At 41.6% G+C, this 126,755-nt stretch overlaps 1 protein-coding gene across 8 annotated transcripts; it reads left to right on the forward strand.

The window, feature by feature from the left end:
- The first annotated feature begins 23,617 nt into the window (after positions 1-23,617).
- Positions 23,618-120,692, forward strand: CDC42BPB (CDC42 binding protein kinase beta). Of its 8 annotated transcripts, none has more exons than XM_082317653.1 (37): positions 23,618-23,850; positions 53,613-53,704; positions 65,941-66,024; positions 69,609-69,704; positions 74,182-74,330; positions 78,097-78,190; positions 79,525-79,725; positions 81,564-81,812; positions 82,791-82,870; positions 83,875-84,041; positions 84,141-84,260; positions 86,161-86,294; positions 87,757-87,999; positions 89,667-89,777; positions 90,246-90,490; positions 90,671-90,776; positions 91,362-91,486; positions 92,282-92,387; positions 94,050-94,198; positions 94,758-94,852; positions 94,938-95,017; positions 97,616-97,705; positions 98,130-98,219; positions 98,635-98,740; positions 101,165-101,301; positions 101,889-102,028; positions 103,636-103,717; positions 106,955-107,171; positions 107,566-107,628; positions 111,451-112,047; positions 114,691-114,788; positions 114,900-114,984; positions 115,137-115,257; positions 115,349-115,466; positions 116,569-116,677; positions 116,770-116,840; positions 118,930-120,692. In XM_082317653.1, exons 1-37 carry the CDS (start codon positions 23,673-23,675, stop codon positions 119,059-119,061), a joined length of 5,160 nt encoding a protein of 1,719 aa, XP_082173779.1. In that variant the 5' UTR covers positions 23,618-23,672; the 3' UTR covers positions 119,062-120,692. The 8 variants fall into 8 exon arrangements, 7 of the variants coding, with proteins under 7 accessions (XP_082173779.1, XP_082173780.1, XP_082173781.1 ...); XM_082317654.1 differs by having other exon boundaries at positions 115,140-115,257; XM_082317655.1 differs by having other exon boundaries at positions 98,145-98,219.
- Positions 120,693-126,755: the final 6,063 nt, after the last annotated feature.

Raw genomic sequence — 126,755 nt, forward strand, 5'->3', positions numbered from 1 at the left:
CTGACTAATTCCCCAGGGACTCGCGGGCCACTGACTTAGGAGAGCATTTGCAGTTAGTCAGGCTGGAGAAGTCCAGTCACAGGCAGCAATGTGGCATCTTATTGCTCGATTCATTCATCTTATTCGATAACCATTACAGAGGGAGAAACATCCTGCAAAGACGTACATCTGACAGGCGGAAAGCGGCCAGAAGCCTTGCCGACACCGTTCCTGCTCCCGCTGCGGTTACAATGCAGGGCTGCGGTTACAACACCCATCACGGTTAGAGGGCACGGGCACGGTTTCCTGCTGCGGCTAGCGGGGTCTGCAGCAGACAAGCGGAATCAGGCAGCGTAGCATGAATACTGTGCTCTACCTAGGCTTGCACTGAGCAAACCAATGTAAAGGCCACTGGATTTGGATTTAAGAGTGGGGAAAATGGCCCTTTGGAAAGAGGGTTCTGGCTGGAAATGATGGATAAATACTATCCTGTCCCCTCCCTGGCCTGCTGCTGGGTGATTTACGAGCCGTTTTACGGACGCACACATGCAGTAGCGATTGCCTGTTCCTCTCTGCAGTGAAACGCAGGCTGCAGCTGGCAGCAGCTGAAGAGGGGAAAGCGCTGCTGTGCAGTCCCCACGGCTGGGAAGCGACAGGCCCGCCGCTCCTGACCCCGGACAGACCCACGCTGGGGTCCTCCTCCGGGATAACACCCGGCCCAGCAGTCACAGCAGTCACATCCCAGCCTCTCACGGGCAGTCAGGGCTTGAAAAATTGTATTCATAAGGCAGCTGCAATATTCAAGGGGTCAGAGCTGCAAGGATGCTCTTTTATAAATCAAGTCCATCTACTGACTACATCTGCCCAATCAGTTCCTAGGGAAAAAAAGGCTTTTTGTCTGGAATTAATGTTTGAGGGCTTGCTTTATGATTCCAAGTCAATACGTTTAAATGCTTTGCAAAAGAGCAATGGAAAAGAAAAAGCTCTGCAAACTGGTCATGTGTATAAAAAGCCTCATCCTTCAGCAGACTAAAGCCAAGTAATAATCCACTCCGCTCTCGCTTAATTTAGGCTCATTTTTAAAACAAAATATGGAAAACCATCAGAATACTTGGAGTGCATTAGACAACGCAGTATCTCTGACTGAGCAGGTCGCAACCTGCAAACTTTCTGGAGGAACTGTGTGTGGCTGATTTGAATGTCCCCATCCTTCTGCCGCCGCGCGAGGCTGTGTGTTGGGACTGCAGCCCACGTAGGCCAAGGACAGTTTGCAAGATCAGCTCAGCGGTGTTTCATTCTTGTCTTGCTTTGCCATAATAAAGACAATAATTACAATCAGCATTATCACCCTAGCTATTTATTATTGTTATTTGACTTATGATGATAATTTGCATTATCGCATGAGAGCCCCTCTCTATTCCAAGCAATCAGATTGGATTGGGAAGATATATTGGCAGTCAAACTGCCCATTTTAATTGACTCCCTCGTTTTAGCAATGGCAGCGCCGGTCCAGGCTGCACACAGAGTGAAGGCCTGCCAGCTGAGGACGCCAGCAATTTGCTCAGCTGTTCATCTCCTCACTTGACTTATCCCAGTAAATGGATTTCCACCAGGAAGCAAAGAAACAGGTAGGCTCCTACCCGAGCCCGCTGCAGTTGCAATAACGTGAACGGAGAGACACACCAATATCCCGATAAAAACTAGGGAGTTGCCTGGGACAGATACAGTCCCCATGTCGGGGACAGCTGGAAGAACAGAGATTTCTTTGCCCTGGCTCTGTGCAGGGCTGCACGGAGGGAAGGGAGAGATGCCCATGCTCGGGGCAGTGGGGTTTGGCTCAGGGCAGTGGGGTTTGGCTCGGAGCCCTGCTGCTGCAGAGGCAAGGGGAGCAGGCTGAGGGAAGGTACTGCCGGCCGCCTCTCTTGCTTCATTTATTTGAAAGGGCAGCTGATGGCAGAACTGCGAGGAACATTTGTCTGTGACTTTATCACTGGTTTCCATGGAAAATATTGTGTCACAGGGGAGTATGAATTAAAGGCAGGAAAAAGCTGAAGAATCGGAGAAGCTGGGTAACAGGGCTGCTGCCGCTGAGCCAGGGCAGCCGGGGAAAGGCCGGTTATGGATGGCACCGGTATCTTACCGGTGGGCTTTCTCGGTGGTCAGCTTGCACCTACAGGCTGCACGGCTGCTGCAGACAGCCAGGGTTTCCAGCAGGGTACAGTGACAAGGCCACAGGTTATTTTTATAAATCCTCACCCTTGCAAAGGCCTCTCCCCGAAATCACCCCTCGAGGCTTCCCTGGGCTCCCACCGCCACGCCACCGGCAGACCCCCGCACCCCGAGTCCACCGACCCCCCCTGGGGCCCCTGCATGGCTCGGTTCCCATGTCACTAGAGGGCACTCGGGTTATTTTTTCCACCAAGCCTTCATTATTAATATTCATAACATGCGCCGCGCTCTTGGGGCGGGCTGGCAATATTCTCTTACGGGAGCGGAGCATTTTTTTCCAGCTGGTTTGCAGGGAGCGGGAGCGATCGCAAAGGCAGCGCCTGTTTTCGGAGGGGATGCCGCAGGGGCTGACGCCAGCACCAGAAATGGTGCGTGCACGGCGTGCGCTGCGCAGGCTGCTGCGCCCGCCGTACGTGGGACCCCTTCCTGCTGCGCCTCAAAGCAGTGCAGGAGAAAGAGATGGGTCCCAGCCCCGCAGGGCTTTCAATAAAGTGCTAATTGCAGCAAACTCCCAGCCTCCTGGAGCTTCAAATAAAACAAGAGTACTGACACATCTGAAGCTTGATGCCTGGTGAAGTATGAACTAGCAGTGCGGGCTTTTGTTTACTGCCTCTGAAGCAGATTACTAACACAGCAGTGAAGTAATATACTTCTATAGCGACCTGGAAAAGATCCTTTAGAAAGAGGAGATGTGAGTGATGAACTGTCTGGATCAAGGGGTTGCACTGCAGGCCTCACTTGGAGGGCGTTTTTCCTCTATTTTGACTTGACGCTAAGGCTTCTGGTGTCCTGCCCTGGCTCTGGTGTCCCCAACAGAGCAGAGGGTCCAGCCGCTGCCCATGCGCCGTCCCGAGCCGGAGCAGCAGCGCTGCCCTCGGCGCAGGCACCGTGGGCCAGTCTCCCTGGCTCAGCACCGTGCTCTGCGCTTCCCCAGCTGCAGGTTGCCCCACGCCAGGTCCTCCCGCCGTGTCCTGCCCACAGGCGCATGTGCGCACACACACACACACCAGCACACAGGGTACCATTGGCACATGCCCCAGGAGCAGCCAGCAACTGGCACGGGGTACAGCTCCGAGGAGCAAGGCTGTGAGGAGCACTTAGGGTTACAGCTCCTGGGTTCCCCCAGCTGATTGGGGCTGGCCTTGGCCCAGGGGGTGAGGGACCTGTGGCAAATTCACTGATGCCTCCTCCACCGACAGCTGAGCACTGGGCTGGGGGCGAAGGCTTCGCCCTCCCACAGGATGCCAGAGCTTGCACACTGCCGTCGCAGGAGGGTCAGTCTCACCACAACCCTCGAGACTTCGCCAGCACCAAAGCGTGTGTCTCTCTTGTCTGATGAAGCACATTTCCCTCTCACAAACCACGTTCTCATTAGCCGTAACGCTTTCTAAGCTGTAACTGGTATTCAAATCAAAGAGAAGTAGCGTATTTTCCCTTATTTATTGCCACTTTATTTGCACTGGAGTAGCAGCTAGAGGCTCTGATTGGGACCCCCTTGTGCAAGACATAATGAAAAGACGGTCCCTGCCCCAAAGAGCTTCAGGTTTAATTACAGAACAAGCGACAACAGATGGATGCCCCATACAGACAGGGAGGAGCACAAGGTAACAGGGAGACAATTATGATTAGCTTAATAAGCCGCGGTCACACTACAACAGCTGCCTGCCATTGTCACTAATTGTCGCTCCAATTGCTATGAAAGAATTCTTCCAGTTTAATCACGAAATGTTCTCCGTCACCCAGGGGGAGAAAGCCCAGATATTTTCCTACGCCTTGTGCCTCACTGCTCTATGAAACCATCCTGCCAAGCCCAGGGATCCAGGACACGTTGCCTCCGGCAGCAATGCTTCTGCAGGTATCTCCCTCCTGGCTGTGAGACATGACAGCGGTTTCTGCCCCTCCGCTCCCCTCCCTGCATGGTCTCGCCATGAAATGGGTGGAGGAGCTACACCCAACGGCACCGGCAGGGCTGCAGGGACAGAGCACCATGCACCCAGCCCCACACAGGAGCGAGCAGCAGGAGGAGGTCTGGCTGCTGAAGGCCTGGTACTACTCAACCACAGCCTGATGGTTAAATCCATCTTTCTCTTATTGTCTCTCTTTCTCCCTACCACGACTCGGCTACATCATACGTGCTCACTCCCAGCATCTCTCATACTCTGATACTGTGACTGTTGCAGTGTAAGACCAAATTGCTGGCTCTTTCGTGGCTGAAGTAGCCATCGCACTTTTAAGTGGTATTTAATTCAAAACTGCTCCCATCTGTAGCTTTCTTGACTAGCTACTTTTTATGTATTTCTGTTTTTTTTTCTATGGATTTCTATGTCTACTTCCAGATTTTGACCACTCAGATTAATTTTTCAAAGGTTTCCAAGTGTTTGTTGAGACTGGCTTGCCCGTGTTACACACACACGTACACACACATGCTCAGAGGACACGGAATTCCTCCATGCCCACAGAGAAGGACAAACAGAGGGCACATCTGGCCATCCAGATTGGATTTCTGCTCTTACTGAGCCCCAGAGGAGCCTGTCTCTCTCCAGCAAGCAGAGAGTCTCAGGAGACCGAGGGTGCAGCTTGGGGTTCAGCCCAGGCTCCACCAGGCGCAGCTGCCCTGCACTCCTCCATTTCTATAGCCACCGGCTGTTGTCCCTTCCCATGCACAGGCATGAGTCCTCGCGTTGGCTGTGGGCTGACTCGGACCATCCCATCTCCCTTCTCCACAGATGCCCATCTTACCTCAGACTGGAAAAAATTACCCACTGCCTGCTGAGTTAAACCCAGGCTCTCAAGGACCTCCATTGGACCGTGCAGCTCTTGGTAGCATCTCCCCTTTACACTGAGCTTGCTCCTAGGAGGAAGCAGAGCTGTGAGCATTGCCCTTGCTGGCTGCAGCCGTCGCACTGCAGACCTCTGTGTTACAGGGACCTCAGCCCAACCTCCCTCCCTTCCGGGGCCTTGTATTGACTTTGATTTCCTTTGCTGCTCTCCTCAAGCTGAAGTAAAATACACCTGTGTAGAAAGCATGGGGTAGGGAAGGAGGATGCATTAGTCTGCACCAGTGAGGACACGGCCCTAGGCTCTCCAGGGCTCAGGCTGTTCCCAGCAGCACCAAACCCGCTGTGGCAGTGCAGCGAGTGACAGCCAGCAATGAGGAGCAGTGGCTGGGCTGGCATCTCCTGGTCGTGCTCGGAGAGGCTTCCCCGCACGCCGGCACGGATGCCTGCCAGAGGGAAACCGCTGCCAGCCACACCAACAGTGCTAGCCGTCGGCGCTGCGCCATGTGGCACGTTGTGCCAGCGTCCTGGAGAGAAGGGGATTGCTGGTTTACCGGCTAGGATGGAGCCCGGCCAGCTTGGAGTGAACTAAATGGGAGTACTCACACCAAAGCAAAGGATGAGCCTGTCTGCACTGCACGCCTGCGAAGTGCCATGGGCGGCTCTTGGGCAGGCCTGGCTGTGTCCTGCGTATAAAAGCCAGTTCAGGGCACTTCGTTCACTTTGTAGTGTCCTAAAAGCAAGAATTAAGTTGCTTTTGCCTTGCAGCTTGGATCACTCTGCGTCTTTGGATACTTACATCAGGTCAAGTGTGAATTAAATGTACTTGGGGCTTTCCTAGATATATTGCTTTTGTTGGAACAGTAAACTGCCAGGTTTATTAGCAAGTTGAAGAAAATCTCTGGGTTTTGGTTTGGTTTTTTCCTGAACATTAATAACTCCTTATTTATTCCATTATCACACACAAAAAAAAATAAAATATTCAAAGATTTTATGGCAGCTGCTGCTGAATCATTGCAAAGTTGAAAAACTTCTTCAGTAAAAATTAGCTCATCACATGTTTGTTTGCTGGATTATCTGAGGTTGCATTTCTTTCCTTTCCCTACCTGGTAACTATCGACATGACAGGTAGGAGAAAGATACAAGATAAAGGGCAAATGTAATTTTAAAATAAAACCTTCTGTGTTGAAAAGTGGTAACTACATTGCAATCAATCTGCTGCTACTGTTTTCCTTCTGCTCAAGTGGATATAAGTCAGGGAAAAGGAGGATGCCACAGGATATAGCAATGTGCTTGCCGCAGCCTAGGCTGCCGAACGAGTTATCTCGGGGCCTTAAAGACCGTGACAGGTGGAAATGATTTGCCGGCACATATTTTGCACCATATGTCCTAGCAGTTGAAGTACCTATAAAGTGTGCTTAAGCAATGATATGCCGCCAGGACGAAGGCTGGTGTTCCTCAGCCTTTCAGCAACTCTGCTGAGGGGAATGATTACAGAAGCTGGAGAAATCTGTTGGTTTTTCTCTACCTTGGGAATGCATAGCTGGTTGAACTTGCCAGCCAGCCCAGCAAAAAGGTAAAAGACATCAGAGGCAATTAAAGGCGAGTCAGCGTAGAATTTGCAGAGTTCAAAAATACTTGAACCGAACCTGTCAGAGTGAGACAATATTCCCAAAAGAAAAATGCAGTCAGATATAGGGGGGGGGGAACCCCAACACAAGCATGTATTAGGAGGAAAAGACTGTTATTTCTGAAGGATGCAGTAATCTATTTGAGACAGGTCTTGGTAAATCAGTACTTCGGTGCCTTATTTACAATGATGAGACAGACGATATGAAATGATGAGAAGTCTTGCATAACTAATTTGCTGCAATGTTTCAAAGCTGTTAGTGGGATGATAGTAAGGGAAAATAGAGAGGATATTTTGTGCCAAGATTTTTAAAAAGCACTTCATAAAGAGAAAAGTTAAAGATTAATTAACTATTGGCTGTGGTATGATAATGCAGTAAAGCTTCTAGATAGATAGACAACTGGCTTAAAAACAGCTTATGAGGGGAGGCTAGGACATAAGCAAACCAGCAAGCATTTGATTTTAAGACTTTAATTATCTATAATGTCTTGTATTTTTAAATGACTAGGTTGGGATATGAAATATTAGTTACCAAAATTTGCAGGTTAAGACAACAGTCAGATTTAATAAGCAGGAAGGGAGCTGGTCTGTGTGCAATACAGCTCTGCTCTGAAAGGTGACTGTGAAAATTACATACTGGAATTTTTTTTACACAGTTATATTTCATGTACAAGCAAATGACAGTTTCATAACCACCTGCTCTGCAAACTGAACTGGAGATCCTTGAACGTCAGTGGGAATATTTGTAGAGTTGGGTGCTTCTCAAAGTGAATCAGGGCATCAGTCTCTGACCCGAAGCCAATAAAGGAGAGATGGGCTTTAATGTTGATGACTAATGTGAAACAATAAATCAGGGAGAAGCGCCAAGCTGCAAATAGCACTGTCATGCAATACACTGCCAAGTATTCAGGAGTCCTATTCAGAAAACTTTTGAGCTCATCAGCATTGTATGTAGCTGCAGTAAAAGTGGGAGAAATAACGCTGTTGCCGGTGGTATTGAATGCAGAATCTGCACCATATGGCCTGTGGTAGGTGCCTTTTGCTGAGATTACAGCATGAAAAAAAAGCAGTAGTTCCATAAATACTGATTTAGGACTGGGTTAAATCTCATGAGCTATGGTAGTTTTCTATGCTGCTCTTCCATTTAAGGCATCTTTAAGATGCAGTAAACATATGTTTCATATAGGGGAGGCTGCTCAGGAATTCGACTGTTTTGGATAGCGTGGTTTTGTCTGGGTAGTGTTTCAGGCTGAGTGACAAGGGTCGAGAGACAGAGGAGAAACTCACGGGCCATCCAGAAACAGACACAAGAAGATATATTAAAAACACAGCCTCAGCAGTCGGTGGCGGTGGGAAATGCAGGGCTTGAGCATCTCTGTGTCTGCCCAGCCTGGACCCAGAGAGCTGCGCATTCAGATCAGGGCACTGGCTGAAAGGCCTTCAGGGCTGTCAGCAGCAAAACTTGTCTTGAGTCCTGCATTTGGGAAGGCCTGACTATCTCCCTGGCACAAGGGGTCTGCCTCTCCTTAGTGATACAGTCAGATTTCACAGGCCTTGAAGAGCAGTTTCTGACATTCTCACACTCTCGTTTTCCTCCTTTCTCCAAACCAGCCATGCAATTTAGGTCACGGTCAACCCTTCCATTATTGTTTCAAACCTCCAAGCCAACAAAAATAGCTTGTAAAGGCTTTCATCTTATCTCCGCCACCCATTTTTTAGTAATTCAGCAGGAACACTCTGTGCCCTGCTGCCTTGTTGGTCCTGAGCTTCCCAAGCATCTTTTGCATCTTTTTTTTCAAAATTTCTGCTGCAAACAGCTCTGCTGTCTGGAAAACGGCCACTTACTCTTCACCTTTGCCCACCTCTCTGTTAAGGAGCTCATTAAAGTGTTCCTCTGCCTTTCTGCAACTGAATTCTTTAGAACTAAAAGCTCCCATTTTTGTTCTTTATCGCACTCACTTCCACTTGCTATCTTCCTGTCACTGCCACTTTTGGAAAATGCTTACATGCTGTTAGGACTTCTACTCTGCCCGTCATGTCCAGCAAGCCACAAAAGAAATATCTTTAGTTTCATCCTATCAGCTTTTTGTACCCACTTACAGTAGTATCATATCCCCCTGCAAGAGACTGAGTTGGATTTGAATGCAAACAATCCATCATGCTGCATGTCAATCCTCAGCTGCTTTTGTGTCATCTTCCCTGTGTTGTGTATATCTTGTAGATACCAACATCTTTCATAACTCTCGTACAACACTCAGTCAAAACCTCAAACTCTTCTTAGCATTTCTGTGATGTTCCTATCTAGATTTGGGTTCCTTAAAGCCTCCGGGGTATTTCTATGGCTGTTCTTCATCTGCTTCTTCATCATGCAGGTATTTCTGCTATCGGCATTCTTACAAGTCGCAGTCAGAGCTCCTCAGGCGCCCTGTGTTCTGGCCATTCCTGATTTCCTTAGCAACCTGTCTTCTGGTTATGTGTCTGTTGTTCCCCATGTACCAGCAACTACTGAACCTGATTTCTACCAAATTTGGCAAAAGCACAGAAATAGCAAGGACGCTGTCCTCCTGAAAGTTCTGTGCAAATGGGTGATTTAATAGAGGAGATGCTGTATTTGTACCCTCCCAGAGAGAAAGGCAAGACTGGCTCCAGCCCTCACCTACCAGGTCTGGCAACAAACCCAGCCAGGATGCTCTCAGTGCTCACCTGAGAGCCCACAAGGGGTAGGTGGGAAAAAAGAGGGGAACTGGAAATACTGCAATTAGCCAGAAGGGAGAGGTAAACGTTTTGGCATACTGCAGGGCTGGAGGATGAAGGCATGGGAAGCATAGGTGGGAAAGGCGGGTACTGGGCTGGAGTGCTGGATGTGGGGCAGATCTGAGGATACTGCTGTGGAGATGATACAGAGGACAAGGGGAGGAACGAGCATTAGTGCACAGGGCACAGATCCACTGGAAAAAGGTTCCTTAGTTCTGCTGCTTATGAACCCCCTCCATTCTGGATCAATACTGACTAACTGATTGACATGATTAACAGTGACCTGACCTCTGGAGTTCTGTACAGCCATATCTTTAAGTGTGGCACAGTTAGATGATCTCATTCCCTTCTAATTATTCATAGCACGTGGACTCTTTTACCACGTGATTGGTTTCTTCCCCTATTTTAGCACTGTAGTTCTGTCACCCATTTCTTATGACAAACTTGAGAAAACAGCATATATTGGTACAGTTCTTCATGGACTGTTCCTGTTATTTCATCATTTGCTTCTGCAGTGACTAGTGATGAAGCAGATACTGTGCTCTCTTTTTTATCCTGAAACAGCAAATTTTTTCACTGAGGGTTTCCAAACTGGTGGCTGCTAATAACCTAGGCTCATCATAATACATGCTCACACTGCATATCTAGCTGGCTTGCTTCTGCTACAAAACAGTGGGTTTGCTCATTTTTAAAAGGCAGACTTCCAGCTCTCTCAACTTTTGCATGGCTGTGATACTCCTCTGGATGCAGTGCTGTATTTTGGAGGTGGCCTGAACTGGCCACTCTCCTTCAGCATGATGGAGGAAGGAGTCTGCAAGCAAAACTACTGGAGGTTTAGCTCTGTGCCCATGGGAATACAAAAGCCCTTCTGCATGGTTGGACTTGATGATCTTAAAGTCTTTTCCAACCTAAATGATTCTATGATTCCATGGTCATATGCTAACCAGAAAGGGCCATTAAAACACCATTAGAGCTCATACTTTGTGATGAATGAGGCCCACATCCCTGCCTCAAGGTAGTGAAAATGAAGCAAACCTTCACTGGAGCCTTGGGACTTATTCTCATGGGGAAATGCAGTAGGCAGGAGGAGGTGCAGGCAGAGCAGGACAAGCTGTTAATGTGCAAAGCATCTGGGTTTAACCTGAGCGGCAGAGACTGGAGACTGCATGCCAACTGCGTTAAAATGTCACGGCCTGTCCCACACAGACAGGACAGCTACTCACAGCAACACTGATAAAGCTAGAGAGTGGATGGCCAATCTGACCAGGCTGTGTCTCGACAAGTCAGGAGCTGCTACAAGGTGTCTTAGACAGAAGAGTTTGCCTACATGGCGTCAGGGTCAAAATCCTGGGATAGGTGTCCACCTAGGGCTCAGCATGGCTCAGATCTTGGGTTGCTGCCCCATGTCCCTGTGTGTGTCACCAGCCAATGCCATCCTCGTGCTTTGCTAGGTGTCCAGCAGGATCCCACAATGGGAGCTGCACATCATCTTGCTCAGTGGTAGCTGCTCCTCAAGGAGGCTTTCTCAGTCATAACACACCAGATAGTTTTGGGGCAAGATAGATGGGTGGACATGACTAGTGAGGACCTGACAAGGTAGATCCATTGGTTAACTTAGTGCACTCTTTGCTATGTTCAGAGAAGAGACCATCTCTGCCCTGCTGAGCAGTGTCTCAGCAGGTTCTCTAACTGTGAGGCTTGGTTCCAAGGGTGATATCCTCTCCATTCCTGCACAAAGCCTGTTTCCCCCAGAAAAGGTGGCAGTTACGTGCCAGCAATGTGTCCTTGAGACAAAGAAGGCCAAAGGTATCCTGGGCTGCATTAGGAGAAGTGTTGCCAGCAGGTTGAGGGGTGTGATCCTTCCCCGCTACTGAGCACTGGTGAGGCCATACCTGGAGCACTGTGTCCAGTTCTGGGCTCCCCAGTACAAGACAGACATGGACATAGTGGAAAGAGTCCAGTGAAGGGCCACTAAGATGATGAAGGGACTAGGGCATCTCTCTTACGAGGAAAGGCTGAGAGAGCTGGGACTGTTCAGCCTGGAGAAGAGAAGGCTCAGAGAGGATCTTATCAATGTATACGAATACGTGAAGGGAGAGTGCAAAGAGGACGGAGCCAGGCTCTTTTCACTGGTGCCCAGTGACAGGACAAGAGGCAATGGACACACGCTGAAACAAGGGAGTTTCCATCTGAACATCAGGAAACACTTTTTCTCTGTGAGGGTGACCAAGCACTGGCACAGGTTGCCCAGGGAGGTTGTGGAGTCTCCATCCCTGGAGATATTCTCTCATCCCTGGAGATATTGCCCATGGTCCTGGGCAACCGGCTCTAGGTGGCCCTGCTTGAGCAGGGGGGTTGGACCAGATGACCTCCAGAGGTCCCTTCCAACCCCAACCATTCTGTGATCTGTAATTCTGTAAAGCAAGCAGTGAGGATCATGCGTAACACCTGGACTCTCAGCACTTTTAAAAAGGTGACCTCAACTTTCTACTATGACAATGAGTGATTGCATTTGGAAGCTATCCCTGAGATTCTGCTTGAGCTGAAGCCTGCTGTGAGTACTTTGCATTTACTCTTAGAAACTACACCCAGCTGGGTGGTTCAGAGAAAAAATGTATTTAAATTAGGCATGTGGATTTGCATGTTAATCACGTTATCATGATTAAGTAGTACCTCGGTGTTACCTGAGGCAACCATAGGCTACACACCTAAATGAAACCTGAAATAGTCAAACCCTTCTGCTTTACATATATTATGTCAGGGCAGATTTTTACATCTGCAGGGCAAATCATAGATTGGCAAGCGGCATTTTAATGATTGAAAGAGACAGCATTGCCCAGGACAGGCACCAATTAATTGCAGTAACAATGGATGCTTTGAAATAATGTATTCTGTTCCTGGACCATCACAAAATTAAATTTAGGTCTTGTCCTACTCTCGGCATAATCAATAGCAAAACCTTGGAGTCAGCTGGACATCAGTGGATTTCAATGAAGTTATGACCATTTCTACCAGCTGAAGATCAGCCCTGGGGAGCTTAGTTATTGACATCACGAGTCTCTGCAATTTGTGATTGACTCCAATGAAGTCATGACAATTTACTGTAGCTGAGGATCTACCCCCCTCCTGCTTAATGTCAGGAACAGAAGCAGTATCCATTAAATCATTAATCCTCTCAGAAAGAGCAATCACGACTTCATGCTCTTCTGGGTTGTCCAGCCTGAGCGCTCAGCCTGTGGCAATGGCCACTGCAGAGTCTTTATTTTTGCACTCAGAAAAGTCCCCGTTTCCCCATCACAGCTAACGGACTCAGAACAACAAGTGATATTCACAGTACCTGCCTCCTCTTACACTATACATCTGCCCTTATATCTCATGGTGGGCAAGCAGCTCTCTGAACCCAAGGCTGCTTGGGGAATCCCTCCTTTCTGCTCTTCCCATGGCGCTTGCTGGTTGGAGGACCTCCTCGCCTGAAACTACGGGCTCTTGACACCACAGGGTGATCACTGCCTGGCCTTTTGTCACTGAAAACGGGGCTCTGGTAAGACATGTGTGATGCCGTAAAATGTATATTTGATGCTGTCACACACACTAGTGGGCACAGTCTCCCCCATGTTAGGAGGACTGCACCCACACCTGTAACACTGTGTTTGGTCTTGTCTGTGAAGCTGAAATCCCAACTGAGGCAGCTCATTGCAGATTTGATTTTCAGAACAAGTTGCTCTAAAATGTGTGGATGACTTCAACGTTGTATGGAGACAATGTTTTAGCTCTATACAGAGCTAAGAAGAAAACACAATAAAAGTGTGGGGACTGCAGATAGCTTTTTATTGTCAGGAGTGGTCGAGGGCTGGTGACTACAGAGTGAGCTGGAGGCCCATGCAGGACCAGCAGTTGTCCTCTCCTCTTTCACTGAAGCTGGAGAGTAACGCTTGCTGCTATTCCTTCCGAGGGGAGGGTGAATGCACTCCCAGGAGCATTGCCAGTCACCGTTCAACCTCCAACCCCAAATTAGTAGGTGCATGTCCAGCTCTTCAGGGTCCTCCCTGGCTTTTTGTCTCCCTTCCCCCTTGATTCTTGCAGGCAGCGTGACCTCCACGGACCCCTGAAAACTCCAGTTGGGTGCCACCACCCACTCCTGCAGCATCTGCTACTGGAGGATGAGTAGCTCATCGCTAGTCCCGAAGAGAAGGGATGACAGGGAGCCTGAAAACTCCAGTTGGGTGCCACCACCCACTCCTGCAGCATCTGCTACTGGAGGATGAGTAGCTCATCGCTAGTCCCGAAGAGAAGGGATGACAGGGAGCCAGCCCCCAGCAGGGAGGTGGGAAGGGGTGATCAAATATTTCCCATGGGGTGGGGGACTGGCGGTGGCTGGGAGAAGGGGAGTCAGGCAGGAGTAGCATTCATGCTTGCCTGCAGTGCTGTGAAGTTCAGGTCTCTTCTGAATTGCTGTCAATGTTGTTACAAATCTCAGTAATTGCTGGCGTAACGTGTGAGATGGAGGGCTTCCGCGCAGCTTTGCTGAGACAGGGTAAGGTGGAAGCCAAAGATAGTAGCATTTCTGTAAATCCAGACTGAGTGCCTCTGGATGTGTAACGGTGCAGCCAAGATCAGCCTGAAGCTTGGGTGAAATCTTTGTTCAGATCAAATGAATAGGAGCAAAATGTCTTTTTTGCACATTGTCAGAAGAATCACTTTGTTTTTGGAAGAGGTTTTATCGAACAGAAAAGTGAGAATTATCAGGAGCAGCCTTTCAGGATATCTGATGCTGAAGTTGGTATCGTTATTTTTTCACTGTCCCAGGATACTGTGAATAAATTGAAACCATTTTGGTCCCACCTCTGCCTTTCTGAACCGTGCTCAGAAATGTATAATAAAGAACCATCAGCTGAGGATGGTTTGCCAGGTCGTCATTACTGAAGAAGTAAAAGTGTTTTCCACACAATATCTCCTGCTGCTTTTAGGGCAGTGTACAACTGTATTTTTCCTGAATGCTATTTATGGTCTGCCTTTATCTTAGAAATAGATTGGAATATTTTCTGATTTCAACTTCTCATTACCACAAAATGATTATCTATGGATTGTCCGCTGTGGAGAGGGAACCAGGGAAGAGAATACAATAGAACTTGCTTTTTATTTTGATTATACAGTCTCTGAAAATCAAAGAGCACTTTGTCATAGAAGAATGAAGTGTGTATTAAAGTAACATTACTTAAAATGCAAAAATATTTCATTCAAAGCAGCAGTTCTTTTCCTTGTAGGTAGACTTAGTTGTGCTTATCTCCATGGGAACACTTCTATTAAAATCAGTGACAGATTTTTAAAGGTTCAAGAGAGAAGACTGGAGAAGTTTTATTTTTCATCTCCAGTCATTCCTCTCGACATAAAAAAATTAATAAAATGCAGTATTAATTTAAAATGCAATATGAATACCACTGCTGCTCTCAGCAACCCAAGAGAACTAATCCTACAGCTTAGCTAAGAAAAAGGAACACATTTCCTACCTTTTTTTTGCACGTATCACCTAAAACGCATCTTATTCTCTACTACGAACAGTACTACTGTCAGCTTGGCTGAACCAGAGTGCCAGAGTATCTAGCAAATAAAAAAAAGCCCACAAAACATAATCGGATAATCTTAGTCTAGCATCAACTCAGGCGCAAAAAATTGCCTCTAGCAACACGATGCTTTTCACAGTTTGTACAAAGATTGATCTGACTGAGTCTGGCAGATGTGAAGTTGCAGTAACACACTATTAAATGAAAAAATGGCAGCTGTACAGAGAGCAAGACATGGTACTGCTACTTGCAAGATGTCATAATTGTCGATGAGTATTTGGGGTTTTTAATATCATCCCTGTACCACTGCTTCCACCTCCTCTGAAGATCCCTGAAGTAGCATGAGTCTAAGGAGAGTTTTATGTTTTGTTTTGCCACTCTTTCAACATTATCATGTGCCTAAACAGACTGGATCATTGAGCCAATGCTTTCCTTGGGATATTGCGGACTTGAAATCAGAACTGAAATAAAATTGAGCTGTTGTGTTGCCTACATGTGGTGATGACATTCTGTTCCAGATGTCCACAACAATGACCTCATCTAAACCCCCAGTTCCCTATACTTCACTCATTTTCAGACAAATTCTGGAAAAAAAATAAAAGAACAAGTGGCCTCATAATGATTTTGATGGAAGCAGCTGCCCACTTCAGTTAATGCTGCTCTCAAAGCATGAATGGAATGGGAAGCCCATTAATTTGATGTGATCCATTTCAGGCTCCTTGTATTAAACTGCCTGTAATCAGGAAACGTACTGATCAATAAGACTGACGGTTTCCTGAACCAGCAGCAGGGAGGCAAGTTCCCTTCTTTCAGGTGAACTTTGAATAGGCATAAATTATTGAGAAAGAAAACTATGTGAGTAAGATAAAATACCGAGGAAAAAACTAATGTGTTTGGGAAACTGCTGCATCTAGACTCAAAAGGGACTTCAGAGAACCGAGGCGATTACTTGAAGGATCAGGAGCGCAGGTGGTGTTTTCCTCCATCCCGTCAGTAGGCGGGAGGCACACGGAAAGGAACAGGAAGACCCACCTCATTAACACGTGGCTCAGAGGCTGGTGCCAGCCGTGGAATTTTGGGTTTTTCAATCATGGGGCAGTTTACGTGGCACCAGGCCTGCTGGAGACAGATGGGGTTCACCTGTCGTAAAGGGGGAAAAGGATTCTGGCTCAGGAGCTAGCAGGCCTCACTGAGAGAGCTTTAAACTAGATGCGAAGGGGGAAGGGGATAAAACCAGGCTTGCTAGGGATGATGTGTTGGAGAAGAGATCAATAGCCCAACTGAAGTGCATTTACACCAATGCACGCAGCATGGGCAATAAGCAGGAGGAGCTGGAAGCCAGTGCGCAGCAGGAAAACTATGATGTGGTTGCCATCACGGAAACCTGGTGGGATGACTCACACAACTGGAGTGCTGCAATGGATGGCTACAAGCTCTTTAGAAGGGACAGGCAAGGAAGGAGAGGTGGTGGGGTGGCCTTGTACATTAGGGAGTGTTTTGATTGTCTAGAGCTCAATGAAGGTAATGATAAGGTTGAGTGCTTATGGGTAAAGATCAGAGGGAAGGCTAATAAGGCAGCTATCCTGGTGGGAGTCTGTTACAGACCACCCAACCAGGATGAGGAAACACACAAAGTATTCTACAAGCGGTTGGCTGAAGTCTCACAATCTCTAGCCCTTGTTCTCGTGGGAGACTTCAGCTTAGCAGATATCTGCTGGAAATACAACACAGCAGAGAGAAAGCAGTCTCGGAGGTGCCTGGAGGGTGTGGAAGATAACTTCCTGACGCAGCTGGTCAGCGAGCCGACCAGGGGAGGTGCCCCGCTGGACCTGCTGTTTACGAACAGAGAGGGCCTGGTGGGCGATGTGGTGGTCGGAGGGTCTCTTGGGCTCAGCGGCCATGAAATGATAGAGTTTTCAATTCTTGCAGAAGGAAGGAGGGGGGTCAGCAAAACCGCTACCCTGAACTTTAGAAGGGCAGACTTCGGATTGTTTAGGAGTCTGGTTAGCAGAGTCCCTTGGGAGGCAGTCCTGAAGGGCAAAGGGGTCCAGGAAGGCTGGATGTTATTCAAGAAGACTTAAAGTCACAGGAGCAGGGCGTCCCCATGTGCCATAAGTCGAGCAGGCGGGGGAGAAGGCCGGCCTGGCTGAACAGAGAGCTTTGGCTGGAACTCAGGAAAAAAAGGAGAGCCTACCGCCTTTGGAAGAAGGGGCAGGCGACTCAGGAGGACTACAAGGATGTTGTGAGGTTATGCAGGGAGAAGATTAGAGATGAGAAGGCCCAGCTAGAACTTAAACTGGCCACTGCCATTAAAGGTAACAAAAAATGTTTTTGCAAATTTATCAGCGGCAAAAGGAGGGCCAGGGAGAATCTCCCTCCTTTGTTGGATGCGGAGGGAAACTTTGCCACGAAGGATGAGGAGAAGGCTCTTTGCCTCAGTCTTTAATAGTCAGACTGGTCATCCTCGGGGTTTTCAGCCCCCTGAGCTGGGAGATGGAGATAGGATGCAGAACGAAGCCCCGGTTGTCGAAGAGGTGGCAGTCACCAACCTGCTCCTCCACCTGAATGCCCACAAGTCCATGGGCCAGACGGGATCCACCCGAGGATACTGAGGGAGCTGGCAGAGGAGCTTGCCAAGCCACTCTCCATCATTTATCAGCAGTCCTGGTCAACCGGGGAGGTCCCAGATGACTGGAAGTTAGCAAATGTGACGCCCCTCTACAAGACGGGTCGGAAGGAGGATCCGGGGAACTACAGGCCTGTCAGCCTGACCTCGGTGCCAGGAAAGGTCATGGAGCAGATCATCTTGAGTGCCATTGCGCGGCACATGCGGGAAAATCAGCGGATTGGGCTCAGCCAGCATGGGTTTATGAAAGGGAGGTCCTGCTTCACAAACCTGGTCTCCTTCTATGACAAGGTGACCTTCTTAGTGGATGAGGGGAAGGCTGTGGATGTTGTCTACTTGGACTTTAGTAAGGCCTTTGACACTGTCCCCCACAGCATTCTCCTGCAGAAGCTGGCTGCTCACAGCTTGGACAAGTGCACTCTGCGCTGGGTTAAAAACTGGCTGGAGGGCTGAGCCCAGAGAGGGGTGGTGAATGGAGTCAAATCCAGTTGGTGGCCGGTCACGAGTGGTGCTCCCCAGGGCTCAGTGTTGGGGCTGGTCCTGTTCAACATCTTCACTGATGATCTGGATGAGGGGATCGAGGGCACCCTCAGTAAGTCTGCAGATGACACCACGTTGGGTGGAAGTGTCGATCTGCTGGAGGGTAGGAAGGCCCTGCAGAGGGACCTGGACAGGCTGGATCGTTGGGCCGGGGCCAACTGTATGAGATTCAACAAGGCTCAGTGCCGGGTCCTGCACTTGGGTCACAACAACCCCGTGCAACGCTACAGGCTGGGGGAGGAGGGGCTGGAGAGCTGCCTGGCAGAAAAGGACCTGGGGGTGTTGGTTGACAGCTGCCTGAACATGAGCCAGCAGTGTGCCCAGGTGGCCAAGAGGGCCAATGGCATCCTGGCTTGTACCAGGAATAGTGTGGCCAGCAGGACCAGGGAGGTGATAGTGCCCCTGTACTCGGCACTGGTGAGGCCGCACCTCGAGTGCTGTGTTCAGTTTTGGGCCCCTCACTACAAGAAGGACATCGAGGTGCTGGAGCGTGTCCAGAGGAGGGCAATGAAGCTGGTGAAGGGTCTAGAGCACAAGTCTTAGGAGAAGTGGCTGAGGGAGCTGGGGTTGTTTAGCCTGGAGAAGAGGAGGCTGAGGGGAGACCTTATTGCTCTCTACAACTACCTGAAAGGAGGTTGTAGCGAGGTGGGGGTCGGTCTCTTCTCCCTAGTAACAAGCGATAGGACAAGAGGAAACGGCCTCAAGCTGCGCCAGGGGAGGTTTAGGTTGGATATTAGGGAAAACTACTTCACCGAAAGGGTAGTCAGGCCCTGGAACAGGCTGCCCAGGGAAGTGGCTGAGTCTCCATCCCTGGAGGTATTTAAAAGACGGGTAGACGTGGTGCTTGAGGACATGGTTTAGTGGTGGACTTGGCAGTGCTGGGTTAACGGTTGGACTCGATGATCTTAAGGGTCTTTTCCAACCTTAACGATTCGATGATTCTAGACTGGAAGAAGTGAGGGATTAGCATTGTTTCTTTGCCTATGATGGCACTCTGCTCCCTAAATCCTGCAGAGCAAACCAGTCAGAAGTGATAGTATCCCTAAAATCTCTACTAATACACCTAACGATTTTTTGCTTTAGTTTTTTTTCTCTTTAAGAAAGCATGCAGCAAGTGCAAAATCTTTTCATATCCCAGTTTGCCTCACCTTCAGTTCAAAATGTCGGGTTATACCATCGCTAAAATCTAGACACTTACAGGAGCAAAACAGAAGCACTGCCAACAAATGCACTTAGTGGCAGAATGCACTTAACAGAAGGTAGCCTGCCAAATGGCTTTGCTGCTCTTTTTTTTTATTATTGTTATGAGAAAGCATTTAGTGAAAATTGGAAATGACCAGACTCTCGACCCTTCCCAGCACTTCTCCATGAGCAATGGCCCTTTCTTTCCTCCCACTTCACTCATCATCATGTGCAAAGACAAGAGCGATTGTGAAACCCCCTCGCTCAGCTAGTGCATTAGCAGTGAGCTGAAGCAGACAGAGCTCCCTGGAAGCTGAAGCAGAGTTCTAGCATCCGCCACCCTACCAAAATAGCAGAGATTTTGTTTTCTTGGAGAAATTTTCTATGTGCTTCCCACCATGGCTAACATCATACCAATGGTGACTTAGCTGTTGTTGTTTTTAATATTGAATATATTAGCTCAGTGCTCAGGCTTACATGATGCAATGTCATCAAAGACAACCCCCACTGATAGACTATTTTTGGCTCCCAGTATGGATGACAGCTGTAGATTTACACCGCTTTTGGCAAGAAGGAATTTTTTAGAATATTGCCAAATACAAACAGAGCTGGAAAGGTGACAGTTTCCTAAAAAATAATTCCAGGAAGGAAAGTCTATGATAACAAGAAGATATAAAACAGTTGTGTTGCTTTTAGGCATGTTTAACTCTTTCTTATAATCTACCTTTGGAACTCATTACTAGGAGCTTTCTCTGATTTCAATTTAATTATATTTTGCATTCTGAATCCTTAAAAAACTCCCTTCCTCCACATTAGTCAACTTCTCTCTCAGTTAGAAATTTCATCTGATTTCCTTAATAAGTAGAATATATTTAGATCTTCTAGCTAGGTTTTCTAGCTGTTCAGAGGCTCCCCTTTGCCTATTAATGTAAAAACAATTAAAACAAAAAGCAAGATTGCAACTTGATGCTTTTTCCTCTTTTGCTAGAATTATTATTTCTAGAATTTCTAGAATTATCAGTCTGAATGTGACAAAGTAGATATTTGCAACATCGTCTTCACTTTTTTTTTTTTTAGCATGGGGGTCTTCATTGTTAATGAGCTATGTTTGCAATTTCTGTCCATACTCTTTATATTTCTTCATTCTTTTCAATTCCAAAATGATCTGTGGGTGGATTTTCCTGAAGTCATAAAGTGGTGACACAGCTATTTCCTGTTGCCATCAAAATTCTGTAACAGAATTTCTCCCTCTTCTAGTTACTAAGTTACTTGGAGTACAGCCAAAAACAAAAAAAAAAAAAGAGACCTAAGTTGACTGGATCTGAAAAAACTTTTCAATAGCCATATGGACTTCGTGCCTTCAGTTCTGCAAGTCTACAATGATTCCAGAAAATACATAAGTAAGAACCTGTTCGCTTATATTTTTTCTCATAAAAAACCCGATTTTTAAAATCAGATCAGTCCCAGAAAAAGGGGCTGTGTTTTTCCACTGAAATATACCACAGGAAAAAGGAACTGGTAAGATGGATCATTTAATTCATTTTATCCAGATCACATTTATTTTTAGTATATGGAATTGGCACAGATGAGTAACAGAAGCAGAATACCTTCAGCTACATTTTCAAGCTTACGAACATTTTTCAGTACGTATACTGAATGTCACTTTTGAGCTAGGTAGTTTTTTTTGTAACTGCAAACCTTGCTGTGAAAACCCAGCATTGTTTACAATACACAAGGCTTTTACCTCTTCGCAATAGTTTTTGAAATCTTTCAACTAATTCTGGAATACCTATAGTATCGCTCATAAATAATCCTGCACGTGCTGGTCTGATACACTAAACCTTCCATAGTTGTTAAAGCAGGCTACAATATCATCTGTCACCCATCTGTCGTTTTCCCAGCACAGGATCCGATTTTTCCCTGTGACTGGTGTAAGTCAGGAATAGCTCTTGAAATCCCTGAGTTCTACTAATGTAAAACAGACCAAGGAGACTGGAAATATTAGAGCAATTGGTAGGCAGAAAATGGCTATTTCTTCATCCAGCTGCAGTTTCCTTTATAATCTCTTCCTTGCTGAAGGAGGTGGTGATAATCACCATCTGCAGGAACAGATAAGAAGGGGAAAGATAGATACTGTGACTGGATCTTTAAAACTCTTTTCTCCCTAGCCATTACTCTGATCAACTGCCCAAAAATGAGTCTCCAAAGTGCTAATAAGCAGAAAATGTGAAACTCCACTTTTAAACAAAGCAACAGCACCAGAAATACAATTGGAATTGTTAAAAAGCTAAGGATCTTGCACATGAATGTATCTATGATATTAAACAGTTTGAGGTCAGGTGAAACAACTGCAACCAGGGAGAAACATCGAGAGAGAACAATGAAAACTTCTAGATATGCTGTGAAATACTTTTTCAAGTGGATGTTTGCAGAAGGAAGTACAAAGAGATAGAAGTCATTTAGGAAAAACAAAACAGAACTATTTTATTCCACTGTGGTTTTTCTTTGTTTTAAAATTATAGGTTCTCAGTATAAAAGTGTGATTCATGGGATCTTCTATCGAATTGCATTTTTTAGAATTAACAGGTCCCAACACGCCTGTACCTTCTTGATCCAGGTAGTAGGTCCAAATGCACAGCACGGTATTATTATGACCTGAATAGCTCTCAGATATAACAGGTATTTGGTGTCAAAGAGATATCTGTCAGATATGCCTGAGGGGCAAGGGCTCCTAGAAACAAGTATTTCTGTATTCATCTGCTGGACCTCTCTGTCATGCTGGAAGCAATACTTTCAGCTACACAATACTCCATCTAGCTCTGTCTCGTTACGCTCCCAACGCTTTGAAAAGGGCAGCTCCCTGTACGCAGCACAGGTCAGGTTTGGCCTAGCCACTGGCCTTGAAGGTGACGGTTGAGAACATTCAGGTCTTTCAACGATGAGCAGCTACCACGGTGCAAACCCCTGCCTAGCTCCAGCTCCTGGAGGCAGGGGGTTTCCCAGCCCTGACAGAACCAGCACTCAGCTGCCTCTCTTTCTGGTGTGATGATTTTCAGGAAGCACACAGCGCTCCATCTACTTGCCAGGGGAGACAAGCAAGGAAAAGGCATCCTTCCCAGTTCAGCTTTGCATCAGGACCTGACTGGCTGCATTCCTAGAGACGTAAACTCCCATCTCAAGCTACTCAGCATCTTGCCTTAAGGTGCTGCAGCCTCCAGAGAGAACAGTTCTCAGAACAAGTTGTAATGAAAAAAAAAAAAAAAAAAGGCACCACAGAAAGCTTGAGTGCCTTACACCGAGCTCCCTTCTCCTTCAAGGGAGCATGGACAGCAGCTGTTAACACACAAGGCTTAATTTGCCCAGGCTAGCTGCCGCTGCTTTGAAATAAAGCCCTGTCGCCAGGCGGGTTATGAAAGGTGCAGAACGCCACAGCTTCCAGGCGCCATGTCCTGCTGCGGGGCCTTGCCTACCCCGCCAGCCACAGGGGCTCCACCGAGGCAAGTCCGGCCACAGAGCAGGGAATCGCGGTCGAGGCAGGGAAAGGGAAGGCCCCGCTCCAGCCATGGCTGCAGAAGCCTCCCGAGCCCCACACTGGCCCTGGGCGGGCAGCGCCCAACGAAGACCACCCCTGTCCTTCGAGGGAAGCCGTGGCCCGGCACAGCCTGGGCGGCTCGGGGCGGGCTGCCCGGCCTCCAGAGCACCGCGATCCCTGCCTGACCGGCGAGGAGGGGACTTGGCCGCCGAAGCCCCGTGGGGACGGCACAGGCCGGGACGCACGCACACGCCAGCAGGCTGAGCGCTGCCGCCGGGAGACGAAAGTGCGGCTGGGAACGCGCAGCTGGCGCTGCCCCCGCCCCCTGCGTGGCGAATCTGCCGACCGCGGCCAGGCGCGCGCAGCCGCGCCTCCCTCCCGCCCCCCCCGCTACGGCGCGGCGCTCGTCCCAATCTTCCTGTGCGGCTTCGCGCGGCCCTGCCCACGTCGGAGCGCGCGGGCGCTGCGTGGTGGGCGTGGCCGGGTGCCGCCGGGGCCGCTCGGTGGGACGCGCCGGGCCGCGCTCGCCGGGGCCGCCGCTGCCGGGGGAGGAGGAGCGGGAGCGGGAGCAGCCCTTCCCTTCCCTGCCCTTCCCTGCCCCGCCGCCGGGGAGAGGCCGGAGCCGGGGGCGGGGGGGTGGCCGGGTCCGGCCCATGGACCGTCCGGGCCTGAGGCGGAGCCCGTGGAAGGAGCCGCTCGGCCCCGGCGCGGCCGTGAGGGGCGGGAGGCGGCGCGGGGCGCGGGCGGTGCGGCGCGGCTGAACGCGGCGCCCCGGGCCTTTGCGCGCCGCCGACCGCCGGCTTCGCCGCCGCCCGAGCGGCCCGGCCCGGCCCGGCCCTGCGCCCGCCGCCGCGGCGGCACCATGTCGGCCAAGGTGCGGCTGAAGCGGCTGGAGCAGCTGGTGCTGGACGGGCCGCAGCGGCACGACAGCGTGCTGAGCGTGGAGACCCTGCTCGACCTCCTGGTCGGCGTCTACGCCGAGTGCAGCCGCGACTCGCCGCTCCGCCGCGACCGATACGTCTCCGACTTCCTCGAGTGGGGTGAGGACGGGGGCGGGCCGCGGGGATGGGGGGATGGGGCCCGGAGAGCGGGCGGGGGGGTGCGGGGTCCCCGGGCAGGGGGCGGCGAGCTGGCCCCGGAGGGCGGCCCGGCCCCGGCAGCGCGCTCCCCGCCGCCGCCTGCAGCCGGGCCGGGCGGGGTGGGGTGGGGTGGGGAGACGCCGCCCCTGGATGCGGAGCCTCCCCGGGGAACTCCCCCGCCGCCAGCCGGGCCTTGACCCCTGCAGGTCTCCTCCCAGCTCCGCTGGGTCCCAAGCGAAGCGCTTGGCAGCCGGCAGCAGGAACAGCACCGGAGTGTCCTTGGCCTGGAACCCTGCTCGGCTTAGCCCGAAATGTCAGGCTAATCCAGCGCTCCTCCAGGGTTTCCTACCTGGGGGAGGGGAGGAGGGGGAGAACAGCAGGCTCAGGCTTTGAAATACGGCTCTGGTGCCGGGTTTGCTGCTGTTGGAGAGGGCGTGCGTGTCTGTCTTGAAGGAACAACAGTTACCGTTCGTCGTGCGCTCTTTTTAATTCGGGCATGCCCCCGAAGGACAGAGCAATTCTAGGCAGCCTTTATAACAGCTTTGTTTAATGGTTTCCTACTATTAAGCGGCCTGATAATGAGAAACCTCCAACAGTCCAGAGCGTGCGGACAAAAGAAAACGTGGATACTTGTGATAATGCTTAGGATAAAAGTTTTCTATCCAGTGTTGTTTAGTTAAGACTATTGACTACAGCTATGTGGATAGTAGAGAGCCTTCCCTGCTGCATGCCTAAATGAATTTATGGTAAAAAGGCCATGGTGGCTGACTGGTTTATTCAGCTGAGTAAGTTATGAATAATAATGTCTGACGAAGGTGACTTAACTTCTCCATGGAATAAGAATTGGAGGGGAGGGAGGAGAGATCATTGCTCACGAGTATATCGTCCCGTTTATCAGCTGTTCCATGCGTGTACAGTTAATTAGGCTTTTAAAGAGCCTTCTTAAAAAAAAAAAAAAAAAAAAAAAAACACGAAAACAAAACAAAGGATTTCCTAAGGGAGAGGGAGGAACCGATTTACTTCAGTAAATGCAAATGTGTGTCTTTGGCACTACAGACCAGAGCACTAACATGTAGGGACAGCTGGTTCTCCTTAATTTCTGTGGGGACCACCACTCTTTGTCAGACACTAACAAACTAAGAGGATTCACTTCCTGGACTTTTCTATTGACGTCAGTAATGCGATTGCCAACTGAATAATTAACCACTTTATCACATCTGCCCTGCAAGGCTGCAGCCTGGGGAACATTGATTATTTGTTTTGTGGTGGGAGCTTTGTACGTCTTCTGCAGAGTGCGATCTGGTTTAATACTCTTGTTTTCAAGCTGATGGCTTGAACGAGTGAGCACTTACAAACTGTTAAATGTGGTAGATCAGACTATGACAGTACTTTAAGTGCTGAAGTTGAGGAAGGGATTTGGGGCAGGCCAAAGAATGATATGCTTTTTCTATAGCGCTGCTGGTGGTTGTGTCTTACTGATTGATCCCTGCGTTGTCATTTTCTGTGTGATGGAGAGGCCGATTATCCAATTGTTTATAAAATCACTTCTTTTAATTCTATTTATTGTGTTCACTGAATGTGAAAAGGGTACTGACTTGATGAAAACTATAGCTCCCAATAAAAACAGTGTGTAGTTCTTACTGTGGTGTGGGATTACCATAGTATAACAAAGTGCCTATTCAATAAATAATTGAAATGTATGTGAGCTACCATCTGGTGCTGCAGAGTAGGGATAAAAGTTTATAATCCAGGCTCTTGATGGTAAGGGGATGGGCCTAAATCTGGACTGCTGTATATTTGTGTTCCATCAACAAGGAATACCCTTAAAACCAATTACAGTTGATACTGTGTGTTCCTCCCTTTCCTTCAAGCTGTTAAAAACAAATAAATGCCAACAACGAGACACCTTTTATCTGTGTCCTAATGCCCTCACAGTATGTTTCCACTGACAAGGAACTTGTTTCTGCCTGCAGCTAATGAGGAAAATATCATGCCAAACACGCTAATCTTCCTCGTGTCATGATGTGCAGTCTTAATTACAGCCTGATTCTCTGTTACAAGATATTCTGGATTGATGTGCACAAGTTTTGTGTGTTGTTGTGTGTCTGTAGAAGCATGAGAGTGTAGTTAAATATTTGGGATATACTTTGAAGATCAGTGTTTCTTTATCAACTGGAGACAGAAGGAATTTCCTTTTGACAAAATGGAGACTTATCACTGACAATGGAAATAAGCTGCATAGCTGTTAAGGTTAAATTAAGCTGAGCTATATAACAAGCATTTCTTTGCTATTTCGGATTTAAAACTGGGTGTGAAGTATCACACACATGTAAAATTCCCTTAAAATGATTCAGTGTGGCTAATGGACTTGTGTGCACTCTTAATTGCCAAGAGAAAATAGAGTTCAGGCGTGGTAGTTGAGGCAGAGTTTTTTCCTGGCTGTGGGCTGTAGAGGAGATGCTGAGTTGTGTGGTGTAGCTGCTGGATGTGGAGATATCTGCTCTCTGACAGCAGCGTGATGCTGCTTGTATTTTGGAGCTGGTGATTGTGGGAGAAGGGAAGTGGAGAGTCCAGAAAATTAAGTCCCACATTTATCCTGTGAGACTTAACGCCACCTTTTCCCTGTTCAACATCTGTAGAAGCCTCACACCTCACCTGCAGAGGCTGGTGAGCCCCAAATGGTGGATCTCATTGCCTCTGTCCTATAAATCCTGCTGCTGCTTTCTGGCAGTCCTGCCACAGGCTTATTTCTTCAAAATTTTCTTCCTATTTGCTAACCATAGAAGAGCGTAGGGTGTGGCCGTTCGCCTTGGGGCAGCTTGTGCCTTCCATCGCTTTAGAAACGTTGTAAGAATCTGCCATTTTAACCTTGGCAGTTGTAGCTTTCCCATGGTGAATGGAGCTTTCAAACAGACTATATTTTTTCCCTATGCTGAAAGTATAATGCGTATATCTTTATGCCGAATATCTTTGGAGAAGAGCTAGCTGAGCTGCAAGTGAGGAGTTCAAAAGTCCTTTTCTTCTACTTTTATTTGTAACTCCTGTTGAATATTTTTTATTTGTAACTCCTTTTATTTCTAACTCCTGTTGAAAGGCCTTGCCCAATGGGTTGTCACTGTATCGTTTATATAATAGGTATTGAAATAATGTTCAGTGTTCGTAGTGGGAATTGAATCCAAGTCTGTTAGATAGCAGACCCATGTCTACATGTTCAGAAAGAATTTCCCAAATCTGTGCTTAGTGTCTTTTAAACTGTTGCTACATCTGCTGCTCCTAGAGTGAGAAATAGTGAGGAATCCTAACAAGGAGGAGTCCTGTTTATTCCAGTTATACTTGCTCATTCCTCTCTGAAAGTCATCAGTGAAACTGGGCTGCTACAACCCTCGTGCCTGTGAGGCCAAATTGCTTGACCATCTCTGCTCATCCTTGCAGTTGTCAGGAGAGCGACCTAGCTGGTGTCTGGGGAGTTGCTGGAGCTGGGCAGTCTTGGTTCCTAGAAAGCCTGTAAAACAGTCTGCATGGTCCTGGGAGTCTATGGAGGTACTTCCCTTGGTAAAGCTGACCTAGGCCACTAGTGAAGACTACCTAAAGCCGTCAGCAAGCACAGAGGAGGCTGCGTGGCCTTTGCACTTACCTGATGGATTACAATGCACACCAGTGCTTGGGTGCTGTGGGGTGGTATTGTCCATGCACTGCAGAGGGACCTCCTAAGAGACTCTTCCTGCAAAAAAAATGTATGCTGTCCTTGTTTCACCTGACGAGGAGAGAAGTACAGGAGTGCTGGAGCAGCATGGCTGCAGCTTGGGTGTCTGCATCACCTGTCCTTTGGCTTTCAGGTACAGTGTGTTCCTCCCTATGGGAGCGCCTTGTTCTGTCATACTGAGGGATCTGAATCTTTCATAATCCTGTGCTAGAATGGCTGCTTGCAGGGCACCTTGCTGGCTGGCATCACATTCGTGCTCGTATGACATCACCTTGTTTTTCAGGAGTTATCTTGGTTGGCTGTGGCTGGTGCTCACTGCCCCTTACTTCCAGTCAGCAGGGACTGGCGCAACCGGCTGCTCCATTTTTGAACAGCTACTTGGCACAGTTTGAAGCCAGTAGGCAAGCATGTTCAGAGAAGAGTCTAACAGGAACGGGCCTTATTTGTATTCAAAATGCTCTTGGTGCTGCATAGACTCTCTTGCTCCAGCCTTTGTTTCCTCTGACCCTGTTTTGTACTGCTGGCATGCTACAGAGGGCAAGATGGCACATGTCCCAGCGTAGTTCATTCAGTGTTGTCTCACTCCTGGACTACGTACTGGCTAGTCGTCTCTGTGAGAACACCTCAAAACCAATGTCAGACTAGTTTAGACTGATATGAAATGGGTTTTTTTTTTTTTTTCTTGAAGCAGGTGCACGGGATACTTCTGTGGACTGTTACTCCTGACGTGTGACAAGCCATCTGTTTGAATGCTGACTTATCTTATTTATCTTCTGTGTTCTTGGTTTGTGTAAGGTCTGCTACCCAGCTAGACTGGTGTTCTGCTTTTGGACAGCGGTGGTGGGGTTTTTTTGTTTGGGTGTTTGTTTTTATTTTTCCTGAGAGGAACTTATTTTAAGGAGGCTGAAGCTGTGGGGAAAAGAAAGAAGATTGCAGATGATTAGCACAAGTAGGCTGGCTGGGCACCTGCTGCTGAGCCCTTGAAGACAGTCTGGCATAATAGGCAGCGGATGCTGATGTAGTAACACCAATATATTCCCAGTCTGGGCTAGAGGAGGGAAAAATGTGCATGCAGAGTGCTCAAAGCAACGTCTCTAGCCTAGCCTCAAGCTGCCACTTTTGGATATATATCTGTTACATTTGACGCTGGACCATAGATGGAAAAATCATGCACAAAAAGTTCACCAGAAAGGGTTGCTGTTGCGCTGCTGCTGGTGCAGTGATTCACAACTTTGGGTCGCTGTCAGGACCGGTGCTTCAAGTTTGGATCTTGCTGTTGCGGGAGCTCTGTGAACTTTGCAAGTCTACTCCCAGACCTACTTTCTCCTCCTTCCAGTTCTGCTTAAAGAGGCACCTTAACCTTTCAAATAAAAAAATACCTAATGAGGGAAGGGAGAACCTTGCAGGGTGGCCTTTCTGTCAGAAGAGTGTAGAGCTTGTTCTCTCAGCCTGAAAGCAATTGTATTCACAAGTGTAGATGCAGACCTGAGAAAAGGTCTTCCCAGCCTGCATTAGAGCATCTTCAAAACTAGCTGCAGGGTAGACCTAGTCCTCTGACTGCCACAGGCACTGTTGTACTAGAAGAAAATGCTAGGTAGGGGTGGGGGCACAGTGTGTGGCTGAGTGTGCTGCTAGTATAGGAGGCAGAAACTATCCCTAAGAATTTTCGAGATGACCTTAGAGTTTGTCAGACTTTGAGGGTTGCTTATGAGGATCTTTTCTTTGGCCTTTTTGGGTTACACCAGGAAAAACTGTCACTTGATAACATGTCGTATCTCTTGACTTGAGGGCTTAAATTCCTCTCTTCTTTCCCTTTAGCATTCCTCCCCTCTCCCCTGCTTGCAGAAATACACATAGAAAGCCAGGAAGGGACCTCAGGCTCTGCTAGCTTGTACAATGTCCTCTCTGTGCGGGCAAAAGCTGTGCAGTGAGCGATAAGCCTGTTGGGCATATGTACGAAATGAGCGTGGTTGGATAATGAAGACAGCTGATGAACGAGAAAACTGAATTCCAGATTCTGGCCTAAGTTTCTCTACTTCCATCCTCTATCCACCAAAGCCTGTTACAATCCCTTGTACTAGAGCTAGCGGGAGGAGGGTGTGGATGAGGGCCCACTGGGGCAGGGTGAAGCTACAGGTGCCTTGCAGAGGTTCTGGAAAGGCCGGTGGTGGTGTTGGTGGCCACGGTTTCCTTGTGCACAGTGCAGTGTGGATGCAACTGGAACCCTTTCCTGCTCCCTGAAGGCTTTCCTGTGGTTGGAGATGGGGCACCATAGCTTGGATCGCCTTTGCTAATGAAGTCTTTGATGGTCATCTGGCAGAATAGCGCGAGCATGGCTGCCGAATACCAGTTTCCTGCGTTCCCTGCTTTAAGTAAACTGGTTTTGTTCTTTTGAAAAATATATGTTAGGATTAATTCATGTTGAAGTAGCCCAAACTGCCATGATAGCTTTGATAGCATTGTAGTCAGGGCTAGCGATCTGAAGGCAGGAGGTACAAAGCCTGCTGCTGTATGTATGATGGACCCTTTACAGTACATCTGTTCTAATCTGTTATTTTTAGAATGAGCCAATATCTTTTAATGACTTTTTCTGTAAAACTTTATGCTGCGAAACATTGGCACTGAATGCTGCAGTCATGTTTTGACAGTGGGAAAGTAATGTGGTCTGGAGGATGAGAGATAGATTGGCGTGTGCTGTTGAAATGACAGACGTCCTGAGCGAAGCTTGTCTTTTGTCCCATAGAAGGAAGTCGGTATCGCTTTTCTCCTGTAGATAAAGTTGCTAATTAATAGCAACGGTCTTTAGTGAGGGCTTGAGGAATTATGTGGTGTGTCAAAGGCTGTGACCTATATTTTGTATTTTAATTTTGTTTATTATATGAAAACTCAGAAAGGGGTAAATAAATCATTGATAAATTTGTCTTCATATAGAAAAAATGTGTGCAGCTAGTAGTTTCTCACTCATGGTACATGATAAGGTATAGAATGCAGAAGTAAGGTTTCATAAGCATCCGTAAGTCTACCATTTTTTCAGACTTGTTTCAGTTAGAAATCTAAATTATTTTCATATTGATTTTTCATAGATAATATTAAGATATTTTGCAAAAAAAACCACCTTAATTTACATCCTTAAAACAGTTATGTATTATCAGTGGAAATGGCTTGGATGTTGGTTTGATCAGCAGATTCAGGGCAATGAACTTTTTTATCAAGTGAAGTTGAACTAACCTTTTTTTTTTTTTTTCCCCAAATAATTCACATGTGGGAGTGAGTCAGTTTCTTCTACACCTACTAGAAACAAATGATTTTAACTGTGTGAGTCAGAACTGAAGAGACTTGTTTCATTAGATTTTTTTTTTTTAGCAAGTTACTTTATGGTTATATATTAATGTTTTGGGTTTTGGAAATGTTGATCTGTAGCAGAGATTAGTTGGGAATGTTAAACTACTACGGATTCTTCAAATTTATGAAACTTACATTTTATGCTTTGCTTGTAATTTGAGGCAATTCATGCAAGCTGTTTTTAGATGGGTATTACAAAAAGGAAGAATTATAATACTTACCTAAACAATTGCAAATTTATCTGAGCTGTTAACAGAATATAGTGCCTAGGATTAGGAAAAATTTTATGGGTTCATCTTTTTCATTACCCATGTCTGAAAAGATGAATACTGTATTTACTGTGTTTTTGCTTTTGATAATGCTTGAAACAGAGTTGAGATTAATTTTCTAAGTCTTTTATAAGGTACACTTGAGAATCCCAATATATTCTTGATGGAGTTACCAAAGAGCTTGTATCAAGCTCACTAATATATCCCACTGAAGCTCTAGGGGTGGGTTGGGTTTTTTTGTTGTTGTTTGGTGTTTTTTTTTTTAAGAAAAGGGATTTAATTTTAAAAAGCTTTTCCAGGTCTAAGAATTTCTAAGTGCATTTGGTCTGTGGTTCAATGTGATCTGTTCATTTTAGCTGTCTCCTAATACTAAAATATTCCACTCTATTTTTCTCATCAGCGTATGCAGATTGCCAGAATGCAAGCTTTCATTTAAAAAGATCTTTGTTCACTATAATGAATGTAGCTTTCTTCAATAGGAAACTACACACTGTTTTCTTAAGCCCTGATTTTGCATAGACCTCAGTAATCATGTCTGTAGATATACTTAGAGTGCATTCAGATTAAGTGTGTGCATCCATCATTGCCAGCTGAGTCCTTAGGCATCCTGAAGTGCCCGAGATCTTAATTTCTGTCATTCATGTCATCAGGGTCTTAACACTGAAACCTGTTATTACTTAACCATGGCCTACAGCTTGAAATGTGACTAGCACCTCTGACCTGAGATCTCTATAAAGGAGTCTGAGCTTTGGAAAATGGTGGGGATGTCTTCACCAAGTATTGAATCATTGAAAATGTATGGAGTTTATTAATCAGGTGTGCCTTAATGAAGGCTGAGGTATAGTTCTCAATTTGCTTAAGTGCAGTGCCATTGAGGGCTGAATATGTATAGCTGTGTTTCCCAAAAAGACCAAGAAGATAAAAGATCAGAAGCAGCATTAATTCCAGATATATCCCAGATTCTTTTCACCATTTATAATTGTTCTCCAACATAAAAATAAACATGGGTAATTGCTTTGTGAAGTCTTACTTGAAATGTGTTTATGCCAGTTTAGCAAGACATACATGCTCAGGATTTTAGAAAAGTCTATACGAAATTCTGTCTGGACTTTTCATTCAGCTTAAACCTGTGTTATATTGTTCTAACTTTCATCAAAAAAATTCAGTGAAAGATGAATTAATAAGTAAGATGAAACCAGTTTTAAACTCACTGAAGTAGATATGTGGAAGTCAGTCTTAAAGGAGTGTTGCAGCTATTCCGGCAATATTGTACTTTTATTTGGGACTGTGTAGCTCGTGGGATGTGGTTTCACTGTTTTTATAGATGGTGTGACTTTACCCAAAATATAGCAATCAGTATAGAAGTATGGGGAGGGAGTTTATTATATTATGATTTCCCAGCTAGTAATGGTCCCTTAGTCTAAGAACTAAACTGTATGCCTCCCCCGGATAGATGAGACTTAAGGAAAAGCTTTGGGTCACTAAAAATTCTCCAAAGGTACATAAAAATAGATCATGCCCTAAATTGGTTTAAATCCTGTAGTACTGGAAAAAAAACAACAAATACCCTCGCCCAGCAAGGAACCCATTTTTTTAATTGAAGGCATTAAAGACTTAAATCCCTTTTAGAGTTGTGCTAGGTGGGGTGTGGGGTAGGGGAAATCTCTGTCCTCATCTGAGGAAGGACGAGGTTTCTAGTAATTGCATGGCAATACTTATGGGGCATCTGAAACCTTTTTCCCTGCTCTTGAGGAATTCCTCTGTCCCTGGTTCTCCCCCCCTTCCAGAGATCCACATGTACCTTGGGGGTGGATGGGGGTCGTCTCCATTGCCTTGCATGCCTTTGGATTGCTGCTGTCATTACAGCATGACTTCTGTGATCTTCGTTTTGCACATCCTTCCTCAAAAGTTGGCTTCTTCACAGAGCTTTTCTGTGTGCTGCTGGCTTTATTGCTGCCCGTGTGACTTGGATTATCAATACTGAAAGCTGGAGTGTTCCAAGTGTCTTTTTATTTTGCTGTAGTTAAGGCAGAGTAGAAACAGCAGGAGGGTGACTTTAGGCATGAAGATCCTATTATAATTTTGAAATATGTTCCCAAAGGTTTGCTTTTTAAGATGCATGTTTAGTCTTTAAACTTAGCTCTTTTTCTGATAGGATTGGTTAGGTCGTGTCATCGTTCCCTCCACCCCCATTTCTGTGTATGATGGCTACGTGGCTATGGTCTCTTGTTAGCACGGAGAGATGGATGCCTAGTGTGCATGCTTTGCAGGCTTTGTTCTGCAGGCTTCTGACTATCCTTGGACTGTGGATCCGAAGAAGAGTAGCAAATGTATTTTTTCTATGGCTAGGTATACTTGAGTAAGAAGTTTGTATTGAAAATTTTAAATTAAGGAATTGGGTTGTCGTTATCTAGTCTGCGATCGTTTGCACTGCATCTGAGTGAAATGGGAATGTAATATCTGTCCACATTTTCTTTCTTTTTAGTTTGTGTGTCCTTTAAGGCAAGGAAGGGATCTCACTGAGCACTTGCTATCAGTGGTTCCTTTTAGATGGCTTTGCTGCCCTGCGACATCCCAAGTTACTCAACTAAAAAAAGAAAACTACATTTCTGTGATTTGGAACCTCACCCTATATGACTTATTACAGGAGGCTGGGAGAAGAAAATTCTTACATGTACAAATGGCTAAAAGTGATCTAAAGGTCCTAATGGAATAACTGGTAGCTAGTAACTGCTAGATGTTGGGTTATAAATGTAGAGTGAAGGCTGGAGTCTGTGGTATTTAGTCTTTCTGCCTTTTATGGGTAATATGGTATTTTTCTAAACTCGCAACACTTCATCTTTCAGAGCAGACTTTCTGAGAAGTTGCAGATGAGTTAGTCTGTTGTGTCACAGGGAAGAAGCACAAACATTTTCCTTCCAGACCAGCTTTAACTAGTTGTAGCAAAATGCCTTAGTCATGTGGCATGGTATCGCTGCATGGAGGAATTAAGTTTGACTGTGTTAGCTTACTCTGTTATGCAATTGAAGATTTCCATTACCAGTAAGTTCAGCCTTTGGTTTCCTGGACAGTTAATATTTAAGTTGGGAATAATGACAATATCAAACAGCTGTTTTTAAACTGTGGTTCCACTGCCCTGGTACTCCAGATAACATAATACAGGACGGCATACGGTGGGGATACCTAACTGGAGGCTGTATCCGGCCCAGACTGTCTTTATCTTACCCTTAGAAGTATTTACTCGTTATTAAGGCAACTGAACTGTGGTTATCACTCTGTGTATGTTATTGCAGGCCAGCAGGATTTACTGGATTGGGTGTAGTGCTGTACCAACAGAGCTATACTGGTCAGGCTTGACCCAGGCAGGTCTACATCCATGGCTAGAAATAATCAATCCTTGTGCCTCTGACGCTGACTGCATCTGATGTGAATTGTAAAAGACCTGACACTTTGAAAAGGAGGGAAGGGGGGGATTTTTCATTTAAAAAAAAAAATTTCAGTGATGGAGAAGCTTTTACTGTTCTTAGGAAAGGGCTTTGCAGTAATTCTCCTCAATATTAAAGGTATGCATGCATTTGAGTGGCTCAAACCAGGAGCAGAAGTGCCCTGGTTGATTTTGACAGAATTGGATCTACCGGTAGTCTAGTTATAAACTTCCTGTTCTTGTGGGTAGTATTAAATGTTCTAAAGGTTTTGTTTAATGTTTCAGGCACTTTTTTGAGGATGGGGATAGCTGAGATTACATTCTATACTTTACCTTTTGCATACCAGCATTGTATTTCCTTCACACTGTAAAACCTCACAAAGTTCAGCATGACGAGCACAAAGTCTTGCACAGTGGAGCTGTAAATGTTGGGGAATGGCCAACTAGAAAGCAGCCTTGCAGAAAAAGATTTGGGGATCTGGTAAGCAATTAGTTGAAAAAGCCAGTAGTACATCATTGTAGAAATGGAGGCTGCCTGTGTACTGGACTGCATCAGCAAGAGGGTAACCAGCAGGTTGAGGGAAGTGGTTATTCTGCTCTTTATAGCACTTGTGAGGCCATTTCTGGAGTACTGTGTCCAGTCCTGGCTTCCCAGGACAGAAAAAACACTGGGAAACAGAAGCGAGTCCAGCAGAGAGGCACTGATGTGGTTGGAGGCCTGAAGCATGTGATGTGCCAGAAAAGCCTGAGATACCTGGGTTTGGTGAGCCTGGAGAAGGAGAATCTGATCATGATCCTCAACTGCCAGATGTGTGGTTAGGGAGAACAGAGGCAGACTCTTCTCAGGTGGACCGCCAAGAAGGAGAGGCGATGGACACAGGCTGTGGCAAGGAGGATTCTGACTATGTGTAAGGGGGGGGGGGGGGGGTGGGGGGGGGGGGGGGGGAATATTCCTCCTGAGGGTGGTCAGTCACTAGAAGAGGCACCCAGAGAGGTGATGGTCTCTCCATTCTAGGAGATAAACCTCAGCTGGACAAGGCCTTGAGTAACCTGATTGAACTTTGATGTTATCTCAGCTTTGAGTAAGAGGTTGGACTCCGATCTCCAGAGGTCCCTTCCAACCTAAAATTCTGTGGTTCAGTATCATCTCCCCCCCCCCCCCCCCCCCCCCCGCCATGTTAGCAAATTTATTTAATATTATGGCTGCTTTAATAGAAAACAACAATAGAAAACAACCTGTGTAAATTTACTGTTCATTTTTTGGTAATCTTAGGTGTTGTCGTGGTTTAACCCCAACCAGCAACTAAGCACCACACAGCCACTCGCTCACTCCCCCTGCCTCAGTGGTATGGGGGAGAGAATTGGAAGGGTGAAAGTCAGAAAACTCATGGGTTGAGATAAGAACAGTTTAATTGAAGTAAAATGAAATAGAATAGTAGTAGTAGTAATAATAATAATAATATAATAATACAATAATGATATACAAAGCAAGTGATACACCATGCAATTGCTCACCACCCGCCAACCGATGCGCAGCCCATCCCCGAGCAGCGATCGCTGCCCCCCAGCCAACTCCCCCCAGTTTATGTACTGGGCATGACATCATATGGCATGGAACAGCCCTTTGGCCAGTCTGGGTCAGCTGTCCCAGCTGTGCTCCCTCCCAGCTTCTTGTGCACCAGGCAGAGCATGGAAAGCTGGAAAATCCTTGACTAGTGTAAGCATTACTTGGCAACAACTAAAACATCAGTGTGTTATCGACACTATTCTCAGCCTAAATCCAAAACACAGCACTATACCCGCTACTAGGAAGGAAATTAACTCTATCCCAGCCGAAACCAGGACAGGTGTTTACCCTGATTGGTTGGCATTTTACCACATAGTCTCAATATAAGTATTGACAAGCTTTTAACTAAATTTTCAGCTTGTAAATGATGGGAAACTAAATTTTGTTCATATTGTTCTGCCATGTATTTAATAAAAGCACCAGTTTCCTTGTTCCTGGAAGAGAATTGCCAGAACAGGTTTCAAGAACTTTGAACCTATGTTTTATGTCTAGTGCTTTTTCCCAAGTGTGGTTTCCTTATGTCTAGCTGTTAGCCTTGATAGCAGTTGAAGTATTTTAAAGCTTTGTTCCATGGAGCTGTCAGAAAAGCCTGCAATGCCTGCATGACTGTGAGCCTGAATCATCCTTTACAAAAAATACAAGTTTAGCTGTTCTGCTAGATATGTTCTCATATCACAAAGGAATCTCTATCTAGTAGGGTTCCTAATATTCTTATATCTGACATTATAGGGAGTCTGACTAAGCAGTTGCTAACAACAGGGTGAATGAAATATTCCTCATACTTGTAAAGATCTAATGGGAGATATTGGCTGTTTTTTGGTTTCCTTTATGAAATAAGAGCTTGTATGACTTACATGAAGTTGGACTTGCAACATGGTTTTAAGGCTGATATGCTTTCTTTGATGATAGTGCACTTACCAAACCAAAATGCACGACAAATTCAGTGTTTCAAAATCATGTTGATATATGGAAAAGAGCATGGGAAGTGCTATCAATGATGAGGATAACAATGTGCAAATGGGACAAAACCAAGAACTGAATCCTTTATTAGTGATGTGTTGTAATTATTAATAGGGTATCCTAAGTGACGCTTGACTTTCCATACAATGAATTTATATCTGTGTTTTTGAGTACGTTGCTTGCAGCAAACTCCTGGGAAAATAATAATATTTTTTCAAAATTGTCATGATTCCTGAATGCTTGGAAGTCTGGTAGACATCCTTGCCAGAGAACATATACTGTCAGCTATGTCATGAAGGCATTCATTGACAGTACTATATAATGTAATGGTCCATTACCCTTCTGGGGCAAGGACTGTGTATGTGAGCAATTTAGAATGTGTGTTAATTTTTCAGAAGAAACTTTGTTCAAAGTGGTATATAGTTGTTTCAGATGCTGTGGTTGTGAGCCCTCAGCTGTGTTTGTGATTGATGTATGGAAGTTGTTCACATTGTGTTCTAGTTGCAGTGTATTGCTTCCCTCTTGGGAGGTACCTGCAGACTGTGCAGATAGTGAAGTAAAGGCAATACCTTCTTTTTTGAACTGAGTCTTGCTACCTAAAACTACTGAGAAATATTATCCCCCTCATCTCACGTCCTTAATTTCCCCTTCCGTTTCATTGTTCAGACTTCTTACTTCATATTTGTATTTGGAGAAGGCACTTTGCAGTCATTTCTTTAAAACAGCAATGCACATTGCTGCAATGATCTTCTGCATCAGTGGCTGTAATATGTCACTGTGCACATTGGTAATAATAGCTCTTACTTCAAGTATATGCTTGATAACTACAGAATAAATAATACACAGACTTTACTGGAAAATGTGCTCCAGTAATTTACCTTCAGAGCTCTGTGGGGAGCTATGAAATGGGTGACAGCTGGTGAAAGATAATGGATTATCTTTCTGCAAGAGAGAAGCATGGGCAAGACCTACTTAGTTCAATCTCCTTGCCCTCATCTCTCCCTCCCCCGTCATGTCCCATATAACACTTAAGAACCCATCCTCTCCATTTTCTGAGGGACTTAGGTGGAGACTGTTAGTTATCACTTTTGTGTTAAAAAAAAATTAATTGGCAAGGAAATAAATTTGGCTGTGCATAACAATTCGTGGAAGAGGAAATGAACACTGTCTACTTGTAATCTTTTAACACTTGTCCAGAAATAGATTGTTGAGGATTCATAGTATTTGAACTAAAATTTGCAGTACTGGAATAAAAAATAAGCAGGTACATGAATTAAAAAGGACTGGGAAAAGCATCACTTAAAGTCCTAAGTATTGATCAATATACTACAAACAGTGGTCAGGCCAGATGTCTTTACCTGGTACTTCCAGAAGTGATACCGTGTACTTTAAGGAAAACTTCGAGTTGAACTTATGTACTAAAATGTCTGTTAAATAAGATTTTGAAGGAGAGATGGAACTGATGATACTCGAAGAAAAACTTTTCATACGTGATAACCAAAAGATTCTTATTAGACTTTGGGGGGTTTTGATATGTTGAAATATATTCAACATAAGAAAGATAAGACACCAGATTGACTTCTTGGTTCTTTGAAAGTGCATTTCTTATAAAGTGGTTCTTCAGAAAAGGACAACTTCTTAAATTTTTATTTCATATAATACAGTTGTAAATGCTCCTGGCTTCTTTCCTTCCTTTAAAATACAGCTGAACAGTCAGTCGGGGTGAACTTTTGCCAGCAACTGCACAAACGACTCAGCTATTGTAAAATTTCTTAAAATAATTAGGCACATTTTTGTTCATGTGTAAGAGTAACTACTGGTGCAGTCTGACCACCATAACAGAAATTGTGACAAAGTGACACTTGCTGCTGATGCAAATAATACAGTGGAATAGTTCAACACATAGCTGTTCCTGATATTTCTTCTTAAAGATGTTGTGGACCTAGATTTTTTTTTTTAATGGTGCTGCTATGAACTTGGTTTTAAAATTCAAATTACATAGGAAACAAGAGTTAAGCTTCAAGAAATTACGATGAAAGTGAAATTTTGTGGCTGTTAGGGTATAAACATTAGGATGGTTGCCAGAAGAATAATCTTCAAGACTTGAACTCCTTTAAAGAAGATCTGAACTACAAAAATGCGAGCTTTATAAGCACAGCCTTCTTTCCCCTCAATGCTGCATGGTATGTATGTCTTGGAGGCCGTTGTCACAGACTTGTGTTGTACGTGTACCTGCCCATAAGAACCAGATTGAAGCTTGCATGTTACTTTAAAGGCCATGAAACTACCAAGAGATTAAAAACATTTTTGGTAATATTGATGTCCTTGTTGGATTCACAGTTGCAACCCAGAGATGGAATGATGTGTTACTAAACAAATGGTCCTGAGCACTTTTTTCATGTAGGTTAAAAAAAAAGACGACCTAAGTGGCATAAATATTGAGAATCTTAAGAGATGAAAAAGTAAAGGAAAAAATTAAAGATTATATATCTTCCAGACTTTTCCATTAGAAAATTCCAAAGTTGTTTATGGAACAAAAGGATTACATATCCTCAGCTCCACAATACTAGCATCAAAAATGAAGCTAGCGTGTCTGAACTACAGTATCAAGGATGAAAAGTTTGACAGTCTTTAAAAGATTGTGGTTTGGGACTGAATGGTTTTTTAAAGTGAGTCAATGAAGTGGAAAATATTACTTTAGAGCTAAAACAATCACTGAATGGGCAAAGTAGCCAAGGTTTACTTAGATGACACTGGAGATAAATTAGTAAAGGAAAATATTAAATTCTATGTGGAAAAAGAGAAGGGAATGGGGTATAGCTAAAACGATGTGTAAGGAAGTAGAAAGGCAACGATTTGGCTTTTCTCTGTGTAAATAGTTGACTCAGTGTCTATACTAGTTTGCAATTACCTTGCAGGAGCTTAAAGCATTTTGAAGATTGGCAGAAATTCCTTGTTCTTCTGCTTGTGTTCTCATCTTCTGCTTGTGGTCTCCTCAGAGGCCATGTACTATGTCAGAAGATTTCTGGAAGGAAGTTAATGCATCTTCACTGGTTCCTACTCTGGAAATGGAAATGTGTCTACACTGGTAGGGTTTTCCAGCTGCATCTGTACTGGCATGCGGGTGCTCACCCTGGTATTGCATTGGAGCATCCAAAGGTTTGGTTGTTATTTTCAAGTACGAGTAAAGGAAAATGTTGGAAGCCGACAGAATGGAGCCTGAGGTGTAGGTGAGGTTTGAGATTGCCAGCCTACTACAAGCTTGTTCTGAATGTCCTGGTACCTCATTTTCTGTGTTCAAATCGACACATCTGTCTAGATGGGCTGTAAATGAGGAAGAAAAAGGAATTCTCTACATAAATGCGTGGAAATAAATCTTAGGGCAGAAGGATTATGGATGTAGTGCTTATTAAACAAAGATGGCATGTGGATAATCTCACTCTTAAATTCAAGTAAAGAGGAGTGTACAAAACTGAAAAGTTGTGTTTAAAATGATAAGCTTAAAAGCAGAATTTTCTATTGGATACTGCATCTGATATAAAAACTTGTTGGGATGATCCTCACTTGATACGCCTACCTTGGAAAGCTGAGCAGCGAGATGTAAAGGTGCGACATATGTGGTATTTACAACTGTGAGTGTAGTGATTGAAATACTTTTCATATTTTAATGACAGTAATTTTGGTATCAGCTAAGGACTATGAACAGATTTTTGTTTCCTACTGGCTTTAAGCATATGCAAGAAGGAGGGAGAAGCTAAAACCCAGGGAGCTTGGGCTGCTGCTGATCACGCTGGGGAGTGCAGTAACGGGAGGTATGTTCTGGTTTGGAATGGTAGTGTGGAGGATAGAAGCTTTCAGGAGCCTACAAGAGGTTTGGGAATGCCTAGAAGCATGTCCATTAAACAGTGTGTCGTGGGCTGGCAGTCTGTTGAGAGCTGCTTGTCTAAATCGTGATCCAGAAACTGGATTTAAGAATTTCTGAAAGATGTTAGGAAAAGATGGGCTAAAAATATTAAACAAAACCAAAAATGTGTTCTTTGATACACAAAATATTGAGATAAGGAGTAAGAGCTTATCCAGTGTACTGTACATAAATTAACAAAAAGTTGGATAAGAAAGGGTGACAGAAATGCAGAATGAGGGGAAGAGAAGAAGAAAGAACTCCATTCCGACTGTACTAAAGAAAGCTGAATTTATAGTGCTTGGAGACTTGGAAATGTCTCTAGGCAAAGGCATGGTGTTCCGTTTTTAGATTCTTGTTCCGTATGCTTTGCATATACATGTGATGTTAAAGCTCTTTAGTCGTTCTCTAAATCAGTTGGATTTCAAAAATTCAATCCTAACTGTTCCAGGATTTGAATTCCCTAAAGATGACTATTTGGTTTAAAGGACAGTTTAAAAAATTTGAACATGTATAAACTGTCATGTGTGTAATATTCCAAACTATCATTTATCCAAAATGTTTTCTTTCAGGGCTATTCAGTGTGTATTAAAAAAAAACCAAAAAAAACCAAAAAAACCAACCAACAACAACAACAAAAAACAACAAAACAAAAAAACCCCAAAACACTACTTCTAAGCAAGCTTTAGATAGATTTGTATTCTTATTTAATAGCAGATGTTATGCTTTTGATCAGTTTGAAACTTTAGAATAATTAGTTGATGCTGTTTAGCAAGCCAGAAACTTAAATGGACAATATTGTAAAACAGAATTCTGCAGGCTTGGTTTATTTCTTAGTAATGACAATTTTGGGCTTTTTTTTGAGCCATGAGCGTGATTAAAAAATCTGTACTGCTAATGATCCATGTACCACACAGTTTGACTCAATTTCTAGAAATCTACCTCTAAGGCCATGTTCAGGATCTTCTTATAGATTTCCAGTAGATTTTTTTCCCCCTCCCTGCAAAATCTAGACTTTCCTTTTTCAATTTAAATTTTAACTGTAGTATATGGAAAGCCTGGGGTTAGGTATAGACAGATTTTGAAATGTACTGAGTCAGCATCAGACATTAAGGAAAAGTTGCATGGTGAAATTAGAAGCATGTTGCTTTATCTGGATAGTTTTCATCACACCTTGGAAGGCTGAGAGATGTATTTCTCTTCCCTTTCTACTCTCTTTATATCCTTTCTGAGCAAGTAAGTGTCAGGAAGCATCCTGCCCTCTGGAGATGCACTGGCCTTCTGAATACCCAGGGATTTTTCTGTTACAGATGGCTGACCATGCTCCTAATGCCTTGCTTGCCCTGCGTTATGTTGGTAGTGACTTTTAGCACTGTGAGTCAGTGAAAATAGTGCTGCTGTAGATGGTCTTCCTCTTCGTTGCTCCCAGACAGGGGCATTGGAAGGAGCAGAGCAAGGCAGAATGGCTTTGGCTCTAGAGTTCCTGGTCTAGAGAGGGAGTTGAAGAAGTGGAAGTATTTATAATAATAAAAAAGCCACTCTGAGCCTTCCACTATAATGTGTAGCAAATCTTAGCACAGGACTTGCTAGTATTCTCTGCAGATTTAAAGACAATCCCCCTCTTCCCTGCTTCTGAGTAACTTGAGCTACTCCAAATATTCTCGTGCCTGGTTACAGTAATTGGTTGTCGCATGTCTTCTTGGCCTTTTCCTACGGCAAAAATCTGACTTTCATTGACCTTTTAATTAGATCTGGAGCTCTGGCGAAGTTCTGAAACAGGGTGAGTAATGCCTGAGAAAATGTCCTCCTGCCTGCTGCCATTTAAAAGGAAGTGAGGAGAAAGATGTACCACACCTGTACTTAAAGTAGCTGTTGCTATCTGAACTCTTGAAAGTGAAAAACAGCTCAGGGTATTTGTATGCATGGCATTGCAGCCTTGAGCCATCAAAAAAAAAAAAAATCGAGTGCAGTTCTGTAGCACCGTAAGCTGATTTAATGCCCCATCCCCTTAGTCTTATGTTTCCCAGTTTATGGTCTTGACCTGGCTGAGAACTGAAGCATCAGGAAAAGGGTAATTGTCATCTGACTCTGCTCCCTCGCCCAACTTTCCGTGCAGCTGCCTGGGTATTAGCACCAAGGCAGGCCACCTCCGCAGCAACTAGACTGCACGAAGGCCGTTGCATGGGCATCCATCTCACCTTGCTCTCTGCTACTTAAGAGGACGGTCTCTGAAAAAGAGCTGTGCTCCTTTACCCTTCTGGCTTTCGCTGGTGTAGCAGCTTCTCCTGACCCTTCAGTGATGATGATTCAATTTGTTAAAACTACAGGATGATAGTTACATTATGTGTCTTGGTAGGTTGGGTTTCTGCTGGTTTAGTGAGCAGAATCTGGTCAGTGAGGTGAGACCAGCTGAATTTGTTAGAGCTGATACAAGGAGGAGAGCAGATCTGTGAAACTGCCCCTCTGGTCACAGTGAACCACTTCAGTTGTGTCGTTGAACTACATCTTTACTTCACTCTAAATTTATAAGTAAAGGGGTACCTCGTAAGGTGGATTTCTCTCCTGTCACTGTAAGTACATTTGTGTAGGGTGCTTTGTCAAGAAAAGCTTATTAATAGAAACCTCTAACCTTTAAAATAAAGGAGGTGGCATGTGGTAAATGTAGCACTGATGTAAAGTATGAATTGTTGTGTTACATAATGCATGTATTAAGTTTTTAGTAACTCTAGAGAACATCTTGTATATATCTCGGGAAAGCAAAAGGTGTGCATTTACTGTAAGTAATCGATAAAAGTTATGCTGCTTGTCTTGTTAAGTTTTAAGATGAAATAAAGCATGCACTCAGAAAACTAGAACTTTGCTCATACGTTGATGATGTAAGTGGTGGCTTCTTAATTAATGTAAGTGTATGTAAGCTTATATCAGTGCAGTGTGGTCATCAGAATGGAATTGTTTTATTTCTTAGCAGGGTGTGCAAGAGGTGCTGGGTCTGATGTAATTTAGATTCATTCATATGTTGTTAATCTCTAGTTTGAAACTATCTGAAAAATAAGTGACAATATCAAAGGGTTTTTCTAAGCAGTCATAATTCTTAAACTATTCTACAAAAAAATATTAACTCTGCTTTTTAGGTTATTCATCATGCAGTAAAATAAGTGGATTTTAGCAATATTTACAACTTTGTTATGGAATGAAAGAAATTGAATCATTGAAATTTTACTGTTTGGAATTAGTGATTCATGTAGAAGCCTGAAACAATTTTTTCCATTACTGATGTGCTTCAACATGTGATTGCCATTTGCTGTGGCTTAAATGGCCTCTCCAACACCTGCAAAATCTGGCCCTGGACTAAGAGTACAGCAAAAATCAGGTACAAATAAAGCTATATTAAACAGAGATTGTATTCTGTGGTGTTCATTGCCAGCCATTTCTTACAGTGTTTTGACATGCATCTTGGAAGACCCTGTCCTAATGTGCTGCGGGTTGGCTAGAAATAGACTCTTGCGTAGCACTTCCATGCTCACTGCAGTCCGAGGCAGATCCACATCAATTCCAAAAAAGGCCATTTTGCCCTTTTCCAGCCTCATCCTGCTGCCTGCCTTGGGCAGCTGTATGTGAGTCACATTGGGTGAATGGTTTGGTGGGAGGAGATGGGATAGACAAGTTAGCTTTCGCCTGGAAATGTTTCCTGGTTTGATGTACCACGTGAACACTAATGATGATCCAGACAATAGAGTGGAACGTGGTGGGAAGAAACAAGCAGGAACTCTTTCGGCAGCAGAATGGGTTTCCTGGATTAAAGTGGTCGTGTAGCTCCCCATTTGGTTGTCTCAAATGTCCAGGATGTCAGACAGTCCCAGGGAAAATCTGTAATCCAAAGAGCCTGTGTATGGCTTCATCTGTATGTGTCTTCTGGGCTGGGTATGATCGTCGTGAGGAAAGTAAAAGGACTGAAGGTGAACCTTAAGAAGGCATTGGATATCAACAGTTATTCAAGAGCAGAAAAGATTCTTTATTGTGGAATAGTAATCTTTTCTTTGCATTTTTTTAGCAAGGCTTAAGAGGAAGGAAAATACCACCTTTGAAAACCTTATGAAATTCACGTAAAAGCAAGATGTGGTATTTCAGTCTCTTCAGAAAGTGACAACTTGCAGACATTATTTGGCTTCTGCAGAATAGATTAGTCAGTGAAGTCTCTAAGGCTGAAGAGGCTGATAGACCACCAGGGAATCCGTGGTTGGTGCACAGTCTGCTGAAAGAGCTGGGGACCTTAGGGACAGGTTAGAGAGGCATGGCAGCTTTCCCTCCCCCAAACAAATGTGACAAGTTGGAAAGAGGTATGAAAAACTGGGCTACAAACTGCAGTCAGGAACACAGTTTCTTTAGGAGCTTTCTTAATTCTCCTGTGAGAATTGGGCTAGAACTTAATCTCAAGCTGCTGAGTGTTTTTGAGATGCCCTGGTTAGTACTTATAAAGGTGCAGGTTTTCTTGTTCAGAATGTGTCATCCTGCTTTAAAAAGTCTGTCTGCGTCCTGACAGCTGTATGCTAAAATGTTACGTATTGTGAAGCTGCACCACACTTGTGTGGATGGTGAGTCACTTCTGGGTTTCCCAAACTAAATGCTATTCACAGTCACATTTTTCTTCAGTCTTAGTACTAACAGTTCCATCTTCCAAGGTTAGCTTAAGTATTGGGGGGGGGGGGGGAAGACAAACCCTGCCTGAATTGGTTCTAGAGACCAAGTTGTACTTTCTAAATTATGGATCATTCCATGACAGTAACACAACATAAAGATGAGAAATTGGGCAGTGAGCTTCCTCCTCTGTTAGATCTCGGGTATAAGCTGCTTCTCCCTTGTACTTGCATCCATCGTAGCATTAGCATATGCCATTACCTTTAGGTCTGAATGGCGTGTGGTTTTTATTTTATCTGACTGTTGTTATTTTTCTGTAGGTAAGCTACTCTCTTTTGTATATACGAGTACAGCAAATAGTCATTTGGTGTTTGTTCTTGGATATGTAAGCCCACGCTTACCTCCTCTCGCCTGCTAGAACTCTGCTGCTGTCTAATTCTCAAAGAGAAGCACGGTGGCTTTGATGAGAGTTAAATTGGCAACCCATTTTGTTGCTTGGACTGCTGAGAACCATCTGTATGTTCCTCTCTACTTGTCTGTACAAATCTTCAGTATTATCTTTGGTGTCCTTTCATTGTAAGCATGAAAAGCAGTGAATGGGCTAGTCAGGCAGATAGCCAGCTATTAAGTGTTTGTGGTAACATTCATCAACGAGCTGGCAAATGGTAGCATATTGCTGCAGATTGAGCCCTTCTATGTGGTACTTGCTTTTGGGGCTTGCCATACAAGAAGACTAACAGTGAACACATGATGTTTTAAGGTAAATGCCTTGCTCTTCTGGCAAATTTAGCGATGCTAATAGGATCAGCACCAGAACTACTGTTCAATATTTTTCTTCAAAACATTTCCTGATGCCATTACCCTTCAGCACGGTGATAAATTTTTCATGCAGTTATCTCAAACTAGTGTACAAATTCTAAATGCCAGGATCAGTTCTTCTGTAACTGATAAAGCCACTTGTGGAGCAAAATGCAGAAGCTGTGAGCACTCAGTCTTGGTTTATGCCTGAAAGTAATGATGGTTTTATACTTTTAAACCTTTGAGGATTTTGCCTGTAATTATCTAATCCAAATCTTGTCCAAAGTCATAGTTCTGTTAAGTGCCAGCAAGGTATCTGATTGAAAGTGGTCAGAGACTTTATTTTACATATGTCAGAAGGCTTTCATAAAACGAAGCAAAATCTGTAATCATGGCTGTAAATGGATATATTTGTGTGCAACTTCTTCAGAAAAGTTTGAGTTTTCTTTAAAACATTTGTATACCGGATTAAGTATCACAATACAATATATAATTTAATAATAGAGTTACCACTTATTCTCTTGAAAAATGCTGGCAATCAGCCTCAAGAAGACTCAGACTTTCTTGGTGTTGTATTAGTGTATATGTCTGTTTCTGCTGGCATTTCAGTTCAGATAAATACTGTTAGAAGAGAACATCTTAAAATTAGGAAGTACTGACTAGCCAGGCACTACAAAACTGGATGGGCTTGCTGGGGGGATAACAGGGACCCTGACAGTGTGTGAAGCAGCGTCCCGTATCAAGAGGCTGTTCTGCAAGGCTGTAAGGACTTTGCAAGAGGTAACCAGGTTGTGTTTCTCAGGTTTTTAACCCAGTGGAGCTTGTGTCATTGTAATGATAACCAAAGTCTTGCACCACTGAATTTGTTTGTCTAATGGATGTTGATGAATGATGAAGAATCAGATCATTGAGCAAGAGGCAGACAGAGTAAGTGAAGTGTGTGTATGTATGTTATAAAAACAGGAGGGCGGGCATGGCAGAAGTCAAAGGCCCAGAGGAGAACGTGTCAGAGAACACAGAACGTGTCACCTTTTCCTTGTAAACAGCAGAACTTCGGTGAAGGTTGGCCGCCTGTAGAATTGGGATCTACCTCTTTTACTAGGCTGAGTGGAATAACCCCCTGCCCTTCCCGCTGTACTGCCTTCCCTTCTCTGCTGTATGCGTCCTTTCTTCCCTCTTCTGTGTCAGCATCGCTCTGCTGTCCCTGCATGACGAGGGACAGCAAGGTATCTCTGCTTCGCACCTTAGTATGTGCTGGTTGCCCAGCTAAGCAGGTGATTGCTATCCTCCTGCTGCAGCTTTTCCCTTAGTGGAGACGATACTGTGGGTGCCTTTCCTATTCACTGCCAGGTTTTTTATGAAACTTGTAGCAACTTGGTATCTTCAGTGAAATTTGGTAAAGGGGATATTAAGGGTCTTCAACAGAGATCAAAAGGTACTGGGAGAGAGGAGTGGACTCAGGCTGCCAAACAGTGTGATCACACATACCTTATTTCCTTAGGAAACCAGACTGAAAAAAAGCATTCACAGGGGTGGACAGTAATAGGAAATAGGCCAGCACAGGAAAAGGGAGGCAAGGATCTATAATTGGAAAAATTAAGACTGGAGTCAACAAAGGATGGAAGAATTAACAAAAATTTACATTTCTAAAATACAGGGGAAATGTCCCAATCAGGTAGCAAGAGGATTGTACTACTTTAAAACTCAAGTGTGGGTTGTAACAGGTATTTATCACCCTAGTAAGCAGGTTGGGGCTACCTGGGTGTGGGTATCTCCCAAGACATGTATACAAGCACTAACTTGTTAAACCTGTCAGCCTGCTGTTTTAGTAGCAATATCATAGGAATGCTGTTTCTTTGAAAAGGGTGCACAAAGGGCAAACAAGTTACTTGATTTCTAGAATGTAAGTTAAGAGGGATGGTTGAGGGAAATGGTAAAACTTGCTACTCTCTCATGTTCTTCGTCCAAAGAAAACATCTTAAATAAAATATTGGATCTGCCTGGTGGGACTATGGCTCCACAGACAATTATCTGCGTCATTTTGTTGTTTCCCTGACATTAATATTTTGCAATTCGCATAGTTTCCTACCACAATGTTTTGTAAAGGGGATGAGTAGATAAAGCGAGCATGGTGGCAGATGAATTTCTGTATGACCAGACAGTTTGGACATACCTTCTGGGTAGATGTACCTGAATATTATCATCGTGTTAGGTAATGACTTAAACCCCAAATCACTTACAAGATCAGTTCTGAACCATGAAACTATCTGGTGCAGGGCAGTCCAGTGTATGAATAGGTTGTCCAGAGAGGCCATGGAGTCTCCATCCTTGGAAGTTTTTGAGACCTGACCAGGGCAAACCCTCAGTCACCTGGTCTGAAATCAATATTGACTGTGATTTGAGCAGGAGGTTGGACTACAGACCTCCTGAGGTCCCTTTCAACCTGAATTGTTGAGAGAGACCTGTAAGTCTGTGTATTATTTTCTTGCAGTTGTCACATTTATTTAAAACTTGAAGCTGCCAATGATACAAAACATCAGATGTTCTTGAACATTTGGCAGCTTCGACTCAGTGATTTTTTTGTGACTCTGAATTTCTGGAAACTTGCACTGCCTAACAAAATACACAGGAGTCCTCAAATTAGAGCTGTTGGGTAACTCAACCACTGAAGCAGTAATCGTAAACCCCGTGGGTAGTCTTTTGTCCACTGTAATGTAAAGGTGCTAGCTTTTGTGATTCCAGATAGTAAATTATTGACGTAAATTGGAAGGTTCAGAATCTGAACAGAAAGTAAAAATCCAAAACATACCTCAGCACTTCTCATTTTTAACCACATTCTAGCTTGGGAAAAGTTGTCCTATTATTTTTTGAGGGTGATGTTGACAATACCGCCATCCTTCTCTGACCTGCTCTCAGAAATTAGAGGAAATTTGACATATGCTTCTGACCTTGACAGAGGCTGGTGTGTGCCTGTTCCTGGGGTAGCAGTGCAGAGTGCCCAGTCTGCCATGTCACATCATCTCCACTGGCATTTCCTGCAGCTTTTAGTCGTTCTGAAATAGTCTTCAAATATCTTTTACCAGGTGGAATAACACAAATTGACTGCAGTGTAGATGCACCAGCTCACAGACCTCAATCACAAACCTGTTTACCTATGACTGCGCTTCAAATTATATTTTCAAATTATTCAAATTGATGTTTTCTTTTTGTGCAAACAAAATATCCTAGTCCCATCTATCAGGGAAGAGGAGAATATGATAGGAACAGAATTTGTTCGTGAGTGGAGTTATGTCTTTCATACCTACTCTGGTTTTTGATGAAGAAATAAATGCTGGCATTTCACTTCCCGTTATGAATATTGATCAAAACATAGACTGTTACTATTTTGTATTATATTCTTGAGAGCATACATTTCTTGGCTCCTTAAAATTAGTTGTGGGTTTTGGTTTTGTTTTTTTTTTCCCTCTTGTGTGGCGTTATGGAGAACACCCTTCTTCCAAACAAATGTAAGTACAATAATGCAAAATCAGCTTGAGACAAAAGGCAGTGATGCATATGAATATATTGCACATAGAACACCTATCCCAAATTCTGATTACAGCCTCACAGTCATGAATAAACAAACTCTTGCAATTACTGTCAGCTGATGTTACCCTGACAACAGTATATATAACAAAATTCAGTAATCACTGCCAACAAAACCCTCAGTACAGCTAATGCTTCTGTTTGCCAGGATGGAATACTTTCATTAAGTATTAAATCAACTCCAAATCATAAGTCCTGCTTTTAATATTAGGATCAAAACTAATCGGTAATGTGTAGTTATTCATTCCAGTATATGGAGAGAAGTTTGCTTTGAGTTCCCTATTCATAAAATAGTGATACATAAAAGGAGAAACTGGAATTTTTTACCCGTTATATAGTGGTGGGTATATCACTTGGCATCATTCTGGCAAGCACAGCGAACACAGCTTTCTGATAATTTTTGGTGCAAGTTTCTGCTCACTCAATTTTGCTAGTTCTGTGCATGCTACTGATCTGGATATTTGAGTGTTGAGGAACAGCAACCCCCTGGGGAGGAGCGGGAAAGCAAATTGGAAATATTTTTTTGATTTAACTTACTTAGAGGTGAAAATTGTACAATTTAGTACTTAAAAGCAGCAAGTCACATCCTGGTGTAAACAGGGTTCTACTCCAAAACACCAATAAAGTAAATAGCAGTTTAAATGAATTACTGGTATGTTGCCTCCTCTGAGCTCTCATCTGCTGCACAACCTCTGGTGTAATCTCTGTGGTGATGAGATTCTGTGGATATTAGGTTTTATTTTCAAATTTTATTTACTTTTAGGGAATCTTAGATGCCTTGACAAAGATGTGAATTTTTCCATTTCAGGGGAAGTCCTATCCAATTTAAAATTTTTCTGTACATTCAAGTATTGTGTTTAGTGCTTAGCTTTCCAAGAGAGAGACCACTGTAGTTGTAGTGTTTCTGAACACCAACACCTGATAAATACTAAAAGCCAACATTAGTTAACTAGTGCATAAATAGCTTGTAAAAATAGTAACTTCCTTTTAGGAGGGGATACTTTTTTCATTTACATGTATTAAACTAATTCATTTTAATATGTAGTACTTCAGTTGACCAATTGAGATGCAAAAAGCAGGACCAACCTAGGACTCTCTCATTTTTTAATTGAAATGGTCGTAAAGAGAACGAGGTCTGCTAATCCTTCCTTCTTGAAGGATACAATACCTAGAAAGATAGCATTAATGCCCATTTTTGCAGACACTATTTCTTCTGTTTACTCAAATTTAAGCGTGTGCTCTCCTTGATACATAATATTTATTATCTTTTAAAATATAAAACTAATTGAATTCACTTGCTTTAGTACAACCTAATGCATTTCTAAACCAAATCCCAGTTTTAGCGAGGTGAAGTTTGATACACTTCAAAGCAAGAAAAACTGTAGATAAAATAGTAAAATGTTTTGTCACCAGTTGACAAAACAAGAAAAATGTAAGGAACAAGGGGTTTCTTTTAAGCGTACAAGACAGCTTACTCTTGCGTAGGTTTGTGTCTTCCTGCTTTGAAAGTTGCTTGGGATCAATTTACAGCAGCAGGGTTTTTTATAAATACTTAAACAAATTATTTTGGTATTCGGTTTACTGACTAGAATTATTGGTAAAATTGGTTATTTCTTTCAAAAAAAACCAAACTACACCACACAACTACTCTTGGGTTAGTATTCCCCAGAAGTAAAATTACTGGATTTCATTTCCCCTCCCCTTGAATTTTAGTAACAGAAGCTGGTGTTCCACAAAATTAGTCTAATGACCTGTATTCTGTAGTAGTGATCCATAACTTGATAATGAAACTTTCCCATTTATTTCTAATCTGTAGTTGGGTTTTCTCAATCTGTCCTATTTGATGGGAAGGGAAGGAGGCAAGAGAACCTTGCAAAATAATTGATGTACATCACAGCCATCAGTAGTGGTATTTACTTGTATAAATGTCTGATTGGACTGGTATAGGTCTCTAACTGATTTGAGTTGGTGTTGCTGGTTAAGTTTGTTAGAAACAATTTGGGGTTTGGGGATGATAGTCTCAATGGCCTTGTGGGGGGGGAGACCGTGGTAGGCATTTCTTCTGCCCAGCTGAAATAGGGAATCTAGCAGAAAATCTACGAGTCTCATTCTTAAATTTTGTGCTTTGGATAGACAAGAAGCATTCAGTGAAAGGGGTATTACTTGTGGGGGAAACCTTCTCAGTAACACCTCTCCTAGGTACAAAGAAGCAGCATGACTATTCTTCACTACAGCTATTTCTTCATTTTGTTGGCTGTTATATGAATTTTTGCTGAGAGGTTTTCAGGCTTTCTTGGTTAGACTTCATACTGAATTCTGTAAACTCCAGTTCAGACTTCTGTGTCTTCTGTGTTTGTAAGGTTTGGTTTGTTTGTGTTAGCATCTGAAATACATCATCAAGGCAGTGACCCTCTTGTAGGAATTCTGTTTGGCTTATAATTCATTAGCTTAATCATAATGTAAGGTGAGGTAAAACGGGAGTCTGTGCTGAATTACAAGTAGTAGTTCTGTGATGTTTTATTCAGTTGCAAATGGGAAAAATACATGTGTTTAAAAGCTTCAGTCTTTTTAGTCTAATAGTGTTTGTGATGAGGTGAAGAAGAGCAATCTTTTTTGTCATTAGTTAGAAGTTTAAGCTGCTGCTTTGTAGACGCTATACTTGCTCTTGTGCTGTTCAGCTTGCACCACTGTTTTTCCTTATTGATTTGGTTAATAATCAGAGTAGTGAATTGTAATAAGTGTTGTATCTGAATAGTAATCCTCATCTTGTGATATGCTAGAAATAAATAAAATATTCTGAATGGGAACTGGGGAGGAGAAAATTGATGGGATGTACAGGTACAGTGGAATTTATCAACCAGATATTTTGAGAAATGTCTTGAATCCAGTGGGACCACCAGTACAAAGTAAGTGTAGGTTAGTTAATTGCTGGACATCTTTTAGGCTGCAGCCCTTCAATACTTGGTCTAACTGAGATCTAGTGAATGTTGTTTAACTGAAAAGATAGTTCAAAGTAGAAATCTTAAATTAGCCACAGATCTTGTAGAAAATTATTGCATTGCTATTGAGTAGAGACAGCTATCTCTTGCGAGTGGGTTGTTAAAGCTTTAGCTGGTACTAACTGAAGTAATAAAAAGTAAAGCTGAACTCTGCTTAAGAAGAGAATTATTCTAGAGGCTGAAGGATAGGACAGATTTTCTCTAGGGTTTACCAATGATGAATCAGGTCTCTCCCTTTTACACGGTCCTTCACTGAGTCACAAAACCCTAAAGAAGGGGGGAAGGGGGAATCCTTCTGGAAGACTGCTTTGCTCTTTACTCACTGGCAGCAAGGCAGAACCAATCATAGGATTGAACTTTTTAAAAAATCCTAAGTGTTAATTAAATAATGTAATTAATATTTTTTCCTTCTGTAGTTGTAATAGTAGTTGAAAAACTACTACTGCACTTTGTATGCAACAAGTACTTTTGACCTCTGGATTATGGATTATTTTGGTTTACAATATTTCTCTTCATAATTTTTTTTTTTTTCTTAAACAGCAAGACCATTTACAAAATTGGTAAAGGAAATGCAACTCCATCGAGATGACTTTGAAATTATAAAAGTGATTGGAAGAGGTGCATTTGGTGAGGTAAGAGATTTTTACTGTCAGTTGTAGTAATGTAACTTTCATCGTTTGTGCATCTGATTTCTTGCTACAGTTGATCTGTATTTGTCCTAAAGACAAGATTCACACAGATGTGTTAAAATATTTCCAAATATGAGATGTAGCTAGGTACTAGTGAAAGGTCCCTTTGAAGCAGGGTGTTTAGTGTCCGGTTCTGCCATTTCTGTGACTGGCTCATTCTGACTTCAGTGTAGCAAAACAAGTGTCTCTTCCATGTGTGTATGAACAGGGTGGTCCCACCTAGCAGCTGCACAGCTGAATTTGGGACCTCTTCTCCCACTTGCCATATGTACTCTTCTGTGCTGCTATAATTTAACACAGAACTGGGCTGCTTCTATGGTAGGAACGCGGAGGCTGCTCCACCCATCTGCCTGTCTCTGTAGCAATCTGGTAATGCAGAAAGACGCATTTGGCTGCCTCAAAGGCTGTTCCCTGTCATCTTTGAAGATCAAAGGCTGCTGGATCTGTTTTTTGGACAGCAAGTTGAATCATGCTGAGATGATAGGAACGCCTTGTGTTTTGAGGACTCGCCAGTCCTGGGACCCTGGACTGAAGCTTTATTTCTTAATACGCTTGATGAAGGTCTCATCAAGTCTGATAGGGCTTGCCACTGGCAAAAGCATTCATGAGCATGTCCCCTCCAGTAGGATACCTGAGACTTCTGGAGAACCTCAAAGACAACTCTTTCAGCATTTAAGTATGTGTAACTAAAACCATAGCTGTCAGCAAAAGAGGTTATTAACTAGAGAATTTCTAGAAGTAAAAAAACGCTTAGATTTCTTTCAGGAAGCTTCTTTTAACTAGTGCCATGCTGAAGTCAAAAGCTCACTTCAGCCCATTAGCACTTGGTTACAACTTCTGCTGCCGGTGGCTAAGGCTAGGATTCCTTATCTTCATCTCCTGTTGTCTCCACCAACAGCAGGACTGCATGCCACGCAGGGCTTTCCTTCCAAGCATGGTGTGCCCTGGACACGTCAAACTCTTTCACATAGGATTTGATTGAGAGACAGAGGTATTGCAGGCAGACAAGAAACTAAGCTAGAAAAATGCCAGGGTCCTACTCAACCCAGGGTCAGCGATGAGGTTTCCATGTGCATATGCAGTGCATAGTAGTGGGTAGTACCCTACCCACAGTGGTAGCGGGTGAAGTAATAGCTTCATATCCACATAATTTTAAGCTACTTCAGAGACTGCTTTTGAGAAAAGTGGGCACCTAAGACAGAAATTAGTGTTTCAAGAACATCTTTTCATCTGTACCATCATCTAATGATGTGATGAGGTAACATGTAGTTCATGTGTAATCATCGTGAGCATAGCTGCTGAAGGAAACTTGAGCATTTTAAGTAGAATGTCCAGATAAATAGTAACATCTTGACCTGTAAGACAGAAGTTCACTTTCTAGTGGATGTTGAACTTGATGAGTTGCAACATTTGTTACAAAAAAGGAGGTGTTAGGGTAGTGGAAGTACTGCATGAAAATCAGTTGGTCGTTTCACTTGAGTGTTTGTTTTTAGCTGGCATGTATTATTTGGATATGGCTTTTAGAGAGAAAAGTTACTGCAAAGAGTTTGGCAGGAAAAAGCAGAAATGGGAAAAAATTCGGTAAGTCTAAGGAAGGGCTGAAAGCTAGAAATTAAGTCCAGAAGAGAGGTATGAGCAGAGAGGTTTACAAGTAGATGAAAGGCCTAGAGAACCAGACAGCGGTAGGTAACTCTCTACCTCTCTGTTAGGGTTTTGATTCAAAGCAGTAGCACAGTTTTGAAGAGAGTTTCCCCACTTATTGCAGAATGATTTTGCTATGCATGAGCTAGATTTCTTTTGGAGGAAACTAAACCAGAACCTCCATTCCAGGTGTGCACCAACTGTGCTTCTGGCCCCAAGCAGTACCTAAGAATCACTCACTGGGTTTGACTCTCCTAACAGCTTCAAAGCACGTTTGGTCCAGGAGACCAGGGTAGATACAGTCTGAAGCAAAATTCCTGAACCGCATACAGTATAGATGGGAAGGCTCAGCACGGGCTACTTTCATCTGTTGTTCCGGTCTTGCTGTGCCAAATTACTTGCTATAGTGGCTGTGACCACTGATATCTAAAGAATTTTAGATAAGTGTTTTGGCAGTTTGTCTTTTGGTGGGATTAAAAGTGGTTTCTGGATCTTTTCAGAACTAGACTTGTGAATGCTATAGCTATCAAAAATGGTTTCAGGTCAAGGGAACCCTTTATAGCGACTTGCAGATGGAGTCAGTGTTGGGAATGCCTTCACACAGGGAGGGCTGTTTTCCATAGTATGTGCTCTGTTCTTTTTCAAAAAGATGCTCTTCTCCACTTAAGGAATTGACCAACTGGAAATCTCAGTACAACAGCAGATGAAGTATTTATATGAACTTCAAGAGACTTTAGTTTATGCTTGCTAGGGGGTTTAGGATGACCTTTCTTAGCTTTGGATCAAGAGTCTTAAGGTGTATAGAAGATACAAATTCTGGGTGGAAACTTATATTAATAGTGTCTGGAGTGCCTGAATCAACAATGTCTTTCATATTCTTTCACTTGAAAAAGCATGAAACTTAACTAAAGCAATTCGTATGTCCCACCCCCCCCAGTGGAAATGAAATTTCACAGAATGAATTGAGAAAGTTCTTAATTTCATCCTTCTGTTAGAGCTGTGAATGCTCACAAAGTCAGTGGTGTTAGTTATCTGTCAATATCACGTTGTCTTGTTCATTTTTTAATTATAAAAGTTTTAGTTTATAGTTGTAGCAGCTTGAAACTTTTTCATCAGTTTAAATTATGCAGGAATCATTGATTTTGAGTTCATTATACTTTAATCCCACTTGCCAGAGAATATTTCATGCTTTTTGCTTGTGAATGAATCCTTTGATCTTTGCGTATACTACACTGCTATAACTGCCAAATATTACAGGCATTATAAAATAGTAATTATATAAAAGTTGGCATTCCATAATGAGAAAATAAAATCTAGTTTCTTGAGGGACTTGTGGCATCTGACTTGTATAAAGCAACACTTCAAAAAAACTGAGTAGGGGAGCTGCAAGTAATTTTTCCATAGTATGTTCATACATACATAGGAACTATGTTAGAAATTACTCGATAGGTTTCTAGTGGTTTTAAGGTTATTCATTAGTTCTTGTTTAACAAAAAAACCCACAACTCTCTGCTAGAAATAAATTGTAAAAATACCTATAAAGTATTTGTTAGCATGCATAAAGAAATTACTTAGAATCAAACTAAACATATTCCTATTAGAATTAAGTAGTTTAAACACTGAACAGCTAAACAAGCCAGACTTCAAAAGGTTGAAAACTACATTCCATTCTTCTCAGTTTGGCTACTTTGCACTTTCCGGAGAATGCCAGGGGCTTTAGTCGTACCAAAGAACTTTTGCATAAATCGGTAGCTTTGAAGAAAGATAACTAATATTGTGCCTTTATTTTGTTTAAGGTATTAGTTAGGATCAGTGGTCAATTTTTGCCACACAACATGTAAGCCAAGGAAACATGGTCTTTGACCGGAGAGAGGACTGACACCACATGTGAGCTTGTCCCTGTGAACACAACTGCAAAATCAGTATCTAATTTAAGGCAGGTTGATATAATCACCAGTACATATTTGTACTGGCATGTCAGTGCCTTTTTCTTTTTCTCCTTTTCAAACCAGCAGAACTCAACCTAGTTCTTTACACTTTTTCCAGCAATATGAGAACAAAACCCAACTGGTCATCCAAAACCACCTGAGTGAAAGTTCCTATAGCATGGGAGATCTGAGAAAGAGAGAGAAAAAAATGTTTCTTAAAGTTCTCATTATTATGCTAGGACAGAAATAGCCTAGCCCAGAACCTAGAGATTTCTTCTCTAGCCACCTGCCAAAACATGCAGTTCTTCTTTTCTCATAAACTAAGCTGGCTACTTTGCATGCAGGGTAAGCTGAATGTCCTTTATGACAACATTGAAGGATCTGACTCCTGGAGTCACTGGCTTGAGAACATAATTTAATTTTTTCAAGTTTCATAGTTATGAAGAAAAGTTTGACATTTTCTTTGAGTGCGTGACAGTTAAAATAGCATATAAATTGAAATGCTAGCTGTAAGAAGATAAACTACTTGTGGCTCTTCCCCATCTCCTAGGGTGTATTCACCTGGGTGTATACCCAGCTGGGTGGAACATTTTCGGGAGTGCCCCAATGCTACTTTCAGTCTTTCTGTTTTGCGGGTCATCTAGGCAGATAGCTCATGTGCAGAGGGGCAACCTCCATGAGGAATAAAACTAATAATAATTAAAAAGCCCCCTGAAATCAGAACTAAAATGGTTTTCTCTAATCTTAATTCAGGTTTCTATTAATAAAATTAATGTAGAAGTCTGTAGACAAGAATGAGTATGTTGTGTAGGCTGAAGTTTTTTATTAACTAGTGAAAATACACATTCTTTAGGAGAAGCTTTAAAGAATATGAGCACAGAATAGAAAACTCCTCCAGCTTTTAGACCGTTAAAAAACCACATCAAAACAAAAAGCCCAAACCCACCTGTGGCTTGAAGTTTGCATGTACCTGACTACTCCTTCTGTCTAGAAACACTGTGGACCATTATTTGAAAGGAAATAATGTTCTGAGAACCTGTGCTTGGTGGGATTGTGCCTACCTGAGAAACTTATGCCAGCCTACGAAGTGCCTTCTGTGTGCTTGGTGTTTGCATGCCAAGGGAACTGGGAGTACTAGTGCTATGGTATGGTGAGAGGGATGGGAGGAGGATCCTGTGTGTGGGGACTGTCTGGCTCTAAATACTTGCACTTGCTCCTTTGCAAGCCTTATCTGACCTCTTAGTAATATACTGGTAAGTCTTTAAGATCACTTTTCCTCATTTTGTGCAAAGGACCATAGAGGCACACTGCTGTAGATTAATGCATTTCAGTGAAGAGCAGTTGTTGAAGGAAGAACCGTGTCAAGATGTACGTTGTTTGAGAACTTGGATTGTATAATGTGGCTGACACCTCCTGTAAATTTGGCAGCATGGGACTGAAACAATTGTTTTCCTTCCCTTGTTTGTTAGCAAGGATTTCTTGAATGAGCAACGCTTACTGTGGTTGCAGCGGAAGGGTGGAACTGCTTGGTCTTGCTTAGCACAAAAATAACTAAAACTCTTAATGTGCCCCACCTAAGTATTATTGCTCTGGATGGATTAGAAATACCTTTTCATATAAATGCTGTTGTGTACAGACTTGATCTGTGTAGTGTTTAGTAATAGGACGTGTCACCTCAACTCAGAATGCTTAGTCAGAGTCTTAGCTGGAATCAACAGACGTAAAAATCTGTTTCCAGAAGAAAATAAGTAGTGGTTGAGAGAACAAGACTGATCCTCTGTGTACCATGAGTTTCTGATAAATTATGTGGTTCCTAATGAGAGATACACTGGCTAAGGGTGCAGTGGGTCTCAAAGTGGATACGCAAGACCTAAGCTTCCTGCAGACCGTCGTGCTTGGCAATGCGATGCAGAGCTGTTTGTGCCTTCTCTGCCTTGTAATTGCAGCCGTAGGGTACCGAGTTTTACGTTTTTATGTACTTCTAGAAATTAACCTGGGGCACAGTGAGCCTGCAGACCGCAGTTAAGGCTGTCTCACCTATTCAGAAGCTTTGGTGATGGGTATTAGGTACCCAGCAGGGACTGTGCCTTCCTACGCTGTAGATGAACAGAGTTCCTAAGTATGGCACACAACGTATGACACTTTTCATCCAGCTATTCAAAGAGGCAAAGCGTTCAGAACACGATGCAGAAGAAATATTTAATTAGCTTTGCTTTTCCACAGTCTGCTCTTCACGAAAAAAAATATCAAAGCAAGCTATTTTCTGCTGTGGAAATGGACGAAGAAAGAAGCTGCTTTGTTTTGCAAAATGCTTCAAAAGGGCTGGTTGCTATCTTAGTCCTCCCCAGCTCCCTGTCTGTTTGTATGGCAGCTCCAAGTTACTATGGTGACAGGCAGGTCGCAATGAGCTGGAGAGGCACAGTTCATGGTCGTGCCGCTGCGAGACCAGCCGTTTGTCTCTGCAATCTCCCCGATTGCTGAGGAAGAGCTTAGGTGTTATTCGGGGCCTTTATTCTTCTTTTGCAGAACCTTTCTGGCTGGCACTTGTAAGTCATTTCTTATTTGGAGGACACAAAGATTCACACCGTGTGTTCAAAAAAATGATTTTGCTTTGGAAATGTGCACCATGGTATATGAACCCTACCAAAAGACGCTCTGGTTGCTCATTTTGAATGAGCAACGTTCATTAAAATAGACATAAAAAAATGTAAAATAGACATAAAAAAACTGATAGAGCAGTCCAGACCAGTTTTTCTCAAAGATGCAATATTAAAACTGTTAACTAATGAGCTATATGTATCAAAGACTTTTCATATCCAAGAGTATCATGAGGATAAAGCAGTTCCTGCAGTGTTTTTTCAGTAGCTAGTGTCCTAGGCATCAATAGTGAGAGGCAGAAACAGTAGAGTAAAAGTGGCATATACAAGCTTTAACTGAGGGAAATGACTGTAATATTCAATTATGAATCTGGTAATAAGACATTACGGATAAATTGTTTACATCTGAAATGACATTTTGTCTCTTCTCCCAGTTGAAAGGCTTGTCTGAAATCTCTGCTCAAATGTCTAAAGCCATTCCAAGTTCCTGCCAAAGGTTAATTCATGGTAATTTTACACGATTTTATCCATGTAATTTCATTGCCCATTAGCCTAAGCAGATATTTTATCATCCTTATTACTGATGTCCTTCCTTCCAATTTTATCTGCAGGTAGCAATCATATCCACTTTTTGACTTTTTTTTTTTGTTTTGAACAAGCAAATCTCTTTCTATTCCCACGGTAGTAGGAGAGGCTCTTCAGTTCCTTGATCACCTCAATAGTCCTCCTTCACACCTGCTCCAGATAAAGTTTATTTCTCTGGGGTGCGGCTGTGTGTGGAGTTTCCAGTGTGCTTGTATTTCTACAAGGCAGTAATGTTTACCCCTCCCTGTTCGTGTGTATCTGCCTATGAATTCCAGTGTTTGCCTTTTTCTTAACTACCCATCCTTATGAGCTGATTGCACGAGGATTATCACCTATACATGGGTGCTGTTCTTCTTTTCAGCTGAGAACTTTTTTGCATTTGAGTTTCACCTTGCCCTGGAAAGTCCAGTCCTTGAGGATAAGTTTTACCTGAAAGTTAAACGTGCCACAAGCATGAATAGTGTGTTAGATGGCTTTTTTATCTTTGCTTCGAAACTAATGCCAGCATGGTTTCCAAGAGGTTGAACACCAAAGAACTTACAAACTTTTCAGTAGAAAGTCTTTTTGTTAACTATCTTAATTGTTTTCTGGAAATCTAGTCTTGCATTTAAATGATTTCTGCACTTTCTTAAGCCGTGCTTATCATTTACATGAAAGAAAATTTGTAACTTGATACTGCTTACTGATGTTGATCATGTCACTCAAGGGGCAAAGTACACTGGTGGGAAGTTGTGTCCTGTTTGTAGAGGCTGATTTGGCTCAGATTCCCACCGTGCAGATTTCATCGGGGCATGAGGAAAGGTGGAACTTGGCGTAGGCTGGCTTTGCACATTGCAACCCTAAATGTCAATATCAAGTGGCTTTTGAAGATGAAAAGGCAGCAAAATACTTCTGTAAAACAATTCAAGAAGCAAAATACTAGCTCTTGCCAAAGTCTAAAAATGTTGTTTTAGCTATATTGGTTCCATTTTTATTTTACTGCAGCAGAAGCGAAACAGAACTTTGAGGCAAAAAGTCCTGAAGAAAATGGATGTCAGAAGTAATACAAATCTGATAGGGTGTTGTGGCGTGTAGTTACCACAAGCGGGCACTCACTTATGCTGTAGCCCCAGTTCTCATACATTTTTTTGACATAAATATGTCTTAAGTTGGTTGAAGTGTAGGCATGAGGATTCGTTAGGCTTTCTGAGGTCCCTGAGGAAACATACTTGATCTTTATTGCAGTGTCCCTGTTGCCGTGAATCTTGAGCACGACGAGTCACAGTGACAGTAATCGAACCAGCTGGCGACAGCTTCGACCCATAGGGGCTTGCCTGGAAGGGGGCTGCAGTGGCGGCAGAACCCCTGCATCTGCAATTTTTCCTTATCAGTGTTTTAAGACTTGGTAAACCAGAATCACCTAAATCTCTCTACCAAACCACTCTGTGATTGTTGAGTATTCAGAACCCTGGATTCTCCCTTCCAGGAGAATCTAGGTCTTAAAACCTAGTTTTAATTTTCTTAATTTGATGCAGGTATCAAAGGTAGTTGTTCTGGGTCAAAGGTGCGTGGATTAGTTAGCCCACATTGCATCCCTTTGGCCAGCGAGAGAGGTGTAGGAGAAGTCCAAGGCCAGAGCAGAGCTGAACCCTCCCAGCTTCCAGTGGCTGAGGGTTCAGGGACTCCCTAACCACAGCTGTAACTCAGTGGTCAGTAGTCTCTGAGACTTCTGCTACGTGTGTTACTTGGGTATTAAGCACGTACTTAAATACTTTCCAAATACTTAGGTGTCCACAGCAGCCTGTGGCTGAGTTCCAAAACTGTTGTGTGACAGTAATACTTCCTTGATCTCACTACCTTTTTATTTTATTTGATGCTTTTCAATTTCTGTGTTATGAGAAACAGCAAATAATTGTTCTCTGTTCATCTTCTCCGCAACATTCAGTTTTGTATGCCTATCGTAGCCGTTATCTCTTCCAGGCCTGGAATATTTTAGGTTATTATACCTCTGCTTGTGCCTTTTTTCCTTTCATTATCCTTAGCATACTTTTTTTTTTTTAACTTCTATTACAGTGTAAGTTGTAATAGCCTTGGAAATGAAGAGTGAGCATCAAAATTAAATCCTGGTCTTTTGCAGTCTGTACATAACACAAGCATTTGTTCAGCCAGTAGACTTTTAAACTTTGAAGATAGAAGCAATGCTTTTGTTCTTAAAGTAGGCATTTGCAGCAGTGTACAAATCTGCGTCCTTTGGAATACCTCTGAACACCAACTGAGTATTTTTTCTTACATTAGTAGATGTGGTGGATTGGTGTGTAGTATAGAAGCCCTCATATTTAAAACCTGACATCTTGCATGGTTTGCACAATTGCAATACAAGAGGTTTCTGTTTGATCTTGCAAAGTGGCCGGTGTGGTTATTGTAATTGAATTTGAGGTATGCCAGAGAAAGAGGAATTAATGCAAAAGTAAGAAAAAACAACTACACCACAGTATCTCAGAAGCAGCCAAAGCATTATATGATGAATGTAAACTTAGAAATACTGCCACCTGATGAAGAAAGTAAAAGAAAGCTAACTCAAGGAAAAGCCGAAGTGTTTTATGGAACAAGCCTGTAGGATTTTTCACAGTATTGCAACGATATTCTTGCTTATAATAGTACTGAGTTTATCAAGGGATAATTTAGTTTGTGATTCCCTGGTTCAGTTCAGGCATCAATGAGGTTTGGGTTTTACATGTCTGTTTGTTTGTTTTCTTAAAAAAAACCCAACAAACTAACGATTAGAATGGGTTGAGGAGTCAGGGTTCAGTCAGGCCAAAGTTCTGTTGCTTCTGTGAGGCATCTTCTGCACCTCTCAGGTTTCTTATAGAGATAAAATTCTTGGGGAATTACCTATTTTGCTGTATGGTTACATCAATTTTTCTGCTGGCACAAGAAGCTGACCCGCTGTCCCCCTTAAAACTAAAGCAGCAGTGTGTTTACTGGTGCCATAACTTGGTAACCACTTATTGTGAAAATATGAGTCAACTTTCCTTTTATTCATTCCACTTTTTCTTCCACAGAGAAAATACTCTTCCTCCAGAAAGTTTAAATTGGGCTTTTTTTAAGCAGTCCTTTCAGTTCAAAATAAATAGCACTAATATAGATAGCAACTGGGGAATTCCTAAATAGGTCCTACAGATTTGGCTTCCTTTTTCTTTTTTTTTTTTTTTCTTTTTTTTTTTTTTTTTTGTTGTTGTTGTTGTTTTTTCTCCTTTGTCCAGGCCTGTTCTCATTCACCACTTTCTGTTCTAAGGTTTGCACAGCTCCTGGGCTGTGCATGTCCTCCAGGATGCCAGGCTCACATCACTCCTCAGCAGCTGAGCACGCTTCAAACTTCTGTCAGCCTGCAGTGCTTTCAGACAGTGATGGCCTTAGATAAAGTGCAGTAGATGCATATCTGGGTTCTGATTTGTGCACTATATTTGTAGTTAAATGGCTGAGCAATTCTAGTGTTGTGGTGTAATGAAATCTGAAGGTTGCTACTTCAGGGCTCGCAGAGATATGCTTGCAAATTGCTTGTGCCCCAGAACTACTGTTACCATGCTCAGTTTGGTCCGTCCCTTCAGTGGAGATGGGGGTATTTCCCGAGTCGTCATGTTCTGTGTGGAACAGAGTTTAAAGTGTAGAGCAGGTGACATCAGCATCTTGCAGTTTCCCGAAGCTTTTAATGTGCAGTTTGACTTACAGTGTGCCTTCAACTGTATCAGGCAAATAATTCAATTAAGTGTATGCAGAGAGGTTGTTACAATGGCTTTTAACTGCAAGGCCATGAGGAGAACAGGAACAAAGCTAAATGTTTTAGGCCATTACTGAAGGTCTGTGTTGAACAGTTTCATATGTCCCAAAGAACCTCGTGTGTTCAGATGAGATGTTCTCATCTTCTTCCTCTTTCCCCTGCAGCATGAGCAGTGGCTGCAGGAGGTGTTTGTAGGCCAGGAGACACTGGGATATAATGTAGCTGGGGATGTTCTACGTAGCTTACAGAAGCTGCTTCTTCATGCTGTGTCTTTCCCAGCAGTGTTTAGGGTCAGATTCCCACGTCTTTCCTGGGATAGGTACCTGCTAGTCCTTTTCTTAAGATATGTTTCCATTACATGACTCTGTGTGCAGGTGTGTACTAGGTGGTGTTCATCCGTTACGTGACCTGGTGAGTGGAGCTTCACACACTGAGGGGTGGGAGGCTTAGGTATGCATCTGCAGTCAGGTGTCTGTCTAAATGTGAATATCCCTTCTTGTGTTACTGGAGGAGCAGTCGTCCCCCTGCTCCTCATCTGGAGCTTCTTTACTGGTAAGGTGCAGGGAGGTATTATATTTCCCTCTTGCCTCCTCAGGACTTCTGACTTTGTGTAGTGTTGCTCTGCCTGACGCATTATTCCACCCTTGTTTTATAGTTAGCGTCTTCTTAGTGTTGCTGCAGCTCCTGAATCCCTTACAGATAAGAGTTTTTAAGCAACCCGAAGAGGCGAGTTGATGTGATTCCTGTTACTTTTCCCACTGCTATTTAGAGCTCTGTTAAAAGCAATGAAAGCTGGTTGGTTTTCTACTTCTGAAATAGAGACAAGCTGAGAAGCAGCAGAAATATTCAAGCAGTCCATGTATAGTCCTGTGAAAATGTTGCTGTCTTAGTCATGATGCCTGCTTTTCTTTGCCAACTGGAAGAATTTTGTGGAAATGATGGCTTTACTACAAGAAGAATTAGTTTTGGTCTTGAAGAATACAAGTCTTGGTCAAAATAAAGTCTTTGCATTCCTAAGCCTTGAAGTTTCTGTATTCTTCTGGTTTTTATTCCACTGGACAGCTATGTGCACAGCTACTGTTCATAATAGACCAGTCTGAGCAAGTCTAATACACAGGATGCATAGTAAAATGCTTCAAGCAAAATGATGAATAAGTACATGAATACTGTTTTTGCTTCTTTTTAAATATCTGCATACAGTACACAAAAGCATGTTAATTTGCAAATATCTTTCAAGTTTCTGAAACCTGAAATGTGAAAACAAATTAGTCAAATATAGTGTATTTCTATTGACAGCAGCCTTCCTTGTTTTCACAGGCTGCCCTTTTAAATGTTGCCTCATTGGCTGAAGGCATGGTGTACAAGCATTGCTTGTTCTGGGCAAACAATGCAGCTTTACTACGCATCTTCATATGAAAAGCTTCATACTCCTCCTGTGTCATCCCCCCTGTACTTGATCATGAGCGCTTGACCACACATGGTGTGCTGTGCATCAACTACATGGTAGTAACGTAGGAGGAATATAGAAGGAGCAAAGGCTCAAGCTGTAATTTATCAGTGTGTGAGCTGATCACTGATGACTCTTATTAATAATTTGTTAATATTAAGCTGTTTAAATATTGTATTTCTCTAACTATGCTTTTATTAAATAAAGATATCTTATTGTTTCAGGTTGCAGTTGTTAAAATGAAGTGTACAGAGCGCATTTACGCGATGAAAATTCTAAATAAATGGGAAATGCTTAAAAGGGCAGAGGTAAGTAATACGGTTCTCTAATGCAGAGAATTTTTTAAATGGCATTAGGAAAATTGCATTGAAGCCCTTCCAGATTAGGAGGAATTATTTCATGAGCGTAGGAGCTTCATTCTTTTTTCTTTTTGTCTTAAGCTGTTTTAATGCAATCAAGTCTGACAGTCCCTTCCAGGCATCTGTTGTTCTCAGCATTACTGCGTATTCGTTTACCAGACAGTCTGCCCTAGTTCTTACCCTGAATTTATTGGCCAGATTTTTGTTTACAATAAAGGCAAGTTAAAGACTACATGAAAGCTGAGATCGGTGCTACTATGACATTCACAGCTGTATACAAAACCATTATGAAAAGGTCTTTTTGCTCTTTCATTCAGAAAGCATACGTTAAGGAGCTTTGCATCTACAGTTTGTAACAGGATTTATGTAACTGGTGAAACTATAACTAAATACTTCGGAATCACAGATTCAGATTGTAAAACAAAATGTGCTAAAAAGATAAATCTGTTTAAAAAGGATATTTTTGATGAAAGGAGATGTACATTGTCAGAACAAATTATGCAAATGTGAATGGGTACTTCACAGATTAGGAAAGGACCGACTGAGAATATGCCATGGGAAGTGGCGTATTCCTAGAATACCTACTCTTGCACTGTAAAGGAAAACCTTATGGCAAATGTAATATTACAGAAATCAGCAGGTAAATGAGCAATAGATTTTCAGGAAAAATAGGTGTAGTCCATCAATAGTTGCAGCAGTTCTGTTAAGGGGCGAAGGCTAGCTGCTTGCTGAGGGCTGAGCCTGCTGACCCTTCCCTGTCCCATTCTTCTGTCCCTTCCTGACACCTCCTTCCCCCCAGCCTACCCTTCCTAGGCCCTCCCTTCCTTTCAGTGAGTCAGTGCCAGCTCTTTTCCTGTGAATAAATCTCCTCCCTCTTGTTAAGCCTCTCTTCACCACTGCGTTTGCCTGATTTAGTCACACTCTGTCCGTTGGTCCATGCTCTTCTGTCAGCCACTGCCACTCGGCTGTTCTTTGAGCTGTCAGGAGAGTTCACGCTCCTGGCTGTGCTGCATCAGCGGTTCTGCGTTAAGCCTTCCCTTGTGCGGGGGAAATTTGGTGCCCTTTCTACGCAGGTGTCAGTTGGGTTGATTCATTGGTCAGTATAGAATTGTTTTAAACCCAAGTGCTTGTAGAGGGCTCCCAGACTCTAATGGAAATACAGCTATGCTGGCTTACTTCAGTCATTTTTAAAGTGACTTAATTAAATGGGCCACCTAAATAGCTGAGACTTCTACATGTAGAGATGTCCTGAGAAGATGGCTGTTTACAAATTGTCTTCAAATTATGCGACTAACTCCTCTTACCCTCTCAGGCAGACAAGAGGTGGAAAAGGGTTATCCACCAAGAAAGAGGTATAATGAGCAATAGTTGATCCAACAGACACTTGGGACAAGTAACCGTCCAGTTAAGGTCTCTTTCTGCTGATTTTCCCCATCTACAAAGGACAATAAAGGAACTGTCTTCTCTGCTGTGCCCCTTTGTCTTTTCCGGTTAGGTTTGCTCCCTTGATTTGGCTTTTCTGGATAAGCAAGACTTGATAACCTGCATATCAAGTTCATAAAACATCTGGGTGTTAAAATTTCCCAAATGTGGTAAAATTTGTTAGTTTTTAAAATGAGGCCTGCAAGAATACAGTAGCCTCTTAAGTGGGCAGTTCCACTGAAAAGCAGGCTTCAGGTGTTTTATTATCCACTGTATGAGTGGTCTAAGAAGGACGTTGTTATACTGGTTTATGTTTGTTTTGTGAATTGTAATATGAAGCATTTTATGACTTACTAAACATAGCAAAAAAGTTATCTAAACACTGCTTATTTGTGTACTAGCTGCAAGAAAAAAAAAAAGCCATGATCGGAAGCCTCTAAAGTGCAGGAGAGATTAGTGAATATCAGCTGACATCCGTAAATGCGTTGCAAGCAAAAATAGGCATGCCATTTATGTTGATAAGGTGGACCATTTGTATTCATTGTTCTGACAGCAAAATACATAGTCGTTAGTGTATTACTGTTGACAGGTCCAAATAAGTCCTGACTGGCTGATTAGGTAACCTGTCATGCTTTTTCAAGGCACGTCTCAAGGCCTTTTAAGCTAGCGTAAGCAGAAAAGGAGAGTTTTATTCTCTGAATTCATGATGCAAAGTGTTCAGCAGCATTATTGGTTTTGAAGTGTTCGTAACATTCCCTCGCTACTTGAGGTTGCATGGTGAACTGGATCAAGGAACTGATGTCTTTGAAAATAAACAAACTAGTTTTCTGTGTTGGCAGTCTCCTCGCATCGTGGTGCCAGAAGAACTGAGAAATGCTGTGCTCTGGTGCTGCGGGCAGGGGATAGGATTACTTGGAGCTGCTGTTGCTGCCAAACTTTTCGCAGAGTGATACTTTGGCCTTGCATTCATAAACCGTTAAACCACTCTCAGTTAACATTTAATTATAATTTACATCTCTTTGCACCAATAACTACTAACTTTACAATGTGGCCACCGTATGGTCTTCTTCAGTAGAAATGTAAATTGACTTTTGCTTCCTTAGGGGGGAAAAATGGTTGAGGTACCTTTATAAGATGCAATCAATATATGATAAGGCTTGGGCTTCCAAGGAATGTTCCTTCCATAAAACATTTTCTAAGACATCTGGAGAAGTGGCAATGACCACAAAAAAACCCAAACAAACAAACAAACAAAAAAAAAACAAACAAAAAACACCAAACAAACAAAAAAACCCCCAATTATTATCCAGAACCAAACACTTGAACTGCAGCTACTGAATATTCTAATAATGGCTCTCTGAATTGAGAGTAGTGAAAGAGTCCCAAAGTCTGCATCTTGATAGTTCTGTTCCAGTAAAAACATTAATATATTTTTATTAAGGAGGACTCGCTTGAAGTTTATGAAAGTTGGTTTTATGTAAAGATGCTGAGAAAACCTGTTAACACAGAGCTTGCTTCTCTGAAGTGTTGCAGTGGGCTATTTGAAGTAGCGGAAAGATTATTGAAAATGAAAATGTATTATACTGGACAAAGATAAGACAGTAATAGTAAGATCTGCTTATTTCCTATAGTGTGTTGGCAGTGTCTGGAATTGGAACTGTAATGTAAGCAAAGTATACATGAAACTGTTTTCACAAAGGTCTTTTTCAGAAGAACCAGACTTACTTTCCTAGAGCCGTTATCTTTCTGCTGCAGATTGCAGTGACAAGTTATCATTTTTCTGGCTTTTAAAAATACATTATGGAACAAAGATTCAGTGTTGACTCGAATTGGTTTATGGGCTTTTTGGGGGGAGTGTTGTGGTGGGTTTTGTTGGTTTTCTTTTTTTTTTTTTTTTTTTTTTTAAGGTCACAGTCAGGATTAGAGTGACTGAATGCCTGACTACAAGCCTGCAGAGATTCCCTGATTTGTCACTTACACAGACTGAATTCCAATGAATAGAGACCTCTGTTCAGTAATTTTAAATAATCCCATAAAACATCCATATATATTCATCCTGTGAAAACTACTTGTTGATGTTGACAATGGCTTTTCCCCCTCTGTTCCTTTAGACAGCTTGCTTCCGGGAGGAGAGAAATGTCTTGGTGAATGGAGATTGTCAGTGGATTACTACGTTGCACTATGCCTTTCAAGATGAGAACTATTTGGTATGTTTGTTTCATCAGCAAATAAAAGCTTTAGGTTATGAAAGAACTTTATTTTTGGTACATTTAAGGATATTAGTGCAATAAATCAGTCCACCTCATGCCTTGCAGCAATGTTTCAACATTCTTGTTTTTTTCTTGAAGAAATACTTCAAAGGGCTGACTGTAACTCCAGGAGAGTGAGAAAGTCATGTAGTATTATAGTATATAGAGGTTTAGTTAAGTACCTTAAATTGACTAATCTACCCTTGCATAAAATATATCATGCTTAAGTTTAATGTTTTGGATAACATTGCAACTAAATAATTTGAGAGGTGTTAACTCTGTGAAAATAAGAAATACTTTTATTTTAAACTTTCAGAATGTCTTTTGAAGGAAGATTTTGTTTAAAAATGGCAAAAGTAATTTAAAATTTTGTCTAAAAAACTGATTAAACTGATATTTTAAAAGCCTCAGGAAAAAAAGCCTATTTCTTAAAAGTATTTAAATAAAATATGTTTTAAATCAGCAGATTGGTCATCTCAGTAGTTTGAGAGACTTTAGCAACTGTTTATAAAGAAAGTCATTACTCCTATTGCATTTTTTAATGATGGGTTACTAGAACTATATAAGCTAGGTTTACCTTAGTCGCAGAAGTCAAGAGAGTGCTGGTGAGGAGCAAAGTCAGTAAAGCCCCAACATACTGCAATATACTGACCCATACAGCTTCTGTGCGGCTACTTGAGGCTGGGTTTGCAAACCTCCTGTTCCTGTAACAACTAACATAGTTGTAATGCGAAGGTTTTCACCTTCTTAACACTTTTTAAATAGCACCACAGTAGCAAGTCATGATTATAAATAAGAAAAAAATGTATTGATAAAAGGCTTCCAGTGAGTTCAGGAGCTAAGCATATGAAAGAGTTAGAAAATACTCAGACTTTTTCACAGGTGCTAAAACGAAACAAACTATTTTGACCGTCATGTTAATAACGGGATAACAAGCACATCATAAGAAAATAAGTAGTCTTAGACCCTCGTGTACAGGCTATTTCCATTGAATACTTTGTGATAAATCCAGATTTTCAACCTCTCAAAGTTTAGTTACTCTTGGCACTGCCTTATGAAGATAGCTCATAATTTCAAATTCCCTCAGAACCAAACAGCCTTCAGACTTGCATAAAAATAACCGAAGACATCCTATAATGCAGTATTTCCAAGTAGCTTCTAAGAATGGATCTACCTAAGAAAAAATTGTTAGCTGTTCAAGATAGCAAGCAGTAGTAATGACAGTATAGAGAGGGATCTAGTGTTGCTAATACCGTTTTATACAAATCCGTTTCGAGCAAGATATAGCAGTATAATACTTTTCCCCAAGTTGCCAAAGACATTTAGATGTTGAAGTTTCACTTGACAGCAGAATTTAGACATCTAGCATCTAATTTAAGATCCAGTATCTAAGAAAGCAACAACTCTGCCGGGCAGCCAAAGTCAGCAGATTCCCAGCTTGCCTGAGGTCTGGTTTTGCATGTGCTGAGATGCTGCCTTCCAATTTGGTCTGTTACTCAGCATCCATCTCATGTAAACGTCTGGTGCTCACAGATGGAGTGTATCTGCATCTCAGTCACTATTGCAAATGATGCGTGAAGAAACGGTGAAACACATCAGGAAGTGACTTTCATCCAAAAACCTGGACAGAAGGTTCTCTTCCATGCCATCTTAGTGGTACACTTGTCCAGGGGCTAAAAGGTCTCTGTCCAGTTCTCTCCTCAGCTTGAAGAAGTTTATAGCCACGTTTTTCCACATCTCAGGAGAGCACTGCCGTGTTACAGAATCTGAGCAGATTGGGTTTACTTTTTAGCTGTGCTGTTCATCCTAGAATGGAATGCAAAGCTGAGAACAAAATGAGAACAGACAACAGAGCTTGGTTCTCTGACCTGGAGTGGACATCAGGTCTCTCTGAAAGAGAAAGCTCTAGGTTCTGGTGTCTGCTCCCAGTGATGTTGGTGCATTGTAGCTAATGACTCTTAAGTGCAAAACCATGTAAAGTATCCCTGAAGCAGAGCGAGAAGCTTGGTGTCTTCCCACACCTAGGGCTTTGCCATCCTCCTCTGGCTGCATGATAAAGGGCTCAGAATGAGACAAATAGAAAGAAGATGAGATGTTAAGGTAGAAGAAGTAGTAGCTGCCCTTGGAGAGTCTAGAAGTAACTGGGGTTTTGTTCCCTCTATGTAATATTAGTAGAGCACATGATGATGCAGAACTTGCATATAAGCAAAACCCACAAAATTCCACAAAATGTAATGTTCTGGACTTCATTTTCTGTTTCTGCTTCTATAGCTTTAAAATGTTTTAGAGGCAAATACACCATGTGGTAGTGTTTTCTAAACAGCCAACTCTTAAATGGCATGAAAATGCTAGCATGGCTTTTTTCTGCTTCCTAGAAAGCTTTTTGTAGAGACAGTTTGAGTCAAAATGGGTTAAGTAAGCCTTTGGTGATTTTGCTGAAGCAGATACAGTGTAGATAAAACATAGTCCATGAATATTAGAAACATGTATTGGACCTGAAGTTCTTAATCGCTTCCAGATTCAAAATCTGTTAGTTTTCTTGTGCTTTACCAGAAAAATTTTCATTCCCAGTCTCATTCATGAAGAAGGGCATGTGTGTTTGTGTGATGTCAGCCTCTTAAAGGCTCCTGAGTATTCATGAGAGTATTTTGATGTCTTTTTTTCCTTTGATTTCCAACTACTCTCCCCCTGTTTGATGTAGTCACTTCCCTGGAAGAATGTGGTACCTCTAGATTTTAGTGTCTTAATACCCTTCATTTTAACCCCATGTGAAGGGAGAAGTGCCTCCTAGCAAGAAAATCGCTGTGAATTGGAAGATGAATAAAATTTGACTTCCTTATAGAAGAGGTCTTCCATCTTTCTCTGATCCAAGTGCCTCATTTCATGGGTCAGCTGAACTCTTGCTGAGTTATGAACGCTGTGGGAGCTGAGGGAAGTGCACTACCTTGTCTCTTTGACAGGCAGGCTATTTCAGCTCCCACAGAAGCCTCTCTAAGCTCTCTTATATTTGAATTTGAGAGAAAATACTTTAATACAATATCTTTTAAAAGATTGCTGGTTCCTCTCTGTAGCCTTTTGTTTTCAAATGTAATTCTTGTATGTGTACAGTGTTCCAACAAATGTTTAAAATTCCTTGATGGGTTGTGCAATATGGACTGATTGATTTCAACATAAGTGATGAATTTTGCCTATCAGATTAAGCTATAATTTGAATAATATAGAGACAAATACCAAAACTTATGCCTTTCAGAGTTGCTCTTTTAAGCCAAAAGATAGTGAGGAAATGGTTAGTATTGCACTTTATGTTCCTTTGGGTTCCTATCTTGTTTAATTTTCTTCACTTGTGGAAGATGAATCTGTGGCAGGGACAGTGGATTGCAGGGCGCTTTACCTTGAGGAGAAAAATGACTGCTTTGGAAAGTTATTTCCAGAATAAGCAAAGTTATTCCTAAAACCATGTATCAAAGCATCTTGGGCAGCATGGAACAAAATGGCTCAAGACTGTTCGTACCAGATAAAAGTCATTATACTTGAAGTGATGGTCTGGATTGAGGTGGATATTGCTAGGAAATAACTAAAATGTAATCCCTGTTTTGTGGTATGAGAAACAAATAACAAGTCTGAGTCCTTTTCTTTTACATTACCCTATACGTATTGGTTCTTTCTGTGGATAGGATAATGGCTAATTGGCCTAGGAGGCTGTGTACTTTTTCATTGAAATGTATTCAAAAGAACATAAACGTTTGATTTTTAAGTTTCCCACTGCTGTAGTGCCTCTGGCTTGACAGCGCTTCTGGCTTGTCATGGGCATCCCTAATGTATAGTGTCATCAAGCTCCTGCCAGCTATGTTATGCATCCGTGATATGGCATGTGCCAAGATGAGTGTTTGGAGAAGCTGATGTGATAAGTCCCACTTTTGGAACCACTAGTAGTATTGAAATGGTACCAAAACTAAAAGTAGTAATGAAATGTATATTTTAGACTAAGCTGCATCAAGTACTGTTTTTAACTATAGTTTTTTCTTCCTGCATCCTTTTGGAAATTGTCAGTTTAAGGGTTGATAACGTACATCAGTTTTGGTAATACTAGATCATTTTCTTTGTGTGACACTGTAGTTAAGACAGAAGTAAACTCACCCTGATTTACTTTTTTGTTGCTGCCATATCTTGGTTGGTTTTTTGGTTGGGTTTTTTGTAAGGTAAGAACTGAATGCTGATGTGTCACCCTTACTGTGATTATTAAAAGAATATGGGTTGGTTTTACACTAAATAAGCAAATAAAAGTAACGCAAGTGATTACCAATTTGACAACTTCCCCCAGGCATAGAAAAAAAAATTAGTCAAAGTTTTTTTTTCAGCAAATAACTGATGAACTTTAATTTCTTTCTTACCACCTGTCTCTCGGTGCTTAACTGCTTTATTTCTCCTTTTTCAGTATCTAGTGATGGACTACTATGTTGGTGGTGACTTACTGACACTTCTCAGTAAGTTTGAAGACAAACTTCCTGAAGATATGGCTAGGTTCTACATTGGTGAAATGGTGCTTGCTATACATTCCATACATGAGCTTCATTATGTACACAGGTAATATACCACCTCACTTGGGAAAAAATACATATACGGTTATACAATGTTAATCCTAAAGATATTGCTACATGTACAAATGGGCACAGTAGCCACAGGCAAACTGCTGTAGGTACTTGCTTACTATATGCTGCATAATAGCTGTATAAGCTATTCGTTTTAAATATCAAGTTTTTATATTAGGAGTGATGTTTATCTGACTAATCTTTTACTAAAGCTTTTATTTTTATTCAGGCTTCTTGATTATTCTCAATTCACTTAATGAATATTTATCTGCCTTTGTCCAAGCCAACCTAGAAATTTGAAGCAGTTTGAACCCTCTGCAAATGTTTAAACATTCTGCAAAATTTACTCACAGTAAGCCTATGATAACATCAGTGCATCTGTTTACCTGAGGTCATCCTCAGACGTTTTTTGTAATGAGTGGGCATGTGCCTGTCTAATTGTTTCTGCACACAGGATGTATATTCCAGGTCAGTGCCTACCATCATGTTAACTTAGGTTGTGTTCTGTAGTAGTTAAAAATATATAATATTGCTTTTCCTCTGTCAGAGGAAAGTGTTTGTGAAGGTACACTTTGTATGCGTCTTTTATGGCTTCCTCTTGGAGAAACTGTTTTAGAAGAGCTGTGAGTAGAGTAAGGGAGGCACTTGATAAATATTTTGTTTCATCATTGCAAGAATCTTGATCAAGTGAGAATTTCTATCCTTTGTTTGCTTTTCAGATTTAACAACTATGTATGATAATTCTGGAAACCTTTGCGTTGTCTCTATATGCTGAATTTATAGCTTGATTTCAGTAAACAGAGAAGTTAGAAAATACAGAGTGTGACAGTAGTGAGGTTTTTCAGTTAAATGAAAACTGCTTATGGCCGTGCAAGTAGGTTCATGACAGGTCACTGAAGTCCTGGCTCAGGAGAAGTGGACTTCATACTAGCGTTGTATCTGACTTGGCAGGTACATCTTGGCCACGTCCCTTTACCTCTTTATGCCTTTATTTCCTAGACTGTGAAATAAGGACAGTTTTACTCTCTCTTTTATGAATTTTGTGGGTGAAAATCATTAGGTGAGTGAGATGATTTTTATTTACAATTAATGTTTAAAAGACCCAGGGAATTCTCAAACTATAGCGGTTTGAACTCTTCTGTTCAGACTTTGATCACTGCTTCAAAAATTAAAAAGAGAATAGGTATATAAATTCTGTAATACCCCCATGAAGTAAATGTGGACAATATGTGGGGATTTAAAAATGTTACGAGCTCAGAGAAGGTCAGCGGAGGCACCATTGCACCCATTTCTGAGGAAGGTGGCCTAACTAACTGACCAGCTACATCTTTGCACGGGGCTGAATGTCCGTCTCTTGTGGCAATAGGAATGAATGGCTCTGAGGCCAAAACATACGCTTTGAATAGGAGATGTATGAATGCCCAAGAAATTACTGCTTGGCAACTGGAATGGATTAGGAGGAAGCATGATTGCTCTGGAGAGGATTTCAAGGACCCTTTAAAGGCTTGTATGACCTGTTAGCTGTAGATAGGAAACAGCAGAGCTCAGAGATGAGGCATTAAGCCTTTCTGAACAGAAACAGTGTTCCCTTAGGCAAGCGAGATCTGCATGCAAAGCAGAAAAGCAGAGATGTTTTGGATGAGATTGGCTCATGCTTTGAACAGCACTGTGAGCAGTGTTCTTTAAAAAACAAACAAAAAATTGGTGTATAATTGTATATAAGCTTTAATAGTCCTCTGCACCTACTGAGCTTGACTTGTGGTTATGGGACTGTAAGGGAACGTTGACAATATCTAGAACTGAAATGTATGGAGTAAGTTTAACAATAGAAAATTACTAATGAGTTTATTAGGAAAGCTTAGTGAGATGGTCTAATTTTCTGCGTTAGCACATATTTTTCGGTATTATAACAAGTAAGTGCATTTAATTTATGGTGACAGGCATAGATTAGCATTTACTATTTTATCTTAATACTGCTAATGAGCAACAGTATTAGTGAAGTTTCAGTAATTAATTTCAAAGCATTAGTCCTTGGTTAAAAAGTGTTAATTCAAGTTTGTGTTGGAAAAAATTATCAGATTGGCAGGATTTTTACACATATGAGGACCCTTTGATAAACCTATTGTGTTTTTCTCATAAGTCTCCTCGAGTGTGAAACTGTGGAATTCAGCACCTTAAAAATCAGACATTGTCAACTTCCACATCTATGTAGCAAGGTGTATTAGAGCACTTTTTTTTCCTTTTTCCTAGTAATTCTAGTCTCTTCCTCAAAAATTTAAGCTGAAGCTATTGTACAACTTTTAAGGTTTTGAGCACGGGTAGTGGCATTTGGAACTTCCCGTTTGAAAAGAAATACAGTATTTTATGGTGCAACAAGACTGGTGGGTTTAACGTAATGCACATGTGGTTTCATTTATTACTAATAGACAGTATTATTTGAATAAATATGGTATCTTAAAAAAAAAACCCAAATCAACACATTTATAGATTTGGTGATCTTTTTTTGCTAGCTCAGGTAAATAATAGTATTTCAAAATGGCATGGTGATAAGCTAGCATGTTGGGAGCTGATCCTGGATAGTGTTGACTAAAGAAAGGGAAGGAGACTTACATTCTTGGAAGACATGGATGTTCCCCTTTTCAGCCTGCAGAATTGATACATAACTGAGTTGATTCTGTTTTCTGCACTTGCTCTTCTGTCTTCCTTTCTCACCACCTTCCCAACATGTTGGCTAGGTGCTCTTAAAATAATTCAGGATATTTTGAGGCTATTAATTAAAAAAAAAAAAAAAAGAAGCAGAGTGAGTATCAGGACTGTCTTATTAAGTTGTCTGGATGATTGATCTTTTACTGATACTTTGTGTGAATTTGAGTACAAAGTGGTGAAATAAAACGTGGTTAATTGGTGGACTAAATTCAATTAACATGCTCTTCAGTAAATCCTTTTTGGCTGCCTTCCTGATATTAAAAAGAAAATAAATTATAAATTATAAATTAATGAGCTAGAATGAAATGGGAGTCTTAGTTCCATGTCATTTAGTAGCCTTAGCATGCTGTATACCATTTTATACCCTGCTATATATATGTAAGAATATGAAAGACACAGTTTGATATTGGAGACTTTCTAATGTTACTGTATCCTGTTGAAATGGCATTGCCCTGATCCCAGAGCTGGGGAGTTCTGTGGCTTTAGGTATCCGTAGAAGCAAATGTGCTGTGCCGTAGTGTATAGGAAGTCTTGAATAGCAAATTAAAAACACTGGCCAACAGAAATGCTGGGCAAAATTTAGAGAAGCAGTAAAAAAAAAAAAAAAAAAAAAAAAATCATCTTCCTAGATAAGAAGTTAGAAGTTAGTTATAAATCTTGGCAAAAACCATGAGATTAAAAGATTGCCTTTTCTCTTTTATCTTTCTTGCCTCTAAACAATATATTGTGATGCATATAATCTTGAATTTATGTTGATGAAGTAAACTGCCTATCTGTTACAGTCGGTAAGACTCACTGTAATTGTTCTGCTTGCTTATTTGACCATTCAGAGTTCAACTTTGATGAGTTTGAAAATCTGATGTAATCTAAGGCTTCAATATTGTGGGCAAAGTTTTAAGTTGGGCAGGAGGAGAGGATTGTAACTAGTGCAATAAAAAGTTTGCATCAGTGGGCATCCAACATAAAATTCTTTGTTATTCTGACGCCAGATTAATCTTTACAAGCAGAGCTAATACTGTATATTTAAATCTTTTCACTTCTTTCTATTATAACAGGGACATAAAGCCTGATAATGTCCTTTTGGACATGAATGGCCACATACGACTGGCAGACTTTGGATCCTGTCTGAAAATGAGTGAAGATGGCACAGTATGTATGAAGAAAAATTTAACTGGGTCACTGGTAGTGGGACCTTTTAAGTGAATTGCTGGTCTTAAAGCTATTAGGCATTGTCAGCGTGCATCAGGGAGGTGATAGACTGTAAGCTTATTGACATAATAAAAACTGAAGGAAGTGTATAACTCAACATATTTATAAAAACATTTTTGACATCTTCATCTCCTTTGTTTTACAGGCTGCTACCTTTTAAAGTTATCCTTTGCTATGTTTTTCTATCTTTCACCTTTTCTCCTACTAGCCATTTGAGTTCTCAGGAGATTTTTATGAACTGTCCAAAGACCCTGTGTTAAAAAACGATAGAAGTTTGATATTATTTATGTGCTGGAATCATAGGTGACCAGGAACCTAGCAGCCATGACAGATTTGAAGTATAAGTCATTCAAAATGAGGAGATAATTAATAAGCAGTTTATTTTATATGCCTTTTACAAATCGAACAGCAACATTATGGTAATTGGCCGTCTTGTGCACCAGATTGGATACACCCCTAAAAGCTAAATCACTCATGAGGTTTTTTTGTTTTGCCTAGTGTAGGGTGCTTCCAGAGGTGCCAGTCTTGCCAAAATACGGCATGCAACATTGTTCACTGATTTTTGGCACAAACTCAAGTCTCAGTGACATTCTGTAGTCATAAAATGCCCATCAAAGATTTACCATATTAAAATGCAGAAGGAATTGGAAGGAGCCATTGTAACTTTCTGTGAATCCTGAGAACATATTCCTAGAGATCAGAGCTGCTCTGCCACTGCCCTGGTGGTCAGGGCTTCCCTACTGCTTGGGCACAGGGCAATTCCCCACCTTACCCCTCTATTGCATCCAGCTGCACAGCTTTGCAATAAACCTTAAGGCAATTTCTGACGTAATAAAAATGAGTCTACTTGCCCTGTCTGTCTTCAAATGAAACTGTAAAACTTGGGCATAGGACTTGAACTCCCTGCTTATTCATTTCTCATTTCAACTTCTGGCAGCCAATTGCAATTTTAAAGTATAAACAGATACTAAGGCAAAACGTTTTTCTCCTCTTGTCTTTCTGCTTTCTCACAACAGGTATGACTGGGGTTTCTACTGTGTTCAGAATAAAATGTATCAACTGATTTTATGTAGAAGTAGACTGGAACTTAATCTTTGCAGTCTTTGTTACTTTCTTAATGTTTTCTTTATTTTGTTGCTGTGATTTTATAAATCTCTTCCCTTTCCAAAATCATGTCCTGGTGTCTCTGTTTGTCACAAATACTAGTGTGTGAGTGAGAAAGTTGCTGGGAGAACCTGAAAACTTAGGAGAATTATGTTTGCCTTATTTCTAAGGTACAGTCATCAGTAGCAGTGGGTACGCCTGACTACATCTCCCCTGAGATACTGCAAGCAATGGAAGATGGAATGGGAAAATATGGGCCTGAATGTGACTGGTGGTCACTGGGTGTCTGCATGTACGAAATGCTGTATGGTGAAACACCCTTTTATGCAGAGTCGTTAGTGGAAACCTATGGGAAGATTATGAATCATGAAGTAAGAAATATATTAAATTAAATCTCTATGTATTCACTGAGATTATAATGTTTACAGAGAAACTGTTATCACTTAAAGATATGGAGTGATGATGGTTCTTTGCTTTTTCACGATGGTTTAGAACCATATTGTATAGGTTGGTTGGTTCAGGTTTTAGGAATGTTTGCTTCTTTGTCAAATTGAAATTTTTCTCTAAATGCTGCTGTTGTGCTTGTTGGAAAATCTATGCAGTCATCACAAAATTGAAATTAAAACCAACTATCATGTTAGGCCCATTTAAAGTTTCCTCTGGGCTGTGCAGGAGAAATGAAATAACTTACTGTTTACACAGTTGCGCACATTTTGTGTCACACTGATAACAGTACAAAAAAGGGAACAGGCAAGTCAACCGGTGTAGACATGAGCTGCATGAAGAACATGAGGTCGGCGGGAGTTGCCTGGAGTGGAAGTGGTAGAAAAACGTGAATTTGAGCTTCATGAAGAACATGAGGTTAGGGGGTTTGTCCAGGGTCAAAGTGGTAGAGAAGAGTTGGAACTTCTGGGTGCATTTTGAACATTAGAGAATAAGAATAAACCAGTTCATGATGTCCTTTCAAGAGCTGTATTAGGAGGATGTGTTTATGTGCAGGCTCATCCTAGGTAGCCAGAAGCTGTTGCACAGGGTGTATTGTTGCATTTTCTTCTCCCCAGGACGAGTGCAGTTTACGGGTGTTTACAATGCTGTGCTCTCACAGTGAAGCAGTGATGGATAAGACATGAAATCCTTGCCAAAGCTGACACCCTTGTTGTGATGAACATTAATCTCTCTGCTTTAATTTCTTCAATGAACTAACTGGTTGCAAATGTAACCAGTGTAAACTCTGGCTACCTGGCTCCTAAACTACTTGGGAGGAAATTTGAAGCTGTTGTCCTGCAGACTTGATATTTTAATCTCATTTGGACACACAATCAATATGATTATATGTTTTTCAACGGAAGTTTTAAAGTTTAATTTCAATTATGCTGGTTTAGTCCCTAATGATCTCATTTTAAATTTGAAAAGTTGTATTATGAAAAGATAGATAGATATATATATGTGTGTGTGCATATATATATATATATGCTATTGTCCTTTATTGAAAAAAAACAAACCAAAAAGCCCTTCTTGACTATACAGTAGTAGTAGTAGCAGGCTGAAATACAGAAAATTTTTATTTAGATTTTTATTTAGATTTTTATCTAGAATAATTTCAGATGTTAGTGGTAAATAAAATTTTTAGATCTTCTGTTTGTTTATGATACTGTAAATCTTTGCTAAATGTAGATTATATTTTAGTAAGAAAAAACAGGTATTTAACCTATAAATTAGAAAAATACATCCTTAAATATAACAACATTTTGAATTGACTACCATCATGGGTTTTTGAGAGTTGAAGTTAATAAAATCTCAAGGAGTACATTTTCAGGAGATCAGTGGATTTGTGACTAATACCAGTGAGGGTCTGCCTTTATTGTATGATCTTTAATATAATGTAGTGTGTCAAAATTCCTCTATGTCTTAAAAAAAAAAAGTTTGCTTTTCCTAATAGAGTTACTGTAATTGCACTTTGTTTCAAACAGATCTGTATTAAAGAAATTAAGAAGTGATTACTTGTCCTCAAAATCCATTTTAAGACAAAAAGTCTATCACTGAGTGTATTGCATTACGCTCTGCCATGGCTCACTGGGACTAGAACAATGTTTGACTATTCCTTTCCAGTTTTATTGGTGTAATTTAGCACATTCTTTTTGAAACTACTGTTGAAACTTATGGAATGGATTCCTTCTCTAAAATTTCTCGTATTTGTTTTGTTTTCTAGGAACGATTTCAGTTTCCATCCCATGTTACAGATGTATCTGAAGAAGCAAAAGATCTTATTCAGCGACTTATCTGCAGTAGGGAGCGTAGACTGGGACAGAATGGAATAGAGGATTTTAAGTCTCATGCATTTTTTGAAGGACTTAACTGGGATAACATCCGAAACCTAGAAGCACCTTACATTCCAGATGTTAGCAGTCCTTCTGACACCTCAAACTTTGATGTAGATGATGATGTATTAAGAAATCCAGTGAGTCTTTGTTTTTAAATATTACTAATGCAAGTATGCAACCTCGCTGCACTATAATGTAGTAGTGAGAATTTATTTCAACATAAGTAATGTAAGAGATGAAAAATAAGTCATTTCAAATGTGAAAAATTCAAGTTTTTCATCTCTTTGGCATTTTGGGTTATCGGAAATTGTGAGCTGCTTTTCTAAATGGTAGCACTTGCCAAAATGGACTACTCTTACATGGTCAGTCAAAGTCAAAACATATTTCAGTGGGGAAAAAAAACCCTGAGTTGCCCTTTTAGTTTACCTTTACAAGGAGCTAGTATTTGGATTTATTCCTTTTCAAAGGTGAAAAAAAATCTGTCTTCAGAAATACACATATATTCTCCATGCAGCTTGTGCTCACAGCTGTCCAGGTGAGAGAGCTCACACTGCTACTTCTCCACTTACTTAAGAACCAGGAGATTGGTTGTTGGCGTGGGAATATTGGTGTTCCCCTCCTACATTTCTGTTGTGTAGTAGTTTACAAACTCAGGAGGATCAGAGGGCTTTTGTGGTAATTTGTTCATCAGCTTGTATTCCAAGAAATGAAGAGGCTTTGGCATGTTTTTTTATTGCGTATCTAACAGTAACTAGCATACTAAAACTAACAGCATGCATTTTGGTGCCAGGTCACTTTTAATTAGGAACTTGAAATTTCGGGTTTTCTTTTACTGGTTGCATTGTGCTTTGAACTTGTTGAAATGCTGCCCTTTCAAGTGCTGGTTCAAGATGCTCCTAAATTCAGGTCGTGATATTAAGTGACCTAATCTGAAATAAAGTTCGTCGAGGGACAATGGAAGGCTATACAATGAAGCATAACTGCCAATGGACAATTGGCAGGCGCTAGGAAAAGGCTTTGTTAGCTGTCTCTCTTTAACAGTTAAGGCTGAATCAAACACCTGTCGCTCTGTATGAGTTCTCTTTCGGGTTTTCATGCCTGTTGTTTTCATGCAGGAAGTGGTGCCACCGAGTTCTCATACAGGCTTTTCTGGATTGCATTTACCATTTGTTGGGTTTACATACACAACTGATAGGTAAGCAAAGGATGTGTTGTTCATTAAACTTGTTTCCCAAATGCAGCTAATTCTAGGAAATTCTCATTTTTATAAACATGTAGAAGAGTTGATGTCCGTAGATGTACCTGTGGATAAACCTTTATCCTTTTTTTTTTTTTTCCCCAAGTGTCTGAACATATTTTGATCATGCTTGCCAAGATTAGATGCTTCTGTATTTAATATTTTATCTATTTGAAATGAATGAAAGTTAAGGGACTGGATGTGTCACTTGCAATTTGGTATAAACTTGCTGTTTCTGTGCTGAGAGGCTGAGAGCAAGTCTTGTCCACGTTGCACGTCTGCCAGGAACAGTTCAGGATTAGCTCATTGGGCCAAAGTCCTGCTGGTAGGCTAAGTTAACATAGGTGGTTCTGAGCATGGACAAAATGGCTTACTTTGCCTATCCTTGAAATGACTGACTTCAGAGATCCCTCAAACATACACCTGTCTCTGATCTTGAGTTATTCTGCCCTGTTTGTTATTCCGTTATTTCCCTTTGCTGGGGTTTGTTACCCCATGCAATACTATTTCAGAAAGAAGCTAGTACACACATCTCATCCTTTTCAGAGTGAGATCATGTGGCTTAACTTAAATCCGTCTTTGTCACACTTTAAACTAAACTTTTGGGTTTGTTTCTCAGCGCTCTCAGTGCAGGTACACTTACCTGCTTGCTTTGCTGTCAGGTAGTAGTAACCTTTGGCATAGGAGAGTTAGTATTTTCAATCATTTAGGCAGTTTGTAAAGTGAATATATGTCCGCGTGATTAAAATCCTGAATGCAGGTATCTTAATTCTACAACAGCATACACAGTAGCTAGGGAATAATAACTTTATCTACCCTGACAGTGGTCTCAACAGTAACAATTACTGCGCTAATTGTTCTTGTAAATTTAAGGCGCGTATTTGGTGGAATCCCAGCATGTCACTGCTATAGACTACTATGAGTATTTATTAAAATGTTCTAACTTAAGTGTTTGTTTTCAGCTCTTTATCTGACAGAGGCACTTTAAAGAGTGCGATGCAGTCTGACACTGTAACCAAAGATATGGATGTACAGCGTGACTTAAAGAACACTTCACAAATAGAAGGCTATGAAAAGAAAATACGGAAATTAGAGCAAGAAAAGCAGGATTTGAACAGAAAACTGCAAGGTTAGTGGTTTATATTTGTTTGGATTCTTAGTTCTGCTCATTAGGAGGAATTGGAATGTATTTTATTGAAAACCTTTTCCTTCCTTTTCTGATTTTAAGAATCTACACAGACAATGCAGAACCTCCAGGGTCCAGTGTGTGTTACAGTAAATACAAGCCGTGATAAGGAAATAAAAAAGTTAAACGAAGAAATTGAACGGTTGAAGAACAAATTAACAGGTAAGCCTCTGGCATGGTAATTATAGTAATGCAATTTAATGTTACTAGGAGTAGCAAAATATGTATGCACGTTTTTTTTTTTTCTTGCAATAAGTAGAATTAATGTTCTTGAGGTGCTAAAAAAAGAGGCTTTTTTAAAGTCTCGTTCAATATTAAGAGGAATTTCAGTTTTCCCAGGTGAGTACTTAACTTTTCCACTTGCTCAGCTTGATCGCATATACTAGCATGGGGAGTCTGGAGTACAATGAATTGTCTAGATGGGTTCAGTTTAAATATTTTTTGTGACGTCTCTGGGAGTCTCAAGAGATCCTATTCTCTTACTCCTTTTTTTGGGGGTGGGGAGGGTGTGTATTGTTTTGGAGGGGTTTTACTGGAGGTAGGTGTAAGAGAATGTGGAAAAAGACGACTAGTTGCTCTTTAGTAACATAAGGGGATAGGTGGGAGGATGTGTAATAATGGTTCACATTTAAATATTTCTGAGCTCCTGCTCCCTTTGTGTTTCTGTCTGGTGATGCATTAATTAGGAAGCACTGAGCATTGCAGAAAAACAAATACTGGCATCTGTCCTGAGAGAAGACTGACTCATCCATATCACTGAAAATCTGTTGCTTGACAATGCTATTAGTTTATCCATACAAACCTCCTGTTAGCATCTAATTTTTAAGTGGGAATCAGTGATAAACAAAACGGTAGTTTTGAATCCTAATGACTTGGCTGAGAGGTTTATAGGGGCCTGTAGTATAGCATAAGTGAGTTCAGATGCTGAGTTGCTGATGCTGGGTTCCCCCCCCCCCCGCAGTTTGGCAATATACCCCCTTTGTAGGTGCATGTGTTGCAGAAATAGCTCAGCTCTCCTAAGTAGGTTATCATTTCAAAAAAAGCTATTCTTGTATATTCTGGAATTAGGTTTGAGTCAAAATAGTTAGATTAGGGTGCTACTTCTGCAAATGTCTCAGGTTTATCCAGCTCTTCAGCCAATGGTGTCCTGTTAAATATAAAAACTAGCAGTATGCTCTCATTTAAAAAGAAGTAGTATTGGTTTGTGTAGAGTAGGAGGAGGTTTGTGCTGAAATGAGACAAGGAATAATACTTTAATTGTTACAGCAGTGCTTGGGATCCCTGAATACACAGGTCCAATTTCCTGTTCTGCCACAGACATCAGTGGAACTTGAGTGAGACGGTTATTCCCTGTGCAATTTCTTATTTATTTGTTTAAAAGAAGTAGTAATTAAAACTAAATGGAGAATGACAGTTCATTTTCTTACCAGCTCTTAGGACTGAGCGGAAATATATAAAGGTGGTTAGTTTGTTGTGCTTGAAGGTGATAATTTCAAATCAAATTTGTTTAATTTTCTTTGAGAGTAAAGAGAGAACGACCAGGAGAACATACTGCCAGGAATATGGGCCATTGGGTCTCCAGCCTGCCTCGTGCAGGATGGTATTTCCTTCCCAGATTGTGGGTTCTTATCTGCTCTAGGAAATAAATAGTCCTTTCCTGTCTTGCTGGATGCACTAGCGGCTGACTGTAGCCTTGCTTGTCCTATAATGAAAACTATTTAGGAGACAAAGTATTAGAACTGGAATTTGAACAATTCAAGTTTATTTCAATGTTTTCAAGGGCTAGAAGTTGCATTCCTCAAAAATAAAACAAAGCCCTGTGCTAAGGCTTTTTCACTTCAAGAGATCACAGTCTTAGGGAGGATTTCTTTAATAGGCTGAGAAAATTAAAATTGTATGGAGGTGTCAGTGCCCAAAAATTGCCTTAAACAGTCTAAAACGGTGGGAATGGGAAAGAAGTTGATTTTCCAAACAAAGTGAAGCCAGTTTGCTTGAGTCATGTTGCTTACTTTATTGGTGTAAATTTGGGACCAGTTACCTTTTAATATGTATTAATCTACAGATATAAGTAAACTGGAAGGACAGCTTGCAGATGCAGTGGCTTTTCGACAAGAACATGAAGACTCTATACACAAGTTGAAAGGACTAGAAAAACAGTGCAGAGTACTGCGGCAAGAAAAGGAGGACCTTCATAAGGTATTGATCCAAAGATAGATACGTTTAAAAATGGTCATGTAAAGTAGTTATAGAACAGTTTTGTTGTGATTGCAATTTTAGCGTTTTAAATGCTGCTTTTTAAAACTATACTGAGATGTTAGTGAACCTGTTAATTTCATTAGCAATACAGTAGTTTTCCAAAGTAGCACACTTTCTTTTTTGGGAGTGATAGCCATCTTATTTATTTCAAATGTGTTCTGCTAGATGGAACAAACAGCTAAAGAATGGGTTTATTTTAACTGTTTAATTATTCTCAACTGTTTCAGTACACACAGGAGTTAAACTCAGATCTATGGCTAGTCATCAGTCCTGTAGGTACCAAAAACCGCATATATATATATATATATTACACCTACATATATATATATATATATATATTACACCTTTGCTTCCTAAAATGTAACAGTATCTTAGTTTAAGTCAGCAAAATATTTTGCAATAAAGTAAATAGGGGTTTGCATATACTATATACCACTTGCAATAATACAAAAAAGCTACCTGTATTCAAATAGCTAGTTTTGGAAAAGTCTAGCAGCCGTATTGTTCACGTGGCATTTAGATGGACCCAAAAGTAATCCATGGGCCAAAATCTCTGGGGTTATTGTCCACTAGAATTTAACAGTCTCTCTTCTGTCTGTTAACCCCGGTAAGGGTTATTTACCAGAGTGTATGAGTAGCAGAGAAAGCAAATCTGCTCCTCCTGGTTTGAACACATGCCTTTTGGGAAGTTAATGAATGCTCCTGCAATACTCCTACTAACAGCGGAATTTTTTTAGAAGTCCTTTGGCCAGTATACATTTATTCTGTTGTCTAGTTCTGTTCTTTTTCTTATTTTTTTTCCCCACTCTCAAATGATTTTATGTAGAACATTCAATTTGTATTTTAATCTTGTTAATTTTTGTTAACTATTTGCTGTAAAGGAAACAGCTTTTATACTTTCAGTTGAAGTATTAGAGCTTCACAGTTTGTTCTAAGGAATCTTCCTCAGTTTTCTGAAGAATTTCACAAGATTTGCTGCAGCATCTCAGTGCTGGTACACTGTATTTGATGGCTCCCCTAATTGTGCTGTCTGCTAAAACATTCCTTTAAAAAAAGATTACTATTGTGCAGGTACATGGTGGTAATCTGAAATTAACTTATTTAGAAGTGAGGTGGCCTTGTGTAGTCAGATTTATAAGAAAGACTTCTGGAACAGCAAAGGTACTCTTGGAGATGCCGCACTAGAAGCAGAATAACTGCTGTCTTGGTACGTTACTGCAGCTGCTTACCCAGAAAAAAATCTTTATGTAAATTAAGTATTACAAATAATATTTAAAAGTTATGTGAGGAGGTTGAGCTTTAAAGTCATGCTTGTGTAGGTCAACTTCCTTTCTTCTTGGAAAGAATATATGGAGTTCAAATGATTTTTTTTTTTTTTTTTTTTTTTATTTATTTAAACCAGCAACTTGTAGAAGCCTCAGAGAGATTAAAGACACAATCCAAAGAATTGAGGGATGCCCACCAGCAAAGAAAGCTAGCTGTGCAGGAGTTCTCCGAGCTCAGTGAGAGGATGGGAGACTTGCGGTCCCAAAAGCAGAAGCTGTCCCGTCAACTTCGCGACAAAGAAGAAGAGGTGGAAGTGAGCATGCAGAAAATTGATGCTATGCGACAGGACATCCGTAAACTGGAGAAGATAAGAAAAGAGGTAGCTTGATAAAATAGCAATCAATAACGTGTTTCAGCTGATGCTTATCCGGTATCTCATATGTGATTCTATTGAAAAATCAGGACTGTTAACGATAATTTACTTTGGCCGTCTATAAGAAATTACCCTGGTAACTCTTCCATATAACTTTGCTATAGCTCACAAAATAGATCTTGATTTTGTTTTTAAATGTTTTACTGATGTATCAGGAAATGAACTGAGTCTCCTTTTTTGTTTGTACTCAGGCTGATTTTAATCTGGAGGAAACTATTCTTGCTATATGCCTAGCTTCTTAGTTCTCGTGTTTTGATTCTTGTAGACTCTGACTCATAAGTCAGCTTGAAACCTAGAAAGCTTGATGACTTCATATGCCTTAAGGTTGGAGTATTCTGACTTCTTCTTTTTTTTTTTTTTTTTTAACTGAATTTTTCTCTTCAGTTGGAGGGAGGAATAGTGATCCAGACTAAATAGGTGGTTTGCCTTCCTCTGTAGTTAGTCACTGTAGAGAATGTCTGTAATATCTTTAAGCAAGTTAATTTCCAATTAGTATTCTAGGCCATTTATAGTTCTACATAAGATGAAGGAGATAACCAGGAGAGGCCATAAGAAATGGCTATTGTGGTTAACCTGGAGTGTTTCAATTACTGAAAAATTTTATGTATTCTCTTGGGTGAAGTGTAGAAGAGAAATTCAAGAGACTTAGAAACATTGCTAGAAAACCTCTAGCAAATTGAAGGGCAGTCTATGAAAGTGTAGCAAGAGATGAAGTTTCTCAGACTTTTATCCATGAATCAGAAGGGGTAGTTAACTGGAAAAGGCAAAGGTGTCTGTGGCACTGTATTTGATGCACAGGGCTGTGGCACCTCATCTCTAGAGCAGAGTACAGCAGGCATTCGAGTGTTGTTGCTTATTCTGTTAAATATTTCCATGCAGGGCTTTATAATCTCCTGTCTTTGTTCTTACATATTCCTCTGTTCTCTCTTCTATTCAGAACATAATCTATAACTTCATTATCTTGGGCCACAATTCTAAATACAGTTCTTTTAAAAACAACTTTGCTAGTTGAATTTGAATGCAGAAAAACAAATCTTACTCTTCCTGTCAGGTTTTAAAACTGTGCCACTATTGCTTGAATTGCAACAGTTGCCTTAGTTGCCACTAAATTGTCTTTCTAATAAGCTTTCTGAAGTCGATAAATGGGTGATCAAGCTTATTTTGTTCTATAATTGCAAGGTAAAAGTGTTCGGTGTTCATATTTGAAGTATTTTGCCATAATTTAGCTCAAACGTTGGTATTTTTAAGCTGCCTGAGTAGATACTGAGGCATGGAGCTGACCTGTAAATGTGGGAGACTTTCTTTTCACAACTGCAATGACTTCCTAGTGCCATTTCCTTCTCTTAGCATTAATACAAGCTGTGCAGTTATCCCTGCACGTACTTGGTGTAATTCATATCAGTACAAAAAGTCATATAGTAATAGTTCTACTTCATGAGACGGATGCCTGGATCAATGAAGGCAAAACAATTATCACGACATTCTGAGATGATTATTATAGTGGTGTAACATAAAATAGAAATAAGGAAAAACTTGCTGCTGGAGGAAAGCAAATGAATGATACAGATAGCACTGTTTTGTGTTGAAATGACTTAGAATTATTCTCGTTGCAGCTGGAAACCCAACTTGAAGAAGTTGTAGCAGAAGCATCAAAAGAACGCAAGCTTCGTGAGCACAGTGAGGTCTTCTCCAAACAACTGGAAAACGAACTGGAAGCTCTAAAGGTTACGTGTTTTTTGACAAATTTTTACTCATGACACAGGAGCTGCAATAGTTTTGCTTACTCAACTGTTGATACCCGTGGGAGACTTAAAAGCTACAGCACTACCGGAAGCCTGACCTGACCTGTTAAGATTTATTTGTTTTGTTTTGTTTTTTTGCTTGAAGGACTTTAATATCTCATTGGACACTAATGTCTTGAAAATGTTCAGTTTATGAATTCTAAGCACATACTAAACCAACGTGACCAAAATTTGTTAATTCTGCAACCCATTTGAACCCCTTATTAGAGTCATGTAATCAGAGCAGTCACTTATGGGGCTTAATGCTTGGAGACAGGCACCTTTTAAACCACTCAGTGCCCAGATAAAAATTTTTCCAACGTGCCACCAGTTCGACAATTCTCAGTTTAAGTAATGTTCCCAAAATATAAAGATCATAGTCTCTTCCTGATGGTTTCTCTTCTTCTGCAGCTGAAGCAGGGAGGCCGGGCAGCAGGTGCCACACTAGAGCATCAGCAGGAGCTTTCCAAAATTAAGTCTGAGCTGGAAAAGAAAATCTTATTTTATGAAGAGGAGTTGGTCCGACGAGAAGCATCACATGTTTTGGAAGTAAAAAATGTGAAAAAGGAAGTACATGATTCAGAGAGCCATCAGCTTGCACTGCAGAAAGAGATCATGATATTAAAGGATAAATTAGAGAAAACAAAGCGAGAGAGGTAAGCTTTTGGGCATGATTCATTAACTGTGGGTTTCTTCTTTTTGTGTATTGCATTGCATAGGTATCTGTGCAGGATGGTATATCAGCTTAAGTCTGTTTATTCTTTTTTGAAAATCCCAGTCTACAGGTTCAGCAGTGTTACAGTATAAGTGTTTCTATTTCTTGTCCTTCTCCTTAGGCACAGTGAAATGGAGGAAGCAGTAGGAACAATGAAAGAGAAATACGAGCGTGAAAGATCTATGCTCTTGGAAGATAACAAAAAGCTAACGACAGAAAATGAGAGGGTAATTATTTTAGGAAACATTTTTAAGCAAAATATAATTCTTACTTTGTTACTTTCTGATGCTGAAGTAGTCTACTCATTGATCAGAACAGATCTGTAAATCGTCGGGCAATATCTGAATAAGACAAATGTAGTTTTCACCACATAAATGTCAGAGATCTAGCTAAATAGTAACTTCAGCATCTCAGCACTGCACTTTGTGGGATTGTTTCCCGCAACTCAGAGGGCACCACCACCTTCTGATTTCTTCATGAAGGCCGCACAGAGAGGGAAGGATTTACAAAGACTGCCTGCCTTCCTGATGTCTTACAGTTAAATCACATTCTTGATGGCCTCTACACTCGCTTTTTCTTTTCCTCTGTTTTGGATTGTTTTGTGTGAACTGGCAATGTGGTGTTCTATGCTCAGGAGGTAGTCTCCAGTTCCACAAAAAAAGAACCCCTTCCAGTTCTTTGGTCTGTCTTAGAACTTCCAGATAGCCCATGGTGGTCTTGTTTGTTTGGATTCTATAGGTGTGTAGACACAGGCATATGTAAAAAGTCTGAAACTGACATAAGCCGTGGGTGAAATTAATCTTTTGTTTCAGCTTTGCTCCTTTGTGGACAAATTAACAGCACAGAACAGGCAGCTAGAAGATGAGCTCCAAGACCTAGCAGCAAAGAAGGAATCTGTTGCTCACTGGGAAGCTCAGATTGCAGAAATTATTCAATGGTATGTGCTGTTTAGAGATCCAGATGTCCACTTTCAACTTTTGAAATATTGATTGGCTTTTTTTTTCTTTAAATGTACAGCTAGGCCCTTTCTCTGTGTCTGGGATCAACAAAAGCATGGTACTTCTGAGTGTTGATTAACTGTTTCTCTTCTGCTTTCTAGTATTGCTGCGTAGTAATGGCAAGTGAAATTGTCAGATGCTATTAAGAATGAAGGAGAGGGTTTTGGTGTCAACTTGCTTCAGTCTCTAAAGTGATCATTAAATCACCCAGTTTGGAATATTTTGATAAATTCATTCAGGAAGATGGTCATGATTTAAGGGGTCCATGTTAACATATAGAACCTTGCTAGCTGTACTAGACAAGCACTTGCACTTAATTCACAGGTCAATTCTTTCCTCTGTTATTTGCTGTTTTGGCAAGCTGTGTGCAAGTATTTTCAGCATGCAAGACAAGAAGGACTTGAAGGTAGCCCTTATAAAAATTGAACAAGCAATATGCAGATCATGCTCCAAACAATAACAGTGAATCTCTGCAGAACACTTGCTGATGGCAGAAGGGAAACTTCAGTTTCCCTAGCAACTGCCACAATCAAGAGAATCAGATAAAAGAAAGATCTAAAGCAGGCAGTCTCAGATATATTCAGTTTTCTGTTGCTGGGAGAGTTTTCCCTGCTGTGTCCACTTCTGCTATGTCCCTAAATACAGTGCAGACACTCTGATTGTTTGGTGGTACAGTATTTGGTGCTATGAGCCATGAAACTGTTAAGTAATAGTTTTTTGTAATTGCACAATAGGGTGAGTGATGAGAAGGATGCTCGCGGCTATCTCCAAGCATTAGCTTCCAAGATGACAGAAGAACTAGAATCATTGAGAAGTTCCAGTCTGGGGTCACGAACACTGGTAAGAAAATAGAAAGCATTCAGGCTGTTCTGGGGATGTCTAAGAAGCTCCTTTTTTTAGTTTCAGATACAGTCTTATCGATATCTCTTCATATCAGAATTCTTTTCTAATAAATCCTCTGCTCTGCTAATGACTTTCTAGATTTTAGCTATTGCTTGTGAAATCCATTTGGGTCATCTGATCAGAATTTGATAGTTAGGGGTGGGGGGTGTTTCTTACTAATATCTGCCATCACAGACTGCTTTAAACAGTACAGAGGAGAGAAGAAACAATAACTTAAACCGTTAAAGGGGAGTACAGAAATGTACCTCACCATGTTAGATGCAAGTGAATAATTTTAATTGCCTTTACAGTCAGATATAAAAGTAAGTTTTCATTTGTGAACAAGCATTAGCTGGTTGGTATTGTTACAAACTAGTGACACACTGAGAGCATGTAGGTTTATTTACATGCAGAACAATGAGACCGTACGCCATAATTTTCCCATACAATAGTAACATGCATTCCAAAACAAATCTGCAAAATAGAAGAGCCCTCACGAAGCAGTACGGTTTCAAAGACAAAAACACTGTCTTGCCTTGGCAGGTACTAAATACCTGCATAAGGAAAGGGAGAGCAATTTGCAGCTAGGCATGGAAGCCCACGTCCCTAGCAATGCCAGTCAGCACAGTCTGCCATGCAAAGAGTCCATCTGCTGCTGGTTTATACAGATAAGAAGTTACTCACCCCTTCCAAACCTATGAATAGGAGAAAATAAGAGGAAGTCATGACTTCCTATGAGCTAACGTTTGCCTACTTCATCAAGAGACAATTATAATATTGAGAGGTTTAATAGGAAGAAACATCAGATCAAATGCAGTTGGCATTTTCTTCTTAGCTACTGCCAGAATAAAGAATGCTGTCTGTTCTTTATATTACAGCTGGTTTTGTAACTTCAGCAGAACCTGATCTGAGGCAATTATTTCTCAACATAAAAAAATGCCTCTCATATTCATGACTGTTATTTGCAAGTTCATGTATGACTAGAGTGGTATCCATTAGGGAATATCAGAAATGTAGTCCACAGTGAAAAATGCTTGGAAAAGCTCAGAAAATTAGCTTTTGGGGGTAGTAGGGCAGAATTGCATCGTGTACACAGAAGTATAGCGTATGCTGCTTCGCCAGTGTAAGAATTGTTTAGGAAACAGGTACCTTGGGTAGCTCAAGACCCAGGTTATTTCATTTTTTCATGTTTTTGCCACTCTCAGTATGTTTTAGATTAGTATGTTTTAGATTAGTATGTTTTACATTAAATATTTACACTTCTCTCATGTTTGAAAGTCCAGTATGTCAATGTGCAAGTTTTATACTGTTTTCTAGGTTGGACAATGAAAACCAGCCATTTTCAATGGGTTCTCTCAGTTTTATTTCCATGCTCAGTGATCCAGCATTTTAGTTTCAAGCGTATTGTGTTAGTGGTTTAACCGTTATAAAAATTGCTTATTACTTAATTTTGGTGTAACAAAGTCTGACTATCGACTGATTTCGATGTAGCAGGTATACCGTTCATAACTAATTAAAGAGCACTCTCTGAACCAGTGTGAAAGCTATTTTATGTCTTTGAACAAGTATAGAATTATCTTTAGACAGTTGATATTAATATTCAGTAACTTACTGCAACAGGATCCACTTTGGAAAGTGCGACGCAGTCAGAAGTTGGATATGTCAGCTAGGCTGGAATTACAGTCTGCCCTTGATGCAGAAATTCGTGCCAAACAACTAGTTCAAGAAGAGCTACGAAAAGTTAAAGATGCAAACATATCTTTTGAAAGGTAATAAGGGCTTTGGTTCTGTTTGGGGTTTAATGTGCTGCTCTAAACTGCTGGTTAGAATGGTATCTTAAAATGGCCCCTTGTGTCTGGGCTATTGGACTTTGCCAGAAAGATCCTATTCCACAGTCTACACATTTCTTACATAGTCAAATGAGAACTGTAAAAACATCTTCAAGTAAACATTTCACTGCTGGGAATAGCTTGGTAATAAGATACGGATCTCGGGCACCTGAGGAAAAAGAAGCATAAGAGTAAATTCAATAACTTTTCCTAGACTAACTGGAGAGTAGACATATTCTTGGGATTTAAAAGCCAAACTACTGTTAGAATAATTCTGTTTGGCAGATATCTTCAATGATAGCAGGAGTCTCAAGTACAGTTTTCACTGTGGTGAAAGTAGTGAAAAACAGAAAAAACACCACTACTTCTCAAAACAAACAAAAAAAATCACACCAAACATTTTCCAAAACTCTGAGATGTAGGACCAGAAATGAACAACGCTGTGCACTGGCCTTTGAGATATTTCAGATTGCATTTTGATCATATTGTGTTGCTTTAGTAAATTAAAGGAATCAGAAGCAAAAAACAGGGAACTGTTGGAAGAGATGGAAGGTTTGAAGAAAAAACTGGAAGAAAAATACAGAACAGATTCAGGTAATTAAAGTTACTGTGTTTTAAGAGTTGTAACACCACCTGCAGTGTTGCCTTTTAGCTAAGCCTGTTCTGCTTTGGGTTTTAGGTCTTAAACTTCCAGACTTTCAAGATTCCATTTTTGAATATTTCAACACCTCTCCTCTTGCACGTGATCTGACTTTCAGAGTGAGTTATTATATAAAATAACTATAAAAATGTGATAGCCAAATTATATTTTTATTACGTAAAAGTAATGCTTGGGCGCTGTATGGTACATTTGAATCTGGCATATTAGCCAAATTAGTGTGACGCAGAATTGGATGTCCAGTAGATGTCAGATTGCTTGGCATTTTGTAGGGAAGCTGGTACCTTTGGGAAATATTCCCAGAAGTTCACGTTAATTATTTCCCATTCTAGCTTCTTTGTTTAGGTTAATCTCAAACATTTGGCTGAATAATATATATTCAGGGTTTTTTGGAAAGGCTGGCACACCCTATTATAAATAAGGGATGAAATGCTTTGCAGTTGGAAGGTGCTGATTAATACAAGGAAAACTATTCACACAGTTCAAGGAGTGTTTAAACAGATATGTAAAATTGTTGGCTCCAGATCTTAATGGAGTGGTTAGAGTAGAAGGAACTGGGAAGAGAATCAGAGGACCCACAGATGTTGGTATAATAAGTTTATCGTGACACACCCTCTGATCCTTAGAAAACTAATCATACAAATCACAGCTCCAAGTGGGCGTTTCAATTTAAGAGGTTTGTGCGTTCCCCAAGGAAGCAGCTGTTAAATGCAACATTGAATCACATTTCCTTACTTCATGAACTCTTGATCCATGAAGATTTTCTGGGATTTTTTTTTTTTTTTTTTTTTTTTTTTTGCAAAACACATAGTTTAGGATAAAACCAAGAGCTGGAACTGGGAAGAATAATCTGGTACGTTTATGGAGCTGAGTTAAAGGGGCTCAGGTTAAAACCTCATCAGTCTGGTTAAATTTTATATCTGAAATGTGTACTCTCTATTTTTTATTTTTTTTTTTCTAAACTGCCACTGTCACTAAGAAGAAAACCTATGGACATGCTGTGATATTTGCATATACTTTGTGTATGTGCTGTTCCCAGTCACAAAATGTCCACGCTGGCTTTCTTGCTGAAGCAGCAAGATGTGCTATATGGATGAGGTGGAGGGAAGAGAGAGGAACAATATACACTACTACCTGAATACTGACCTTGATATTTTAAAACAGTACTTTAAAAAGTACCAGAGATACTTAAAACAATAACATGTACAATATCAAGCCCATAACTAATCAGGATTCCATTCTATAGATCCTGCAATAAATATATAGTCGCTATGGAAATGCAAGTGGCATTTTCTGATGAATTACATTAAAATTGCTGATACTGTACTTAATGACTTCCATTAACAATTTTTTTTCATGTGTACTTATAAAGATAGTCCATGTCATCTGCCCTGGGTTAATTGAGTTTGAATAAATATCATTTGGCCATATAAAACATTTTATTTAGCTAGCCTACTAATATTCTATCTGAAGTTTTCCTGTGGGTGATAAGTGATCATTTTTATCCCTCATATCCGTTACAACAAAGGATTCTGTTTCTTCTTCGTCTACATCTTCTCTGCTAGCCTTTTGGGAAGAAGTAAGTTTTTGCTAGTAGTTTTGTCTCCTTATTTCGTTGTGACCTGTCATAGTAAAAATGGACTTCTAAAACTAGATATTTTGCTTCCTTAACTTCTCTATAACTTAATCCACTAAATAGAGCTAGTTTAGTTTTCTTTTAATACCTCTTCACAGGCTTACTATTTTATATTTTGACTATCTATATGGCTAAAGCTGAATCACACTCAGCATTTTTAAATAGTTCATATTGCATAATGGTACAATTTGATCTTAAATGGCCCAGCCCTACCAATCAATTCATAACAAAAAAAATAACAAATATCTGAACATATTTAGTGAGCTAACTGAACTTGAGCCATCTTCCTGTCTAAACTGGCTGGGAAGTGAGTGATTCGTTACTTGTTACCTTTAGTGCTAATTACGTCATTGATGTGAAGTCTAATCTGATGTTTGTTAATCATGATTTTCATGATGTCCTCAGAGTACAGTAATACAGTATCCTACTTCCACACCCAGCTTCTTTAGCTCTGGAATTGTAGCATACTTCCCCCTTGTGCTGGCAATTAGTAGTTGCTAATGTAAGTGTGAAATTAATAGAAGCTTGTAATGGATGCTAGTCTTAAATTTTAGTGCAATATAAGACAACATGATTAAGTAGACATGATTCTTTTAATGACAGAGCCCAACAATTTTTAGACAACTTTTAAAAAGATTGTGTAATACTACTTTAACAATTTTTCTTGTGGCGGAATTGCTGGCTGTTGTTTGCTAGAAAAATCCTAGTGTAGTAAGCTACCATGAGAAATAAGCTATTTTATGGATGATTGCCAAGCTTCTCAAACATCATCCCATACCTGCATGCAAGAGATTAGACACAGCCTTGCTGGGAGAAGGCAGCTGTTAGAGCATTTATGCTGCCTACCATGAGGTTTTGCATTTCAGTACTTCCAGCTTTACAGCTTTTCCATCAGATGGCAGGGTTTGTTTTGAGGAAAGGTTTTTTTTGAGTGGCAAGCTGTTAGATGTACGTGTACTGCATGTAGAAATCAGCATTGTTTTTTGTTTCCATTTTGTTGACATGAGAACACTTTATCAGATCTGTGGTATCTAATCTAACATGTTTGCTGTCACTTTTGCAGACCAGTTCTATTAGTGAGCAGGAAACGCAGGGTCCCAAGTCAGAAGTTTCACCATCTACTTCAGTTGTAACTGCAGAGCAACAACAAGAAGTAAGAGAGCCGTTATTTTACCCTGAAGAGTAATTCGCTAGAAAGTCTCTGTCCTGTTAATGATAAATACGTATTGCAGCATTCATTATGAAGAAGCAGGATTGAATGTTGCTTATTTGCAATGTGTCAGTGTTAATTGCGCCTGCTTTGAGGACAGTTGCAAATGAAACCTTTTTGCTGGCTCTGTGTATGTTGATGTACCTCATTTTCATATGTTTTCTGTATTGCTGCTTGTTTGTTAGTGTGCAGGCTTTCCTGTGAGTGCTTTAAAACACAATCTGTTTCTATTAAATCAGAATGGCAATGTTTATGACGATTAAATTTTTGATAACTTTCAAAAAAGAAAAAAAAAATCAGGAAACAATAAGCTTTGCCACCCCAATCTTGAAACAAATTCTTGAAGCGTCATTTTGCTCAATTACAGTTTTTTGTGATTCAGGAACCAATTCGGCTTCAGAGGATGCCTGCTGCTCCTTCCCCCACCATTCAATCCATTTCTCTAGCTGTACCAAAGGTAGGGGGACTGTGCTAACCTTATTCTAAAGAACAAAGGAAAAAAATATCATTTATAAATTAGGCCTCCATTTTTGTTCTTGTCCTGTTTGGGTTTGTCATGTGTTTGTTTGTTAGGTCTGTGTTTTTAATCAAATGTTTCCTAATGCAAGTTGATGGGTTTTGATTGTTAGAAGGGATGACAAAAATAGTTGGTTGTAGGTTTGGGTTTGAGTGCCTTATGCAGTTGGAAATAAAACTGTTAGTGTTGTCTTGCAGCACCTTTTACAAGCTGCACTTACTTAAAAGAGGCCCAGGTTTCATAATGTACACTCTGATATACTGGAGGGTGGTGAAGGGAGATGCTTGCGTTACAGAAGTACAGAAAGTGAAAAGTTTTTGTTGTTTTTTTTTTTTATCCTGAATGTATCTTTCAGCCTAAAGCTCACCAGCTCAATATCAAGTCATTTACAAGCCCTACTCAGTGTAGTCATTGCACATCTCTTATGGTGGGATTAGTTCGACAAGGTTATGCCTGTGACGGTGAGTCAGTTAAACTTTTTATATTTTCAGCAAGTCTCTGAAAAAATCATCCCAAAACACTAATGTATTTTAAGTCAGCCATGTCTTTGGGGAGGAAATGACAAGGGTGGCTGCCACTGAATGGTTCTCCTTTCTCTTGCATCATCATCAGACTTCTAAAGTCAAAGAATAAATATAAGCCGTTATGGTTCCCTTTCATATTACTAATTAATTCTGCTACCGTTAGTGCTGTTATAGTGTGAGTTGGAGGGGGAGATGGGGAAGGCAGGAGTGTTTTCTGTTTCTGTAGTGGAGAAGACTACAGGAATGCTCTGGTAACATGAGTCTGAGTCTGTCTATTTTGTGCTATCCTGATCATAAACCCCATATGTTGGGAGGATCATTTGCTAGGTTTTTTGGCCTCTAGCCTGCCTTGCTGTCCATTAGTTTTATTTAAAACGTTTTCTCTGATGCATGTGTCACTATTGAATTCCATGTTTGAGTATATGGAGGTATTTTTATTTGAAAATACTTGTCTGTGTCTTGTTTAGACACATGAACTCAGTAAGTAGTCCACAAATCTGTTGAAGACACTACAGTATAAATAATCTTATTGTATTTCTGTGCCCAGCTTAATTCTTGCTAGTGACACCCTCTCCACTGACACCTTCATTATCATATTCATATTGCCCCATCTGCCCTTCAGGGCTTTTTTCCTGGCAGATCTTCTGGTGATGGTTCTTCCGCAGGTGCACCTATTGCTCTGCTAGCACTTGCCCTGGGGCTGCCTTTTGTCTCCTATTGCTGACAGTTCTGAACTCTTGTTTTGCATCTCTTCCTGCAAATTTGAAAAAGTCTTTTTCCCTTAGTGTAGCTATCAGCTTTGCGCTTTTTTTTTCTCATGTATTTTGATTAAGATCTGCATCATTAGTTTTCCAGTTTGCCTCTTCTACTCCAGATCTTGATAGCTACAGAAAAAAATAGAATCACATTGACATAAGAATAGAGATGACTCCAGTAGAACAAAACTTTTGCCATCTTCCACTCCCAATCACTTGCTTTTCCCAGTTCTTCCTCTTTTTTTTAATGCTGGAGACTATGGTACAATACAGCTGCACTTCCAGAGGCCTGTGAAACCGGCTATATCCTGTGGATTTTCCCTATTCTGCAACCGGTGTGCCTTGATATGCACAGTCCCAAATAATTATGATGCCTCCTGAAAGACCTGAATTTATTATCTGTTCTTGGGGAGCACCTACAGTACTTTGCATGCATGGCTCTTTGGTAACCCCTGTCTGCCTGGGAGCAGACTATAGCTCAAAGAACGAGCCAGGCAGCCTGCTCTGGGCTGCCCTCTCTCCTGGCTGTTCCACCAGGCATCATGAGGAGGAGGTTTGTAGCCCAGTCTGTGGCTCCAGCAGAAGCAGGCTGTTTCCAGGTTTTCTAATTACAGGACTGGATGTGCATGGGGTATCTGCCATATGCCCACTTCTGAGAATGTGGTTAGGAGGAAGCACAGGATAGATCACAGTGCCGTGCCACTCTCCCGCTGCCTTCCCAAGCCTAGTGGTCAAAACAGGGCAAACCAGATGGAATCTCTGTGGAAAGATGGGGCCCATAAACTGTGGGTCGGATGCCTCAATATAACATGTTAATTCATTCCACAGTTCTTGTAGTCTGTCTCATGTGAAGTAGCATATATTCAGAGTTTTCTCTGTGTAGTGCCTCTGTGTGAAGTGTTCTGTAGACAAGAGACCTCTGTCCCTTGCTGGTGCAGCACAAAGTGGTACAAAGTGGTGTAAATGGTAAGAAAGGATGCAACAATTAGTGTAGATGTTTGCTCCTTATTTGAACTCAGAGAGAAAGAGAGAGAGAAGTGCCTTTCACCACACAGCATTTCAGTCCTTGTCCCCTGACTACTACTTTATTATGCTTTCAAGTCTATTGCTTGTGTTTAATAGTTTAACCCGTTCTACTTTTTTTGGTCAGTTTAGTTTTACTTTATCTTTGCAGTGTTCTTGCACACTTGGATCAAATGAAACACCTACTATATTTATCTTGTCTCCTGCCACTGCCGTGTAATTTTTATTCCTCCTTTATTGATACTTTTTCTCTTCTGTGACTGTGTTGGTTACTGCTTAACACCAGTGAGGCTGACCAACTCCTTTTCCTTCTGGAAAATGCTTTCATAAGTTGCCTTGAAATGTGGACTCAGTTCCTGCCCTTTATGGAACTAATAGGCTTAAAAGAGAAAAAAGCACTTTGGAGAGTCTCATACACTATCTAGGTGTGTTCACTCCTTTAGCATAGTGGGCTATTGCAATATTTGACTACCAGTTTCAGTGTGATTAATTAATTTGCTGAGCTAAGGATAGACTACATTAATCTCCTGTTACGATTGACTCATACACGCATTTCACTGTGGATTTTCTCTTTTGTACTCAGTGTGTTCATTTGCATGCCATGTTTCCTGCAAGGATAGCGCACCTCAGGTCTGCCCTATACCCCCTGAGCAAGCCAAAAGGCCTCTTGGAGTAGATGTGCAAAGAGGAATAGGAACAGCCTATAAAGGTTACGTCAAGGTAATAGTCTTTTGTTCTTGGACAAGGGAAGACTACTAAACACTTAACAGCTATGCAGCTTGGAACCTCTAAGTATGTTTAAACAGATCTCCTAAATTGTGGTAAAGCCTTAAGGCTTTGTGTGCTATCTATGTAACTTATTTAACCTTCGTTGCTTTAGATGTGGGAGAAACGGTTGGTTTTACTACAAGAGCTAAAGGTTAGTGGATTAGTAGCTACAATGTTCATAAGTAGCTGGGGGGGGGGGGGGCGGCAGTATGCTTTAAGGAAGAATTTCTGTCATTGTTGACGTAAGCATAATATAAAAGGTAAACTGTCCTACCATTTTGGCATTTGTGGAATATACAAGCCCCATTGTTTGTCCTAATACTACCTAATATGTTTATTAAACTGTAACAGGGAATGGTTGAACTTACGGGAGGAAAAATGATTGCTTGATTACTTGACATTTTTTCACCCCGTTTTGAAGGGCAAGTAGAACGTGTTCTAATTCCGTTGATCTAAGTATAAGCTTTTCTAAATGTCCCTGCTTTCTGTGTCTACTACATGTGCTTACATTTAATAAGCAATCAGTTATTTATACGCAGGTCCCAAAGCCTACAGGAGTTAAGAAAGGGTGGCAGAGGGCTTATGCAGTTGTCTGTGACTGTAAACTGTTCTTGTATGATGTGCCTGAAGGAAAATCCACCCAGCCTGGAGTTGTTGCAAGTCAAGTCTTGGATCTCAGGTTTGTATTATTATGACAGAGTGCAAACCCTCTGTATTTTTTCCCAAACAGGAATATTTATTTATAGTACACAAGAAACTTGTAGGTCATGAGAGCTCTGGTCTGAGAATACCTGTGTGTTCTGAATATAGACTGCAGCTAAGTTTAGGCTGAATGAACTGGCTCAACAAGATGTCACTTAAGTGATTTTATAGTCACTTATACTACACTTATACACTTATACTACACTTATACACTTATACTACAATCACTAATATTTACAGTATTAGCATGTTTCTTCCTAGAATTCCACGTGCACCCATGGAAAACAAATAGACTTTGGTATATTGTTTTTTCCCCTGCACTCTGACCTCAAGAGTGAGTCACAGATCATCCCATAGCCAGTAATTTCAGGAACATTAGAAAAACTGAAGTAGTCTTCAGAAAAGCACCAACTAATTTACAGTGCAAGTGGCTCTGACCCTGCCTTCTCACAGGAGTCATTTTTTCACGGTGAACCATTTGAACCACTGAACACTGTCTACAAAAGATTTGAGACTTCCATTAATCAGAGTAACGAAGTTTTTTTATTTCAGTTTATGGAAATATCAAGAAAGCATAATACCTTTTTGTTACGGCACCTTCTATCTCTGTTGAATATAAAGTTTGTATTCACAAGCACCTTGATTTATATTTTTTTCCAGACAGCAGTACCATGGGGTTGCACCAGTACTGCTGTTCTGTTCTCACATTTATTCTCTGAGAACCATCACTGTCAGCCCTTTCTGACATGCTGGCAGTGGGAGCAGAAGCGTGGATGTATTGCAAATAACAGCATTCACATCAGTATGTTGCTTGAAGCAACTCAGCCAGATATTATACCAACTATCCCATGCTTTATCTGCTTATTGTAGCTGCCTCTTTGTGTCTGTCTTCTGAGGATTCTTAGATGTTTTAATAGACATTAACCACTACAGCTATGAATTCTAGCATGGGCAAGTTTCAGGCATTAGTGTCATCTTTACACTGAAATTGGCAATTATGGTGATCAACTTGGTCAAATTCAGTTTAAAATGGCTTGTGTAGACAAGCCCTCTGGGGTGGAGCACTCTGAAATGCGAAAGTTGTTCTGATGTCTGTTTATTTTACTGTAATAGAGAATAAAATCTAGCTGTTTTGAAAACCCTTATTTGAATCCCACAAACTATAATTATGTTGCCAAGAGCTTTTTATGTGATTTTTCTTTTTTTCCAAAGGCCCCTCTCTTGCTACACATTGAGGTATGAATTATTCATTTCTAATGTGTCTGCTGGGCTGGAAGAGCAATATTCTTACTGCTAATTGTAGAATAGGTGTGGTCGGTAAACCAAAACTACACAAAGCCACCCCACTTAACTTCAGGTGGACTAAGTTACACGTACTGAATGCTGTAGAAACATAACTAAAGCTTGTGAGTTGTTTAGGTCAAGGATGGTTAGAGCATAACAAAGCAGTGATGGCAGTTGTGACCCCTGTGCGGTGTTAGGAGACTGCAGCCTATTGAAACAGCTGTGATATCAGTTAGATTTTGCTGAATAATGTTAGTGTGCGATTCGTGTATGTGATTCTCTTGTTCTCTTTCTTACTAGAGATGAAGATTTTTGTGTGAGCTCTGTCCTAGCATCGGATGTAATACACGCAACTCGTAAAGACATCCCTTGTATATTCAGGGTATGGCTACCAATTTACTCTGACAGAACATACAAGTTAAATACCAGTGTTTTGTTTTGATAGTGAAGTACGTTATCCATATTTAATGTTTATTAAGTTATGCAGAAATATAAGAATTTATAAGGGGTGCTGAAATGTGTAGAAGAACAATATGATACTCCTCTTATAACTGAATTGTAAAGAACAAAGTTCTCCTCCTTTTTCTGCTTCCTTGTATATAAAGTTTGGCTTTTTTTCTTTTCTTGATTATAAATCAGTATATTCTTGTCTCCTCTTCCATTGGTATTACCAGATCCTGTTTTTAATTTCTTAGCTTTGGAGGACTCTTGCTTTAGGAACTGATGCTGTAACAGAGTAGACTGAAGCTGGATTGTGCTCACTGATTCTAGTTTGCCATGTATTGTCTTGTATAAAAAAATACATTTGAAATTTCAGTTTCCTTAATTTCATATTTAAGTGTAGTAGAAAAACATTTAAGAGAAAATAATTACCTTAGTTATAATATCCTCTTTGACGTATGTTCTATCTGAATGCTGTATTTGGTTTTTAACAACAGGAACTTCTTTCATAGGTTTTATGTGAATTATATTTAATCTGGAATTTTAAAACGTAGAGAAGAGTACATTAGTAGACAATATTTATAATCCCTTGCGTTTGAATCGAGAAACTCACTGTTTCCAGCATCTCTTATCCTCAGTCATTGAAATTCAAATCAGTGGAACATGGAACCCAGAGAGCTGACGGTCACCTGCAGTCCCAATCATTTGGTCCTTTAGGGTTTTACTTAGGAAATGTCTTAGCTACTTGAATGCTTCTGTGGCTTTGCTTTTCTGCTTTTTTGTAGAAATATTTTCTGCAGTGGATTTTCGTGCCTTAGTTTACTACTACTTTTACCTTCATTTTCCTCTTACGTGTTTCTAAATGTAGGGGTTTTTATTCCCATCTGCCTGCTCTCTTCTCAAATTAGCAAATGTGCAATACTATGGGAAAGGACTTCAGAGGAGAGAAAATGAGCTATGCAGAATGATGATTGATTCGTTTAGCCTGCTTGACTTGCTGCTCTGATTTTTGTCTGCAGTTTTTAACTGAAAGGGTATCTAAGCAAAAAAAACTTTTGTCAAATATCCCCATGTAAGAATACTTGTGTGGACAGACATGACAAAATGTCTCCACGATTTGATCAGATTATCCCCTACTAAAGAAACCTGATGAATTAACTAGAAGCCTGGTGTGTGAGTATATCTATTTAAATACTTTGTTGACGTGGACCTTGGCAGCATCTTCTCTGGTCCCTCTCTTTTCTCATTTTTATGTCCTCCTTCAAAAGAAGGAATTTCTAAAACTGGAAACCAGTAATATCTGATGCAAAAGAGAATATTTTCTCAATTTCATTTATTTCTAGATTTGCAGCTTGCTGACATAATGACATAGAGTGGCTTCTACACAACAGTTAAAGCTGTTACCTTACATCATCTGTATAAAAATGTGGTCCTTCTTTCATATGTGTTATTTCATGTAACACATAATGATATTGGTGTCCCGCCAAAGACAGATTTTCATGTCCATTTGGATCTTCTACCAGCAGAAAGCAGTAGCAGAATGCTGCCAAACGCTAAAATCTTGCCACCTGACCCTTCACGAAATCAAGAAGAGGAAGAACTTGTCTCGAACTCCAACATCTCTCCTTGGTAACCAGTTTTTAAAGCTGGATGTTAGGCTGTCCTGGCATCCAGACACTGCAGTCTTAAGTGCCGCCGTCGATACATTTTTAATAATAACGTAAGAGTGTCTGTAGTGGAGTCAAACAGCAGCAGTTTGAGTTAAAAAGCCTTGAGTTTCATAGCAAATACTGGATTTTTGTATGATGAATAATGCTAGGTATATTATCACCAACTTCTCCCATTTTTTCTGTATTTAACTGCATGTAAGATGCTACCTTCAAAAGACTGAGGAGTAATACATGGTGGTACTTCAAAGAGAAAACCATAGCTGAAGTCTAATTTGGTTTTGTTTTGTTTTCAAATTTAGAAGTATTGTTTATTATGCCTCCATCCATCTTTAAAATATTAATGCTTAGCTACAGTTTAGGACATCAACAAAGCTTGATGCAGAGTAATACGAGCTATGAGCAATTGCAAACTAGTTCTTTTCCTACTGCTCTTCACTTTCATCTTACTTCTGGAGTTCTGTCTCTGACATCCTATTGTCTCAAGTTTGCTTTCAGATATTTTGTTTTTCTTTAAGATGAACGTTACTGCTTAATTCACTCTTTCGGGAAGTGTATGTTGCCTAACCACATCATCCATTTTCATGGTGATTTTTCTTATCAAGGCATATAGGCTAAAGGTGTGTTATTCCATGTATGAATAGTCATAGCCTTCAGTTTTGCACTTTTGCACCTTTTGCTGCCTTTATTCTATTTAACTATGGTTATTCTAAAAGTTTGTTGTGAGAGCCGATGTGGCTGTTGTGGCTGATGGCCTCTTTGTCTGTGACTGGAAGCATAGTACCCATGATCTCACAATTCCTACGATCTCTTCACACAGGACACGTAACTAATACTAAGAATTACTAAGTGTATGCTTTGGCCAACAGAAAGTTCCTGGATAGTTTTTCTATAGGATTATTTACCTGAAAATTAAGTGAAGCCATTGTGATTTTCTTTTTACTTGGGGAAGTGGGAGAATACTTCACAATCTCAAAAGATTGTTTCCTCCAGAGCTTTTAATACAGATACAATGTGCTCTTCCCCCTGGACAAATATTTTGAAAGTTAAGTAGCAAAATCGAAATCTAGAACTGAGCATAGCAATGCCATTGGGTTTAAGTGCATCTGACTCAGAAAGCATGTGTGTCATTTTCAGTAAGTTATTAAAAGATGGGGGGGATGGATCAGGACAAATCATTGCATGCTACTGGAATTCCAGTTTGGAACAGGCAGAAGCCTTTTTCTGGCACATATTGATTGTTGTAGGAAAGGGATGTAGAGTTTCTTGCCCATATTTTAGAACTCAAAATGATTAAGCAAGACTGAATATTTTTAAACAAAACCACTGAGGTTTGCGTGTTTTTTCAAAGCACTGCGGCCATATTAGCTGTGTGCTGTGTTGCATACCACTCAGGTTATCATCGCATTGTTATGAAAAAGTGTCTTTTTCACAGTTCTGTGAAGTATATAATACTGACAAAAAGGGCTTTTATTACTCTTATTAATTCTGCTTTCTCTGTCTGTTAAAAGGTGACAGCTTCTCTCTTAGGTTTGCCTTCAAAGTCTTGTTCTCTACTGATCCTGACAGAAAATGAGAATGAGAAGAGAAAGTGGGTTGGAATCCTAGAAGGGTTGCAGTCTATCCTGCACAAAAACAGACTGAAAAACCAGGTTGTGCATATTCCACAAGAAGCCTATGACAGTACACTGCCTCTTATTAAAGCAAGTTTAGCTGCTGCTATTGTAGGTATGTTTGTTTTAACTTTTATAAGTGTGTGAGAGTTGTTGGAGCTTTTAGATGGGCTCCTGTAATGAGAGCACTGACACCTAGAAATAAATTCCTCAGCTGAATTCTTTCATAGAAATTTAATAATGGGGGGAAAAATGCTAATCTTGCATTGATATTCAAATTTCTTCATCCACTCAGAGTAAATAATACTGTTTAGTTGTTTAACAGGTTGTTTTAGCAATACGGTACCTGGCATGCTTTTGACAGACTGCGTGAACTTGAGTAAAATTGATTTGCAGTTGAAAATCTGTTTGTCCAGAAATTCTTCCAGCTGTTCAAAGCAAACAGTCTGTTTTAAAGATAAGATTAAGTATAGCTGAATTAATAGCCTTTTTTTCTCTTCCTGGTTTAGATCGAGATAGAATAGCAATTGGTTCAGAAGAAGGACTGTATGTGATAGAGGTAACTCGTGATGGTAAGTTAGGCCATAGTGCATGCAGTAATTACATACAGAATAATGAGCTCCATAACTTTTAGTGCTGTTATAGGTTACAAAACAGTCCTTCATGTATAGTAAGTATTAAGCACTCAGTAAATTGATGAGAAGGAAAAGTGAATGTGAGGTATAAGCACTAATTTGGTCATTATCATTACATTCAGTTGACTGGCTGAAATTAAAGTGATGGGTTACTGGGCATATTCTGACACATTCTCACCTTAACTGTGTTCCCACAGCAGGTAGCAAAATGCTTCAGCACACAGAGCACACACAGCAGCAGCTGATGCACAGTGAACTATCAGGCACTTACTAAATAGTACTTGAATCGACTGAGGAAAAACTTGACATGGAAACAGACTTGTTCCAACCTGCACCATCAGAGGACTTAAACTGCCATGAATTAGGAGTTAGACAGCCAGTGCAAGCAACACAAGTTTGTAGACTTTCCATTAAAGCCACCATGTGTCATTGTCTGTTTCTTCCAGAAATTTGACAACCACTCACATTCTGTTTCAGACTGATGGTGGCCAAAGAAAATGCCTTGCCTTGCCCCTTTTCATTATCGCCTTATTTCCCTGACCCCATGCTTCCTCCTGAACCTGCTTTTTCCTTCCTGTTCTTAATGTACTCTGCCCTCTGCTTTGGGAAACGTGGGATCAGTTTAGCCTGTTCTTTCTAAAGACTTACCATGTCCATTCCAGAAGTTCATACAGAGTGTGCTTTAGCTACCGCAGCACCACTCCAGGTTAGTCACTGAGCAGCACAGGCATACCCCTCTATTGTTGAATTATTAGGCATCATAGCTAGGGAGTGTAGAATCATGGAATACCAGGCTGGAGGGACCTCAAGGATCATTTGGTCCAATCTTTCTAGCACAATCTAGACGAGATGGCGCAGCACCATGTCCAGCTGAGTCTTAAACGTGTTCAGTGTAGTGGAGTCAACCACTTCCCTGGGGAGATTATTCCAATGATTGACTGTTCTCATTGTGAAAAATTTACCTCTCGTGTCCAATCGGAATCTCCCTGGGAGTAACTTGTACCCATTACCCCTTGTCCTCACCATGTGACTCCTTGTAAAAAGGGAGTCTCCATCTTCTTTGTAGCTCCCCTTTACGTACTGGTACATGGTGATGAGATCACCTCTAAGCCTCCTTTTCTCAAGGCTGAACAAGCCCAGCTCTCTCAGCCTGTCCACATCTTTTTTTTGTATAACAGGGACCAGAACTGTACAAGGGTAAGGGAAGCATTTTCCCCTTTATCCTGATGTACTCAGCACAAACACAAATAACAATGGGAGACATGCCTTAGTATTGTGGGGAACGCATGGAGGCCAAAAGGATTGCTAGCACATGAGCATTGGGATTGTTTGGGGTCAATCCATAGAAAATGCAATTTTAAACATGGAGAAGCAAAGAACAAGTCTGGGTAATTTTGCAGTCTGCTTCCAAAATAAGATATTCTTATTTTGAACAAACAAACGACCAAAAAAAAAAAAAAAAAAGAAAAAAAAACTAGTTGAGCTAAGCTGAATTTATAGAAGTTAAGTAATAAGAAGCAACGCAGATTTAAAATACAATAATCTACTACTATATATCCTTTTCCAAGTTACCATAGGAAATATTAGTTATTTCTTTCTCTCTGACTTTAAAAGGACCAAATACACCTAGTGAAATCCATTCGTTCTTGTAACTCCTGAGGCACTCTAAATTTAGACAGCACTCTAAATCCATACTTTTTGTGGTATAGAGCTAACAGCCTTGGCTCTCCGGTGGGATTGTTTCTAACAAAATACCTAATGCTTTCTTCACCTATATTTATAATTTCTGAGCTTAGATTCTTTTGGTGTCTTTAGCTGTCTGGGAGTTGAGGATGTTGAGGTCAGTGTCATTGTTAAAATTTCAAAGAAGAGGCTTCTTTAAATTTTGACTTAATGGAAGAATTTGAATTTCCTTTTTCAATGCAATTTATTTCATGACTAGTTGAAATTTGAACTGCGGTCATGCTAAAACTTGTATTTCAGTGTAAAATACAGCAGTGAATACAGGTTTTTAAAGACTTGCTTGACTTTCAAAATAAAATGAAGTACAAAGTCAGGGATGTAGATTTGAGGCAAAAAGCAAAATCTTATTGCTTCCTCTTGCTTAGAATAAGCCATTGCCCAATTTCAGGAGAAGATGCTTTATACACGGAGACAGCAGATATTTGAAATTCTTTTTAGCAGTAATAAATGCCATTCCTTTGAGTAAACTTCCAGTAGTCACCATTCTGTAAGTACTTAGATATGAACATAACTTTAGATGCAAGTAATTCCAGAGATTCCAGTACAGCTTCTTGCACAAAAGGAAATTGTACATTTAATTTGAAAGGTCATTTCATAAAGGAACGATTATCTGCATCACAATGTCATATGTAAATGTGAAAATGAATTATCACTTTTGGTTTTAAGTTAAGAGGTGTTTTGCATGAGTTTTCTATGACCAGTCCCTGTGTGCTAATAGCATTTTTATAGATTGTAATCTCTTTTTCATTTTATGGCAGTTGTAATTTTCAGTGTTAATTAACTGCCAGCTGCTTATATCAAAGATCTTTGGTCAGAACATCACTTAGTTCTTGACAAATAAACTAAACTGCAAGCTCGAGTTGGAGCTAGGGAAAAAAAAAAAAAAATCTTTGTGGCAAAGTTCCAACAGCTGGTTATTTCATAGAACATTTCTTCAGACATATCATCTATTTGTGCAATTGAGGGGATGCCACAAAACACTTAGCTTTGATCTAAACAGCCAAAGTCTTGGTAAAACTTTACATGATTTGGTAACTTGGCTATTACTGAAAAAATGCATATAACTTCCAGCTAATATTTCTTTTTGTATTATAATTCACAAATATTTTGAACACATTCAGTTAACAGAAAAATGAAAATGATATTTTAATATAATTGGCTTATGCATATTACGTATTATGTTTTCCTAGTTTGGAATAGCTTAGTCTTCTATTTGTACCCCATGAAATACTCGCTGCTTTCTTGAAAGTGCCAATATACCCATGATCCCAAAAGCAGAATATGTTGTACCTAACCCTGTCAGCTGCCTCTAACCCAGTTTTAAAAAATACCTTTAAACAGTGAAGACTCCCCAGCTTCCACAGGTTACCTAACTAGTCTTGACTGTGAGAAGGCTTTTCCTGGTGCCTGTCTTAAACCTCTCTTCCTACAGCTTAAGCCCATTCTTACTTACCTTTCCCCAGCACACACGGCATTTTTTGCCTTTCCCTGTAAGTGTTTAACATCCACTTACTGTACTGCTTTTGTATTTGGCTGAGACATTTGCCAACAGTACAGCATTTTGTATCCTCAATTATCAGCATTAAATACTTTATATTTCTTCTATCTGTGTTCTGCTAATTCGGTCTTCCTCCATAATTTACTTAAGATGCTGATGTTTTTCCTGAAGGTGGGACCAGTTTCAGAAGATACACCATCTTGCAGTGTATAGATAGTTACAGATATTATTATATAAAATTTTTTCTCCATTTATCCCAGAGCTTAAGTAGTCTTTCCCTGCAAAGTGTTGCTGAAGCGGGACTTTATATCCATAGAGAGAGTTACAGGAATGCTTTGTTTCATTGTTTATTCTCAGAATTAATAATGGAGTGTTGAACGCGTGTGATAAGTGCTCTTTCTTATCTGGTATGTGTCTGTGTTTAGATTCATTTTCAGACATCAGTATGTAACACTGCAATGTTTCCAGGCACAATGGTTTTCTTGTTTAACTTACGGCAGCTCTTGTTTCCTTTGCAGTGATAGTCCGAGCTGCTGACTGCAAGAAGGTGTACCAGATAGAGCTTGCTCCCAAAGAGAAAATCATCATCCTCATCTGCGGTCGGAACCATCACGTTCACCTTTACCCCTGGGCTTCTCTGGATGGGTCGGAAGGAAACTTTGACATTAAGCTTGCAGAAACTAAAGGCTGCCAATTGATTACAATTGGAACACTAAAGAAGAGTTCTTCGACTTGTTTGTTTGTGGCTGTCAAACGACAGGTTTTTTGCTATGAAATTCACAGAACTAAACCTTTCCACAAAAAATTCAGTGAAATCCAGGCTCCAGGAACTGTACAGTGGATGACAGTGTTCAAGGACAAGCTCTGTGTTGGCTACCAGTCTGGGTTCTCTCTGTTGACCATCCAGGGAGATGGACAATCTATAAACCTGGTAAATCCTAATGACCCCTCGCTTATCTTCCTCTCACAGCAGTCTTTTGATGCCCTTTGTGCTGTGGAGCTCAGTAATGAGGAATACCTGCTTTGCTTCAGCCATATGGGAGTATACGTCGATTCGCAAGGTCGAAGGTCACGCATGCAGGAACTAATGTGGCCTGCAACTCCTGTTGCCTGTAGTATGTATATGTTTTTCTGTTGCCATATCCCTGTTGCTGCTTTACTTGTCTAAAAATAATCAGCATTGTATTCTATTTTGCTTTGGTTTGTCTTTCAATATCTACAGTTTAAGTTTTGATGAGTTAAGAGGATACACAGTTCTTCCTGATGGTAGTTTTGGACTTGGTGATCTCCTGGGCTGAGATCCTGGATGCTGGAAGAAAAGCAGCCCTGTCTTATTACAGGACACAGAAGAACAAATAATGGAATGCAAATTAACTTTTACAGAGCGGAGAGTAGTCCTGGATGCAGGACAGTGCAAGACTACCCATCTGTGAAATTCCATAAAGATTTTTGCTCCCCTAGGGAGTGTAAATGTCTAGTTGTCTGTAGGATGTCTTCTGTGTCCTGTACTCAAAGTACAATAGAAAGTTGAAGATGAAATGTAACTGTGAGTCTAAGGGTTCATAAAGATAACAAAATAAGAGGTAAAAATATTGCTTTTGGCAGAACTGGTTGCAATTTTTTCCTATTGGTTTTATTTTTAGGGGAAGAATTTCCAAAAATAATATAGGGAAGTGGAGGCTAATTTTTCAACTGCTCTGCTCTTTTCAGGCACATTGGTTTATCAGCTAGTTAGGATAGAAGCACATGCGGAGCATTTTTCAGTATTCGGTAGACAAAGACAGTTCGCGATAAAACCGGGATTTCTATTTGGAGCTCAAATAGCAATTAAAGTGTTTTGAATGTTTGAAAGCTATTTCTTAATAGCTTTTTGTTTAAATAGTACACTGAGCAGTTAGGTGCTCATTGGTTTGATCAGGCCAGGCCCTAATAGCAGTTTGTTTAATTTTAATTGTCTTGAACTGAAATTGTTTGCTTGCTTTACTCTGACCTAGTTCTGTACAGAAGTCTGAAGCAAAGGCCCAAGGAAACAATGTAGTTGCAAATTTACTTTAAAATGCCATTAGCCAAAGCTAGTGTTTCCTTTTCCTTTATCAGCTTTACAGTTTTTTGCATTTTGGCAAACTCGACATGCTAGTTAATTGTTTCATCTGTTATTAGAAGCTGTTCTTACTGTAAATGATCTTATAGCATTCTTGTATATGCAGTCCTGAGTGGCGTTGACCTAGGGCTGTTTTTATAGAAAGGGCAACTTCGTCCACTGCCAAAGGAAACTGGATTACTTTCCATTAGCCTTGTCCTCCTTCCTCAGTCCTGGCGTCTGTCAGTGGTGATGGTGGCTTTTTTTAACTGTCCCATTAGGAGATCATCAAAGTAGAAATAGTTCTCCCCCTGTTGCAGTTTCTGCTGGGTAAAGGACCATGTTGTAGAGAGGTTTTAGGATACAAGGGAGAATTTATCTCTAGGGCATTCAGACCCCTCATGCTAGGAGAGGCCCAGGTCTGCGCTAACACAGTCAGCTCTCTTATCTCGGGTAGCCTGTCTAGGTTGCGGTTAAACCAGCTTAAAGCGCTGGTGCTGTGCTGAGGCAGCGTAGGCATTGTGGGGCTGTCTAGCTTGAGTACGGTGCAGTGCAAAGACTTGGAGCCAGCAGGTCTCGAAGCTGTAGCGTGGGCAAGCCCAGTGCAGACACTGACATGTCTCTCTGGGAACCAGCTGAGATCCGATCAAGCTCGTCAGCACTGACTGGTAAGTGCTGGCCTTGGCTACCAGCTGGCCAGGCAGAAGCAGTTGGTGTTTCTGTCTGATGCTCAGTGGTCTCCCTTGATTTGGACATCCAAGTCAACCATGACCCCATATGATAAATACTTCACCATAAATCACTTCTGGGATACATATTAATGATAGCTGTCTAAGGCTTTCTGTGAACAAGTTTAAAAAATAGCATCACAACCATTACTTCTGTTCTTCTAAGAAGATTCTGTAATGTGTTTAGTGTCCTACTGCGTTATTTTCCTTATGTTTATCAAAGCAGCTTTTTTCTCTATGAAATCCCATAAATTTCTAGTAACTGCTCTTCACATCAGGACATAGCCTTTACTTGAGCAGAAGCATGTTGATAGGAAGCTCTAGGGATCTCCGCTTTTCGTTTGACCTAAAATAAACTTGTCTGCTCATGCCTTTTATGCTTTTTAAAAAAAAAAAGTTGAAAAGAGACAATGTGACATTTTTCTGTTAACCTGATGAAAGCAACCCATACATGAATATCTAAAGCTAGATAATTGTTAGCAAAAGAGGAAGGAAATTGAGAACAGATCCGCATCATGACTTCATGACCCACCTCACAGATGGTGGCCCTCTCTTTTCCTCTGCACACAGCAGATGTATAGTTAGTTTGATGCTTCCGAAATGAAGTAATCTGCATCTGTGGAAAAGCTAGCTGCTCTGTTCCTACCAAGTAGCAAATTTGTATGCATCTGAAAACTTCAGATGCCATTTTGCAATTTCATGAAATCATAATTTGAAGTTTAAAAATACTGAAAGGGTCAAATTTAATCTTTCTATGACGCTGGTAGTTGTCGTTAGCAAATCTATTATCACAGAAATATCTGTTTGAAAGTGGGGCTGCGAAAAAGTGTTTTAAAATGTATCTTGCACATAGTGGAAAACTTGTAAGTATTGAAATTTGCTCAAATATATGTCAGTTCTGGACTACTGAAACCACATTAGGGTTTTCTGTTTGTTTTTCATCTATGCAGGTTGCAATTCTTCGTACGTAACAGTGTATAGCGAGTATGGTGTTGATGTATTTGATGTTAACACTATGGAATGGGTCCAGACTATTGGCCTGCGAAGGGTAAGTAATTTTCTTTGAATATGGAACTTAATTGGATTAATTCCAAATGAGATGTTTCTTCGCAGTGTACGCTAGGCATGAGTTAATTCTCTGCCTCCTTCCTCAAAACAGATCAGACCATTAAACATGGACGGCACACTGAATCTCCTTAACTGTGAGCCACCAAGACTAATATATTTCAAGAACAAGTTTGCAGGTGAGTATTGAGCAAGGGGAGAAATGGGCAAATTAATCAAAGCTAACTGGGTAATTTTAAGCAATGTTACCTTTGCATGAGATGAAACTTGTATTGGATGCGGCTGGGTCAACACATACCTATGTATGTGAAATTGCATTGTGGTATTGCAGCAGGAGCTGTCCTCAGTGTACCAGAAACATCTGACAATAGCAAGAAGCAAATGCTTCGAACTAGGAGCAAAAGAAGATTTGTATTTAAGGTTCCCGAGGAAGAGCGATTACAACAAAGGCGGTAAGAATTTAATCATGGTATGTAACTTAATATACATGATGACATGCAGAGGCTGGGAATGCTAATAGCAAAAATCACTCTGTTCTTTTAGGGAAATGCTTAGAGACCCTGAGCTAAGGTCAAAGATGATTTCTAACCCAACGAATTTCAACCATGTGGCTCATATGGGACCAGGAGATGGAATGCAGGTTCTCATGGACCTCCCACTGGTAAATTACTTTTAAAAGGGAGGGAGATATATGTGCATTTGTTCTTGCTCAGAAAAACTGTGAAGATGAGCTGTATAGGCTTCAAATATTATCTCTGTACCAAATTCTTCTAATCATTTTAAGAAAGGTGAACTTTCCTGATGTGCAATGCTTCTAAATCCTATGCAAGGAAATACTGTTAGCTGACTTACGAATGAGACACTGAAAGAAACAGGTATCACTGCCAGGAGCTTGTTAGTAGTTTTGTAAATAATCAGTCTCTCCTCCTTCCTTTTTCTTGTTTGTTGTCTTAAAATAACAGAATGAATTTCCTTTCCCCACATCCTCTTGACATTCTGCTCTGATATCACCTCCAACAGGCTTTGAGCACCTCTATCACGAGCCCTATCTCTGCTGAAATCTTTCTCCAGAGTGACCATTCCTCACTGCAAGGCTCCCCTCTGCTTTCTTCCTCTTCCTGTCCCTCCTCTGCTTCCCTAGCAAGGGTAGGAGTAGCTACAAACTGTTAGGAACTGGAATGGTGTGCTTGTGGCACTTCGACAATTCTAGAGCAAAAACAAGGGGGGGAAAAATAATGCTATGGAAGTAACTAAAATGCATGTAAGTTGCAGTGCTTTATAGCTTTTTTTTTTTTTTTTTATTTTGCATTTAACAAATACAGCGATTTGTGAGCTATTTTAGTGTTAAATCCAGGAGAGGAAGTTGCGAAGGTACACTTTTATGTTCTGTACCCTCCATTTTATAGCTGCTAGTCAGGCTTTCTCTTGTTCTTCTCAGCTAGCCCAGATGAGCGTAATGCATTTGTCCTTTCAGCAGGAGGAGGAAGGAAAGCAGAGCTGTTGGTGCAGTCCCTGCCCCTTCATAGAGGGTTTTGCTGGCTGACAGGTTCCAGTGGCTGCTATGGGGCTTAGTTCTTTCTCTGTCTTTCTCAGGGTTTCTGTCTGTTACTGAAAATATGTGGATGTGGTCAAGTAAGTTCAGAGTTTTTCTACCAACACTGGGTTGTAATAGCTTCAAAAGCACAGTAAAGTTTTCATGAGTAACAGCTCCTAGTTGGATAGCTTTTGTTGCTGGCTAACAAGGTGTTTCATTTCAACTGTAGAGTGTCCTACCTGCTGCACAGGATGAAAAACCATGTCCATCTACAGCTAACCTCTCACGGCAGCAGCAGCAGCAGAGAAGCAAAACCTATATTTCATGGCCCTCGTCAAGTAAGGCTGGAAGCAAGCTTGTCAGCTTTGAGCTGTAATTTATGGCTTCAACAAGAGGTGTAAACCTGCCCTTTTTGCTTCTTTCTCTACAGGTGGCAGTGATGTGGGAGGAGCCATGCCTTCCCAAAGTATGTCCGATCCTGACCAGGAGTTTGACAAAGAGGTAAAGTAGCTTTTATTAAATGGAGACTGACAATATCCTGTTGCTGTAGATTGTTTTCTTTTTCTAATAAATTAAATTTCTGAGGAAATACTTCATAAGGACCGTGTTCTTTATGGAGATGGTTTCCTTCCACAAATGTTTTCTCCAGCCTGTAATATATGATTGCAAGTTAGATATGCCAGCACAAAAGCAAAGCTGTGAAAAGATCTTTTTATGGTGATATTTTAAGAAGTATTATGTCTTGGATTAAGCTTTGTCGACAAGGGAAATTTGACTAATTGATGAAATGTCCTCAAAGCTCCTAAAAATGTTCTCTGGGCTATTAGCATAGAATAGCAAAGTAATACGACTAGTTAAGTAATTTTCTGTGCTGCCTTAAGGAAGACTTTTTGTCATGTAACTTGAAAAGGAATCGTATTTTAAAATATGTAAAACTGCTTTTAGCAAGAGTAAAAGTATGCACCAGTAGTCACCAAACTGCAAATGTCCTGGCTGTACAAAACTGGTGTCCCTGAATCTAAGGAGAGAAGATGTATGATTTTTGTTTCCTCGATTTATCATGGGTGTAGGTTCTTCCAAGCTTTGCTCAAGCACTGGCCTGTGCAAGGGAAGTGTTAGGAATTATTGCTGGGAGGCAAACTCCTAGATCAAGATCTTTGCATCTTTTTAGTGCTTTTTAGTACCCAACTACAGGTCCATGTAGTGTTCTGGATTTTGAAGGGTGTTTTCCTGAAGCCAGACCTTTGCAGGATGCCTTAGTACACCCTCAGTCAAAGCATTTGTCCAGAGTTCTGATCACAGCCATGCTCTGACTTCCTTTGTCACCTTGAGTAAGCCGTTAAAAGCATGTGAAAGTGGGGATCTCTAAACACGGGTATTTTTGAAACTGTCTTGATTTTTCAAAGGTGCTGATGACGGACTATGCCAGTTGATGTAGTTATTCTGTAGCATCCTTCCCAAATTCCATTACATTCCATGCTCTAATGATAATTGCTGCTTGTAGGCGAAAGTAGTGGTAGATTCTAAGGTTTTTACAACACTTTTTTTTTTTTGGTAGATCTTACAATTTCTTATGACTTCTTAAATTAAAAAAAATAGTAGTTTGAAACTTGAAAAAGGAGGCTCTAATACCACCTTTAGGTTTTATACTATTTTTCCCATGGCTTTTGGCTTTATCACAGCATGAACTGGATCATGTTAGGATAATCTTGTTATAGATGATCTTATTATTGTTTGAGCCACGCAAAATCTTGTGAACAGCATTCTTGAAGGATGCTGCCTTTCAATCTATTTGCTAAATATCTATTCCCTTTCTTGAAAATAACTTGCTGCAATGGTACCAGTTTTTCCTGCGCAGTATTTCATTAGCTGTGAATGTGTGCAGTGCTCAGTTATAACTCAGCAAAATAGTGGGAAACTTGCCAGCCATGCTGTTGAAGTGAGACCAGTCTGTGAAGGCAGATACCCAACAACCAATCTAACGGTGGGGAAATAACTGTGGATAGACTGTCTTTATTGGATATTGACGTAGGGCGTCTCCAGTAAGTATATTCCGTTTCCAGATCTCCAGCCTGATACTTGGCAGCCTTCACTCTTTTGTCAGGCATTTCGCATGCTTGTCACTCTTGCTGTTTTGTAAACAGTTCCTATGCTTGTTTCCTTCCTTCTCACCAAACTGAAGATGATTTGACCGTAACTGTTTATATGTTTATATGGGCAGATAAACCTACTCCTGGGCTATAAAAATGGCTTAAAAAACACAGGCTGGTAAATCCAGAACAACAGTGGGCAGATAGATGTGTTCCATCAGGAAAGCTTTGCTATGGCTAAAGGAGAGGAGTCTGGGATTTAGGAATTTCCACGTACTTTGCTGAAATTCCTGTTACGTCAGAAGGTCACCTTCAGGACTGCACTACATCCTATTGATGATAATGGAAGTATTTGCCTGAATGTTTAGCTATGAAATAAATCTAATACACACTGCTTTGTAGGTGTTGCTCACTGTAATTTTTGAGTGCCTTTGAAAGCTTTGGAGTGTCAAGAATTGACTTAAAGCGTAATTTTTTTTTTTAATGTTTCTCGTTAACAGCCTGATTCAGACTCCACCAAACACTCTACTCCATCCAACAGCTCAAATCCAAGTGGTCCCCCAAGTCCCAACTCTCCTCATAGGAATCAGCTTACACTAGACGGACTGGACCAGTCAACCTGTGACGCATAACACTACCGCTCTCACCATTCCGGCTTCGATCATCCACTACTCTGTGGAGTATTCAAGAGCAGGGCAAAGCTGTCTCAGATGCTAGTGCCAAGACTGACACTGAATCTCTAGTGTTGTACAAGAATAATTATATATCTAGATTGTAGATACAAACTATTGAAATGAAGAAAATTCTTTACTAAATAGCGATCGAGCTTTTTATGCAGAATTGTTCACTGCTCAGTTACGGTTGATTCCTTTCTGCACAGCTGTGACACAGTTTTATTGCATAGGAGCATTTAAGGCCACCAGTAAATAGTCTTATTCTTATGCTGAAAAAGAAATAGAGAGAGATACTGATAATGTTGCTACAATATCAGGAATATTATTTTTCTATAGAATGATGTAATGTCTCATTAGCAGGAAATCCTTTTAGACACAATTTGGACCTCTAAATAGGAAATGCGAGCAGGTCTAGTTACATCCTCAAATGAATACACTTTTCCCTTTTTCCCATAACTGTTTGTTTCCTAAATCTTAAGGAGAATGCTAGGAAGCTGTAGGTCGTTTCCAACATCAATAGAATCACCAGGAAGTCAAATAAAAGTTGGTTATAGTTTTGTGGCCTTTTAATTCATTTAGCCATTACATATACAGCTGCATAACTGTCTTTCTATCTTTCTACCAACTTTTTAGTCTTGTACATAGGACTACTGCCAGTTATCTTTTACCCATACCCTGCTTTTTAGTCCTCATCAGTCAGTCATTAGTCAGGGCTTTTAAAATATTGGTAATTACTGCTGTGAAAAAAATTTTACTCCTAGTTCTTGCCTATCTCCTTCTGAGAAGTTGTTTCTCCTGGGTTTTTTGGTGTAAGGACACACTACATTGTTTAGCTAGCAAGCCTTCTCGTGGATGCATTGCCCTCGAAGTCTGCTTGATCTAAGGGACTATATCGCACTAAAACATCAGTCTGTCTTATTGGTTACCAAAGTGGAATGTGAAGGATGTGTAACTGGGGGTGCTGCTTTTCTCATTAATTGTATCCTCACCTGCATGAAGACCCCATGATTATTAATCAAGTATTGATCATGTAGAAAAATGCACAACACACTCCTGTATATTTTGCTATGGCCCACGTGCAGTGGTGATGTTTTGCGTGTATATTTAATCTCATGCTTCCATGTATTATACATTTAGTAATCAAAGATTTGTGACCATGTTTCATTAAAAGCTTGTAATTAATTCAGTGGCTGGCATATCCAGTTTGTCATTGTCACACTAGTGTGCCTTCTGTGCCAATTTTATGACAGTTGGATGTCACTTATTTAAAATTTGGTTTAAATGGGCTAATGATATACCAATGGCTAATGTTCTTTTCTGAAACACTGTATAGGACGTGCACTTATCTTTAGTTTAAACTGAGTGTTCTAGTCAACATTTAATCCTGTTACGTTAAGTGTTCGACAGTACTTGCTCTTTTTCTCAGATTCTTGATAAAGGGGCTCAGTTAGAGCTGGACACTACTGCTTCGGGGGTTTTCTGGTTTTTACTTTTTTAATGTAAGTCTAAGTCTTTGTAATTATTGAATTGTGAGAACATTTTTGAACAATTTACCTGTCAATAAAGCAGAAGAGGGAGGTTTTAAAGTTCTTAGTCGTCTGTCTTGACATGTGAAAACAGTATACCACTGACACTTGCTTTAGTTTCATGGTAAATTCACTTTGTTCACATGGACGTTTACATGAACTGAAAGATACTTTGAAGCTCCGTACCTGAATGCTATGAGAAAGGTGTGTGTTTCTGCACGTAAATGCATGTTCAGGAGCGATGGAAGTCCTTTTCGTGGAATACAGTGTTGAAATTTTGTGCCCTTGGTTTGTGTTAGAGTTGTCATTTCATCGAGTCGCTGGCCCTATTCATTCTTTTTTAAATTATTTATGTGACTATTTCCTTATGGCTGAAGCATAGTAAGGAGGCTGCAGGATCTATTCGGACATCTTAAGTGTGATAAAACAATAAAGACTTTTGACTTGGTGTCAAAGCAGTAGTCCCAAAGAAACACTTAGGAACATTTCAAGGATCAGTGTGTGAATGGTGCAGCCCCTAATCTAGGGGTTTTTTTTAAAGCTCCCCTCGTGCTCCGGTATTTGAGCACAGCAGAGCTCCCTGTAGCTAGAACAGCGCCGACATCTTCCCTAGCGTGTGCTGGGTAAGCATCCCTCATCCCTTACGGAGTGCCCGAGTGCTCCTGGGTGACTTGTTGATTTGTCTCACCCATCTTACTCCAGGTCTGTTAATGGGGAAGGCCTAGATTAATATTTTGGACCCTGCTGTTCCTTGCTTGACCAAACCTGGGCAAGGCTGGGGCAGGGCGGCTAGGGAAAGCGCACCTGCACTCTGCCCCGGGGATGGAGGTGATGGCTGACGGGAGGTTTGAGGGCTGTGTGCCGGAAGCCTTCTCACAAGTATTCATGTTAATCAGCCTTTGACTTTTTAAAAAACATTTCTGCTGCTCTTGAGCTGATTTTTCTCTGCACAGTGAGGACTTCAGATGCCAACAAAGTCTTTAATTATGGGGGTATTAAATCATAGCACTCAGCAGTGCCAGGGCTTGGTTATAATTTAAGCAGGAGAACGTTTCTAGAAAAATAAATTAATTGCTCAGTATGAATACATTATTCTTTTTTTTTTTTTTTTTCCCTCAAGTCTGGCCAAGCAGAATTCCTCCCCAAATCCTCCACCACAGCCTCTTGCAAATCTTCTATTCCTTTAAGGTTTCCAATGCTCGTTACCTAAGGAGTCCTCCTCAGCCCTCAGGAGAACTTCTAGAAATGCAGAAATTCAAGGCTCGATGTGAAATTCAAGGCTCCTCTGACGGTGCGCTTTCTTCTCCCTGGAGGCTACCAGTCCAGTATCGCAAGTGAGGAACTGAGTTACACAAGGAAGGAGGATAACTTGGTCTGCCCGCTCCTCTGCCCATTCCGTTTTCGCAGAGGCTTCACATCAGGTCCCAAAGCCGGGGCCATGGGCACACCGCTCACCAGAACGCGTTGGTCACTTCTAGTGCAGCTCTTCACCCGGAAAGGCTGTGTATTTTGGAATACATCCTGGTGTCACTTGCTACCCAAGAACTAAACCCATTTACCGACACCTCTGTCTATAGCACGGATGTGCTGAGAACAAACAGCTTCCGAAATGGGTGCAATCTGCTGGTGGGGGGTGTGTGAACACTCGCTTTATGTTTGCAGAGTAAGTGCTTAACACAGCTAAGTCACAGGGAGGGGACTTCAGCGTAGAAATGCTGAAGGTCCAGGCACCATCGTTGTTCTGCGCAGCGCCAGATTAGGCATCCCGGGGAGAAAGCAGAGGCGTAAAAATCTTAAGGGCTGGCAGTGGTAGTTAAAGCACTGAGAAGCAGGGAAGCGTTTGAGGGAAGAGATGACTGTGGGAACTGAACTGCACCCTTACGTGCAGTTAAGTGAAGTAACAGTCAAAGGAAGGTGTCGCATCATGACCACAAACCTTGTCTTGCTGCTAAGTTTAGCCTATTTTAAAAGGAGAAAAAAAGAGCGATGGTATTCTTGCATTCCAAGCCACTGGAGCATCTCATGTTCTGGTTTGGACCCTGCCGGCTCTGTACCACATGGCTCTGGCAGGCCGGAGTGAGGAGGTCGTACCAGAAAGTAGCGTTCACCTGCCCAGCCCTTGCCTGCCGTTGCGGTGGCAGCAGGTCTGAACTGCCTTCTCCTGCCTGCTTGCACCCCTCTGGGTGTGCTCCCCCGCAATTTCCCCTTCCATCCCTCCTCGGCAGCCTGGGGCTCCTCGCAGCTGGTGGGCCAAGAGCTGCAGCTGCTGCCACCCTCGCCCAGCGCGGAGCGGCCGCTTTCCTGCAGGCTGAGGGCTGCTGCCCCATGGCCCCGGGCTCACCGCTGGCAGGGCAGCGCAGCAGCGTGGGGGCGGAGGGGCTCTGCTTCAGGGGAAGGGGTGCCGTGGGCGCAGGGACCGTGTCAGGGAGGCAGGAGGGAAGGCACAGTGGTTGGAAAGAGCCAGCACCGTCTCAGTGCTCCTTGCAAAGCCCTCCTAAATGTGTTTCTGGGGACGTGGGGTGATGACGAGACCGGACATCAGCTGCACGCCTGTCGCAGGATGCCAGGGAGAGCCAAAGGCTGGCAGAGCTTGTCCCAGTGGCGAATGATGCTCAGCGTCGCCGGCGGGGTTAGCTGAGGACAGGAGCAGAAGAGAGCAGGACGTGCTCAGCAAGCCCGAGCTGCAATGCTGCGCTCCAGCCAGAGGAGGAACCTGAACTCAGGAATCAGCCAGCTCCCCGTCCTTGCAGCAAATATTTTCCCTGCTCCCCAATAAGATGCAGCACTTTTTTGTCAGCTGACTACACAGGTTTATGCAGCTTTACTGCTTGTTTTCTCATAGATAAAACCCTTAGAGTTTTTTGCAGCACCACCTGCTTTCCAGTTTCTTACGCAGTCCCTGCTCTGCGGTGCAGTGAGGAAGAGCAGTGGGGAGCCCTGTGTGCTGATGGAGGAGACGGCCACAGCTCTGCTGCCGCCCCGCAGCGCCTTGGCAGCTCCCGCGCTCCAGTGGTGCCAGCCAGCCCCTGCCACATCCCCTCCCTTTTGCTGCTGCTACCGCCTGCTAAAAAAAAAATAAAAATAAAAAAAAATAAAAAAATGCATTCGGCCAAGTCTGTTTGCAGGCTCAGTGGTATTTTGAGCACTGCTGCCTACTGCACGCTCTGAATCCGGACTTGCACAACTTCTGCGAGCAGCTGTAATGCGTGGAGGGAAGGCACAATGATACGAGTTGGTGTCCATTAACAGCGTGCAGGTTGCTTTTTCTTTTAAGACCCTGGGAAGCAATGACTCCTGAGATCTTGCCACTAACACTAATGCATTTTGCATTAGTCTGTCACAGCAGGGGACCCTTGACTCTCAGGACCAAGAGCAAAACAAAGCCATCAGGTGCCCAGCCATGCCGCGCACAGCCTCGCCGACATAAACCACCCATCTAATGCGCTGCTTACCAAAGATGTCTGCGAATTAAATTCCTTGTTTAGGCAGGATCCCAGGAGAGATCCTTATGTACCGAAACCCACTGCGTTACCCTGCCTGCACCGTGGGCTGTCTGCGTGTGCCAGTGCGCAGGTAGTGATCATGGGTACAGCTGGTTTTCCAGCAGCTGTTGGCTCCCAGCATTGCAAATTGACTCTGGTGCTTCAGTTTTTTCTGCAGAGCTCCCCCCTCCCTGTGACGCTTTCTGTACGAGTGAGCGAACGTGGCTCCTGAAGGAAAAGTACAGAATGTGCTCTGCTAGCGCGCTGACAAAAATTGATCTCTACTTTAATTAAAGCCTCTATTGTAAGTGACCTCGAGCTGCTAATGCATTTTAGAAATGAAGCCTCACCAGCAGCAAATCCATACACCCCAATACGGAGGTGTTACCGGGCGGTGATCCATGCTGCAGGGCGGCCTGCCTCCCTCCGTGCCGGCTGCGCAGCCAGCTGCGCGTCCCCCGAGGCCGTCCCCCCTCACGGGCACACGCCTGCCCACGGCTCACCCTGAAATCCCCATGTGCCCAGGCGGGACAGAGAGCTGATCTCCTCAAATGCCGTCCTGCCACCATCTTGTGCAACGGTCCCTGTTGCCGCTGGGTTGTTGCTTCCCTCCCCCAGCATGCAGCCATGGGATGCTCTTGCCTCTCGCCTTCAGCACACGTCATGGGGATGCAGCCACCGAGACCCCTCGCAATGCCGGAGTGAGGGGCTCAAAAGCAGCAGAGGGAGGGAAGCGTTTCACCCCGGGGAGAGCAGCAAGGGGCTCCCTGGGGGGTGGCCCTGAGCCCTCTCCTCACTTGGGGCAGAGCTGGGGTGATGGGCTGCCTGGCACAACGGCCTCCAGCATGCAGCACTGCATCAGTCTCGGCGGGGGGGAAAATAAATCACGTATTTAAAGGCTTGTAAGCTAGAAGAGCTTCAGTCACTTGCAATGAACTGATTTGAAAGAGGAAAAGAGCACAAAAAGGCTCTCACCGGCAGCAAGTAAAACACCCGTACGGATATGAATCCCCCCCTCCGCAGCGAGACCCAGCCGGCGGATGCTGCAGCTGCTCTCGCAGGCACCATGGTAACATCGCGGCACCAGCACCTCGCTGGCAAGCGATGCACAGCTGACCATGCTGCACCACGGCCGCACCGGCCCCCCGGCCGCGGGGTGTTGTCTGGCCTCGTGAGACCCGGATGAGGGCTTGGGGTGGGGGGATCTCGCTTGGGTTCACATCATGGTGGCGACACTCTGCGCTGTGGGGCAAGTTTTGGGGACCTGTCCCTGGGTCACTGCTCTCCATGGAGATGCACTTTTTGCAGGACCACAGGATGGTGGGACTTGGGTGTTCCCAACCTGCCGGTGTCACCACCGCCTGCAGCTGCCGATGCCTTCCTCTGCATTTTGACTGAGCTGGTGGCCGTTTTGTTCAGCACTGAGTGCCTGACAGCCACAGCAGAAGCTCCTGCCCGGGGAAGTTGCTTTTCATCCCAGTACTGCCAGAGGGGCACTCTCAGGAGAGATGTGCACAGTGAAATCCCCACCTGTGTGGCAACAACCAGGGCCTGAAGATGGCCTTGTGCCCTGCCTGGCTCATCTTTTGTGTCCTGCCTGCTTGCACTGCCCGTTACCGGAGGTCTCTCTGCCGGCGGGGGGAGGCCAGGCTGGTCTCATCACTGCACGCTGCCCATCACCGTTCGTCAGGGCTCTGATGCGCCTAATGATGAATTCCCAGGCCTTTGAGAAGGGATTATGTCTTCCAGAGACTAGAACAAAATATAATAAACTTAAAATAGCTGCTTCCTTATGGAATATGCCAACAAGCCCTACTGAAAACCCAGTAGAGTGTAAATTTGCATAAATTTGCATACATCTCCATAATTTCAGCCTCACCCATCAGACCTGCTCCCGTAATGAAGCACTGCCTGACATTGCGGGCAGCTGAGGGTATTTGACACACATCAGGCCACAAACACCACCGCTAACGAGGCCCCTCGGTGCCGCCGCTGCCCCGACCCTTGTTAGAGACAGGCCAGAGTGACTGTCCCCAGCCATCGGGTTCCTGCCTGCTTCCCTCCCCGGGGACCCCTGACACTGGCACTGAACCTCTTTCCCCTTGTACCGCGAAAAGAAGCGCTCTCTCGCCATGGGGAATAACATGATAAATCCCCAGGTAGGTCCAAGAGGGTCCTATAACCATCAGCCTGGGCACAAGGGAAAGGAGCGAGCTCGGACAGCTCAGCAGAGGGAAAGGGGAGGGAAATGTTTGCTCAGGATGGAGCCCTGTGCCAGCACCCAGGGGACAGGAGCGAGGGCCCAGAGAGGAGGAACGGGGGACCCGGCGCAGAGATCCCCCGGCACCAAGCACGCTGCTGGAAAGCAAAACAATTTGCTTTTAAACTCAACTAAAGGGTCCAAGCTCTGGAGCCTCTGGGCCACGTTTTGAAATTAATTTAAGCACCAGATTTCCATCGAGCATCCAGAGATGCACCCTTCAACCTGCTGCGTGCCCCGGGCAAATCCAGCACAGTGCTCGCTAAAGAGCGGGGTGCTGAGTTAGACCCCAACTTCCCCAGGTGTCACCTGTGACCCAAATCTCAATGTTGAACTGTCTAAAAAGGACCGATACCTACAAAATATAGTTTAAAACCCAGAAGT

Source organism: Platalea leucorodia (genome assembly GCF_965183815.1).
Source record: "Platalea leucorodia genome assembly, chromosome: 7".
NCBI classification, from domain to species: Eukaryota; Metazoa; Chordata; class Aves; order Pelecaniformes; family Threskiornithidae; genus Platalea; species Platalea leucorodia.

Bases quoted from the DNA above. Each gene is read 5' to 3' on its own strand.
- CDC42BPB (XM_082317653.1), top strand. From the start codon at position 23,673: ATGTCGGCCAAGGTGCGGCTGAAGCGGCTGGAGCAGCTGGTGCTGGAC. The intron at 66,025-69,608 runs GTAAGTAATACG...CTGTTCCTTTAG, and splicing joins AAATGCTTAAAAGGGCAGAG to ACAGCTTGCTTCCGGGAGGA. The intron at 97,706-98,129 runs GTAAGAGAGCCG...GCTCAATTACAG, and splicing joins CTGCAGAGCAACAACAAGAA to TTTTTTGTGATTCAGGAACC.